This window comes from Nesoenas mayeri (genome assembly GCF_963082525.1).
Source record: "Nesoenas mayeri genome assembly, chromosome: 32".
NCBI lineage: Eukaryota > Metazoa > Chordata > Aves > Columbiformes > Columbidae > Nesoenas > Nesoenas mayeri.
In genome coordinates, this window is record NC_137570.1 from 435,654 (window position 1) to 539,577 (window position 103,924).

Consider the following 103,924-nt stretch of genomic DNA (forward strand, 5'->3'; position numbering starts at 1 on the left):
GTTACGTATCTGAACTCTATGGTCTCTCTGGTGATCTCTCTGGTCTCTATGGTTCTGTATCTGAACTCTATGATCTCCCTGGTCTCTATGGTGATCTCTCTGGTCTCTATGGTTATGTATCTGAACTCTATGATCTCTATGGTCTCTCTGGTGATCTCTCTGGTCTCTATGGTTATGTATCTGAACTCCATGATCTCTCTGGTCTCTCTGGTGATCTCTATGGTCTCTATGGTTATGTATCTGAACTCTATGATCTCTATGGTCTCTCTGGTGATCTCTCTGGTCTCTATGGTTATGTATCTGAACTCTATGATCTCTCTGGTCTCTCTGGTGATCTCTATGGTCTCTATGGTTATGTATCTGAACTCTATGATCTCTCTGGTCTCTATGGTTATGTATCTGAACTCTATGATCTCTCTGGTCTCTCTGGTGATCTCTATGGTCTCTATGGTTATGTATCTGAAACTCTATGGTCTCTATGGTCTCTCTGGTGATCTCTCTGGTCTCTATGGTTCTGTATCTGAACTCTACGATCTCTATGGTCTCTCTGGTGATCTCTATGGTCTCTATGGTTCTGTATCTGAACTCTATGGTCTCTATGGTCTCTCTGGTGATCTCTCTGGTCTCTATGGTTCTGTATCTGAACTCTATGATCTCTCTGGTCTCTCTGGTGATCTCTCCTGGTCTCTATGGTTATGTATCTGAACTCTATGATCCTCTCTGGTCTCTATGGTGATCTCTCTGGTCTCTATGGTTATGTACCTGAACTCTATGATCTCTATGGTCTCTATGGTGATCTCTCTGGTCTCTATGGTTCTGTATCTGAACTCTATGATCTCTCTGGTCTCTCTGGTGATCTCTCTGGTCTCTCTGGTGATCTCTCTGGTCTCTATGGTTATGTATCTGAACTCTATGATCTCTATGGTCTCTCTGGTGATCTCTATGGTCTCTATGGTTACGTATCTGAACTCTATGGTCTCTATGGTTATGTATCTGAACTCTATGATCTCTATGGTCTCTCTGGTGATCTCTATGGTCTCTATGGTTACGTATCTGAACTCTCTGGTCTCTATGGTTATGTATCTGAACTCTATGATCTCTCTGGTGATCTCTCTGGTCTCTATGGTTATGTATCTGAACTCTATGATCTCTCTGGTGATCTCTCTGGTCTCTATGGTTATGTATCTGAACTCTATGATCTCTATGGTCTCTCTGGTGATCTCTCTGGTCTCTATGGTTATGTATCTGAACTCTACGATCTCTATGGTCTCTCTGGTGATCTCTATGGTCTCTATGGTTATGTATCTGAACTCTATGATCTCTATGGTCTCTATGGTGATCTCTATGGTCTCTATGGTTATGTATCTGAACTCTATGATCTCTCTGGTCTCTCTGGTGATCTCTCTGGTCTCTATGGTTATGTATCTGAACTCTATGATCTCTCTGGTCTCTCTGGTGATCTCTATGGTCTCTATGGTTATGTATCTGAACTCTATGATCTCTATGGTCTCTCTGGTGATCTCTCTGGTCTCTATGGTTATGTATCTGGTCTCTATGGTCTCTATGGTGATCTCTAAGGTCTCTATGGTGCCGTATCTCATCTCTATGGTTATGTATCTGATCTCTATGGTCTCTATGGTGATGTATCTGATCTATATGATGTATGGGCCCCATAGGTACCTTGTACAGGCGCTGGTCCTGGGGGGGCCGGTGCAGGATGCCCTCCACCACGCGCTTGAGCTCCAGCACGGTGCTCGACTCCTTCGCGTCCGTGAAGATGGTGGTTTTGTGCCGCCGGATCATCAGGAACACGTCCTGGGGTCACACGGGGGTCACGGGGTCACGGGGGGGTCACGGGGGGGGTCAGGGGTCATGGGGGGGTGGGGTCATATGGGGTTATATGGGGGGGTCGGGGGTCATGGGGGGTGGGGTCATAGGGGGGTTATATGGGGGTCACATGGGGGTCTGGGGTCACATGGGGTCACATGGGGGTCAGGGGGTCACATGGGGTCATGGGTGGGGTCACATGGGATGGGGGGGGAGGGTCACATGATGCTCTGGGGTCACATGGGGGTCACATGGGGATCAGGGGGTCACATGGGGTCATGGGTGGGGTCACATGGGATGGGGAGGGAGGGTCACATGATGCTCTGGGGTCACATGGGGGTCACATGGGGGGTCAGGGGGTCACATGGGGTCATGGGGGGGTCACATGGGGGGGTCGGGGTCACATGGGGGTCAAGGGTCACATGGGGTCATGGGGGGGTCACATGGGGGGTCGGGGTCACATGGGGGTCAGGGGGTCACATGGGGGTCACCAGGGTCAGGGGGTCACATGGGGTCATGGGAGGGGGTGTCACATGGGGGTCACGTGGGGTCACATGGGTGGGGTCCTGTGGGCGTGGCCAGCGCCATAGGGGGCGTGGTCATTGTTATGTGGGCGTGGTTGGTCCCATAGGGGCGTGGCCAACGATATGTGGGCGTGGCCTCCACCAGGGGGGGCGTGGTTTTCCTTATAAGGAAAAGGGGTGTGGCCTCCGCGCGGGGCCCGGGGGGGGGGGGGTGTGTCGCATTTCCCGCGCAAATCCGCTCTTTCCCGCGCAAATCCGGGATTTCCCGCGCAAACCCGGGGGTTCCCCACGCGGGGGGGGTTTCCCGAGGGTGGGGGAGGGCCGCGGGGGGGGATTTTTGGGGCAAATTGGGGTGATTTTGGGGCTTTTTTGGCGCTCACCATAATGGCGGCGGCGGCTCGTTCCGGGTCCGGCGCGATCCCAGCGGCCCCCGCGGCCGCCGCAGCCAATGGGGAGCGAGGCCACGCCCCCTGGCGGCGCCGCCATCTTGGGGAGGGCGGGGGGGGGAGCAGGAGGGGCCGGGCGCCATCTTGGGAAGGTCAAATTCCCGCCCTTCTCCGGCCGCCATTTTGAGAGGGTCCGTTTCCCGCCCTTTTTCCGGCCGCCATTTTGAGAGGGTTTAAAGCCCCCCCCTTCGCGCCGCCATCTTGGGAAGGTCAGAAGCGCTTTTAAGCCTTTTTGGGGTGAATTTGAGGCTTTTTGGGCTCCCGGGGGGTTCTCTGGATGTTATTTTGTGTCTCCGATGTGTTTCGGGGCGTTTTGCGGCCGTTTTGGGGCCATTTTGGGGCGATTTGGGGCTCCCGGAGGGGTTTGGGGTCCTGATTCGCGCCTTGGGGGGGGTTTAGGTGTCCATGTAGGTGCCTGTTGGGGGTTTTGGGGGGATCTGGGGGGACTTGGGGGTCCGGCTGCCCCATAGGGGGATATTGGGGGTCTGGGGGCGCTTGGGGGGCGGTTTGGGGGTTTGGGGGCCTGGCTGCCCCATAGATTTTATTTGGGGGGGGGTTGGGGGCTTGGTGGAGGGGGTGGGGTCCTGATGCCCCCATAGGGGCCCGTTGTTGGGGTTTAGGTGTCCAGGGAGGTGCCTGTTTGGGGGGGTTGGGGGGGGCTGGGTGACCCATAGATTCCATTGGGGGGGGGTGGGGGGAGGGGAAGGGAAGGGACCCAGGCGTCCGGGCCCCATAAGTTTGTGCTGACGGGGCCTGTTGGGACATGAGACGCTGGCGTGGGGGGAGGGACCCAGGCGTCCGGGCCCCACACCCTGCCCCACACCCCCCCCCCGGGCAGGGGACGGGGGGGGCGGGGAGGGACCCAGGCGTCCGGGACCCATAAGTGAACCTCCAACCAAGGGACCCAGGCGTCCGGGACCCATATATGGGGGTTGATGTCAAGTGAGGGACCCAGGCATCCGGGACCCATAAGTGAACCTCCAACCAAGGGACCCAGGCGTCCGGGCCCCACATCTGCCCCATAAGTGACACCCCAATGAAGGGACCCAGGCGTCCGGGCCCCATATATGGGCTGATGTGGGGTGAGGGACCCAGGCGTCCGGGACCCATATATGGGGCTGATGTGGGGTGAGGGACCCAGGCGTCCGGGGCCCCATACATGAGAATGATGTGGAGTGAGGGACCCAGGCGTCCGGGGCCCCACATATGGGGCTGTAGACAAATAGAGGGACCCAGGCGTCCGGGCCCCATATATGGTGGGTGATGACAAGTGAGTGGACCCAGGCGTCCGGGGCCCCATAAGTGAACCCCCAAGGAAGGGACCCATATATGGGAATGATGTGGGGTGAGGGACCCAGGCATCCGGGCCCCATATCTGCCCCATAAGTGACACCCCAATGAAGGGACCCAGGCGTCCGGGCCCCATATCTGCCCCATAAGTGACACCCCAATGAAAGGACCCAGGCGTCCGGGCCCATATCTGCCCGCATAAGTGACACCCAATGAAGGGACGCAGGCGTCCGGGCCCCATATCTGCCCCATAAGTGACACCTCAATGAAAGGACCCAGGCGTCCGGGCCCATATCTGCCCATAAGTGACACCCCAAATGAAGGGACCCAGGCGTCCGGGCCCCATATCTGCCCCATAAGTGACACCCCAATGAAGGGACCCAGGCGTCTGAGCCCCATATATGGGGGTTGATGTCAACTGTGGGACCCAGGCGTCCGGGCCCCACACATGGGGGGTGACGTGGGGTGAGGGACCCAGGCGTCCGGGCCCCATAAGTGACACCCCAATGAAGGGACCCCAGGCATCCGGGCCCCATATCCGCCCCATAAGTGACACCCCAATGAAGGGACCCAGGCGTCCGGGCCCCACCCATGGGGGTGACGCGGGGTGAGGGACCCAGGCGTCGGGCCCCACCCCCGCCCCCCGGCGCGTGGGCGAACCCGTCGGGCGAGGGGCCCCGCCCGGCCCCGCCCCCCCCAGGCCCCGCCCCCCCGGCCCCGCCCCCACGCGCCCCATATAAGCGGCGTCGCCGTGGGGCCCGGTTGGGGGGCTGGGCCGCCATGGGGGACCCCCGACCCCCTGGTGCTGCTGCTGCTGCTGCTGGCGGCCCACGGCGCGCGACCCACGGCTGCGACACAGGTGGGGCCCGGACGCCTGGGTCCCCTGGGGGGGGGTCACTTGTGGGGCCCGGACGCCTGGGTCCCTCTAGGGGGTCATGGGGGGGATGTGGGGCTGGGTCCTTTGGCATTGGGGAGTCACTTATGGGGCCCCGGACGCCTGGGTCCCTCTAGGGGGTCATGGGGGGGGATGTGGGGGCTGGGTCCTTTGGTATTGGGGGAGTCACTTATGGGGCAGGTTGTGGGGCCCGGACGCCTGGGTCCCTCTGGGGTGGTCATGGGGGTCAATTAGGGGGCCCGGATGCCTGGGTCTCTCTAGGGGGGTTATGGGGGGGATGTGGGGCCCGAACGCCTGGGGTTCCCTGGGGGTCATGGGGGTCACTTGTGGGGCCCGGACACCTGGGTCCCCTGGGATTTGGGGTCACTTGTGGGGCCCGGACGCCTGGGTCCCCTAGGGGGGTCAGTTATGGGGCCCGGACGCCTAGGTCCCTCTAGGGGGGTTATGGGGGGGATGTGGGGCCCGGACGCCTGGGTCCCCTGGGGGGGGGGGTCACTTGTGGGGCCCGGACGCCTGGGTCCCTCTAGGTGGTCATGGGGGGGGATGTGGGGCTGGGTCCTTTGGTATTGGGGGAGTCACTTATGGGGCCCGGACACCTGGGTCCCCTGGGGGTCATGGGGGTCAGTTATGGGGCCCGGACACCTGGGTCCCTCTAGGGGGCTTATGGGGGGGATGTGGGGCTGGATTCTTTGGCATTGGTGGTGTCACTTATGGGGCAGGTGTGGGGCCCGAACACCTGGGTCCATATAGGGGGGTTATGGGGAGGGATGTGGGGCCCGGACGCCTGGGTCCCCTGGGGGGGGGTCACTTGTGGGGCCCGGACGCCTGGGTCCCTCTAGGGGGGTCATGGGGGGGGATGTGGGGCTGGGTCCTTTGGTATTGGGGGAGTCACTTATGGGGCAGGTGTGGGGCCCGGACGCCTGGGTCCCTCTGGGGGGTTATGGGGGGGGGGATGTGGGGCCCGGACACCTGGGTCCCTCTGGGGGGTTATGGGGGGGGATGTGGGGCCCCGGACGCCTGGGTCCCCTGGGGGCTATGGGGGTCACTTATGGGGCCCGGACGCCTGGGTCCCTCTTGAGTGGTCATGGGGGTCAATTAGGGGGCCCGGATGCCTGGTCCCTCTAGGGGGGGTATGGGGGGGGATGTGGGGCCCGGACGCCTGGGTCCCCTGGGGGGAGAGGTCACTTGTGGGGCCCGGACACCTGGGTCCCTCTAGGGGGCTTATGGGGGGGGATGTGGGACTGGGTCCTTTGGTATTGGGGGAGTCACTTATGGGGCAGGTGTGGGGCCCCGAACACCTGGGTCCATATAGGGGGGTTATGGGGGGGGGATGTGGGGCCCGGACGCCTGGGTCCCTCTAGGGGAGGTCAATTATGGGGCCCGGACACCTGAGTCCCCTGAGATTGGGGATCAGTTGTGGGGCCCGGACGCCTGGGTCCCTCTAGGGTGGTCAATTATGGGGCCTGGACGCCTGGGTCCCCGGAAGGGGGGGGGGGGTCACTTAAGGGGGCCCGGACGCCTGGGTCCCCGGGGGGCGGGGGGGGGTGTCACTTATGGGTCCCGGACGCCTGGGTCCCTCTGGGGGTCATAGGGGTCAGTTATGGGTCCTGGACGCCTGGGTCCCCTGGGGGGTCATGGGGGTCAGTTATGGGTCCCGGATGCCTGGGTCCCCTGGAGGGTCATGGGGGTCACTTATGGGTCCCGGACGCCTGGGTCCCCTGGGGGGTCATGGGGGTCACTTATGGATCCCGGACGCCTGGGTCCCCTGGGGGGTCATGGGGGTCACTTATGGGTCCCGGACGCCTGGGTCCCCTGGGGGGTCATGGGGGTCAGTTATGGGTCCCGGACGCCTGGGTCCCCTGGGGGGTCATGGGGGTCACTTATGGGTCCCGGACGCCTGGGTCCCCTGGGGGGTCATGGGGGTCAGTTATGGGGCCCAGACACCTGGGTCCCCTGGGGGGGGTCAGTTATGGGTCCCGGACGCCTGGGTCCCCTGGGGGGTCATGGGGGTCAGTTATGGGTCCCGGACGCCTGGGTCCCCTGGGGGGTCATGGGGGTCACTTATGGGGCCCAGACGCCTGGGTCCCTCTAGGGAGTCATGGGGGTCACTTATGGGTCCTGGACGCCTGGGTCCCCTGGAGGGTCATGGGGGTCACTTATGGGTCCCGGACGCCTGGGTCCCCTGGGGGGTCATGGGGGTCACTTATGGGTCCCGGACGCCTGGGTCCCCTGGAGGGTCATGGGGGTCACTTATGGGTCCCGGACGCCTGGGTCCCCTGGAGGGTCATGGGGGTCACTTATGGGTCCCGGACGCCTGGGTCCCCTGGGGGTCATGGGGGTCAGTTATGGGTCCCAGACACCTGGGTCCCCTGGGGGGGTCAGTTATGGGTCCCGGACGCCTGGGTCCCCTGGGGGGTCATGGGGGTCAGTTATGGGTCCCGGACGCCTGGGTCCCCTGGGGGGTCATGGGGGTCACTTATGGGGCCCAGACGCCTGGGTCCCTCTAGGGAGTCATGGGGGTCACTTATGGGTCCTGGACGCCTGGGTCCCCTGGAGGGTCATGGGGGTCACTTATGGGTCCCGGACGCCTGGGTCCCCTGGGGGGTCATGGGGGTCACTTATGGGTCCCGGACGCCTGGGTCCCCTGGGGGGTCATGGGGGTCAGTTATGGGGCCCAGACACCTGGGTCCCCTGGGGGGGTCAGTTATGGGTCCCGGACGCCTGGGTCCCCTGGGGGGTCATGGGGGTCAGTTATGGGTCCCGGACGCCTGGGTCCCCTGGGGGGTCATGGGGGTCACTTATGGGTCCCGGACGCCTGGGTCCCTGAGCGCTCCCCCCCGCAGGCTCCCCGGGGCCGCTCTCCAGGTCCAAGTTCAGTGAGTGGGGGATGGGGGGACCCCCATGTCCCATTGACCCGTTAATTACTCACTAATTACCCCACTCCCCCATTAATTACCCCACTACCCCATTAATTACCCCATTACGCCATTAATTACCCCACTACCCCACTAATTGCCCCACTACCCATTAATTACCCCATTACCCCATTAATTACCCCACTGCCCCATTAATTACCCCATTAATTACCCCATTAGCCCATTAATTACCCTACTATCCCATTAATTACCCCATTAATTACCCCCATTGATCCCATTACCCCATTAGCCCATTAATTATCCCCATTACCCCCATTACCCCATTATCCCGTTAATTATCCTCATTATCCCCATCACCCCCATTACCCCGTTATCCCATTAATTATCCCCATCGCCCCCATTACCCCAATTACCCCATTATCCCATTAATTAATTACCCCCATTACCCCCATTACCCCAATATCCCATTAATTATCCCATTGTCCCATTACCCCATTAATTATCCCCATTAATTATCCCATTAATTGCCCCCATCGCCCCCATTGTCCCCAATGTCCCCATTGTCCCCATTGCCCCCATTGTCCCCAATGTCCCCATTGACCCCCATTGCCCCCCATTGCCCCCCATTACCCCACTGTCCCAAATGTCCCCATCGCCCCCATTGTCCCCATTGTCCCCATCGCCCCCATTGCCCCCAATATCCCCCATTGTCCCCATCGCTCCCATTGTCCCCATTGTCCCCAATGTCCCCATTGTCCCCATTGTCCCCAATGTCCCCATTGCCCCCATTGCCCCCATTACCCCATTATCCCATTAATTACCCTCATTACCCCCATTGTCCTCATTGTCCCCATTACCCCATGTGTCCCCATTGTCCCCATTGCCCCCAATGTCCCCATTGTCCCCATTGCCCCCAATATCCCCATTGTCCCCATCGCCCCCATTGTCCCCATCACCCCCATTGTCCCCATTGTCCCCAATGTCCCCATTGCCCCCAATGTCCCCATTGCCCCCATTGTCCCCAATGTCCCCAATGTCCCCATCGCCCCCAATGTCCCCAATGTCCCCATTGTCCCCATTGCCCCCATTGACCCCCATTGCCCCCCATTACCCCATTGTCCCAATGTCCCCAATGTCCCCATTACCCCATTGTCCCCATTTCCCCCAATGTCCCCATTATCCCCAATGTCCCCAATGCCCCCATTGCCCCCATTGTCCCCATCGCCCCCAATGTCCCCATCACCCCCATTGTCCCCATTGCCCCCATTGCCCCCATTACCTCATGTGTCCCCAATACCCCCATTGCCCCCAATGTCCCCATTGCCCCCAATGTCCCCATCACCCCCATTGCCCCCATTGCCCCCAATGTCCCCATCGCCCCCATCGCCCCCATTGCCCCCATTGCCCCCATTGCCCCCATTGCCCCCAATGCCCCCAATGTCCCCATCACCCCCATTGCCCCCATTGCCCCCAATGTCCCCATCGCCCCCATCGCCCCCATTGCCCCCATTGCCCCCATTGCCCCCATTGCCCCCAATGCCCCCAATGTCCCCATTACCCCCAGTGTCCCCATTGCCCCCATCACCCCCAATGTCCCCATCGCCCCCATCACCCCCATTGCCCCCATCACCCCCAATGTCCCCATTGCCCCCATTGTCCCCATTGCCCCCAATGTCCCCATCGCCCCCATTGCCCCCAATGTCCCCATTGCCCCCATTGCCCCCAATGTCCCCATTGTCCCCCATTGTCCCCATTGTCCCTATTGTCCCCATTGCCCCCAATGTCCCCAATGTCCCCATTGCCCCCATTGCCCCCATTGCCCCCATTGCCCCCATTGCCCCCAATGTCCCCATCACCCCCATTGCCCCCATTGCCCCCATTGTCCCCAATGTCCCCATCGCCCCCATCGCCCCCATCGCCCCCATTGATCCCCATTGTCCCCAGGCTGCGGGCGCCCCCTGGCGGGGCTGTCGCGCAACGTGGGCGGCGAGGACGCGGGGGAGGGGCAGTGGCCGTGGCAGGGCTCCCTGCGGCGCCGCGGCCGCCACGTCTGCGGGGCCTCCCTGGTGGCGCCCGCCTGGGTGCTCACGGCCGCACACTGCTTCCAGACGTGAGAATGGGGCGCTGTGGGGCGCTATGGGGCGGGGGGGGGTCACCTGGGGGCAGGGAGGGGGGAAATGGGAGGATATGGGGGGAAATGGGGGGCTGGGACCAGTTGTGCGTCGGGGCGCTGTGGGGCGCTATGGGGCGGGGGGGGGGGTCACCTGGGTGGCGGGGAGGGGGGATGTGGGGAGAAATGGGGGGAAATGGGGGGGCTGGGACCAGTTGTGCGTTGGGGCGCTATGGGGCGCTATGGGGCGCTATGGGTCGGGGGGGGTGGGGGGGGGTGGATACTCAATGGGGGTCAAGGGCACCCAATGGGGGTCAAGGGCACCCAATGGGGATCAAGGGTAGTCAATGGGGGTCAAGGGCACCCAATGGGGATCAAGGGCACCCAATCGGAGTCAAGGGTAGTCAATGGGGGTCAAGGGCACCCAATGGGGGTCAAGGGTAGTCAATGGGGGTCAAGGGCACCCAATGGGGGTCAAGGGCACCCAATGGGGATCAAGAGTAGTCAATGGGGGTCAAGGGCACCCAATGGGGATCAAGGGCACCCAATGGGAGTCAAGAGTAGTCAATGGGGGTCAAGGGCACCCAATGGGGGTCAAGGGCACCCAATGGGGATCAAGGGTAGTCAATGGGGGTCAAGGGCACCCAATGGGGATCAAGGGCACCCAATGGGGATCAAGGGTAGTCAATGGGGGTCAAGGGCACCCAATGGGGATCAATGGTAGTCAATGGGGGTCAAGGGCACCCAATGGGAGTCAAGGGTAGTCAATGGGGGTCAAGGGCACCCAATGGGGGTCAAGGGCACCCAATGGGGATCAAGGGTAGTCAATGGGGGTCAAGGGCACCCAATGGGGGTCAAGGGCACCCAATGGGAGTCAAGGGTAGTCAATGGGGGTCAAGGGCACCCAATGGGGATCGAGGGCACCCAATGGGAGTCAAGGGTAGTCAATGGGGGTCAAGGGCACCCAATGGGGGTCAAGGGCACCCAATGGGGATCAAGGGTAGTCAATGGGGGTCAAGGGCACCCAATGGGGGTCAAGGGCACCCAATGGGGATCAAGGGTAGTCAATGGGGGTCAAGGGCACCCAATGGGGGTCAAGGGCACCCAATGGGAGTCAAGGGTAGTCAATGGGGGTCAAGGGCACCCAATGGGGGTCAAGGGCACCCAATGGGGATCAAGGGTAGTCAATGGGGGTTAAGGGCACCCAATGGGGATCAAGGACACCCAATGGGAGTCAAGGGTAGTCAATGGGGGTCAAGGGCACCCAATGGGGATCAATGGTAGTCAATGGGGGTCAAGGGCACCCAATGGGAGTCAAGGGTAGTCAATGGGGGTCAAGGGCACCCAATGGGGGTCAAGGGCACCCAATGGGGATCAAGGGTAGTCAATGGGGGTCAAGGGCACCCAATGGGGGTCAAGGGCACCCAATGGGAGTCAAGGGTAGTCAATGGGGGTCAAGGGCACCCAATGGGGATCGAGGGCACCCAATGGGAGTCAAGGGTAGTCAATGGGGGTCAAGGGCACCCAATGGGGGTCAAGGGCACCCAATGGGGATCAAGGGTAGTCAATGGGGGTCAAGGGCACCCAATGGGGGTCAAGGGCACCCAATGGGGATCAAGGGTAGTCAATGGGGGTCAAGGGCACCCAATGGGGATCGAGGGCACCCAATGGGAGTCAAGGGTAGTCAATGGGGGTCAAGGGCACCCAATGGGGGTCAAGGGCACCCAATGGGAGTCAAGGGTAGTCAATGGGGGTCAAGGGCACCCAATGGGGATCAAGGGTGCTCAATGAGGATCAAGGGCACCCAAGGGCACTCAAGGGGGTTCAAGAGCACCCAAGGGCACCCAATGGGGATCAAGAGGTGATATGGGAGGAAATGGGGAGATATGGGGGGAAATGGGGAGAAATGGGGAGATATGGGGGGAAATGGGGGGAAATGGGGGGCTGGGACCAGTCGTGCGTTGGGGTTGACGTTCCAGACAGGAGAGCGGGGGAGTGGGGCTGGTTGTGGGGCTGGGGGAAATGGGGGGAAATAGGGTGAAATGGGGGGGTTATGGGGCTATGGGGATTGGGGGGGGATGGGGGGGTCACATGGGGGTCGGGGAGGGGAGATATGGGGGGGAAATGGGGAGAAATGGGGGGCTGGGACCAGTTGTGCGTTGGGGTTGACGTTCCAGACAGGAGAGTGGGGGAGCGGGGCCGGTTGTGGGGCTGGGGGGAAATGGGGGGGAATGGGGGGAAATGGGGGGTTATGGGGCTGGGGGGGGGGTCACAGGGGGCTTGTGAAGGGGGGATATGGGGAGAAATGGGGATAAATGGGGAGATATGGGGGGAAATGGGGGCTGGGACCAGTTGTGCGTTGGGGTTGACGTTCCAGACAGGAGAGTGGGGGAGCGGAGCCGGTTGTGGGGCTGGGGGGGAATGGGGGGAAATGGGGGGAAATGGGGGGGAAATGGGGCTATAGGGGGTGGTTATGGGGCTGGGGAGATAAATGTGGGGCTGAGGGGGTCACATGGGGGTTCTGGATGGGAGAAATGGGGGGGACTGGAAGTGGGGGTGACTCATGACCCCTGGGGACCCCATTGTCCCCATCACCCCCATTGTCCCCAATGTCCCCATTGCCCCACATGTCCCCAATGTCCCCATCACTCCCATCACCCCAATTGCCCCCCATGTCCCCATCACCCCAATGTCCCCATTGCCCCCATCACCCCCATCGCCCCCAATGTCCCCATTGCCCCCAATGTCCCCAATGCCCCCATTGCCCCCAATGTCCCCATTGTCCCCAATGCCCCCAATGCCCCCATTGCCCCCATTGCCCCCATTGCCCCCCATTGCCCCCCATGTCCCCAATGCCCCCAATGCCCCCAATGCCCCCATTGCCCCCAATGTCCCCCATTGTCCCTATTGCCCCCAATGTCCCCAATGTCCCCATTGCCCCCAATGTCCCCATTGCCCCCATTGCCCCCAATGTCCCCAATGCCCCCAACACCCCCATTGCCCCCATCACCCCCAACACCCCCATTGCCCCCATCACCCCCAACACCCCCATTGTCCCCATGTCCCCGTAGGGACCGTGACCCCCGCTCGTACACGGTGCTGCTGGGCGCCCCGGAGCTGTCGGGCCCGTCGGGGGTGGGCGTGTCCATCCCGCTGGGGCGTGTCCTGCCCCACCCGTCCTACGCGGGCGAGGCCACCAGCGGGGACATCGCGCTGGCCCAGCTGGCCCGGCCCGTCCCCTTCTCGGCCACCATCCTGCCCGTCTGCCTCCCCGCCCCCACCCTGCGCTTCCCGCCCGGGACCCCCTGCGTGGCCACCGGATGGGGGGACATCGCCGAGGGAGGTGGGGACGTGGGGGCAATGGGGGCAATGGGGGCAATGGGGGCAATGGGGGCGATGGGGGCAATGGGGGCAATGGGGACATTGGGGGCAATGGGGACATTGGGGGCAATGGGGGCATTGGGGACATTGGGGGCAATGGGGGCAATGGGGACAATGGGGGCAATGGGGGCAATGGGGACATTTGGGGCAATGGGGGCATTGGGGGCATTGGGGACATTGGGGGCAATGGGGGCAATGGAGACAATGGGGACATTGGGGACAATGGGGACAATGGGGGCAATGGGGACATTGGGGACATTGGGGGCAATGGGGACAATGGGGGCAATGGGGACATTGGGGACATTGGGGACAATGGGGACATTTGGGGCAATGGGGACATTGGGGGCAATGGGGACAATGGGGGCAATGGGTCCATGGTCAAGGGCACCCAATGGGGATCAAGGGCACTCAATGGGGGTCCAGGGCACCCAATGGGGGTCAAGGGTACTCAATGGGGATCAAGGGCACCCAATGGGGATCAAGGGCACCCAATGGGGATCATGGGCACCCAATGGGGATCATGGGCACCCAAGGACACCCAATGGGGATCAAGGGCACCCAAGGGGGATCAAGGGCACCCAATGGGGATCAAGGACACCCAACGGGGTTCAAGGGCACCCAACGGGGGTCAAGGGCACCCAATGGGGATCAAGGGCACCCAATGGGGATCAAGGGTACTCAATGGGGGTCGAGGGCACCCAATGGGGATCAAGGGCACCCAATCACACCCAAGGGGACCCAATGAGGATCAAGAGCACCCAAGGGGGTCGAGGGCACCCAACGGGGATCAAGGGCATCCAATGGGGATCAAGGGTACTCAGTGGGGATCAAGGGCACCCAAGTGCACCCAATGGGTATCAAGGGCACCCAATGGTGTTCGAGGGCACCCAATGGGGATCAAGGGCACCCAGTGAGGATCAAGGGCACCCAGTGGGGGTCAAGGGTACTCAATGGGGATCAAGGGCACCCAAGTGCACCCAATGGGGGTCAAGGGCACCCAATGGGGGTCAATGGCACCCAATGGGGATCAAGGGCACCCAATCACACCCAAGGGTACTCAATGGGGATCAAGGGCACTCAATGGGGGTCAAAGGCACCCAATCACACCCAAGGGGACCCAATGAGGATCAAGAGCACCCAAGGGGGTCGAGGGCACCCAACGGGGATCAAGGGCATCCAATGGGGATCAAGGGTACTCAATGGGGATCAAGGTCACCCAATGGGGGTCAAGGGCACCCAAGGGCACCCAATGGGGATCAAGGGCACCCAATGGGGGTCAAGGGTACCCAATCACACCCAAGGGCACCCAAGGGGAGTCAAGGGTACCCAATGGGGGTCAAGGGCACCCAGTGAGGATCAGAGGTATTCAATGGGGATCAAGGGCACCCAACGAGGACCAAGGGCACCCAATGGGGATCAAGGGTACTCAATGGGGATCAAGGGCACCCAATGGGGTCGAGGGCACCCAAGGGGGTGTCAAGGGCACCCAATGGGGGTCAAGGATACTCAATGGGGATCAAGGGCACCCAAGTGCACCCAATGGGGGTCAAGGGCACCCAATGGGGGTCAATGGCACCCAATGGGGATCAAGGGCACCCAATGGGGTCGAGGGCACCCAACGAGTATCAAGGGCACCCAATGGTGTTCGAGGGCACCCAATGGGGATCAAGGGCACCCAGTGAGGATCAAGTGCACCCAATGGGGGTCAAGGGTACTCAATGGGGATCAAGGGCACCCAAGTGCACCCAATGGGTATCAAGGGCACCCAATGGTGTTCGAGGGCACCCAATGGGGATCAAGGGCACCCAGTGAGGATCAAGGGCACCCAATGGGGGTCAAGGGTACTCAATGGGGATCAAGGGCACCCAAGTGCACCCAATGGGGGTCAAGGGCACCCAATGGGGGTCAATGGCACCCAATGGGGATCAAGGGCACCCAATCACACCCAAGGGTACTCAATGGGGATCAAGGACACTCAATGGGGGTCAAGGGCACCCAATCACACCCAAGGGGACCCAATGAGGATCAAGAGCACCCAAGGGGGTCGAGGGCACCCAACGGGGATCAAGGGCATCCAATGGGGATCAAGGGTACTCAATGGGGATCAAGGTCACCCAATGGGGGTCAAGGGCACCCAAGGGCACCCAATGGAGATCAATGGCACCCAATGGGGGTCAAGGGTACCCAATCACACCCAAGGGCACCCAAGGGGAGTCAAGGGTACCCAATGGGGGTCAAGGGCACCCAGTGAGGATCAGAGGTATTCAATGGGGTTCAAGGGCACCCAACGAGGACCAAGGGCACCCAATGGGGGTCAAGGGTACTCAATGGGGATCAAGGGCACCCAATGGGGTCGAGGGCACCCAAGGGGTGTCAAGGACACCCAATGGGGGTCAAGGATACTCAATGGGGATCAAGGGCACCCATGTGCACCCAATGGGGATCAAGGGCACCCAATGGGGGTCAAGGGTACTCAACGGGGATCAAAGGCACCCAAGTGCACCCAATGGGGGTCAAGGGCACCCAATGGGGTCGAGGGCACCCAACGGGTATCAAGGGCACCCAATGGTGTTCGAGGGCACCCAATGGGGATCAAGGGCACCCAGTGAGGATCAAGTGCACCCAATGGGGGTCAAGGGTACTCAATGGAGATCAAGGGCACCCAAGTGCACCCAATGGGTATCAAGGGCACCCAATGGTGTTCGAGGGCACCCAATGGGGATCAAGGGCACCCAGTGAGGATCAAGGGCACCCAATGGGGGTCAAGGGTACTCAATGGGGATCAAGGGCACCCAAGTGCACCCAATGGGGGTCAAGGGCACCCAATGGGGGTCAGTGGCACCCAATGGGGATCAAGGGCACCCAATCACACCCAAGGGTACTCAATGGGGGTCAAGGGTACTCAATGGGGGTCAAGGGCACCCAATCACACCCAAGGGGACCCAATGAGGATCAAGAGCACCCAAGGGGGTCGAGGGCACCCAACGGGGATCAAGGGCATCCAATGGGGATCAAGGTCACCCAATGGGGATCAAGGTCACCCAATGGGGGTCAAGGGCACCCAAGGGCACCCAATGGGGATCAAGGGCACCCAATGGGGGTCAAGGGTACCCAATCACACCCAAGGGCACCCAAGGGGAGTCAAGGGTACCCAATGGGGGTCAAGGGTACTCAATGGGGATCAAGGGCACCCAATGGGGTCGAGGGCACCCAAGGGGGTGTCAAGGGCACCCAATGGGGGTCAAGGATACTCAATGGGGATCAAGGGCACCCATGTGCACCCAATGGGGATCAAGGGCACCCAATGGGGTTCAAGGGTACTCAATGGGGTTCAAGGGCACCCAAGTGCACCCAATGGGGGTCAAGGGCACCCAATGGGGTCGAGGGCACCCAGTGGGTATCAAGGGCACCCAATGGTGTTCGAGGGCACCCAATGGGGATCAAGGGCACCCAGTGAGGATCAAGGGCACCCAGTGGGGGTCAAGGGTACTCAATGGGGATCAAGGGCACCCAAGTGCACCCAATGGGGGTCAAGGGCACCCAATGGGGGTCAATGGCACCCAATGGGGATCAAGGGCACCCAATCACACCCAAGGGTACTCAATGGGGATCAAGGGCACTCAATGGGGGTCAAGGGCACCCAATCACACCCAAGGGGACCCAATGAGGATCAAGAGCACCCAAGGGGGTCGAGGGCACCCAACGGGGATCAAGGGCATCCAATGGGGATCTAGGGTACTCAATGGGGATCAAGGTCACCCAATGGGGGTCAAGGGCACCCAATGGGGGTCAAGGGTACTCAATGGGGATCAAGGTCACCCAATGGGGGTCAAGGGCACCCAAGGGCACCCAATGGGGGTCAAGGGTACTCAATGGGGATCAAGGACACCCAAGGGCACCCAATGGGGATCAAGGGCACCCAATGGGGTTCAAGGGCACCCAAGGGCACCCAATGGGTATCAAGGGCACCCAATGGTGTTCGAGGGCACCCACTGCCCCTCCCCCCCTTTTAGAGGACCTTCCGTCGCCGCGGCGGCTGCAGCAGCTGGAGGTGCCGCTGATGGCGCAGGAGACGTGCCGGCGGCTCTACGGCACCGACATGGGGCGCGCGCGGCCCCCGCGCCGCATCCGCCACGACATGCTGTGCGCCGGCTACGCCGACGGCCGCAAGGACACCTGCAAGGTGGGGGGCTCCAAAAGGTCCTTGAGATGCCACCATGGGGGGATATGGGCTCTTGGGGGGCACCAGAACCCCATTGAGATGTCACCACCAGAACCCCATTGAGATGTCACCACCAGAACCCCGTTGAGATGGCGCCATGGGGGGATATGGGCTCTTGGGGGGCACCAAAAGGTCCTTGAGATGCCACTATGGGGGTATATGGGCTCTTGAGGGGCACCAGAACCCCATTGAGATGCTGCCATGGGGGGATATGGGACATTGGGGGGCACCAAAAGGTCCTTGAGATGCCACTATGGGGGTATATGGGCTCTTGGGGGGCACCAGAAGCCCATTGAGATGTCACTATGGGGGGATATGGGCTCTTGGGGGGCACCAAAAGGTCCTTGTGATGCCACCATGGGGGGGATATGGGCTCTTGGGGGGCACCAGAAGGTCCTTGAGATGTCGCCATGGGGGGGGTGGGACCACTTGGGGGGCACCAGAACCCCATTGAGATGCTGCCATGGGGGGATATGGGACATTGGGGGGCACCAAAAGGTCCTTGAGATGCCACCATGGGGGGATATGGGCTCTTGGGGGGCACCAGAAGGTCCTTGAGATGTCGCCATGGAGGGGGTGGGACCACTTGGGGGGCACCAGAACCCCATTGAGATGCTGCCATGGGGGGATATGGGCTCTTGGGGGGCACCAGAAGCCCATTGAGATGTCACTATGGGGGGATATGGGCTCTTGGGGGGCACCAGAACCCCATTGAGATGTTGCCATGGGGGGATATGGGACATTGGGGGGCACCAAAAGGTCCTTGAGATGCCACCATGGGGGGATATGGGCTCTTGGGGGGCACCAGAACCCCATTGAGATGTCGCCATGGGGGGTGGGACCACTTGGGGGGCACCAGAACCCCATTGAGATGTAGCTATGGGGGATATGGGCTCTTGGGGGGCACCAGAAGCCCATTGAGATGCTGCCATGGGGGGATATGGGCTCTTGGGGGGCACCAGAAGGTCCTTGAGATGGTGCCATGGGGGGTGGGGCCAATGAGAGGCAATGGGATCCAACCGTGGCCAATGGCAGCCAATGAGATCCAGCCATGGCCAAGGGCACCCAATGGGGGTCAAGGACACCCAATGGGTGTCAAGGGCACTCAATGGGGGTCAAGAGCACCCAATGGGGGTCAAGAGCACCCAATGGGGTCAAGGACACCAATGGGATTCAACCATGGCCAAGGGTACCCAATGGGGGTCAAGAGCACCCAATGGGGGTCAAGGGCACCCAATGGGGGTCAAGGACACCCAATGGGATTCAACAATGGTCAAGGGCACCCAGTGGGGTCAAGGGCACCCAATGGGGGTCAAGAGCACCCAAAGGGGGTCGAGGGCACCCAATGGGGGTTGAGGGTACCCAATGGGGGTCAAGGCCACCCAATGGGGGTCAAGAGCACCCAATGGGGTCAAGAGCACCCAATGAGGGTCGAGGGTACCCAATGGCGGTCAAGAGCACCCAATGGGGGTCGAGGGCACCCAATGGGATTCAACCATGGTCAAGGGCACCCAATGGGGTCAAGAGCACCCAATGGGGGTCAAGGCCACCCAATGGCGGTCAAGAGCACCCAATGGGGGTCGAGGGCACCCAATGGGGGTCAAGGGCACCCAATAGAATCCAAGCACGGCCAAGGGCACCCAATGAGGGTCAAGGGCACTCAATGGGGATCGAGGGCACCCAATGGGATCCAACCATGGCCAAGGGTACCCAATGGGGGTCAAGGCCACCCAATGGGGGTCAAGAGCACCCAAAGGGGGTCGAGGGCACCCAATGGGGGTTGAGGGTACCCAATGGGGGTCAAGGCCACCCAATGGGGGTCAAGAGCACCCAATGGGGTCAAGAGCACCCAATGGGGGTCGAGGGTACCCAATGGCGGTCAAGAGCACCCAATGGGGGTCGAGGGCACCCAATGGGATTCAACCATGGTCAAGGGCACCCAATGGGGTCAAGAGCACCCAATGGGGGTCAAGGCCACCCAATGGCGGTCAAGAGCACCCAATGGGGGTCGAGGGCACCCAATGGGGGTCAAGGGCACCCAATAGAATCCAAGCACGGCCAAGGGCACCCAATGAGGGTCAAGGGCACTCAATGGGGATCGAGGGCACCCAATGGGATCCAACCATGGCCAAGGGTACCCAATGGGGGTCAAGGCCACCCAATGGGGGTCAAGAGCACCCAAAGGGGGTCGAGGGCACCCAATGGGGGTTGAGGGTACCCAATGGGGGTCAAGGCCACCCAATGGGGGTCAAGAGCACCCAATGGGGTCAAGAGCACCCAATGGGGGTCGAGGGTACCCAATGGCGGTCAAGAGCACCCAATGGGGGTCGAGGGCACCCAATGGGATTCAACCATGGTCAAGGGCACCCAATGGGGTCAAGAGCACCCAATGGGGGTCAAGGCCACCCAATGGCAGTCAAGAGCACCCAATGGGGGTCGAGGGCACCCAATGGGATCCAGCCATGGTCAAGGGCACCCAATGGGAGACCCAAGAGGGGGGTCAGGGACACCGAAGATGCCACCATGGGTGTCCCCAACCCATCCTTGACCCCCCATAACCCCCCCAAGGTACCACTTGGTGACCCCCAAACCCCCCCAAGATGCCACCATGGGTGTCCCCACCCCCTCGCTGACCCCCCCTCCCCTCCCCCCCATAGGGTGACTCGGGGGGCCCGCTGGTGTGCCGCGCGGGGTCGCGCTGGGTGCTGATGTCCCCACCCCCTTGGTGACCCCATAACCCCCCCAAGATGCCACCATGGGTCTCCCCAAACCCCTTGGTGACCCCCAAAATGTCATTGAGGTGCCACCACGGGTGTCCCCAACCCATCCTTGACCCCCCCAAATGTCATTGAGAACCCCTTGGTGACCCCCATAATGCCATTGAGACGCCACCATGGGTGTCCCCAACCCACCCTTGACCCCCCCATAACCCCCCCCAAGGTACCACTTGGTGACCCCCAAAGCCCCCCCAAGATGCCACCATGAGTGTCCCCAACCCATTCTTGACCCCCATAAACCCCCCAAGATGCCACCGTGGGTGTCCCCAACCCATCCTTGACCCCCTAAAACCCCCCCAAGTTACCACTTGGTGACCCCCAACCCCCCCAAGATGCCACCATGGGTGTCCCCAACCCATTCTTGACCCCCATAACCCCCCAAGATGCCACCATGGGTGTCCTCACCCCCTTGGTGACCCCCAAAATGTCATTGAGATGCCACCATGGGTCTCCCCAACCCATCCTTGACCCCCCAAATGTCATTGAGAACCCCTTGGTGACCCCCATAATGCCATTGAGACGCCACCATGGGTGTCCCCAACCCATTCTTGACCCCCATAAACCCCCCAAGATGCCACCATGGGTGTCCCCAACCCATCCTTGACTCCCCAAATGTCATTGAGAACCCCTTGGTGACCCCCATAACCCCCCCAAGATGCCCCCCATGGGTGTCCCCAACCCATCCTTGACCCCCCATAACCCCCCCAAGGTACCACTTGGTGACCCCCAAACCCCCCCAAGATGCCACCATGGGTGTCCCCACCCCCTCGCTGACCCCCCCCTCCCCTCCCCCCCCATAGGGTGACTCGGGGGGCCCGCTGGTGTGCCGCGCGGGGTCGCGCTGGGTGCTGTTCGGCATCGTGAGCTGGGGCGAGGGCTGCGCCGTCCCCAACCGCCCCGGCGTCTACACGCGCGTGGGCGCCTACGCGCGCTGGATCGGGCCCCGCGCCCCCAGCGTCACCTTCGTCACCGACACCCGTGGGGACATCGACCCCCCCGGGGACCCCGCGGCGGGAAACGGGGCCGAAACGGGCCAAAACGGGGCGAAAACGGGCGAAAACGGGGCGGAAATGGGGGGGAATGGGGCGGTTGGCGTAGTCGGCAGTGTCAGCGTCATCGGGGTCGCGCTCCTCTTGGGGGCGCTGGGAGGTGGGGGAGGGGGGTAAGGGGGGTGTGGGGTGAGGGGGTGGGGGTGAGGGGACCCCAAAAATGAGGGGGGGGCCAAAATACCCCGATTTAGGCCCAAAATGGGATCCAAAAACCCCCAATTTAGAGCCAAAAGGGACCTCAAAAGTCCCCGATTTAGCCCCAAAAGCGACCCCAAAATCCCCCATTTCACCCCAAAATGGTCATGGGGACCCCAAAACCCCTCGATTTTACCCCAAAAGGGATCCCAAAAGTCCACGATTTAGCCCCAAAAGCCCCATAGAGGACCCCAAAACCCCCCCAAATTACCATAGGGGACCCCCTGATTTCCCCCCAAAAACCCATAGGGGACCTCAAAACCCCCCAATTTAGCCCCAAAAGGAACCCCAAAATCCCCGAAAATGTTCATGGGGGACCCCAACCCCTCCCCCCAGCGACACAACGGGGGGAGACGGCGCCAAAATGGGGCAAAACGGGGCGGAAATGGGGCGAAATGGGGTGTTTGGCGTAGTTGGCAGTGTCAGCGTCATTGGGGTCGCGCTCCTCTTGGGGGCGCTGGGAGGGGGGGGAGGGGGGTAAGGGGGGTGTGGGGTGAGGGGGTGGGGGTGAGGGGACCCCAAAAATGGGGGGCGGCCAAAATACCCCGATTTAGAGCCAAAAGGGACCCCAAAACCACTTGATTTAGCCCCAAAATGGGATCCCAAACCCTCTCGATTGAGTCCCAAATGGGACCCCAAAATCCTCTATTTCACCCCTAAATGGGCCCCAAAACCCCCCATTTCACCTCAAAATGGTCATAGGGGACCCCAAAAATGGGGGGGGACCAAAAAACCCTGATTTAGCGCCAAAATCGGCCCTAAAACCACTCGATTTAGCCCCAAAATGGGATTCCAAACCGTCCCGATTGAGTCCTAAAAGGGACCCCAAAACCCCCCGATTTAGCCCCAAAAGGAACCCCAAAACCCCCCCAAAATGTTCATGGGGGACCCCAACCCCCCCCCCAGCGACACAATGGGGGGAGACGGCGCCAAAATGGGGCAAAACGGGGCGAAAATGGGGCAGAAATGGGGGGAAATGGGGTTTTTGGCGTAGTCGGCAGTGTCAGCGTCATTGGGGTCGCGCTCCTGTTGGGGGCGCTGGGAGGGGGGGGGGAGGGGGGTAAGGGGGGTGTGGGGTGAGGGAGTGGGCGTGAGGGGACCCCAAAAATGAGGGGGGGCCAAAATACTCCGATTTAGAGCCAAAAGGGACCCCAAAACCACTTGATTTAGCCCCAAAATGGGATCCCAAACCCTCCCGATTGAGTCCGAAATGGGACCCCAAAATCCTCTATTTCACCCCTAAATGGGCCCCAAAACCCCCCATTTCACCCCAAAATGGTCATAGGGAACCCCAAGAATGGGGGTGGATGAAACCACCTCAATTTAGAGCCAAAAGGGACCCCAAAACCACTCGATTTAGCCCCAAAATGGGATTCCAAACCGTCCCGATTGAGTCCTAAAAGGGACCCCAAAACCCCCCAATTTGGCCCCAAAATGGTCATAGGGGACCCCAAAACCCCCCCAAAGCCCCATAGGGGACCCCAAACCCCCCCGATTTGGCCCCAAAACAGACCCCTAAACCCCTCGATTTGCCCCAAAAGCGACCCCATAATCCCCCATTTCACCCCAAAATGGGCCCCAAAAACCCCCAATTTGGCCCCAAAATGGTCATAGGGGACCCCAAAACCTCCCAATTTAGCCCCAAAAGGGACCTCAAAACCCCTCAATTTAGCTCCAAAATGGTCATTGGGGACCCCCCCAAAAGCCCCATAGGGGACCCCCATATTTCCCCCCAAAAGCCCCATAGGGGACCCCAAAACCCCCCAATTTGGCCCCAAAAGGGACCCCAAAACCCCCCGATTTTGCCCCAAAACACCCGTGGGGGGGGCAGTGGGATCCCATGTGGGTCAATAAAGGAGAAAATGGGGCAAAAAGTGGCGGATTTGGGTCTTTTTGGGGGAGTCTATGGGGCAGAGGGGGATTCTATGGGGCTGGGAGGACCTATGGGGGTTTCTATGGGGCTGGGGGTTCTATGGGGCAGAGGGGGATTCTATGGGGCTGGGGGGACCTATGGGGCTTTCCATGGGACTGGGGGGGATCTATGGGGTTGGGACGTCTATGGGGCAGAGGGGGATTCTATGGGGCTGGGGAGGTCTATGGGAGATTCTATGGGGCTGGGTGATCTATGGGGCAGAGGGGGATTCTATGGGGCTGGGGGGACCTATGGGGGTTTCTATGGGGCTGAGGGAGGTCTATGGGGTTTCTATGGGGATGGGGGGTCTATGGGGGTTTCTATGGGGCCGGGGGGGTCTATGGGGTTTCTGTGGGGCTGGGGGGTCTCTGGGGGTTCCTATGGGGGTCAGATCTATGGGGCAGGTCTGTGAGGCAGTGCTATGGGTCCGGCCGGGTCCCCGCCCCACACGTCCCCTCTGCCCCACAGCCCCCCCTCCCCCCTCAGCCCCATGGCCGGAGCCGCTTATGGGGCAGGACCCATAAGTGACCCCCAGACCCATAACTGACCCATAAGTGATTCCCAGACCCACCTCTGCCCCACAAGTAAACCCCAATGCCGAGGGACCCAGGCGTCCGGGCCCCACACCTGCCCCATAAGTGCCACTAAACCCCAGAGGACCCAGGCGTCCGGGCCCCACATCTGCCCCACACTCCAGCTTTGGGGTCCAGTTTTATTGATGGTTGGGGGGCAACGGGGGGATCTGTGGGTCACAGAGGAATCTGTGGGTCACAGGGGGGAAATCTATGGGGCCCATCAAAGATCTGTGGGTCACAGAGTAGATCTATGGGTCCCGGTGTGGTCTGTGGGTCTGGGGAGGATCTATGGGGTGCAGGGTGAATCTGTGGGTCACAGAATAAATCTATGGGTCTCAGGACAAATCTATGGGTCACAGTGCAAATCTGTGGGTCCCATAAGGAATCTGTGGGTCCCAGGACGAATCTATGGGGCCATGATGGGGATCTATGGGTCCCATAAAGAACCTATGGGTCTCAGGACAAATCTATGGGTCCCAGAGCAAATCTATGGGTCCCATAAGGAATCTATGGGGCCCAGAGCAAACCTATGGGTCCCATAAAGAATCTATGGGTCTCAGGACAAATCTATGGGTCATAGAGTAAATCTATGGGTCCCATAAGGAATCTGTGGGTCCCAGGACGAATCTACGGGGCCATGATGGGGATCTATGGGTCCCATAAGGAATCTATGGGTCTCAGGCCGAATCTAAGGGTCCCAGAGCAAATCTATGGGCCCCATAAGGCATCTATGGGTCTCAGGACAAATCTGTAGGTCCCAGAGGAAATCTATGGGTCCCATAGGGAATCTATGGGTCCCAGAGCAAATCTATGGGTCCCATAAGGAATCTATGGGGCTCAGGGTGAATCTATGGGTCCCAGAGCAAATCTATGGGTCCCATAAGGAATCTATGGGGCTCAGGGTGAATCTATGGGTCTCAGAGCAAACCTATGGGTCCCATAAGGAATCTATGGGGCTAATGGTGGAGATCTATGGGTCCCATAAAGAACCTATGGGTCTCAGGACAAATCAATGGGTCATAGAGCAAATCTATGGGTCCCATAAGGAACCTATGGGTCCCAGAGCAAATCTATGGGTCCCATAAGGAATCTATGGGGCTCAGGGTGAATCTATGGGTCTCAGAGCAAACCTATGGGTCCCATAAGGAATCTATGGGGCTAATGGTGGGGATCTATGGGTCCTATAAAGAACCTATGGGTCTCAGGACAAATCAATGGGTCATAGAGCAAATCTACGGGTTCCATAAGGAACCTATGGGTCCCAGAGCAAATCTATGGGTCCCATAAGGAATCTATAGGGCTCAGAGTGAATCTATGGGTCTCAGGACAAATCTATGGGTCCCAGAGCAAATCTATGGGTCCCATAAGGAATCTGTGGGTCCCAGGACGGATCTATGGGTCCCTATGTGTCCCTATGGGTCTCTATGAGTCTCTGTGGGTCTCTATGGGTCCCTATGGGTTTCTATGGGTCCCTATGGGTCCCTATGGGTCTCTATGGGTCCCTATGGGTCTCTATGGGTCCCTATGGGTTTCTATGGGTCCTATGGGTCCCTATGGGTTTCTATGGGTCCCTATGGGTCCCTATGGTCTCTATGGGTCCCTATGGGTCTCTATGGGTCTATGGGTCCCTATGGGTCCCTATGGGTCCTATGGGTCCCCATCGGTCCCTATGGGTTTCTATGGGTCCTATGGGTCCCTATGGGTCCCTATGGGTCTCTATGGTCTCTATGGTTCCCTATGGGTCCTATGGGTCTCTATGGGGCGTCCGTGTGTCCGGTGTCCGTGGGTCCCGTCTCAGCTGCGTCAGCGATTTTGGGGCCGAACCCCATGGGTCAGGGTGGGGGGAGGGGCAGCGGCAGCTCCTGGGGCCTGTGGGGACAGTTTGGGGTGAAAAACGGGGGATTTGGGAAAAATGGGGATCTGGGGCAAAAAAATGGGGGTTTTGGGGTGAAAAAGGGGGATTTTGGGGAAATATTTTGGGGTTTTTTGGGGGGGAAAAAGGGGATTTTGGGGGAAAAATTTAGGGGTTTTTTTGGGGTGAAAAAGGTGGATTTTGGGTGCAAAGGGGGATTTTTGGGGTGAAAAAGGGGGTTTTGGGGGCTGACCCACATGTTCTCGTAGTTGGCGGCGTCTTCGCTGTCGCTGCCTGGGGGGAAAAATGGGGCGTTTTGGGGTGAAAAAGGGGGATTTTGGTTAAAAAGGGGGATTTTGGTTAAAAAGGGGTTTTTTTGGGGTATAAAGGGGATTTTTGGGGTGAAAAAGGGGGATTTTGGGCACTCACCGGTGTGGGGGGAGGGGACGTTGACGTACTCCTGGCTGCCCCCTGGGGGGTAAAGGGTGTGGGGCTGGTTATGGGGCACAATGTGGGGCTATGGGGCTGGTTATGGGGCAGGATATGGGGTGAGATGTGGGTCTATGGGGCTGATTATGGGGCTGGTTATGGGGTACAATGTGGGGCTGCTTATAGGGCTGGTTATGGGGCTGCTTATGGAGTGGGATGTGGGTCTATAGGGCAGGTTATGGGGCTGCTTATGGGGCAGGTTATGGGGTGGGATGTGGGGTAGGTTATGGGGCTGAATATGGGGCTGATTATGGGGCTGGTTATGGGGCAGGATGTGGGTCTATGGGGCTCAATATGGGGCAGGTTATGGGGCTGCTTAAGGGGTGGGATGTGAGTCTATGGGGCCGAATATGGGGCAGGTTATGGGGCTGCTTAAGGGGTGGGATGTGAGTCTTTGGGGCTGATTATGGGGCTGGTTCTGGGGCAGGTTATGGGGCTGGATATGGGGCAGGATATGGGGTGGGTTGTGGGTCTATGGGGTTGTTTATGGGGCAGGCTATGGGGCTGGTTCTGGGGCTGGTTATGGGGCAGGATATGGGGCTGGTAATGGGGCAGCTTATGGGCCACAATGTGGGGCTATGGGGCAGGTTATGGGGCTGGTTATGGGGCAGGTTATAGAGCAGGATGTGGGTCTATGGGGCTGATTATGGGGCTGGATATGGGGCAGGTTATGGGGCTGGTTATGGGGTGGGATGTGGGTCTATGGGGCAGGTTATGGGGCTGGTTATGGGGCAGAATATGGGGCTGGTTATGGGTCAGGTTATGGGGCAGGATGTGGGTCTATGGGGCTGAATATGGGGCTGGTTATGGGGCAGGTTATGGGGCAGGATATGGGGCTGGTAATGGGGCAGCTTATGGGCCACAATGTGGGGCTATGGGGCTGGTTATGGGGCTGCTTATGGGGCTGGTTATGGGGCAGGTTATAGGGCAGGATGTGGGTCTATGGGGCTGAATATGGGGCTGGTTATGGGGCTGATTTTGGGTCAGGTTATGGGGCATAATGTGGGTCTATGAGGCTGCTTATGGGGCTGGATATGGGGCAGATTATGGGCCACAATGAGGGGCTATGGGGCAGGTTATGGGGTGAGACATGGGGCCGGTTATGGGGCTGCTTATGGGGCTGGTTATGGGGTGGGATGTGGGGCAGGTTCTGGGGCAGGATGTGGGGCTGGTTATGGAGCACAATGTGGGGCTATGGGGCTGGTTATGGGGCTGATTATGGGGCTGATTATGGGGCAGATTATGGGGCTGGTTATGGGGCAGGATGTAGGTCTATGGGGCAGGTTATGGGGCTGCTTATGGGGCAGGTTATGGGGCAGGTTATGGGGCGGGATGCAGGTCTATGGGGCAGGTTATGGGGCTGCTTATGGGGCAGGTTATGGGGCTGGATATGGGGCAGGATATGGGGCTGGATATGGGGCAGGATGTGGGTCTATGGGGCAGGTTCTGGCACAGGTTATGGGGCAGGTTAAGGGGCAGGTTATGGGACAAAATGTGGAGCTATGGGGCAGGTTCTGGCACAGGTTATGGGGCAGGTTATGGGGCTAGTTATGGGGCAGAATGTGGGGCTATGGGGCAGGTTATGGGACATTTTATGGGGCTGGTTATAGGGCAGGTTATGGGGCTGATTGTGGGGCAGGATATGGGGTGGGATGTGGGGCAGGATATGGGGTGTGATGTGGGTCTATGGGTCAGGTTATGGGGCTGTTTCTGGGGGTGGATCTGGGGCATCTTATGGGGCAGGATGTGGGACTATGGGGCTGAATATGGGGCTGGTTCTGGGGCAGGTTATGGGGCTGGTTATGGGTCAGGTTATAGGGCAGGATGTGGGTCTATGGGGCTGATTATGGGGCTGGTTCTGGGGCAGGTTATGGGGCTGTTTATGGGGCTGATTGTGGGTCAAGTTATGGGGCAGGATGTGGGTCTATGAGGCTGCTTATGGAGCTGGTTATGGGGCTGGATATGGGGCAGGTTATGGGCCACAATGAGGGGCTATGGGGCAGGTTATGGGGTGAGACCTGGGGCCGGTTATGGGGCTGCTTATGGGGCTGGTTATGGGGTGGGATGTGGGGCAGGTTCTGGGGCAGGTTATGGGCCACAATGTGGGGCTATGGGGCAGGTTATGGGGCTGGTTATGGGGCTGATAATGGGGTAGGATGTGGGTCTATGGGTCAGATCTCTGGGTCAGATCTATGGGTCAGAACAGATCTATGGGTCAGATCAGCTCTATGGGGCAGATCTATGGGTCAGATCCGTGGGTCTCACCCAACGAGCTCCCGGTGCCTTTGGGAACGTTCACGTAATCGTCACCTTGGGCTGGAAACGGGCAATTAACGGCAATTAATGGCAATTAACGGCAATTAACGGGTCATTAACGGCAATTAACCGTCATTAACGGTCATTAAGGGCAATTAACGGCCATTAACGAGTCATTAACGGCCATTAACGGCCATTAACGGGTCGTTAACGGCCATTAAGGGCAATTAACAGTCATTAACGGGTCATTAACGGCAATTAACGGCCATTAACGGGTCATTAACGACAATTAACGTGTCATTAACGGCAATTAACCGTCATTAACGGCAATTAACGGCCATTAACGGCAATTAACGGGTCATTAACGGCAACTAACGGCAATTAACGGCCATTAACGGCAATTTACGGCCATTAACGGTAATTAACGGGTCATTAACGGGTCATTATCGGCAATTAACGGGTCATTAAAGGCCATTAACGGCAATTAACGGACCGCTAACGGCAATTAACGGTCATTAACGGGTAATTAACGGCCATTAACGGGTCATTAACGGCCATTAACAGGTCATTAACGGCCATTAATAGTCATTAACGGTAATTAACGGCAATTAACGGGCAATTAACGGCAAATAACTGGCAATTAACGACAATTAGCGCGTCATTAACGGCAATTAACGGGTCATTAACGGCCATTAACGGTAATTAACGGCCATTAACGGGCAATTGACGGCAAATAATGACAATTAGCGGGTCATTAACGGCAATTAACGGGTCATTAACGGTAATTAGTGGTCATTAATGGGACAATGGGTCCCGTTGTCACCCACCCGAGGATTCGCTGTCACCCCCCGGTGGGGACCCGTTTGTCACCTCCTGGTCGGGCAGAACGTGCCTGGGGACAATGGGGACAATGGGACAATGGGGGCAATGGGACAATGGGGACAATGGGGACAATGGGGACAATGGGGTCAATGGGACAATGGGGACATTTGGTGACATCACGCACACGTAGCCCATGTAGGTGACGTCATCGTCATCGGGGTCCGGGGGGACGGGGGGACCTGTGGGGACAATGGGGTCAATGGGGTCAATGGGGTCAATGGGTTAATGGGGTCAATGGGGACAATGGGGTCAATGGGTCAATGGGTCAATGGGGTCAATGGGGTCAATGGGTCAATGGGGACAATGGGGTCAATGGGGTCAATGGGGTCAATGGGTCAATGGGGTCAATGGGGTCAATGGGTCAATGGGGTCAATGGGGACAATGGGGTCAATGGGGTCAATGGGGACATTAGGGTCAATGGGTCAATGGGGTCAATGGGTCAATGGGGTCAATGGGTCAATGGGGTCAATGGGGTCAATGGGTCAATGGGGTCAATGGGGACATTGGGGTCAATGGGGACATTGGGGTCAATGGGTCAATGGGATCAATGGGTCAGTGGGGACATTGGGGTCAATGGGATCAATGGGGTCAATGGGACAATGGGGTCAATGGAGTCAATGGGTCAATGGGTCAATGGGGACAATGGGGTCAATGGGGTCAATGGGGACATTAGGGTCAATGGGTCAATGGGGTCAATGGGTCAATGGGGTCAATGGGGACAATGGGGTCAATGGGGTCAATGGGGTCAATGGGGTCAATGGGTCAATGGGGTCAATGGGGACATTGGGGTCAATGGGTCAATGGGGTCAATGGGGACAATGGGTCAATGGGGACATTGGGGTCAATGGGTCAATGGGGTCAATGGGTCAATGGGGTCAATGGGGACATTGGGGTCAATGGGTCAATGGGATCAATGGGGACAATGGGGTCAATGGGTCAATGGGGACAATGGGGTCAATGGGTCAATGGGGTCAATGGGGACAATGGGGTCAATGGGTCAATGGGGACATTGGGGTCAATGGGTCAATGGGGTCAATGGGTCAATGGGGTCAATGGGGACAATGGGGTCAATGGGGTCAATGGGGACATTCGGTCAATGGGGTCAAGGGGTCAAGGGGTCAAGGGGGTCAATGGGTCAAGGGGTCAATGGGGACACTTGGGGGTCAATGGGGTCAATGGGTCAATGGGGGCAATGGGGCCAATGGGGTCAATGGGTCAATGGGTCAAGGGGTCAATGGGGACATCGGGGTCAATGGGTCAATGGGGACATGGGGGTCAATGGGTCAATGGGGACATCGGGGTCAATGGGTCAATGGGTCAATGGGGACATCGGGGTCAATGGGTCAATGGGGACACTTGGGGGTCACTCACCGCTCGCTGACCCCCGGTGGCTCTGGGGGGGGTGGGGCGACCTGGGGGCCCATTGGGGACATTGGGGACATTGTCCCCCCGGCTCCGCCCCCAACGTCCCCATTGGCCCCGCTGGCCCCACTGTTGGCCCCATAGGCCCCATTGTCCCCATTGTCCCCAAGGGCGGCGCCCGCGGCGGCTCCCTCGGCGCTTCCCACGGGTGGGGGAGGGGCTGGGGGGCACCTGGGGGGAGGGGACACTTGTGGGTCACGGGGGACATGGGGGTCAATGGGGACATTGGGGTCAACGGGGACATTGGGGACATTGGGGACACTTGGGGGTCAGTGGGGACACTTGGGGGTCAATGGGGGACACTTGGGGGTCAATGGGGATATTGGGGTCAATGGGGACATTGGGGACACTTGGGGGTCAATGCGGACATTGGGGACACTTGGGGGTCAGTGGGGACATGGGGGTCAATGGGGACATTGGGGTCAATGGGGATATTGGGGACAGTTGGGGGTCAATAGGGACATTGGGGGTCAATGGGGACACTTGGGGGTCAATGGGGACATTGGGGTCAATGGGGACATTGGGGACACTTGGGGGTCAATGGGGTCAATGGGGACATTGGGGGGCAATGGGGATCAATGGGGACATTGGGGGTCAATGAGGTCAATGGGGACATTGGGGACACTTGGGGGTCAATGGGGATATTGGGGTCAATGGGGACATTGAGGACATTGGGGACACTTGGGGGTCAATGGGGACATTGGGGACACTTGGGGGTCTATGGGGACACTTGGGGGTCATTGGGGTCAATGGGGACACTTAGGGGTCAGTGGGGACACTTGGGGACATTGGGGACATTGGGGTCAATAGGGACATTGGGGACACTTGGGAGTCAGTGGGGGACACTTGGGGACACTTGAGGGTCAGTGGGGACACTTGGGGGTCAATGGGGACACTTGGGGGTCAGTGGGGACATTGGGGACACTTGGGGGTCAATGGGGACACTTGGGGGTCAGTGGGGACATTGGGGTCAATGGGATCAATGGGGACATTGGGGGTCAATGGGGACATTGGGGGCATTGGGGAACACTTGGGGGTCAATGGGGACACTTGGGGGTCAGTGGGGACATTGGGGACACTTGGGGGTCAATGGGGACACTTGGGGGTCAGTGGGGACATTGGGGTCAATGGGATCAATGGGGACATTGGGGGTCAATGGGGACATTGGGGGCATTGGGGAACACTTGGGGGTCAGTGGGGACACTTGGGGGTCAGTGGGGACATTGGGGACACTTGGGGGTCAATGGGGACACTTGGGGGTCAGTGGGGACATTGGGGTCAATGGGATCAATGGGGACATTGGGGGTCAATGGGGACATTGGGGGCATTGGGGAACACTTGGGGGTCAATGGGGACACTTGGGGGTCAGTGGGGACATTGGGGACACTTGGGGGTCAATGGGGACACTTGGGGGTCAGTGGGGACATTGGGGTCAATGGGATCAATGGGGACATTGGGGGTCAATGGGGACATTGGGGGCATTGGGGAACACTTGGGGGTCAATGGGGACACTTGGGGGTCAGTGGGGACATTGGGGACACTTGGGGGTCAATGGGGACACTTGGGGGTCAGTGGGGACATTGGGGTCAATGGGATCAATGGGGACATTGGGGGTCAATGGGGACATTGGGGGCATTGGGGAACACTTGGGGGTCAGTGGGGACACTTGGGGGTCAGTGGGGACATTGGGGTCAATGGGGACATTGGGGACAATGGGGACACTTGGGAGTCACTTATGGGTCACTTTTGGGTCACTTGTGGGTCGCGGGGTCACTTGTGGGTCACTGACCTCTGCAGGGGGTCACGATGACAAAACTGGATCCGGGGGGCGGCCTGGGGGGGAGGGGGAGGGGCCAGTTGGGGGTCAGGCCCCCAACCCCAGCCCCATAGAAGGGACCCAGGAGTTCGGGACCCATAAGTGCTGCCCCCCCACCTCCCCTCCCCAAACTCACTTGTCAGGGGCGTCCAGTGGGGGGAGGGGACCTGTGGGGAGACCCATAAGTGATCCCCCCCAGCCCCATAAGTGCCCCATAGAGACCCCCCCAGTGCCCCATAGCGACCCCCAAAGTGCCCCATAGTGACCCCTGAACTGCCCCATAGCGACCCCCCAAGTGCCCCATAGCGACCCCCAAGCGCCCCATAGCAACCCCCGAACTGCCCCATAGTGACCCCTGAACTGCCCCATAAATGTCCCATAAGTGCCCCACATTGACCCCCAAGAATCCCCCCAAGTGTCTCTTAGTGCCCCCCAAGTGCCCCACAGTGCCCCCCAAGTGCCCCATAGCGGCCCCCCAAGTGCCCCATAGTGCCCCCCAAGTGCCCCATAGCGGCCCCCCAAGTGCCCCATAGTGACCCCCAAGTGCTCCATAGCGACCCCCCAAGTGCCCCATAGTGACCCCCAAGTGCCCCATAGTGACCCTCTCAGTGCCCCATAGTGACCCCCAAGTGCCCCATAGTGACCCCCCCAGTGCCCCATAGTGACCCCCCAAGTGCCCCATAGCGACCCTCAAGTGCCCCATAGCGACCCGAGTGCCCCATAAGTGGCCCACATTGACCCCCAAGAATCCCCCCAAGTGTCTCTTAGTGCCCTCCAAGTGCCCCATAGTGACCCCCAAGTGCCCCATAGCGACTCCCTAAGTGCCCCATAGTGACCCCCCAAGTGGCCCATAGTGACCCCCAAGTGCCCCATAGCGACCCCATAAGTGCCCCACAGTGACCTCCCAAGTGCCCCATAGCGACCCCCCCAAGTGCCCCATAGCGACCCCATAAGTGCCCCATAGTGACCTCTAAGTGCCCCACATTGACCCATAAGAATTACCCCAAGTCTCTCTTAGTGACCCCCCAAGTGCCCCATAGTGACCCCCAAGTGCCCCATAGTGACCCCCCAAGTGCCCCAGAGCGACCCTCAAGTGCCCCATAGCGACCCGAGTGCCCCATAAGTGCCCAACATTGACCCCCAAGAATCCCTCCAAGTGTCTGTTAGTGCCCCCCAAGTGTTTCTTAGTGCCCCCCAAGTGCCCCATAGTGACTCCCAAGTGCCCCACAGTGCCCCCCAAGTGCCCTATAGTGACCCCATAAGTGCCCCATAGCGACCCCCAAGTGCCCCATAGTGACCCCCCAACTGCCCCATAGCGACCCCCAAGTGCCCCATAGCGACCCCCCAACTGCCCCATAGCGACCCCCAAGTGCCCCATAGCGACCCCTAAGTGCCCCACATTACCCCCAAGAATCCCCCCAAGAGTCTCTTAGTGCCCCCCAAGTGCCCCATAGTGACCCCCAAGTGCCCCATAGCGACCACCCAAGTGCCCCATAGCGACCCCCCCAGTGCCCCATAGTGACCCCCCAAGTGCCCCATAGTGACCCCCAAGTGCCCCATAGTGACACCCCAGTGCCCCCCATAGTTTCCTCCCCAGCCCCCCAAGTGCCCCATAGTGACCCCCCAACTGCCCTATAGCAGCCCCATAAGTGCCCCACATTGACCCATAAGAATTACCCCAAGTCTCTCTTAGTGACCCCCCAAGTGCCCCATAGCGACCCCCAAGTGCCCCATAGAGACCCCCCAGTGCCCCATAGCGACCCCCGAGTGCCCCGTAAGTGCCCCACATTGACCCCCAAGAACCCCCCAAGTGTCTGTTAGTGCCCCCCAAGTGCTCCATAGTGGCCCCCCAAGTGCCCCATAGCGACCCCCCAAGTGCCCCATAGAGACCCCCCAGTGCCCCTCATAGTTTCCTCCCCAGCCCCCCAAGTGCCCCATAGTGACCCCATAACTGCCCCATAGCAGCCCCATAAGTGCCCCACATTGACCCATAAGAATTACCCCAAGTGTCTCTTAGTGACCCCCCAAGTGCCCCATAGTGATGCCCAAGTGCCCCATAGCGACCCCCAAGTGCCCCATAGAGACCCCATAAATGCCCCATAGCGCCTCCCAAGTGCCCCATAGCGACCCCCAAGTGTCCCATAGTGACCCCCCACGCCCCCCATAGTTTCCCCCCCCAGACCCCCAAGTGCCCCATAGCGGCCCCCAAGTGCCCCATAGCGACCCCATAAGTGCCCCATAGTGACCCCCAAGTGCCCCATAGCGACCCCCAAGTGCCCCATAGTGAACCCCCAGTGCCCCATAGTGACCCCCCGAGTGCCCCATAGCGACCCCATAAGTGCCCCATAGTGACCCCCAAGTGCCCCATAGCGCCCCCCAAGTGCCCCTTAGTGCCCCAAATTGACCCCTAAGAATTCCCCCAAGTGTCTCTTAGTGACTCCCCAAGTGCCCCCCAAGTGCCCCATAGCGAACCCCCAGTGCCCCATAGAGACCCCCCAAGTGCCCCATAGTGACCCCCAAGTGCCCCATAGTGACCCCCCAAGTGCCCCAGAGCGACCCTCAAGTGCCCCATAGCGACCCCCCAAGTGCCCCATAAGTGCCCCACATTGACCCCCAAGAATCCCTCCAAGTGTCTCTTAGTGCCCCCCAAGTGTTTCTTAGTGCCCCCCAAGTGCCCCATAGTGACCCCCCAAGTGCCCCATAGTGACTCCCAAGTGCCCCACAGTGCCCCCCAAGTGCCCTATAGTGACCCCATAAGTGCCCCATAGCGACCCCCAAGTGCCCCATAGTGACCCCCCAACTGCCCCATAGCGACTCCCAAGTGCCCCATAGCGACCCCTAAGTGCCCCACATTGCCCCCAAGAATCCCCCCAAGAGTCTCTTAGTCCCCCCAAAATGCTCCATATCCTGCCCCCCAAGTGCCCCATAGCGCCCCCCAAGTGCCCCATAGCGCCCCCCAACTCACGGCGGCGGCACCGTGTGCACAGGCCGAGCAGCAACAGGAGGGTGGGGGGCAGCAGGATCAGGCCCCACAACCCGCTATGGGGCCCGGGACCCTCCATGGGGCTGGGGGGGGGGGGGGGGGGTGTGTCAGCCGTGGGGCCCGGACGCCTGGGTCCCCCCCCCATGCTGCCCCACAGGATCCGGGGGGGGTGAGGGGGTCTGACCCATAAGTTGGGGGGCCCAGGAGTACAGTGGTTCCTGCCCCATAAGTTGGGGGTCTGAGAAGCCCATAACTGAGGGACCCAGGCGTCCGGGGGCTCTATAAGTAAAGGACCCAGGCGTCCGGGCCCCACATATTCCACCCCCCAAATGCCACCTAAGGGAGGGACCCAGGTGTCCGGGAGGGACCCAGGCGTCCGGGCCCCACATCTCCCCCCCAAATGTCACCTAAGGGAGGGACCCAGGCGTCCGGGAGCCCTATAAGTAGAGGACCCAGGCGTCCGGGCCCCACATCTCTTCCCCCAATATCACCTAAGGAAGGGACCCAGGCATCCGGGAGGGACCCAGGCGTCCGGGCCCCACATCTCCCCCCTGAAATGCCACCTAAGGGAGGGACCCAGGCGTCCGGGAGCCCTATAAGTAGAGGACCCAGGTATCCGGGCCCCACATCTCTTCCCCCAATACCACCTAAGGAAGGGACCCAGGCGTCCGGGAGGGACCCAGGCGTCCGGGCCCCACATCTCTTCCCCCAATACCACCTAAAGGAGGGACTCAGGCGTCCGGGAGGGACCCAGGCGTCCGGGCCCCACATCTCCCCCCTGAAATGCCACCTAAGGGAGGGACCCAGGCGTCCGGGAGGGACCCAGGCGTCCGGGCCCCACATCTCCATCCCCCCAAATACCACCTAAGAAAGGGACCCAGGCATCCGGGCCCCACATCTCCCCCCGCAAATACCATCTGAAGGAGGGACCCAGGCGTCCGGGAGGGACCCAGGCGTCCGGGCCCCACATCCCCCCCCATCCCCCGGTACCTTCTCCCGGCGCCGTCACCTCCGGGTCCCCGAGCGCACGTGGGGGGAGGGGACACCCCCCCCCTCCCCCTCCCCCTCCCCCACCCCCAGGAAGCTGCGGGCGCCGTGGGGCAGGAAACGTGTGGGGCAGGAAACGTGTGGGGCAGGAAACGTGTGGGGCGGGGGAGGGGGAGGAGACAGAGCAGCCGGAGACGGGATTGGGGGGCGAAGGGGGTTTTATTATGGGGGGGTTGTTGTTGGGGGGGGCACTTGTGGGGCGGCGTCACTTGTGGGTCAGGCCAGCACGTGGGCCACGGGCACCTTGGTGGGGCGGCCGCCGTGGGGCACGACCAGGTCGTCGGGGTCGGCGTCGGGGTCGTCGGGGGGGAGGCCTGGGGGGGTAATTAAAGGGGTAATTAATCAATGGGGGTAATTAATCAATGGGGGTAATGGGGGCGATGGGGACATTGGGGTCAATGGGTCAATGGGGTCAATGGGGGCAATGGGGACAGTGGGGTCAATGGGGACAATGGGGTCTATGGGGATCAATTGGTCAATGGGGGTCAATGGGGTCAATGGGGTAATGGGGGTCAGTGGGATCAATGGGGTCAATGGGTCAATGTGTCAATGGGGTCAATGGGGTCAATTGGTCAATGGGGTCAATATGATCAATGGGGTCAATAGGTCAATGGGGTCAATGGATCAATAGAGTCAATGGGTCAATGGGTCAATGGGGTCAATGGGGTCAATATGATCAATGGGGGTCAATGGGTCAATAGGTCAATGGGATCAATGGGTCAATGGGGTCAATGGGGTCAATGGATCAATGGATCAATGGGGCCAATGAGTCAATGGAGCAATAGGGTCAATGGGGTCAATATGATCAATAGGTCAATGGGGTCAATGGCATCAATAGGTCAATGGGGTCAATGAATCAATGGGGTCAATGGGGTCAATGGATCAATGGATCAATGGGGCCAATGAGTCAATGGAGCAATAGGGTCAATGGGGTCAATATGATCAATGGGTCAATGGGGTCAATGGGATCAATAGGTCAATGGGGTCAATGAATCAATGGGGTCAATGTGTCAATGGGTCAATGGATCAATGGGGTCAATGGGTCAATGAATCAATGGGGTCAATAGGATCAATAGGTCAATGGGGTCAATACGATCAATGGGGTCAATAGGATCAATGGGTCAATGGGGTCAATGGGTCAATTGGGACATTGGGGTCAATGGGCCAATGGGTCAATGGGGTCAATGAATCAATTGAGTCAATGGGGGCAATGGGGTCAATGGATCAATGGGGGTCAATGGGTCAATAGGTCAATGGGGTCAATATGATCAATGGGGTCAATAGGATCAATGGGTCAATGGGGTCAATGGGTCAATTGGGACATTGGGGTCAATGGGCCAATGGGTCAATGGGGTCAATGAATCAATTGAGTCAATGGGGGCAATGGGGTCAATGGATCAATGGGGGTCAATGGGTCAATAGGTCAATGGGGTCAATATGATCAATGGGTCAATGGGTCAATATGATCAATAGGTCAATGGGATCAATGGGTCAATGGGTCAATGGATCAATGAATCAATGGATCAATGGGGTCGATGGGTCAATAGGGTCAATGGGGTCAATGGGTCAATGCATCTATGGGTCAATGGGGTCAATGGGGTCAATGTGATCAATGTGTCAATGGGGTCAATGGGTCAATGGGATCAATAGGTCAATGGGGTCAATATGATCAATGGGGTCAATATGATCAATGGGTCAATGGGTCAATGGGGTCAATGGGTCAATGTGTCAATGGGGTCAATAGGATCAATGGGGTCAATGGGGTCAATGTATCAATGGGAACATTTGGGTCAATGGGTCAATGTGGTCAATAGGTCAATGGGGTCAATATGATCAATGGGGTCAATATGATCAATGGGTCAATGGGTCAATGGATCAATGGGGTCAATGAGTCAATGGGGTCAATGGGTCAATAGATCAATGGGGGTCAATGGATCAATGGGATCAATAGGTCAATGGGGTCAATGGGTCAATGTGTCAATGGGTCAATGGGTCAATGGGGTCAATGGGTCAATGGGTCAATAGGTCAATGGGGTCAATGGGGTCAATATGATCAATGGGTCAATGGGTCAATGGGGTCAATGGGGTCAATGAGTCAATGGGGTCAATGGGTCAATAGATCAATGGGGGTCAATGGATCAATGGGATCAATAGGTCAATGGGGTCAATGGGTCAATGTGTCAATGGGGTCAATGGGTCAATGGGGTCAATGGGTCAATGGGTCAATAGGTCAATGGGGTCAATGGGGTCAATATGATCAATGGGTCAATGGGTCAATGGATTAATGGGTTCAATGGATCAATAGGGTCAATGGATCAATGGGATCAATGGATCAATGGGTCAATGAATCAATGGGGTCAATGGGGTCAATGGATCAATACGTCAATGGGGTCAATGGGTCAATGGGTCAATGGATCAATGGATCAATGGGTCAATGGGTCAATGGGTCAATGGATCTATGGGGTCAATGGGGTCAATGGGATCAATGGGGGTCAATGGGTCAATATGATCAATGGGTCAATGGGGTCAATGGGGTCAATATGATCAATGGGGTCAATATGATCAATGGATCAATGTGGTCAATGGGTCAATGGGGTCAATGAATCAATGGGGTCAATGGGGTCAATGGATCAATAGGTCAATGGGGTCAATGGATCAATGGGTCAATGGATTAATGGATCAATGGGTCAATGGGTCAATGGGTCAATGGGTCAATGGATCAATGGATCAATGGGTCAATGGGTCAATGGATCTATGGGGTCAATGGGGTCAATGGGATCAATGGGGGTCAATGGGTCAATATGATCAATGGGTCAATGGGGTCAATGGGGTCAATATGATCAATGGAGTCAATATGATCAATGGATCAATGTGGTCAATGGGTCAATGGGGTCAATGAATCAATGGGGTCAATGGGGTCAATGGATCAATAGGTCAATGGGGTCAATGGGTCAATGGGGTCAATTGGTCAATGGGGTCAATATGATCAATGGGGTCAATATGATCAATGGGTCAATGGGTCAATGGGGTCAATGGGGTCAATGGGATCAATGGGTCAATGGGGTCAATGAGGTCAATGGGTCAATGGGTCAATGGGGTCAATGGGTCAATAGATCAATGGGGGTCAATGGGGTCAATTGGTCAATGGGGCCAATATGATCAATGGGGTCAATATGATCAATGGGTCAATGGGTCAATGGATCAATGGGGTCAATGAATCAATGGGGTCAATAGGGTCAATGGATCAATAGGTCAATGGGTCAATGGGTCAATGGGTCAATGGGGTCAATGGGTCAATAGATCAATGGGGGTCAATGGGTCAATGGGGTCAATTGGTCAATGGGGTCAATATGATCAATGGGGTCAATATGATCAATGGGTCAATGGGTCAATGGGGTCAATGGGGTCAATGGGATCAATGGGTCAATGGGGTCAATTGGTCAATGGGGCCAATATGATCAATGGGGTCAATATGATCAATGGATCAATGGGGTCAATGGGGTCAATGTGTCAATGGGGTCAATGGGTCAATAGATCAATGGGGGTCAATGGGTCAATGGGTCAATGGGGTCAGTATGATCAATGGGGTCAATATGATCAATAGGTCAATGGGTCAATGGATCAATGGGGTCAATGAATCAATGGGGTCAATAGGGTCAATGGATCAATAGGTCAATGGGTCAATGGGTCAATGGGTCAATGGGTCAATGGGGTCAATGGGTCAATAGATCAATGGGGGTCAATGGGTCAATGGGGTCAATTGGTCAATGGGGCCAATATGATCAATGGGGTCAATATGATCAATGGGTCAATGGGTCAATGGATCAATGGGGTCAATGAATCAATGGGGTCAATAGGGTCAATGGATCAATAGGTCAATGGGTCAATGGGTCAATGGGTCAATGGGGTCAATGGGTCAATAGATCAATGGGGGTCAATGGGTCAATGGGGTCAATTGGTCAATGGGGCCAATATGATCAATGGGGTCAATATGATCAATGGGTCAATGGGTCAATGGATCAATGGATCAATGGGGTCAATGAATCAATGGGGTCAATGGGGTCAATGGATCAATAGGTCAATGGGGTCAATGGATCAATGGGGTCAATGGGTCAATGGGGTCAATGGGTCAATAGATCAATGGGGGTCAATGGGTCAATGGGGTCAATTGGTCAATGGGGCCAATATGATCAATGGGGTCAATATGATCAATGGGTCAATGGGTCAATGGGGTCAATGGGGTCAATGGGATCAATGGGTCAATGGGGTCAATGGGTCAATGGGGTCAATATGATCAATGGGGTCAATATGATCAATGGATCAATGGGGTCAATGGGGTCAATGTGTCAATGGGGTCAATGGGTCAATAGATCAATGGGGGTCAATGGGTCAATGGGTCAATGGGGTCAGTATGATCAATGGGGTCAATATGATCAATGGGTCAATGGATCAATGGGGTCAATGAATCAATGGGGTCAATAGGGTCAACGGATCAATAGGTCAATGGGTCAATGGGTCAATGGGTCAATGGGTCAATGGGGTCAATGGGTCAATAGATCAATGGGGGTCAATGGGTCAATGGGGTCAATTGGTCAATGGGGCCAATATGATCAATGGGGTCAATATGATCAATGGGTCAATGGGTCAATGGATCAATGAGGGTCAATGAATCAATGGGGTCAATAGGGTCAATGGATCAATAGGTCAATGGGTCAATGGGTCAATGGGTCAATGGGTCAATGGGGTCAATGGGTCAATAGATCAATGGGGGTCAATGGGTCAATGGGGTCAATTGGTCAATGGGGCCAATATGATCAATGGGGTCAATATGATCAATGGGTCAATGGGTCAATGGGGTCAATGGGGTCAATGGGATCAATGGGTCAATGGGATCAATTGGTCAATGGGGTCAATATGATCAATGGGGTCAATATGATCAATGGGGTCAATATGATCAATGGGTCAATGGGTCAATGGATCAATGGGTCAATGGGATCAATGGGTCAATGGGGTCAATTGGTCAATGGGGCCAATATGATCAATGGGGTCAATATGATCAATGGATCAATGGGGTCAATGGGTCAATGGGTCAATGGGTCAATGGGTCAATGAGGTCAATGGGTCAATGGGGTCAATGGGTCAATAGATCAATGGGGGTCAATGGGTCAATGCGGTCAATATGATCAATGGGGTCAATATGATCAATGGGTCAATGGATCAATGGATCAATGGGTCAATGAGGTCAATGGGTCAATGGGGTCAATATGATCAATAGATCAATGGGGGTCAATGGGTCAATGGGGTCAATATGATCAATGGGGTCAATATGATCAATGGATCAATGGGGTCAATGGGGTCAATGGGGTCAATGGGTCAATAGATCAATGGGGGTCAATGGGTCAATGGGGTCAATATGATCAATGGGGTCAATATGATCAATGGGTCAATGGGTCAATGGGGTCAATGGGGTCAATGGGATCAATGGGTCAATGGGGTCAATTGGTCAATGGGGCCAATATGATCAATGGGGTCAATATGATCAATGGATCAATGGGGTCAATGGGGTCAATGTGTCGATGGGGTCAATGGGTCAATAGATCAATGGGGGTCAATGGGTCAATGTGGTCAATATGATCAATGGGGTCAATATGATCAATGGGGTCAATATGATCAATGGGTCAATGGGTCAATGGATCAATGGGTCAATGGGGTCAATGGGTCAATGGGGTCAATGGGTCAATAGATCAATGGGGGTCAATGGGTCAATGGGGTCAGTATGATCAATGGGGTCAATATGATCAATGGGGTCAATGGGGTCAATGGGTCAATGGGTCAATGGGGTCAATGGGTCAATAGATCAATGGAGGTCAATGGGTCAATGTGGTCAATATGATCAATGGGGTCAATATGATCAATGGGTCAATGGATCAATGGGTCAATGGGTCAATGGGTCAATGGGTCAATGAGGTCAATGGGTCAATGGGGTCAATGGGTCAATAGATCAATGGGGGTCAATGGGTCAATGTGGTCAATGGGTCAATGCGGTCAATATGATCAATGGGTCAATGGATCAATGGGTCAATGGGTCAATGAGGTCACCGGGGTCACGGGGTCACGGTGGGGGGGTGGTCACGTGCCCGCGCTCACCTCGCGCCTCCCGCAGCGCCCTGGCGCGGTCCCGCGGCAGCGAGAGGGCGGAGCCCAGGAAAGCCCCGCCCCCCAGCGCCGCCACGAAGGGGCAGAGCAGCAGCGCGCGGCCCAGCGCCTGCGCAGAGCGCTGCCACGAGGGGGCGGGGCCGCGCAGCGCGTCGCTCAGCTGCGGGGGGGGCGGAGACAGGGGCGGGGTCACGGCCGCCACAGCCAATCGCAGAGCCGGCCAATCGCGGCGCCCCAGCGCCGGCCCCTGGGTCCTAGTGCCCCCCCCCAGTTCATCCCAGTGACCCCCCAGTTCATCCCAGGGACTCCCAGTTCATCCCAGTGACCCCCCCAGGGACTCCCAGTTCATCCCAGTGACTTCCAGTTCATCCCAGTGACCCCCCAGTCCCTTCCAGTTCATCCCAGTGACTCCCCAGTCCATCCCAGTGACCCCCCAGTTCATCCCAGTGACTCCCAGTTCATCCCAGTTCATCCCAGTGACTCCCAGTTCATCCCAGTGACCCCCCAGTTCATCCCAGTTCATCCCAGTGACTCCCAGTTCATCCCAGTGACTCCCAGTTCATCCCAGTTCATCCCAGTGACCCCCCCAGGGACTCCCAGTTCATCCCAGTGACTTCCAGTGCCCCCCAGTCCCTCCCAGTGACTCCCAGTTCATCACAGTGCCCCCCCAGTTCATCCCAGTCCCTCCCAGTTCATCCCAGTGCCCCCCAGTTTGGTTCCCAGTCCATCCCAGTGCCCCCCCAGTTCATCCCAGTGCCCCCCAGTGACTCCCAGTTCATCCCAGTTCCCCCCTAGTCCCTTCCAGTTCATCCCAGTGACTCCCCAGTCCATCCCAGTGACCCCCCAGTTCATCCCAGTGACTCCCAGTTCATCCCAGTGCCCCCCCAGTCCATCCCAGTTCATCCCAGTTCATCCCAGTGACCCCCCCAGGGACTCCCAGTTCATCCCAGGGACTCCCAGTTCATCCCAGTGACCCCCCAGTTCATCCCAGTGACTCCCAGCTCATCCCAGTGACCCCCCAGTGACTCCCAGTTCATCCCAGTTCATCCCAGTGACCCCCCCAGGGACTCCCAGTTCATCCCAGGGACTCCCAGTTCATCCCAGTGACCCCCCCAGGGACTCCCAGTTCATACCAGTGACTCCCAGTTCATCCCAGTGACCCCCCAGTTCATCCCAGTGACTCCCAGTTCATCCCAGTTCATCCCAGTGACCCTCCAGTTCATCCCAGTGACTCCCAGTTCATCCCAGTGACCCCCCCAGGGACTCCCAGTTCATCCCAGTGCATCCCAGTGACCCCCCCAGTGACTCCCAGTTCATCCCAGTGACCCCCCCAGGGACTCCCAGTTCATCCCAGTGACTTCCAGTGCCCCCCAGTCCCACCCAGTGACTCCCAGTTCATCACAGTGCCCCCCCAGTTCATCCCAGTCCCTCCCAGTTCATCCCAGTGCCCCCCAGTTTGGTTCCCAGTTCATCCCAGTGCCCCCCCAGTTCATCCCAGTGCCCCCCAGTGACTCCCAGTTCATCCCAGTGTCCCCCCAGTTCATCCCAGTGACTCCCAGTTCATCCCAGTGTCCCCCCAGTTCATCCCAGTGACTCCCAGTTCATCCCAGTGTCCCCCCAGTTCATCCCAGTGACCCCCAGTTCATCCCAGTGCCCCCCCAGTTTGGTTCTCAGTTCATCCCAGTGACTCCCCAGTGCCCCCCCAGTCCATCCCAGTTCATCCCAGTGACTCCCCAGTGCCCCCCAGTCCCTCCCAGTTCATCCCAGTGCCCCCCAGTTTGGTTCCCAGTCCATCCCAGTGCCCCCCCAGTTCATCCCAGTGCCCCCCAGTGACTCCCAGTTCATCCCAGTTCCCCCCCAGTCCCTTCCAGTTCATCCCAGTGACTCCCCAGTCCATCCCAGTGACCCCCCAGTTTATCCCAGTGACTCCCCAGTTCATCCCAGTGACCCCCCAGTTCATCCCAGTTCCCCCCAGTTCATCCCAGTTCATCCCAGTGACTCCCAGTTTATCCCAGTTCATCCCAGTGACCCCCCAGTTCATCCCAGTGACTCCCAGTTCATCCCAGTTCCCCCCAGTTCATCCCAGTTCATCCCAGTGACTCCCAGTTTATCCCAGTTCATCCCAGTGACCCCCTAGTTCATCCCAGTGACTCCCAGTCCATCCCAGTGACCCCCAGTCCATCCCAGTGACCCCCCAGTTCATCCCAGTCCATCCCAGTGACTCCCAGTGACCCCCCCAGTCCATCCCAGTGACCCCCCAGTTCATCCCAGTGACTCCCAGTCCATCCCAGTGACCCCCAGTTTGGTTCCCAGTTCATCCCAGTTCCCCCCCTGTCCATCCCAGTTCATCCCAGTGACTCCCAGTTCATCCCAGCGCCCCCCAGTTTGGTTCCCAGTTCATCCCAGTTCATCCCAGTGACTCCCAGTTTATCCCAGTGCCCCCCCAGTTCATCCCAGGGACTCCCAGTTTATCCCAGTGCCCCCCCAGTTCATCCCAGTGACTCCCAGTTCATCCCAGTGCCCCCCCAGTTCATCCCAGGGACTCCCAGTTCCCCTCCAGTCCTTCCCAATGCCCCTCCAATTTATCCCAGTCCATCCCAGTTCATCCCAGTGACCCCCCAGTTTGGTTCTCAGTTCATCCCAGTGACTCCCAGTGCCCCCCCAGTCCATCCCAGTTCATCCCAGTGACTCCCCAGTGCCCCCCAGTCCCTCCCAATCCCTCCCAGTTCATCCCAGTGCCCCCCAGTTTGGTTCCCAGTTCATCCCAGTTCCCCCCCAGTCCCTCCCAGTGACTCCCAGTTCATCCCAGTGACTCCCCAGTTTATCCCAGTGACCCCTCCAGTTCATCCCAGTGACCCCCCAGTTGATCCCAGTGACTCCCCAGTTCATCCCAGTGCCCCCCAGTTTGGTTCCCAGTGACTCCCAGTGCCCCCCAGTTCATCCCAGTGCCCGCCCAGTGACTCCCAGTTCATCCCAGTGCCCCCCCAGTTTAACCCAGTGCCCCCAGTTTGGTTCCCAGTGACTCCCAGTGCCCCCCAGTTCATCCCAGTGACTCCCAGTTTGGTTCCCAGTTCATCCCAGTGACTCCCAGTTCATCCCAGTGCCCCCCCAGTTCATCCTAGTGACCCCCAGTTCATCCCAGTGCCCCCCAGTTCATCCCAGTGACTTCCAGTTTATCCCAGTGACCCCCAGTTTATCACAGTGACCCCCCAGTTCATCCCAGTGACTCCCAGTTCCCCTCCAGTCCTTCCCAATGCCCCCCCAGTTCATCCCAGTGCCCCCCCAGTTTGGTTCCCAGTGACTCCCCAATGTCCCCAATGTCCCCATTGTCCCCATTGCCCCCAATGCCCCCATTGTCCCCATCGCCCCCATTGCCCCCATTGCCCCCATTATCCCCATTGTCCCCAATGTCCCCATTGTCCCCAATGCCCCCATTGTCCCCATTGCCCCCAATGTCCCCATTGCCCCCATTGCCCCCAATGTCCCCATTGCCCCCATTGCCCCCATTGCCCCCATTGCCCCCATTATCCCCATTGTCCCCATTGCCCCCAATGTCCCCATTGCCCCCATTACCCCCAATGCCCCCAATGTCCCCATTGCCCCCATTGCCCCCAATGTCCCCATTGCCCCCATTGCCCCCAATGCCCCCAATGTCCCCATTGTCCCCATCGTCCCCATTGCCCCCATTGCCCCCATTGTCCCCACTGCCCCCATTGCCCCCAATGTCCCCATTGACCCCAATGTCCCCATTGCCCCCAATGTCCCCATTGCCCCCAATGTCCCCATTGTCCCCATTGCCCCCAATGTCCCCCTCACTCCCATTGCCCCCAATGTCCCCAATGTCCCCCATTGCCCCCAATGTCCCCATTGACCCCATTGCCCCCAATGTCCCCATCGCCCCCATTACCCCCAATGCCCCCAATGTCCCCCATTGCCCCCATTGTCCCCAATGTCCCCATTGTCCCCATTGCCCCCATTGCCCCCATTACCCCCAATGTCCCCATTGCCCCCATTGCCCCCAATGTCCCCATTGCCCCCAATGCCCCCAATGTCCCCATTGCCCCCATTGCCCCCATTGCCCCCAATGTCCCCATTGCCCCCATTGTCCCCAATGTCCCCATCGCCCCCATTGCCCCCCAGTCCAAACCAGTCCGTACCAGTCCCAGCAGGTAGGGGCTGCCCGCGTCCCCCAGCAGATGCGCCACCCCCACCTGCAGCGCCGACGCCGTCGAGCGGCGACACGGGGGCACCACCGTCTGCCCACACAGGTCATGGGGTCAGGGGTCACCAGGGGTCACGGGGTCATCAGGGGTCACGGGGTCATCAGGGGTCACGGGGTCACCGGGGGTCATGGGGTCATCAGGGGGCATGGGGTCACCGGGGGCCACGGGGTCACCAGGGGTCACCAGGGGTCATGGGGTCACCAGGGTCATGGGCTCATCAGGGGGCATGGGGTCACCGGGGGTCACGGGGTCACCGGGGGTCACCAGGGTCATGGGGTCACCGGGATCGCCAGGGTCACCGGGGGTCATGGGGTCACCAGGGGTCATGGGGTCACCGGGGTCATAAGGGGTGCGGGGGTCACTGGGGGTCACAGGGTCACCGGGGGTCACGGAGTCACTAGGGGTCACCAGGTCACCGGGGTCACTGGGGGTCATGGGGTCACCAGGGTCAGCGGGGGTCATGGGGTCACCAGGGGTCATGGGGTCACCGGGGTCACCAGGGGTCACGGGGGTCACCGAGGGTCAGGGGGTCACTGGGGGTCATGGGGTCACCAGGGGTCATGGGGTCACCAGGGGTCACCAGGGGTCACCGAGGGTCAGGGGGTCACCGGGGGTCATGGGGTCACCAGGGGTCACCAGGGGTAACCAGGGTCATCAGGGGTCACCAGGGGACACGGGGTCACCGGGTGTCATGGGGTCACGAGGGTCACCAGGGGTCATGAGGTCACCAGGGGTCACCCAGTGTCCTCACAGGGTCCCCATTACCCCCCAGTGTCCCCAATACCCCACATTGCCCCTAGTGGCCTCATTACCCCCCAAGTGCCCCCATTACCCCCCCGTGTCCCCCCAGTGTCCCCAATGGCCCCCAGAGTCCCCCCAATGTCCCCATTGCCCCCCATTGCCTCATTACCCCCCAGTGTCCCCCCAGTGTCCCCAATGGCCCCCAGAGTCCCCCCAATGTCCCCATTGCCCCCCATTGCCTCATTACCCCCCAGTGTCCCCCCAGTGTCCCCAATGGCCCCCAGAGTCCCCCCAATGTCCCCATTGCCCCCCATTGCCTCATTACCCCCCAGTGTCCCCCCAGTGTCCCCAATGGCCCCCAGAGTCCCCCCAATGTCCCCATTGCCCCCCATTGCCTCATTACCCCCCAGTGTCCCCACAGGGTCCCCATTACCCCCCAGTGTCCCCATTGCCCCCAGGGTCCCCAATGTCCCCCAGGGTCCCAAATGTCCCCCAATGTCCCCCAAGTGTCTCCACAGTGTCCCCATTACCCCACAGTGTCCCCCAAGTGCCCCCAATGCCCCCATATCCCCCATGTCCCCCCAATGTCCCCAAGTCCCCATTGTCCCCATTGCCCCCATTGTCCCCAATGTCCCCATTGCCCCCAATGTCCCCATTGCCCCCATTGCCCCCAATGTCCCCATTGCCCCCAATGTCCCCATTGTCCCCATTGTCCCCATTGTCCCCATCACCCCCATTGCCCCCAATGTCCCCATTGCCCCCAATGTCCCCATTGCCCCCATTGTCCCCATTGCCCCCAATGTCCCCATTGTTCCTAATGTCCCCATTGCCCCCAATGTCCCCATTGCCCCCATTGTCCCCATTGCCCCCAATGTCCCCATTGCCCCCAATGGCCCCATTGCCCCCAATGTCCCCAATGTCCCCATTGCCCCCAATGTCCCCATTGCCCCCATCGCCCCCAATGTCCCCAATGCCCCCATCGCCCCCAATGCCCCCATTGCCCCCAATGTCCCCAATGCCCCCATCCCCCCCAATGTCCCCATCGCCCCCAATGTCCCCAATGTCCCCATTGCCCCCATCGCCCCCAATGTCCCCATTGCCCCCAATGTCCCCAATGCCCCCATCCCCCCCAATGTCCCCATCGCCCCCAATGTCCCCAATGTCCCCATTGCCCCCATCGCCCCCAATGTCCCCATTGCCCCCATTGCCCCCAATGTCCCCATTGCCCCCATTGCCCCCAATGTCCCCAATGTCCCCATTGCCCCCATCGCCCCCAATGTCCCCATTGTCCCCAATGTCCCCATTGCCCCCATTGCCCCCATCGCCCCCAATGTCCCCATTACCCCCATTGCCCCCATTGCCCCCATCGCCCCCAATGTCCCCATTGTCCCCAATGTCCCCATGTCCCACCAGCAGGATATCGGCCACCAGCGCCCAGTTCAGCGACAGCAGCGTCTCCCCCACGAAGATGAAAACCTGGGGGGCACGGGGGTCACACGGGGTCACACGGGGTCACCGGGGTCAGATGGGGTCACGGGGTCACTTGGGGTCACACGGGGTCACAGGGTCACATGGGGTCACATGGGGTCATGGGGTCACATGGGGTCACACAGAGTCACATGGGGTCACAGGGTCACATGGGGTCACATGGGGTCATGGGGGTCACACGGGGTCACAGGGGTCAAGGTGGCATCGTGACCCCGGTGACGCCATCGTCCCCCATTGTCCCCTATAGCCCGTGACCTCCAATGACCCCAGAACCCCCTATAACCCCCTATAGCCCCATAACCCCATAGACCCCAGTACCCCCCCCCACTCCCATAACCCCCCATATCCCCATAACCCCCTATAACCCCACAACCCCCATAATCCCCTATAGCCCCATAACCCCCTATAACCCCACAACCCCCATAATCCCCTATAGCCCCAGAACCCCCTATAACCCCACAACCCCCATAATCCCCTATAGCCCCATAACCCCCTATAACCCCACAACCCCCATAATCCCCTATAGCCCCATAACCCCCTATAACCCCACAACCCCCATAATCCCCTATAGCCCCATAACCCCCTATAACCCCACAACCCCCATAATCCCCTATAGCCCCAGAACCCCCTATAACCCCACAACCCCCATAATCCCCTATAGCCCCATAACCCCCTATAACCCCACAACCCCCATAATCCCCTATAGCCCCATAACCCCCTATAACCCCACAACCCCCATAATCCCCTATAGCCCCATAACCCCCTATAACCCCACAACCCCCATAATCCCCTATAGCCCCATAACCCCCTATAACCCCACAACCCCCATAATCCCCTATAGCCCCATAACCCCCTATAACCCCACAACCCCCATAATCCCCTATAGCCCCATAACCCCCTATAACCCCACAACCCCCATAATCCCCTATAGCCCCATAACCCCCTATAACCCCACAACCCCCATAATCCCCTATAGCCCCATAACCCCCTATAACCCCACAACCCCCATAATCCCCTATAGCCCCATAACCCCCTATAACCCCACAACCCCCATAATCCCCTATAGCCCCATAACCCCCTATAACCCCACAACCCCCATAATCCCCTATAGCCCCATAACCCCCTATAACCCCACAACCCCCATAATCCCCTATAGCCCCATAACCCCCTATAACCCCACAACCCCCATAATCCCCTATAGCCCCATAACCCCCTATAACCCCACAACCCCCATAATCCCCTATAGCCCCATAACCCCAACACCCCCCCCACCCCCATGACCCCCATAACCCCTCCACCTCCATAACCCCAATACCCCCCATACCCCCAAAACCCCCATAACCCCCCATATCCCCAATACCCCCATAACCCCCTATAACCTTATGACCCCCAATGACACCCCATAACCCCATAACCCCCATAATCCCTTATAACCCCAATAACCCCAATACCCCCCCACCCCCATGACCCCCCCACCCCCATATCCCCCATAACCCCCATGACCCCCATAACCCCATAGACCCCCAATACCCCCCCCACCCCCATAACCCCCATAACCCCAATACCCCTATAACCTTATGACCCCCAATGACCCCCTATAACCCCAATACACCCATAACCCCCATGACCCCCATAAACCCCAATACCCCCATGACCCCCCATATCCCCATAACCCCCTATAGTCCCATAACCCCAACACCCCCAATACCCCCCCACCCCCATAACCCCAATACCCCCATAACCCCCTATAACCCCATAACACCCATAACCCCCCATATTCCCATAACCCCCATGACCCCAACAACCCCCCCACCCCCATGACCCCCATGACCCCCCCACTCTATAACCCCCCATGACCCCCATAACCCCAACACCCCCCCCACCCCCATGACCCCCATGCCCCCCATAACCCCAATACCCCCCCCACCCCCATAACCCCCATAACCCCAATACCCCCCCCACCCCCATGACCCCCATGCCCCCCATGCCCCCCATGCCCCCCCCACCCCCATGACCCCCATAACCCCAATACCCCCCCCACCCCCATGACCCACATAACCCCCATAACCCCAATACCCCCCCCACCCCCATGCCCCCCATAACCCCCATAACCCCAATACCCCCCCCACCCCCATGACCCCCATAACCCCCATAACCCCAATACCCCCCCCACCCCCATGCCCCCCATAACCCCAATACCCCCCCCACCCCCATGCCCCCCATAACCCCCATAACCCCAATACCCCCCCCACCCCCATGACCCCCATAACCCCCATAACCCCAATACCCCCCCCACCCCCATGACCCCCATAACCCCCATAACCCCAATACCCCCCCCACCCCTATGACCCCCATAACCCCAATACCCCCATGACCCCCATGACCCCCATAACCCCCATAACCCCAATACCCCCATGACCCCCATGACCCCCATAATCCCCATAACCCCAATACCCCCCCCACCCCCATGACCCCCATGCCCCCCATAACCCCAATACCCCCCCCACCCCCATAACCCCCATAACCCCCATAACCCCAATACCCCCCTCACCCCCATGACCCCCATGACCCCCATAACCCCAATACCCCCCCCACCCCTATGACCCCCATAACCCCAATATCCCCCCCACCCCCATGACCCCCATAACCCCCATAACCCCAATACCCCCCCCACCCCCATAACCCCCATAACCCCAATACCCCCCCCACCCCCATAACCCCCATGACCCCCATAACCCCCATAACCCCAATACCCCCCCCCACCCCCATGACCCCCATAATCCCCATAACCCCAATACCCCCCCCACCCCCATGACCCCCATAACCCCCATAACCCCAATACCCCCCCCACCCCCATAACCCCCATAACCCCAATACCCCCCCCACCCCCATAACCCCCATGACCCCCATAACCCCCATAACCCCAATACCCCCCCCACCCCCATGACCCCCATAACCCCCATACCCCCAATACCCCCATGACCCCCATAACCCCCATAACCCCAATACCCCCCCCACCCCCATGACCCCCATAATCCCCATAACCCCAATATCCCCCCCACCCCCATGACCCCCATGCCCCCCATAACCCCAATACCCCCCCCACCCCCATGACCCCCATGCCCCCCATAACCCCAATACCCCCCCCACCCCCATGACCCCCATAACCCCCATAACCCCAATACCCCCCCCACCCCCATGACCCCCATGCCCCCATAACCCCAATACCCCCATGACCCCCATAATCCCCATAACCCCAATACTCCCCCCACCCCCATGACCCCCATGCCCCCCATAACCCCAATACCCCCCCCACCCCCATGACCCCCATAACCCCCATAACCCCAACACCCCCCCCACCCCCATGACCCCCATAACCCCAATACCCCCCCCACCCCCATGACCCCCATAACCCCAATACCCCCCCCACCCCCATGACCCCCATAACCCCCATAACCCCCATAACCCCAATACCCCCCCCACCCCCATGACCCCCATGCCCCCCATAACCCCAATACCCCCCCCACCCCCATGACCCCCATAACCCCAATACCCCCCCACCCCCATGACCCCCATAATCCCCATAACCCCAATACCCCCCCCACCCCCATGACCCCCATAACCCCAATACCCCCCCCACCCCCATAACCCCCATGACCCCCATAACCCCCATAACCCCAATACCCCCATGACCCCCATGACCCCCATAACCCCCATAACCCCAATACCCCCCCCACCCCCATGACCCCCATAACCCCCATAACCCCAATACCCCCCCCACCCCCATAACCCCCATAACCCCCATAACCCCAATACCCCCCCCACCCCCATGACCCCCATAACCCCCATAACCCCAATACCCCCCCCACCCCCATGACCCCCATAACCCCCATAACCCCAATACCCCCATGACCCCCATGACCCCCATAACCCCCATAACCCCAATACCCCCCCCACCCCCATAACCCCCATAACCCCAATACCCCCCCCACCCCCATGACCCCCATAACCCCCATAACCCCAATACCCCCCCCACCCCCATGACCCCCATGCCCCCCATAACCCCAATACCCCCCCCACCCCCATGACCCCCATAACCCCCATAACCCCAATACCCCCATGACCCCCATGACCCCCATGCCCCCCATAACCCCAATACCCCCCTCACCCCCATGACCCCCATGCCCCCCATAACCCCAATACCCCCCCCACCCCTATGACCCCCATAACCCCCATAACCCCAATACCCCCCCCACCCCCATAACCCCCATAACCCCAATACCCCCCCCACCCCCATAACCCCCATAACCCCAATACCCCCCCCACCCCCATAACCCCCATGACCCCCATAACCCCCATAACCCCAATACCCCCCCCACCCCCATGACCCCCATGCCCCCCATAACCCCAATACCCCCCCCACCCCCATGACCCCCATAACCCCCATAACCCCAATACCCCCCCCACCCCCATGACCCCCATAATCCCCATAACCCCAATACCCCCCCCACTCCCATGACCCCCATAACCCCAATACCCCCCCCACCCCCATGACCCCCATAACCCCAATACCCCCAATACCCCCATGACCCCCATGCCCCCCATGCCCCCCATGCCCCCCCCGCCCCCCCCACTCACGTAAGCGGCGGGGGGGCAGGGCCGGGCGCACAGCAGCGCCAGCAGCAGGCAGGGGGCGGCCCCCAGCACCCCTCCCCCGCACAGCAGCGGGTCCCCCCGGGGGGTCAGGGGGCGGAGCCAACGCGACAGCCCCGCCCCCAGCCCCACCCCCAGCACCCCCGACACGCACGTCAGCAGCCCGAACAGCAGGCTGGGGGCACAGGGCAAAGGTCATGGGGGGGGATGGGGGGGTCATAGGGGTCAGGGGTCACCCCATTGATCCCATTGTCCCCATTGATCCCATTGGTCTATTGTCCCCAGTGTCCCATTATCCCCATTGTCCCATTGTCCCCAGTGTCCCATTGATCCCATTGTCCCCATTGATCCCATTGGTCTATTGTCCCCATTGTCCCATTATCCCCATTGTCCCATTGTCCCCATTGTCCCATTGTCCCCAGTGTCCCATTAACCCCATTGTCCCATTGACCCCATTGTCCCATTGACCCCATTGTCCCATTAACCCCATTGTCCCCATTGTCCCATTATCCCCATTAACCCATTATCCCCATTGTCCCCATTATCTCATTATCCCCGTTAACCCATTGTCCCCATTGTCCCCTTTGTCCCATTATCCCATTGTCCCCATTGATCCCCATTATCCCCATTGATCCCCATTATCCCATTGTCCCCATTGATCCCATCAACCCCATTGTCCCCATTGATCCCATTAACTCCATTGTCCCCATTACCCCCATTAACCCCATTGTCCCATTGATCCCATTGTCCCATTGTCCCCATTGATCCATTAACCCCATTGTCCCATTGATCCCATTGTCCCATTGTCCCCATTGACCCATTAACCCCATTGTCCCCATTATCTCATTATCCCCGTTAACCCATTGTCCCCATTGTCCCCTTTGTCCCATTATCCCATTGTCCCCATTGATCCCCATTATCCCATTGTCCCCATTGATTCCATCAACCCCATTGTCCCCATTGATCCCATTGGTCTATTGTCCCCATTGTCCCATTATCCCCATTGTCCCATTGTCCCCAGTGTCCCATTAACCCCATTGTCCCATTGACCCCATTGTCCCATTGATCCCATTGTCCCATTGACCCCATTGTCCCATTGATCCCATTGTCCCATTGATCCCATTGTCCCATTGTCCCCATTGACCCATTGTCCCCAGTGTCCCATTAACCCCATTGTCCCATTGACCCCATTGTCCCATTGACCCCATTGTCCCATTGTCCCCATTGACCCATTAACCCCATTGTCCCATTGATCCCATTGTCCCATTGACCCCATTGTCCCATTGATCCCATTGTCCCATTGATCCTATTGTCCCATTGTCCCCATTGACCCATTAACCCCATTGTCCCATTGATCCCATTGTCCCCATTGATCCCATTAACCCCATTGTCCCCATTGTCCCATTATCCCCATTAACCCATTATCCCCATTGTCCCCATTATCTCATTATCCCCGTTAACCCATTGTCCCCATTGTCCCCTTTGTCCCATTATCCCATTGTCCCCATTGATCCCCATTATCCCCATTATCCCATTGTCCCCATTGATCCCATCAACCCCATTGTCCCCATTGATCCCATTAACTCCATTGTCGCCATTACCCCCATTAACCCCAGTGTCCCCATCAGCCCCATTGATCCCATTAACCCCATTGTCCCCATTGATCCCATTACCCCATGATCCTCATTGTCCCCATCACCCCCATTGATCCCATCACCCCATCCCCCCATTATCCCATTGTCCCCATTGATCCCATTACCCCATGACTCCCATTGATCCCATGACCCCATCACCCCCATTGATCCCATGACCCCATTGATCCCATTGTCCCCATTGATCCCATTGTCCCCACTGTCCCCATCACCCCCATTGACCCCATCACCCCCATTGTCCCCATGGCCCCATTGCCCCATCACCCCCATTGTCCCCATTGCCCCCATTGTCCCCACCGCCCCCATTGCCCCCATTGACCCCATCGCCCCCATTGACCCCATCGCCCCCATTGACCCCATCACCCCCATTGATCCCATTATCCCCTTTATCCCATTGTCCCCATTACCCCATCACCCCCATTGATCCCATGACCCCATTGATCCCATTGTCCCCATTACCCCATCACCCCCATTGATCCCATTGATCCCATTACCCCATCATTGCCATTGACCCCATCACCCCATTGATCCCATTGTCCCCATTGTCCCCATCACTCCCATTGTCCCCATTACCCCCCTTGACCCCATTGTCCCCATTACCCCATCACCCCCATTGACCCCATCACCCCCATTGTCCCCACCACCCCCATTGATCCCATGACCCCATTACCCCATCAACCCCATTGATCCCATCACCCCCATTGATCCCATTACCCCCATTGATCCCATTACCCCCATTACCCCATCACCCCCATTGACCCTATCACCCCCATTGATCCCATTGTCCCCACCACCGCCATTGACCCCATGACCCCCATTGACCCCATTGTCCCCACTGCCCCCATTGCCCCATCACCCCCATTGACCCCGTTGCCCCATCACCCCCATTGACCCCATCACCCCCATTGATCCCATGACTCCATCACCCCCATTGACCCCATCACCCCCATTGTCCCCATGGCCCCATCACCCCCATTGTCCCCATGGCCCCATCACCCCCATTGTCCCCATCACCCCCATTGATCCCATCACCCCCATTGTCCCCATTGATCTCATTGTCTCCATTATCCCCATTGCCCCATCAGCCCCATTGTCCCCATTGATCCCATTGTCCCCATTGCCCCCATCACCCCCATTGTCCCCATTGCCCCCATTGTCCCCACTGTCTCCATCACCCCCATTGTCCCCATGACCCCATCACCCCCATTGACCCATCACCCCCATTGATCCCATTGATCCCATTGTCCCCATCACCCCCATTGTCCCCAATGTCCCCATCACCCCCATTGTCCCCATCGATCCCATTGTCCCCAATGTCCCCATTGTCCCTATTGTTCCCATTGTCCCCATTGCCTCCATTGCCCCCATTGTCCCCAATGCTCCCATTGTCCCCAATGCTCCCATTGTCCCCATTGTCCCCATTGCCCCCATTGATCCCATCACCCCCATTAATCCCATTACCCCCATTATCCCATTGTCCCCATTACCCCATCACCCCATTGATCCCATTAACCCCATTAACGCCATTGTCCCCATCACCCCCATTGATCCCATTATCCCCTTTATCCCACTGTCCCCAATGTCTCCATCACTCCCATTGCCCCCATTGCCCCCACCGCCCCCATTGTCCCCAATGTCCCCATTGCCCTCATTGACCCCATCACCCCCATTGCCCCCATTGCCCCCATTGTCCCCACTGTCCCCATCACCCCCAATGTCCCCATCACCCCCATTGATCCCATGACCCCATTGCCCCCATTGACCCCATCGTCCCCATTACCCCCATTGATCCCATTGTCCCCATGACCCCATTGTCCCCAATGTCCCCATTGCCCCCAATGTCCCCATTGCCCCCTATGTCCCCATTGCCCCCATTGACCCCATTGCCCCCAATGTCCCCATTGCCTCCAATGTCCCCATCACCCCCATTGTCCCCATCACCCCCATTGACCCCATTGTCCCCATTGCCCCCAATGTCCCCATCACCCCCATTGTCCCCATCACCCCCATTGACCCCATTGTCCCCATTGCCCCCTATGTCCCCATTATCCCCAATGTCCCCATCACCCCCATTGTCCCCATCACCCCCATTGACCCCATTGTCCCCACCGCCCTCAATGTCCCCATTGCCCCCAATGTCCCCATTGCCCCCAATGTCCCCAATGCCCCCATCGACCCCATCACTGCCATTGCCCCCAATGTCCCCATTGCCCCCAATGTCCCCATTGCCCCCATTGCCCCCAATGTCCCCAATGTCCCCATTGCCCCCAATGTCCCCATTACCCCCAATGTCCCCATTGCCCCCAATGTCCCCAATGTCCCCATTGCCCCCATCGACCCCATCACCCCCATCGCCCCCAATGTCCCCATTGCCCCCAATGTCCCCATTGCCCCCATCGACCCCATCACCCCCATCGCCCCCAATGTCCCCATTGCCCCCAATGTCCCCATTACCCCCATTGCCCCATCGCCCCCATTGTCCCCATTGCCCCCATCGACCCCATCACCCCCATTGCCCCCAATGTCCCCATTGCCCCCATCACCCCCAATGTCCCCATTGCCCCCAATGTCCCCATTGCCCCCAATGTCCCCATTGTCCCCATTGCCCCCATCACCCCCAATGTCCCCATTGCCCCCAATGTCCCCATTGCCCCCAATGTCCCCATTGCCCCCAATGTCCCCATTGTCCCCATTGTCCCCATTGCCCCCATTGCCCCCATCGCCCCCATTGACCCCATTGTCCCCATTGCCCCCAATGTCCCCATTACCCCCATTGTCCCCATCACCCCCATTGACCCCATTGTCCCCATTGCCCCCAATGTCCCCATCACCCCCATTGTCCCCATCACCCCCATTGACCCCATTGTCCCCATTGCCCCCTATGTCCCCATTATCCCCAATGTCCCCATCACCCCCATTGTCCCCATCACCCCCATTGACCCCATTGTCCCCACCGCCCTCAATGTCCCCATTACCCCCAATGTCCCCATTGCCCCCAATGTCCCCATTGCCCCCATTGCCCCCAATGTCCCCAATGTCCCCATTGCCCCCAATGTCCCCATTGCCCCCATTGCCCCCATTGCCCCCAATGTCCCCATTGCCCCCATTGCCCCCATCGCCCCCATTGTCCCCAATGTCCCCATTGCCCCCATTGCCCCCATCGCCCCCATTGTCCCCATCCCCCCCATTGTCCCCACCGCCCCCATTGCCACCTCTCGTTGCCGTGGCAGCGCGGCCCCTGGTGGCAGGGGGGCAGGTCCCCGGCGGCCACGCGGCAGCGCTGCAGGAACGCGGGGGCCCAGAGCGCCAGCGCCCCCGTCACGAACGCCACGGCCGTGAACCCCAGCGACGACAGCGCCAGCGTGCGGCTGCACACGGGGCGCCCGTCACACCACGGGACACCCCGGGACACCCCATGACACCCCTGGGGACACCCCAGGACACCCCCATGGAATGTGGGGACACCCCATCACACCCCTGGGGACACCCCTGGGGACACCCCATGACACCCCATGACACCCCTGGGGACACCCCATGACACCCCCATGGAATGTGGGGACACCCCATGACACCCCATGACACCCCAGGACACCCCTGGGACACCCCTGGGGACACCCCATGACACCCCAGGACACCCCTGGGGACACCCCATGACACCCCCATGGAATGTGGGGACACCCCATGACACCCCAGGACACCCCTGGGGACACCCCTGGGGACACCTCTGGGGACACCCCTGGGACACCCCTGGGGACACCCCATGACACCCCCATGGAATGTGGGGACACCCCATGACACCCCATGACACCCCAGGACACCCCAGGACACCCCTGGGACACCCCTGGGGACACTCCATGACACCCCATGACACCCCTGGGGACACCCCTGGAGAGACCCCTGGGGACACCCGTCACACCCATGGGACACCCCTGGGGACACCCCTGGGACACCCCATGACACCCCTGGGGACACCCCATGACACCCCTGGGACACCCCTGGGGACACCCCATGACACCCCATGACAGCCCTGGGACACCCCTGGGGACACCCCATGACACCCCATGGAATGTGGGGACACCCCATGACACCCCATGACACCCCTGGGGACACCCCTGGGGACACCCCATGACACCCCTGGGGACACCCCATGACACCCCAGGACACCCCTGGGACACCCCTGGGGACACCCCATGACACCCCATGGAATGTGGGGACACCCTTGGGAACATCAGCTGAACCCCAGGGACACCAGGTCAACACATCCCCCCAACACGACCCCCCATGTCCCCCCAGTGTCCCCATTGTCCCCCTAGATCCCCCATGTCCCCCATGTCCCCATATCCCCCGTGTCCCCAATCCCCCCTTATCCCCCTAATGTCCCCAATATCCCCATTGACCCCAATGTCCCCATATCCCCCCATGTCCCCATTGCCCCCCAATGTCCCCATGTCCCCAAATCCCCCAATGTCCCCATGCCCCCCTATGTTACCTCATATCCCCCATGTCCCCATTGTCCCCATGTCCCCAATCCCCTCTTATCACCCCATATGCCCCAATGTCCCCATCACCCCCAATGTCCCCATTGCCACCATATCTCCCATTATCCCCAATGTCCCCATTGTCCCCATTGCCCCCAATGTCCCCATTGCCCCCATTGTCCCCATCGCCCCCATTGCCCCCATTGCCCCCATTATCCCCATTGTCCCCAATGTCCCCATCGCCCCCCATTGCCCCCAATGTCCCCATTGCCCCCATTGTCCCCATTGCCCCCCATTGTCCCCATTGTCCCCATTGTCCCCATCGCCCCCATTGTCCCCATCGCCCCCATTGCCCCCAATGTCCCCATTGCCCCCAATGCCCCCATTGCCCCCATCACCCCCATCGCCCCCATTGCCCCCAATGTCCCCATCGCCCCCATTGTCCCCATTGCCCCCATTGTCCCCATTGCCCCCAATGTCCCCATTGCCCCCATTGTCCCCATTGTCCCCATCACCCCCATTGCCCCCATTGCCCCCAATGTCCCCATTGCCCCCAATGCCCCCATTGCCCCCAATGCCCCCATTGCCCCCATCACCCCCATCGCCCCCATTGCCCCCAATGTCCCCATCGCCCCCATTGTCCCCATTGCCCCCATTGTCCCCATTGTCCCCAATGTCCCCATTGCCCCCATTGTCCCCATTGTCCCCATCACCCCCATTGCCCCCATAGCCCCCATTGTCCCCCATTGTTCCATTGCCCCCCATTACCCCCATTGTCCCCATTGCCCCCATCGCCCCCAATGTCCCCATTGCCCCCATTGCCCCCATTGTCCCCATCGCCCCCATTGCCCCCATTGCCCCCATTATCCCCATTGTCCCCAATGTCCCCATTGCCCCCATTGCCCCCATCACCCCCATCGCCCCCATTGCCCCCAATGTCCCCATCGCCCCCATTGTCCCCATTGCCCCCATTGTCCCCATTGCCCCCAATGTCCCCATTGCCCCCAATGCCCCCATTGCCCCCATCACCCCCATCGCCCCCATTGCCCCCAATGTCCCCATCGCCCCCATTGTCCCCATTGCCCCCATTGTCCCCATTGTCCCCAATGTCCCCATTGCCCCCATTGTCCCCATTGTCCCCATCACCCCCATTGCCCCCATAGCCCCCATTGTCCCCCATTGTTCCATTGCCCCCCATTACCCCCATTGTCCCCATTGCCCCCATCGCCCCCAATGTCCCCATTGCCCCCATTGCCCCCATTGTCCCCATCGCCCCCATTGCCCCCATTGCCCCCATTATCCCCATTGTCCCCAATGTCCCCATTGCCCCCATTGCCCCCATTGCCCCCAATGTCCCCATTGCCCCCAATGTCTCCATTGCCCCCAATGTCCCCAATGTCCCCATTGTCCCCATTGTCCCCATCACCCCCATTGTCCCCATTGTCCCCATTGCCCCCATCACCCCCATTGTCCCCATTGTCCCCATTGCCCCCATCGCCCCCATTGCCCCCATTGTCCCCATTGTCCCCAATGTCCCCATTGCCCCCAATATCCCCATTGCCCCCATTGCCCCCATTGTCCCCATTGCCCCCCATTGCCCCCATTGCCCCCATTGCCCCCATTGTCCCCCATTGTTCCCATTGCCCCCCATTGCCCCCATTGTCCCCATTGCCCCCAATGTCCCCATTGTCCCCATTGCCCCCAATGTCCCCATTGCCCCCATTGCCCCCATTGCCCCCATCGCCCCCATTGCCCCCATTGCCCCCAATGTCCCCATTGCCCCCATTGCCCCCAATGTCCCCATTGCCCCCATTGTCCCCATCGCCCCCATTGCCCCCATTGCCCCCAATGTCCCCATTGCCCCCATTATCCCCATCGTCCCCAATGTCCCCATTGCCCCCATTGTCCCCATCGCCCCCATTGCCCCCATTGCCCCCATTGTCCCCCATTGTCCCCATTGTCCCCCATTGTCCCCATTGCCCCCATTGCCCCCATCGCCCCCATTGCCCCCATTGTCCCCAATGTCCCCATCGCCCCCCATTGCCCCCATTGTCCCCATTGCCCCCAATGTCCCCAATGTCCCCATTGCCCCCAATGTCCCCATTGCCCCCAATGTCTCCATTGCCCCCATTGCCCCCAATGTCCCCAATGTCCCCAATGTCCCCAATGTCCCCATTGTCCCCATTGCCCCCATCACCCCCATTGCCCCCAATGCCCCCATCGCCCCCATTGCCCCCATTGCCCCCAATGCCCCCATCGCCCCCATCGCCCCCATTGCCCCCATTGTCCCCAGTGTCCCCGTGTCCCTCACTTGGTGGCCAGGCGGCGCAGGTCGCTGGCCCAGCGTGTCTGTGGGGGTGGGGGGAGGGGCGCGGCGGGGGGCAGCTCCAGCCCCCCCCGGGGGGGGGTCGCTCACCAGCGTCACCAGCAGCGCCAGCGCCACCAGCCCCAGCGCCGGGGTCACCTGGGGACACGGGGGGGTCACAGGGGGTCATGGGGGGTCACCTGGGGTCACCTGGGGACATGGGGTCACATGGGGTCATGGGGGGTCACCTGGGGTCACCTGGGGACATGGGGTCACATGGGGTCATGGGGGGTCACATGGGGTCACCTGGGGTCACCTGGGGACATGGGGGGGTCACAGGGGGTCATGGGGGGTCACATGGGGTCACATGGGGACATGGGGGGGGTCACATGGGGTCATGGGGGCTCACCTGGGGACAAGGGGGGCACCTGGGGACACGGGGGGGTCACATGGGGTCATGGGGGGTCACCTGGGGTCACCTGGGGACATGGGGTCACATGTGGTCATGGGGGGTCACATGGGGTCACCTGGGGTCACCTGGGGACATGGGGTCACAGGGGGTCATGGGGGGTCACCTGGGGACAAGGGGGGCACCTGGGGACACGGGGGGGTCACATGGGGTCATGGGGGGTCACCTGGGGTCACCTGGGGACATGGGGTCACATGGGGTCATGGGGGGTCACCTGGGGTCACCTGGGGACACGGGGGGGTCACAGGGGGTCATGGGGGGTCACCTGGGGTCACATGGGGACATGGGGTCACAGGGGGTCATGGGGGGTCACATGGGGACAAGGGGGGCACCTGGGGACACAGGGGGGTCACATGGGGTCATGGGGGGTCACCTGGGGTCACCTGGGGACATGGGGTCACATGGGGTCATGGGGGGTCACATGGGGTCATGGGGGGTCACCTGGGGTCACCTGGGGACATGGGGTCACCTAGGGACATGGGGTCACATGGGGTCATGGGGGGTCACCTGGGGACACGGGGGGGTCACAGGGGGTCATGGGGGGTCACATGGGGTCACATGGGGACATGGGGGGGGTCACATGGGGTCATGGGGGCTCACCTGGGGACAAGGGGGGCACCTGGGGACACGGGGGGGGTCACATGGGGTCATGGGGGGTCATCTGGGGTCACCTGGGGACATGGGGTCACATGGGGTCATGGGGGGTCACATGGGGTCACCTGGGGTCACCTGGGGACATGGGGTCACATGGGGTCATGGGGGGTCACCTGGGGTCACCTGGGGACATGGGGTCACATGGGGTCATGGGGGGTCACATGGGGTCACCTGGGGTCACCTGGGGACATGGGGGGGGTCACAGGGGGTCATGGGGGGTCACCTGGGGTCATCTGGGGACATGGGGTCACATGGGGTCATGGGGGGTCACATGGGGTCACCTGGGGTCACCTGGGGACATGGGGGGGTCACAGGGGGTCATGGGGGGGTCACATGGGGACATGGGGTCACAAGGGGTCATGGGGGGTCACCTGGGGTCACATGGGGACATGGGGTCACAGGGGGTCATGGGGGGTCACCTGGGGACAAGGGGGGCACCTGGGGACACGGGGGGGTCACATGGGGTCATGGGGGGTCACCTGGGGTCACCTGGGGACATGGGGTCACATGGGGTCATGGGGGGTCACATGGGGTCACCTGGGGTCACCTGGGGACATGGGGGGGGTCACAGGGGGTCATGGGGGGTCACCTGGGGTCATCTGGGGACATGGGGTCACATGGGGTCATGGGGGGTCACATGGGGTCACATGGGGTCACCTGGGGACATGGGGGACAAGGGGGGTCATGGGGGGTCACCTGGGGGGGGTCATATGGGGTGTCACATGGGGACACGGGGGACAAGGGGGGGGGTCACCTGGGGGGGTCACCTGGGGACACCGGGGGGGGGGTCACCTGGGGGGTCACCTGGGGATATGGGGGGGCACAGGGGGTCATGGGGGGGTCACCTGGGGACAAGGGGACATCTGGGACCCTGTTGGGGACATTGGGGACACTGTGGGGGACATTCAAGGGTCACTGTTGGGGACACTGGGGGGTCCCAAGAGTCACTGTTGGGGACACTGGGGGGTCCCAAGGGTCCCTGTTGGGGACACTGGGGTCCCTGTGGGGGCCATTGGGGCCATTGTTGGGGACATTGGGGTCACTCACCCGCAGGGCCCAGCGCCAGTCGGTGGCCACGTCCTTGACCTTGGCCCCGATGATGTAACCCAGACCACTGCGGGACGGGGACACCATGGGGACATTGGGGACAATGGGGACAGTGGGGACAGTGGGGACATTGGGGACAATGGGGGCGATGGGGACATTGGGGGCAATGGGGACAATGGGGACAATGGGGACAATGGGGACATTGGGGACATGGGGGCAATGGGGACAATGGGGACAATGGGGACAATGGGGACAGTGGGGACGATGGGGACGATGGGGACATTGGGGACATGGGGGACAATGGGGACATGGGGGGACATGAGGGGAACCCCACAACCCCCTTCCCCAAATCCTCCCAGCCCCATTGCCCCCCATGTCCCCATAGCCCATTGTCCCCATCTCCCCATTGTCCCCCATTGTCCCCAATGTCCCCATTGTCCCCATTGCCCCCATGTCCCCAATGTCCTCATTCCCCCATTGTCACCATTGTCCCCAATGTCCCCATATCCCCCCACCCCCCCATATCCCCATGTCCCCCCATGTCCCCACATCCCACCATGTCCCCATGTCCCCCTATGTCCCCATGTCCCCCCATATCCCTCCATTGTCCCCATATCCCCCATAACCCCCAATGTCCCCAAATCCCCCCACGTCCCCCCATGTCCCCCATTGTCCCCATGTCCCCCCATAACCCCCAATGTCCCCACATCCCCCCATGTCCCATGTCCCCTCCATGTCCCCATTGTTCCTCATGCCCCCCATTGCCCTCAATGTCCCCATTGCCCCCAATGTCCCCATCACCCCCATTGCCCCCATTGCCCCCATTGCCCCCAATGTCCCCATCGCCCCCATCACCCCCATTGTCCCCAAAGTCCCCATTGTCCCCATTACCCCCAATGTCCCCATCGCCCCCATTGCCCCCAATGTCCCCATTACCCCCAATGTCCCCAATGTCCCCATTGCCCCCAATGTCCCCACTGCCCCCATTGCCCCCATTGCCCCCATTGCCCCCATTCCCCCCATTGCCCCCAATGTCCCCATTGCCCCCACTGTCCCCATTGTCCCCAATGTCCCCATCACCCCCATTGACCCCATTGCCCCCAATGTCCCCATTGCCCCCATTGCCCCCAATGTCCCCATTGCCCCCATTGCCCCCATTGTCCCCATTGCCCCCAATGTCCCCATTGCCCCCATTACCCCCATTGCCCCCAATGTCCCCATTGCCCCCACTGTCCCCATTACCCCAATGTCCCCATCACCCCCAATGCCCCCATTGCCCCTAATGCCCCCATTGCCCCCAACGTCCCCATTGCCCCCATTGCCCCCATTGCCCCCAATGTCCCCAATGTCCCCATTGCCCCCATCGCCCCCATCACCCCCATTGCCCCCATCGCCCCCATTGCCCCCATCACCCCCATTGCCCCCAATGTCCCCATCGCCCCCAATGTCCCCATCACCCCCATTGTCCCCATCACCCCCACTGTCCCCAAAGTCCCCATTGCCCCCACTGTCCCCATTGCCCCCACCTGCCGAGCGGGACCCCCATGTAGAAGGCGGCCAGCGCGGGGGTGCGGGCGGGGCCGGCGATGACGTCAGCGATGAGGGCGGGGGCCACGGTGCTGAACCCCCCCTCCCCCACCCCCACCAGCGCCCGGCCCAGCAGCAGCAGCCAGAACCCCTGGGGGGCACATGGGGTCACGGGGGGTCACGGGGTCATATGGGGTCATGGGGTCATATGGGGTCATGGGGGGTCATGGGGTCACAGGTGGTCATAGGGTTACATGGGGGTCATATGGGGTCATGGGGTCATATGGGGTCATGGGGTCACATGGGGTCATAAGGGGTCATGAGGTCACAGGGGGTCATGGGGTCACAGGTGTTCGTGGGGTCATATGGGGTCATGGGGTCACATGGGGTCATAAGGAGTCATGGGGTCATAAGAGGTCATGGGGTCACATGGGGTCATGGGGTCACAGGGGGTCATAGGGTTACATGGGGGTCATATGGGGTCATGGGGTCATATGGGGTCATGGGGTCACATGGGGTCATAAGGGGTCATGAGGTCACAGGGGGTCATGGGGTCACAGGTGTTCGTGGGGTCACATGGGGTCATATGGGGTCATGGGGTTACATGGGCTCATGGGGTCATATAGGGTCATGGGGTCACAGGGTTACATGGGGGTCATATGGGGTCATGGGGTCACATGGGGTCATGGGGTCACAGGGGGTCACAGGGTTACATGGGGTCATATGGGGTCATGGGGTTACATGGGGTCATGGGGTCCATGGGGTCATGGGGTCACATGGGGTCATAAGGAGTCATGGGGTCATAAGAGGTCATGGGGTCACATGGGGTCATGGGGTCACAGGTGTTCGTAGGGTCACATGGGGGTCATATGGGGTCATGGGGTTACATGGGCTCATGGGGTCACATGGGGTTACAGGGGGTCATGGGGTCACAGGGTCGTGGGGTTACATGGGGTCACATGGGGTCATGGGGTCACAGGGTTACATGGGGGTCATATGGGGTCATGGGGTCACATGGGGTCATGGGGTCATGGGTTTACATGGGCTCATGGGGTCACATGGGGTCACGGGGTCACATGGGGTCATATGAGGTCATGGGTTCATGGGGGTCATGGGGTCACATGGGGTCATGGGGGTCACAGGGGGTCATGGGGTCATGGGGTCACATGGGGGTCATGGGGTCACAGGGGGTCATGGGGTTACATGGGGTCATATGGGGTCATGGGGGGTCATGGGGGGTCATGGGGTCACAGGGGGTCATATGGGGTCATGGGGTCACATGGGGTCATGGGGGTCATGGGGTCACATGGGGTCATGGGGGTTACATGGGGTCATGAGGTCATATGGGGTCATGGGGCGTCATGGGGTCATATGGGGTCATGGGGGGTCATGGGGTCACATAGGGTCATGGGGTCACATGGGGTCATAGGGTTACATGGGCTCATGGGGTCATGGGGTTACATGGGCTCATGGGGTCACGTGGGGTCACGGGGTCACAGAGGGTCATGGGGTTACATGGGGTCATGGGGTCACATGGGGTCACATGGGGTCATGGGGTCACATGGGGTTACAGGGGGGTCACATGGGGTCATGGGGTCACATGGGGTCACAGGGGGTCACAGGGTTACATGGGGGTCATATGGGGTCATGGGGTTACATGGGCTCATGGGGTCATATGGGGTCACGGGGGTCATGGGGTCATATGGGGTCACGAGGTCACGGGCTCATGGGGTCACAGGGTCACATGGGGTCACGGGGGGTTGTGGGGTTACAGGGGGTCCTATGGGGTCATGGGGTCACGTGGGTCACGGGGTCACATGGGGTTACATGGGGGTTACAGAGTCACATGGGGTCATGGGGGTCACAGGGGGTCATGGGGTTACATGGGGTCATGGGGGTCATGGGGTCACAGGGGGTCATGGGGTTACATGGGGTCATATGGGGTCATGGGGGGTCATGGGGGTCATGGGGTCACAGGGGGTCATATGGGGTCATGGGGTCACAGGGGGTCGTGGGGTCACATGGGGTCACATGGGGTCATGGGGGTCATGGGGGGTCATGGGGTTACATGGGGTCATATGGGGTCATGGGGTCACAGGGGGTCGTGGGGTCACATGGGGTCACATGGGGTCACATGGGGTCATGGGGTCACAGGGGGTCACAGGGTTACATGGGGTCATATGGGGTCATGGGGTCATGAGGTCACAGGGTCACATGGGGTCACAGGGGGTCACAGGGTTACATGGGGGTCATATGGGGTCATGGGGTCACATGGGGGTCATGGGGTCACATGGGGTCACAGGGGGTCACCCCCACCCCATAGATTCCACCCCCGTCTCCCACCCCCCCCCATTGTGCCCCACACCTGCCCCACATCTCCCCCATATCCCCCCATAGCTCCCCCATGTCCTGCCCCACTGTGCCCCACATCCACCCCATAGCTCCCCCACATCCTGCCCCACATCCACCCCATAGATACCCCACATACTGCCCCATTGTGCCCCACATCCTGCCCCACATCCACCCCATATCCCCCCCATAGCTCCCCCACATCTACCCCATAGATACCCCACATACTGTCCCATTGTGCCCCACATCCTGCCCCACATCCACCCCATATCCCCCCCACATCCTGCCCCACATCTACCCCATAGATACCCCATATCCCCCCATAGCTCCCCCACATCCTCCCCATTGTGCCCCACATACACCCCACATGCACCCCACACCTGCCCCATATCCCCCCCCATAGCTCCCCCACATCCTGCCCCACATCCTGCCCCATAACTCCCCCACATCCACCCCATAGATACCCCATATCTCCCCCATAGTTCCCCCACATCCTGCCCCACATCCACCCCATAGATACCCCATATCCCCCCCACAGATACCCCACATCTGCCCCATATCTCCCCCATAGCTTCCCCATGTCCTGCCCCACATCCTGCCCCATAACTCCCCCACATCCTGCCCCACACCCACCTCATAGCTCCCCCATATCTCCCCCCACATCCACCCCATATCTCCCCCATATCCCCCCCATAGCTCCCCCATATCCTGCCCCACATCCTGCCCCACATCCACCCCATAGATACCCCATATCTCCCCCACATCCTGCCCCACATCCACCCCATAGATACCCCATATCTCCCCCATATTTCCCCCATAGCTTCCCCACGTCCTGCTCCATCCTGCCCCACATCCCGCCCCACATCCACCCCATAGACACCCCATATCCACCCCATAGCTTCCCCCTCAACCTGCCCCACACCCACCCCATATCTCCCCCACATCCACCCATAGACACCCCATATCTCCCCCACATCCACCCCACTGTGCCCCACACCCTGCCCCACATCCACCCCACAGATACCCCACATCTCCCCCATGTCCTGCCCCACATCCTGCCTCACATCCCACCCCATAGACACCCCATATCCCCCCCATAGACACCCCATATCCCCCCATAGACACCCCATATCTCCCCATAGATACCCCATATCCCCCCCATAGACACTCCATATCCCCCCCATAGACACCCCATATCTCCCCATAGACACCCCATATCCCCCCCATAGACACCCCATATCTCCCCATAGATACCCCATATCCCCCCATAGACACCTCATATCTCCCCATAGACACCCCATATCTCCCCATAGACACCCCATATCCCCCCCATAGACACCCCATATCTCCCCCATAGACACCCCATATCCCCCCCATAGACACCCCACATCCCACCCCACATCCACCCCATATCCCCCCCATAGCTTCCCCATGTCCTGCCCCACATCCTGCCCCACATCTGCCCCATTTACTCTCCATATCCCACCCTATTATTCACCCACATTCTCCCCACATCCACCCCATAGATACCCCACATCCCCCCCACGTCCTGCCCCACATCCACCCCCTATCCCCCCCATAGATACCCCACGTCCTACCCCACATCCTGCCCCACATCCCACCCCACATATACCCCATATCTCCCCTATAGCTCCCCCACATCCTGCCCCACATCCACCCCATAGATACCCCACATCCACCCCATATCTCCCCCATATCCTGCCCTACATCCTGCCCCATTGTGCTCCACATCCTGCCCCACATCCACCCCATAGATACCCCATATGCCCCCCATAGCTCCCCCATGTCCTGCCCCACATCCCACCCCACATACACCCCATATCCCCCCCATAGCTCCCCCACATCCTGCCCCACATCCACCCCATAGACACCCCATATCCCCCCCATAGCTCCCCCATGTCCTGCCCCACATCCACCCCATAGATACCCCATATCTCCCCCATAGACACCCCATATCCCCCCCATAACTCCCCCACATCCACCCCATAGATACCCCATATCTCCCCCACATCCACCCCATATCTCCCCCATGTCCTGCCCCACTGTGCCCCACATCTGCCCCACATCCCGCCCCACATGCACCGTGGGGGTCACGAAGCTGCTGGCCAGCGTGGCCGCGGACCAGAGGCCCCATAGACACCCCATAGACACCCCATATCCCCCCCATAGCTCCCTCAAATCCACCCCATAGACACCCCATATCCCCCCCATAGCTCCCCCACATCCTGCCCCACATCCTGCCCCATAACTCCCACACATCTCCCCCCCCATCCTGCCCCACATCCACCCCATAGATACCCTGTATCTCCCCCACATCCTGCCCCACATTCACCCCATATCTCTCCCATCATAGCTGCCCCATGTCCTGCCCCACATCCACCCCATATTCTCCCCATATCTCCCCCACATCCTGCCCCACATCCACCCCATAGATACCCCATATCTCCCCCACATCCACCCCATAGCTCCCCCACGTCCTGCCCCACATCCCGCCCCACATCCCGCCCCACACGCACCGTGTGGGTCACGCAGCTGCTGGCCAGCGTGGCCGCGGACCAGAGGGCGCTGGCCCCACATCTGCCCCATAGACACCCCATATCCCCCCCCATATCTCCCCCACATCCACCCCATAGACACCCCATGTCCTAGCCCAAATTTTGCCCCATAGCTCTCCCATAGCTCCCCCACATCCTGCCCCACATCCTGCCCCATAGCTCCCCCACATCCTCCCCATTGTGCCCCATATCCTGCCCCACATCCACCCCATAGATACCCCATATCCCCCCCATATCCTGCCCCACATCCACTCCATATCCCCCCCATAGATACCTCGTATCTCCCCCACATCCTGCCCCACATCCACCCCATTTCTCCCCCATAGCTGCCCCACATCCTACCCCCATCCCCCCCATAGCTCCCCCATGTCCTGCCCCACATCCTGCCCCATAGCTCCCCCACATCCTCCCCATTGTGCTCCACATCCTGCCCCACATCCACCCCATAGATACCCCATATCTCCCCCATAGACACCCCATATCCCCCCCATATCTCCCCCACATCCACCCCATAGACACCCCATATCTCCCCCACAGACACCCCATATCCCCCCCATATCTCCCCCACATCCTGCCCCACATCTGCCCCATTTATTCCCCATATCCCACCCCATTATCCGTCCACATTCTCCCCACATCCACCCCATATCCCCCCCATAGCTCCCCCACATCCTGCCCCATAACTCCCCCACATCTCCCCCACATCCTGCCCCACATCCACCCCATAGACACCCCATATCTCCCCCACATCCACCCCATAGACACCCCATATCCCCCCGTAGCTCCCCATGTCCTGCCCCACACCCTGCCCCACATCTCCCCCCGCACCGTGTGGGTCACGCAGCTGCTGGCCAGCGTGGCCGCGGACCAGAGGGCGCTGGCCCCACACCTGCCCCATAGACACCCCATATCCCCCCATAGCTCCCCATATCCTGCCCCACATCCACCCCATAGATACCCTGTATCTCCCCCACATCCTGCCCCACATTCACCCCATATCTCTCCCATCATAGCTGCCCCATGTCCTGCCCCACATCCACCCCATATTCTCCCCATAGCTGCCCCACATCCTGCCCCACATCCACCCCATAGATACCCTGTATCTCCCCCACATCCTGCCCCACATTCACCCCATATCTCTCCCATCATAGCTGCCCCATGTCCTGCCCCACATCCACCCCATATTCTCCCCATAGCTGCCCCACATCCTGCCCCACATCCACCCCATAGATACCCCATATCTCCCCCACATCCACCCCACATCCTGTCCCACATCCTGCCCCACATCCACCCCATAGATACCCCATATCTCCCCCACATCCACCCCATAGCTCCCCCACGTCCTGCCCCACATCCCGCCCCACATCCCGCCCCACACGCACCGTGTGGGTCACGCAGCTGCTGGCCAGCGTGGCCGCGGACCAGAGGGCGCTGGCCCCACATCTGCCCCATAGACACCCCATATCCCCCCATAGACACCCCACATCCACCCCATAGATACCCCATGTCCTAGCCCAAATTTTGCCCCATAGCTCTCCCATAGCTCCCCCACATCCTGCCCCACATCCTGCCCCATAGCTCCCCCACATCCTCCCCATTGTGCCCCACATCCTGCCCCACATCCACCCCATAGATACCCCATATCCCCCCCATATCCTGCCCCACATCCACTCCATATCCCCCCCATAGATACCTCGTATCTCCCCCACATCCTGCCCCACATCCACCCCATAGACACCCCATATCCCCCCATAGCCCCCCATGTCCTGCCCCACACCCTGCCCCACATCTCCCCCCGCACCGTGGGGGTGACGAAGCTGCTGGCCAGCGTGGCCGCGGACCAGAGGGCGCTGGCCCCACATCTGCCCCATAGACACCCCATATCCCCCCCATATCTCCCCCACATCCTGCCCCACATCCACCCCATAGATACCCCATATCTCCCCCACATCCTGCCCCACATTCACCCCATATCTCTCCCATCATAGCTGCCCCATGTCCTGCCCCACATCCACCCCATATTCTCCCCATAGCTGCCCCACATCCTGCCTCACATCCACCCCATAGATACCCCATATCTCCCCCACATCCACCCCACATCCTGTCCCACCTCCTGCCCCACATCCACCCCATAGATACCCCGTATCTCCCCCACATCCACCCCATAGACACCCGATATCCCCCCATAGCCCATCATGTCCTGCCCCACACCCTGCCCCACATCTCCCCCCGCACCGTGGGGGTGACGAAGCTGCTGGCCAGCGTGGCCGCGGACCAGAGGGCGCTGGCCCCACATCTGCCCCATAGACACCCCATATCCCCCCCCATATCTCCCCCACATCCACCCCATAGACACCCCATATCCCCCCCATAGCTCCCCCACGTCCTGCCCCACATCCACCCCATAGCTCCCCCATATCTCCCCCATAGACACCCCATATCCCCCCCATATCTCCCCCACATCCACCCCATAGATACCCCATATCTCCCCCACATCCACCCCATATCTCCCCCCATGTCCTGCCCCACTGTGCCCCACATCTGCCCCACATCCCGCCCCACATGCACCGTGGGGGTCACGAAGCTGCTGGCCAGCGTGGCCGCGGACCAGAGGCCCCATAGACACCCCATAGACACCCCATATCCCCCCATAGCTCCCTCAAATCCACCCCATAGATACCCCATATCCCCCCCATAGCTCCCTCAAATCCACCCCATAGACACCCCATATCCCCCCCATAGCTCCCCCACATCCTGCCCCACATCCTGCCCCATAACTCCCCCACATCTCCCCCACATCCTGCCCCACATCCACCCCATAGATACCCCATATCTCCCCCACATCCACCCCATAGCTCCCCCACGTCCTGCCCCCACTACCCTGCCCCACATCTCCCCCCGCACCGTGGGGGTGACGAAGCTGCTGGCCAGCGTGGCCGCGGACCAGAGGGCGCTGGCCCCACAGAGCAGCAGCTTCCGGCTGCCGCGGTCGCCCAGGAACCCGAACAGGGGGGCCAGCAGCAGGTAGCTCACGATGAACACTGGGGGGCAGACCCACACGTGTGGGGGGGCGGGAACCCCATAGGGAGCTGAGAGCTATGGGGCAGACCCCACACGTGTGGGGGCGGGACCCCCCATAGGGAGCTGAGAGCTATGGGGCAGACCCACACGTGTGGGGCGGGAACCCCATAGGGAGCTGAGAGCTATGGGGCAGACCCACACGTGTGGGGCGGGACCCCCCATAGGGAGCTGAGAGCTATGGGGCAGACCCACACGTGTGGGGCGGGACCCCCCATGGGGAACTGAGAGCTATGGGGCAGACCCACACGTGTGGGGCGGGACCCCCCATAGGGAGCTGAGAGCTATGGGGCAGACCCACACGTGTGGGGCGGGACCCCCCATGGGGAACTGAGAGCTATGGGGCAGACCCACACGTGTGGGGCGGGACCCCCCATAGGGAGCTGAGAGCTATGGGGCAGACCCACACGTGTGGGGCGGGACCCCCCATAGGGAGCTGAGAGCTATGGGGCAGACCCACACGTGTGGGGCGGGACCCCCCATAGGGAGCTGAGAGCTATGGGGCAGACCCACACGTGTGGGGCGGGACCCCCATAGGGAGCTGAGAGCTATGGGGCAGACGCACACGTGTGGGGCGAGACCCCCCATAGGGAACTGAGAGCTATGGGGCAGACCCCACACGTGTGGGGCGGGACCCCCCATAGGGACCTGAGAGCTATGGGGTAGACCCACACGTGTGGGGCGGGACCCCCCATGGGGAGCTGAGAGCTATGGGGCAGACCCACACGTGTGGGGCGGGACCCCCCATAGGGAGCTGAGAGCTATGGGGCAGACCCACACGTGTGGGGCGAGACCCCCCATAGGGAACTGAGAGCTATGGGGCAGACCCACACGTGTGGGGCGGGACCCCCCATGGGGAGCTGAGAGCTATGGGGCAGACCCACACGTGTGGGGCGGGACCCCAATGGGGAACTGAGAGCTATGGGGCAGACCCACACGTGTGGGGCGGGACCCCCCATAGGGAGCTGAGAGCTATGGGGCAGACCCACACGTGTGAGGCGGGACCCCCCCATAGGGAGCTGAGAGCTATGGGGGCAGACCCACACGTGTGGGGCGGGACCCCCCATAGGGAGCTGAGAGCTATGGGGCAGACCCACACGTGTGGGGCGGGACCCCCCATAGGGAGCTGAGAGCTATGGGGCAGACGCACACGTGTGGGGCGAGACCCCCCATAGGGAACTGAGAGCTATGGGGCAGACCCACACGTGTGGGGCGGGACCCCCCATAGGGACCTGAGAGCTATGGGGTAGACCCACACGTGTGGGGCGGGACCCCCCATGGGGAGCTGAGAGCTATGGGGCAGACCCACACGTGTGGGGCGGGACCCCCCATAGGGAGCTGAGAGCTATGGGGCAGACCCACACGTGTGGGGCGAGACCCCCCATAGGGAACTGAGAGCTATGGGGCAGACCCACACGTGTGGGGCGGGACCCCCCATGGGGAGCTGAGAGCTATGGGGGCAGACCCACACGTGTGGGGCGGGACCCCAATGGGGAACTGAGAGCTATGGGGCAGACCCACACGTGTGGGGCGGGACCCCCCATAGGGAGCTGAGAGCTATGGGGCAGACCCACACGTGTGAGGCGGGACCCCCCATAGGGAGCTGAGAGCTATGGGGCAGACCCACACGTGTGGGGCGGGACCCCCCATAGGGAGCTGAGAGCTATGGGGCAGACCCACACGTGTGGGGCGGACCCCCCATGGGGAGCTGAGAGCTATGGGGCAGACCCACACGTGTGGGGCGGGACCCCCATAGGGAGCTGAGAGCTATGGGGCAGACCCCACACGTGTGGGGCGAGACCCCCCATAGGGAACTGAGAGCTATGGGGCAGACCCACACGTGTGGGGCGGGACCCCCCATAGGGAACTGAGAGCTATGGGGCAGACCCACACGTGTGGGGCAGGGTGGGAGGTGGGACCCACACGTGTGGGGCGGGACCCCCCATAAGGAGCTGAGAGCTATGGGACAGACCCACACGTGTGGGGCGGGACCCACAGGTAACTCAGGATGAACACTGGGGGAGACCCACACATATGGGGCGGGATGGGGGGCAGGATAGGGGGAGACCCACCACGTGTGGGGCAGGACGCCCCATAGGGAACTGAGGATGAACACTGCGAGACCCACACGTGTGGGGCGGGATGGGGGGCAGGATGGGGGGCAGACCCACACGTGTGGGGCAGGACCCCAATGGGGAACGGAAAGCTATGGGGCAGACCCACATGTGTGGGGCAGGACCCCCCACAGAGAACTGAGGATGAACACTGAGGATCTATGGGTCAGCCCCACACGTGTGGGGCAGCTATGGGGCAGGATGGGGGGCAGACCCACACATGTGGGGCAGCTATGGGGCAGGATGGGGGGCAGACCCACACATGTGGGGCAGCTATGGGGCAGGATGTGGGGCAGGATGTGGGTCAGCCCCACATATGTGGGGCAGCTATGGGGCAGGATGTGGGTCAGCCCCACACGTGTGGGGCAGCTATGGGGCAGGATGTGGGGCGGGATGTGGGTCAGCCCCACACGTGTGGGGCAGCTATGGGGCAGGATGTGGGGCAGCCCCACCCGTGTGGGGCAGCTATGGGGCAGGATGTGGGGCAGCCCCACATGTGTGGGGCAGCTATGGGGCAGACCCACAGGAGCTCTATGGGGGGTCAGTTGGGGGTCAGCCCCACATATGTGGGGCAGCTATGGGGCAGGATGTGGGGCAGCCCCACACGTGTGGGGCAGCTATGGGGCAGGATGTGGGTCAGCCCCACACATGTGGGGCAGCTATGGGGCAGGATGTGGGGCAGGATGTGGGTCAGCCCCACATATGTGGGGCAGCTATGGGGCAGGATGTGCGGCAGGATGTGGGTCAGCCCCACCCGTGTGGGGCAGCTATGGGGCAGGATATGGGGCAGCCCCACATGTGTGGGGCAGCTATGGGGCAGACCCACAGGAGCTCTATGGGGAGTCAGTTGGGGGTCAGCGCCACACGTGTGGGGCAGCTATGGGGCAGGATGTGGGTCAGCCCCACACGTGTGGGGCAGCTATGGGGCAGGATGTGGGGCAGCCCCACACGTGTGGGGCAGCTATGGGGCAGGATGTGGGGCAGGATGTGGGTCAGCCCCACACGTGTGGGGCAGCTATGGGGCAGGATGCGGGGCAGGATGTGGGTCAGCCCCACACGTGTGGGGCAGCTATGGGGCAGGATGTGGGGCAGCCCCACACGTGTGGGGCAGCTATGGGGCAGGATGTGGGTCAGCCCCACACGTGTGGGGCAGCTATGGGGCAGACCTGTCTGCAGGAGTCCGGATTTCCCGTCGTCGATGCCGAAAAAGTCCTCAACATCGGGGAGGACGCCTGGGGGGCACAGACCCACAGCGACCCATAAGTGACCCATAGCGACCCATAAGTGACCCACAGAGACTCATAAATGGCCCATAAATGACCGAAAATTGACCCATAAGTGACCCATGAATGACCCATAGCGACCCCCCGACCCATAGTGACCCCATGAGTGACCCATAGAGACCCATAAGTGACCCATAGCGACCCATAACTGACCAAAAATTGACCCATAACTGACGCCTAAGTGACCCATAGTGACCCCATAACTGACCTATAGTGACCCATAAATGACCCATAGCTGACCCATAGAGACCCACAGTGACCCCATAACTGACCCATAGTGACCCATAAGTGACCCATAGCAACCCATAACTGACCCATAGTGACCCACAGAGACCCCATAACTGACCCATAGCGACCCATAATTGACCCATAGTGACCCATAAGTGACCCCATACCTGACCCATAGTGACCCATAATTGACCCATAGTGACCCATAGCTGACCCATAGAGACCCACAGTGACCCACAGTGACCCATAAGTGACCCATAGCGACCCATAATTGACCCATAGTGACCCATAAGTGACCCCATACCTGACCCATAGAGACCCATAATTGACCCATAGTGACCCATAGCTGACCCATAGAGACCCACAGTGACCCATAGTGACCCATAAGTGACCCATAAGTGACCCATAGCGACCCATAAGTGACCCATAGTGACCCCATAAGTGACCCTATAACTGACCCATAGTGACCCACAGACACTCATAGTGACCCATAGTGACCCCATAACTGACCCATAATTGACCCATAGTGACCCATAAGTGACCCATAGCAACCCTTAACTGACCCATAAGTGACCCATAGTGACCCCATAACTGACCCATATTGACCCATAAGTGACCCATAGTGACCCATAACTGACCTCATAAGTGACCCATAACGACCCATAAGTGACCCATAAGTGACCCATAAGTGACCCATAGCAACCCATAACTGACCCCACAAGCGACCCATAGAGACCCACAAGTGACCAAAAATCAACCCATAAGTGACCCAGAAGTGACCCATAGTGACCCCATAACTGACCCATAACTGACCCATAACGACCCATAATTGTCCCATAGTGACCCATAGTGACCCCATAAGTGACCCATAAGTGACCCCATAACTGACCCATAGTGACCCATAACAACCTATAAGTGACCCATAAGTGACCCCATAACTGACCCATAGTGACCCATAGACAGCCCATAACTGACACATAGTGACCCATAATTGACCCACAGTGACCCATAGTGACCCATAATGACCCATAAGTGACCCATAGTGACCCCATAACTGACCCATAGTGACCCATAGAGACCCCATAACTGACCCATAGTGACCCATAGGTGACCCATAATGACCCACAAGTGACCCATAATGACCCCATAACTGACCCATAGTGACCCATAGAGACCCATAACTGACCCATAGTGACCCATAACTGACCCATAGTGACCCATAGAGACTCATAGTGACCCATAGAGACCCCATAACTGACCCATAGAGACCCATAACTGACCCCATAATGATCCATAGTGACCCATAACTGACCCATAGTGACCCATAGAGACCGATAGTGACCCATAAGTGACCCATAGTGACCCCATAACTGACCCATAGAGACCCATAAGTGACCCCATAATGATCCATAGTGACCCCATAACTGACCCATAGTGACCCACAGTGACCCATAACTGACCCATAGTGACCCCATAACTGACCCATAATGACCCATAATTGTCCCATAGTGACCCATAAGTGACCCATAGTAACCCATAACTGACCCCACAAGTGACCCATAGTGACCCATAAGTGACCCCATAAGTGACCCATAGAGACCCATAACTGCCCAAAAATCGACCCATAAGTGACCCCATAAGTGACCCATAGTGACCCCACATCCCGCCCCACATCCCGCCCCACATCCTGCCCCACATACTGGCCAGGGTGAACCGGTCCATGTAGTTGAGCAGGTTGACGTAGCAGAGCACGGCCAGCGCCAGCCGGGGGGCGCTATGGGGCGCCGTGGGGCCGCTATGGGGCGCCGTGGGGCCGGGGGGGGCGCTGTGGGGCGGCTCCTCCCCCCCCGTGTCGTCCGCGCGGCCAAGGAGCGGCCGCGACGCCATGGGGCAGCCTGGGGGCAGACCCATAAGTGACCCATAGGGACCATAGGGACCCATAGGGACACATAGATTGACCCATAGAGACCCATAGATTGACCCATAGAGACCATAGAGACCCATAGATTGACCCATAGGGACACATAGGGACACATAGGGACACATAGACTGACCCATAGAGACCCACAGAGGGACCCATAGGGACACATAGGGACACATAGAGACCCATAGAGTGACCCATAGAGACCCACAGAGTGATCCATAGAGACCCACAGAGTGACCCATAGGGACCCATAGGGACCCATAGGGACACATAGGGACCCATAGGGACCCATAGGGACCCATAGGGACACATAGAGACCCATAGATTGACTCATAGAGACCCATAGGGACCCATAGATTGACCCATAGAGACCCATAGGGACCCATAGAGACCCACAGAGTGACCCATAGAGACCCACAGAGTGACCCATAGAGACCCATAGGGACCCATAGAGACCCACAGAGTGACCCATAGAGACCCATAGAGACCCATAGGGACACATAGAGACCCATAGATTGACTCATAGAGACCCATAGAGACCCATAGGGACCCATAGAGACCCATAGGGACCCATAGGGACCATAGAGACCCATAGAGACCATAGAGACCCATAGGGACCCATAGAGACCCATAGAGACCATAGAGACCCATAGAGACCCATAGGGACCCATAGAGACCAAAGAGACCCATAGAGAGCCATAGAGACCCATAGGGACCCATAGAGACCCATAGAGACCCATAGAGACCATAGAGACCATAGAGACCCATAGAGACCCTTAGAGACCTATAGAGACCATAGAGACCATAGGGACCCATAGAGACCCACAGAGACCCATAGAGACTCATAGACACCATAGAGACCCATAGGGACCCATAGGGACCATAGAGACCCATAGAGACCATAGAGACCCATAGAGACCATAGAGACCATAGAGACCATAGAGACCCATAGGGACCCATAGGGACTCATAGAGACCCATAGAGACCCATAGAGACCATAGAGACCATAGAGACCCATAGGGACCCATAGGGACCCATAGAGACCATAGAGACCATAGAGACCATAGAGACGCAAAGGGACCATAGAGACTATAGAGAGACCCACAGCTCCCCCACCCCCAATTTGCCCCATTTTTCACTAAAATCCCCCAAATTCGCCCCAAATTTGCCCCCAACACCCTCATCCCTCCCCCCATTTCCCCCGCTCCCCCATTTTTGCCCCAAACCCGCGGATTTCACCCCAAATTTCGCCCTTTCCCGCCCGTACCGGCCGCCCCGGCCCAGGCGCCGCTCACGTGACCTCGCGCTCACGTGATGCCCACCCCCCCCAACCTCACGTGACCGCCGCTTCCGGCCGCGGGCGGGAAGAAGCCGGAAGCGGCACCTCCCCCGCCGCTTTATGGGCGAATTGTGGCGGTTTTAGCCCCAAAACGCGGCGATTTTGCTCCAAAATGGGGCGGGGGAGGGGAAACAAGGGGGAAAATTGGCGGGAAATTGAACAGATGTCCCTAAATCCCTCAGATTGGCGCCCTCCCCGAACTCCTGGGTCCTTCCCCGCGGTCAATGGGGCGGGAGAACCAATGGGGAGCGAGTGGGCGGGGCGAGCGGCGCGGCTGAGCCAATGGGAAGCGAGTGGGCGGGGCGAGCCGGCTGGTTCCACGCGGGGCGAGCGGGCGGGGCGAGCGGGGCCGCTGAGCCAATAGGGAGAGAGTGGGCGTGGCGCGCGGCGCCCTGAGCCAATGGGAAGCGAGCTGGGGGGTGGGGGGATAGACGGGATGAATGGGGAGGGCGGTGGGCGGGACGCGCGGGCGCTCTGAGCCAATGGGAAGCGAGTGGGCGTGACGCGCGGCGCCCTGAGCCAATAGAGACGTGGGGGGGGGGCGTCCGGCACTTCCGTGAAGGAGCCGGAAGCGGCGGCCATGAACGGGGCGGCCGAGGCCGATGGCGGCGGCTACAAACGGCGCTACCGGGCGCTCAAGAGGCGCCTCAAGCTGCTGCTTTATGTGAATGGGGCGGGAAAGGGCGGGAAAAGCGGGGGGGGGGGGGCGGGGAAGGGGCGGGATGGCGGGAAATGGGGGGGGATGGGGGGGGGACCCACAATGCACCGCGGGGGGGGGGGGGGGGAATTGGCGGGAATTGGGGGTCTGAGGTAAATTGGGGGGGTTTGAGGGGAAATTGGGGGAAATTGGGTTAAATTGGGGGGATTTGGGGGGAAATTGGGGGGTTTGGGGGGAAATTGGAGGATTTGGGGGGAAATTGGGGGGTTTGGGGGGAATTTGGGGGGAAATTGGGGATTTTGGGGGGAATTTGGAGGTAAATTGGGGGGAATTGAGGGAAATTTTTTGGGGGGGAATTTGGGGGTAAATTTGGGGGGAATTTTGGGGTAATTGGGGGAATTTGGGTGAAAATTTGGAGGAAATTGAGGGAAATTTGGGGGGAATTTGAGGTAAATTTTGGGTAAATTGGGGAGAATTTGGGGGAAATTTGAGGTAAATTTAAGGGAATTTGGGGGAAAATTTGGGGGGAATTTGAGGGAAATTTTGGGGTAAATTGAGGAGAATTTGGGGGGAAGTTTTGGGGTAAATTTAAGGGAATTTAGGGGGAATTTGAGGGAAATTTTGGGGTAAATTGGGGGGAATTTGGGGGAAGTTTTGGGTAAATTTAATGGAATTTGGGAGGAAATTAAGGAGAAATTTTGGGCTAATTTGGGGGGAATTGTGGGAAATATTGAGAGGAATTTTGGGGTAAAATGGGGGAATTTTGGGGTAAATTTAAGGGAATTTGGGGAAATTGTGGGAAATATTGGGGGGAATTTGGGTGTAAATTTGGGGGTAAATTTAAGGAATTTGGGGGAAAATTTAGGGAGAAATTTTGGGGTAAATTGAGGGGAATTCGGGTGAAAATTTGGGTAAATTGGGGGGAAAATGAGGGAAATTTTGGGGGTGAATTTGGGGGGAATTTGAGGTAAATTTTGGGGTAAATTGGGAGAATTTGGGGGAAATTTGAGGTAAATTTAAGGGAATTTGGGGGAAAATTTGGGGGGAATTTGAGGGAAATTTTGGGGTAAATTGGGGAGAATTTGGGGGGAAATTTGAGGTAAATTTAAGGGAATTTGGGGTTAAATTTGGGGGAAATTTTTGGGTAAATTGGGGGGAAATTTTGGGGTAAATTTAATGGAATTTGGGGGGAAATTTAAGGAATTTGAGGGAAATTTTAGGGAGGAATTTTGGGGTAAATTGGGGGAATTTGGGGGTAAAATTGGAGGAATTTTGGGGTAAATTTAAGGGAAATTGTGGGAAATATTGGGGAGAATTTTGGGGGTAAAATTGGGAGAATTTGGGGGTAAATTTTGGGGTAAATTGAGGGAAATTTGGGGGGGGAATTTGAGGTGGAATTTGGGGGAAAATTTGAGGTAAATTTAAGGGAATTTGGAGGAAAATTTGGAGGGAATTTGAGGGAAATTTGGGGGTAAATTGGGGAGAATTTGGGGGGAAATTTTGGGGTAAATTTAAGGGAATTTTGAGATAAATTTGGGGGAATTTGGGGGTAAATTTAAGGGAATTTGGGGGAATTTGAGGGAAGTTTTGGGGTAAATTTAATGGAATTTGGGGGAAATTTGAGGGAATTTGGGGGGAATTTTGGGGAGGAATTTGGGGGTAAATTGGGGGGAATTTGGGGTAAAATCGGGGGAATTTGGGGGGAAATTTTGGGGTAAATTTAAGGGAATTTGAGGGAAATTTAGGGAGAAATTTTGGGGTAAAATTGGGAAAATTTGGGGGTAAATTGGGGAAATTGAGGGAAATATTGGGAGGATTTTTGGGTAAATTGGGGGAATTTGGGGGAATTTTGGGGTAAATTGGGGAGAATTTGGGGGAAATTTGAGGTAAATTTAAGGGAATTTGGGGGAATTGTGGGAAATATTGGGGGGCATTGAGGGTAATTTGGGGGAATTTTGGGGTAATTTAATGGAATTTGGGGGGAATTTTGGGGAGAAATTTGGGGTAATTTAAGGGAATTGGGGGAAACTTTGGGGACAAATTTGGGGTAAATTGGGGGAAATTTGGGGCAATTGTGGGAAATATTGAGAGGAATTTTGGGGGAAAATTGGGGGGAATTTTGGGGGTGAATTTTGGGGTAAATTTGGGGGTGAATTTGAGGTAAATTTGGGGGTAAATTTTAAGGGAAATTGGAGAAATTGGGGAAATATCGGGGGGAATTTTGTGGGTAAATTTGGGGTAAATTTGAGGGAATTTGGGGTCAAATTGGGGGAATTTGGGGGAAATTTTGGGGTAATTGAGGGAATTTGGGGTCAATTGAGGGATTTGGGGGAAATTTGGGGTAAATTTAAGGGAATTTGGGGGAAATTGAGGGAAATGTTGGGGGGAATTTTGGGGGTAAAATTGGGGAATTTGGGGGGAATCTTTTGGGGTGAATTTAAGGGAATTTGGGGAGAAATTTTGGGGTAATTTGGGGGAATTTGGGGTAAAATTTGGGGAAATTTTGGGGTAAATTGGGGGAATTTGGGGGTAAATTTGAGGTAAATTGGCTGAATTTTGGGGAGGAATTGAGGAGAAATCTACAGAAATCGCCAATATGGGGCGAATTTTTTAGCTTTTGGGAATAAAATTGAGTTTTGGGGCCTAAAATTGTGGATTTTGGGGCTGAAATTGGAGATTTTTGGGTTGAAATTGTGGATTTTTGGGTTGAAATAGTGGATTTTTGGGTTGAAATGGTGGATTTTGGGTTGAAATTGGGATTTTGGGGCCAAACTTGATGCTTTTTGGGTTGAAATTGGGGCTTTTTGGGTTGAAATTGGGGATTTTGGGGCCTAAAACTGAGGATTTTTGGGGCCAAACTGGGGTGGATTTTGGTTGAAATTGGGCTTTTTGGGTTGAAATTGAGGCTTTTGGGGTCTAAAATTGAGGATTTTGGGGGCATTTTGGGGGTTGAAATTGGGGATTTTGGGGTTGAAATTGGGGATTTTGGGGCCAAATTGGGTGGATTTTGGGTTGATTTTGGGGCCAAATTGGGTGGATTTTGGGTTGAAATTGGGGCTTTTTGGGTTGAAATTGTGGATTTTGGGGCCAAACTTGGTGCTTTTTGGGTAGAAATTGGGGCTTTTTGGGCCTCAAATCTCCATTTTGGGCGGAATTTGGGGGGTTTTGGGGTGAAATTTGGGGTTTTTGGGGTTTCCCGGGGGCGTTTCTGTGTATTTTGAGGCGCTTTTTGCCCAAAGCGGCCGTTTTTCACCCCAAAAAGGAGCAGGAATGTTTCCAGGACGAGCTGCGCAGGGCTCAGCGCAAACTGCTCAAGGTCTCGCGCGACAAAAGGTCCCGAAATGCACTGAAATCGCCCCAAAATGCACCTTCCCCGGACGCCTGGGTCCCCTCCCGAACTCCTGGGTCCCTCCCCGAACTCCTGGGTCCCTCCCGGACGCCTGGGTCCCCTCCCGAACTCCTGGGTCCTTTGGGGCACTCCTGGGTCCCTCAGAACTCCTGGGTCCCTATTTGAGTCCCTCCCCAAACTCCTCGGTCCCTGGGGCACTCCTGGGTCCCTCCCGGACTCCTGGGTCCCTTATTTGGGTCCCTCCCGCACTCTTGGGGCACTCCTGGGTCCCTCCCATACTCCTGGGTCCTTTGGGGCACTCCTGGGTCCCTCAGAACTCCTGGGTCCCTATTTGGGTCCCTCCCGAACTCCTGGGTCCCCTATTTGGGTCCCCCCCAAATTCCTGGGTCCCTTATTTGGGTCCCTCAGAACTCCTGGGTCCCTTATTTGGGTCCCTCCCGAACTCCTGGGTCCCTCCTGAACTCCTGGGTCCCTCCCGAACTCCTGGGTCCCTCCGGAACGCCTGGGTCCCTCCCGGACGCCTGGGTCCCCTATTTGGGTCCCTCCCGCACTCTTGGGTCCCTTGGGGCACTCCTGGGTCCCTCCCATATTCCTGCTTCCCCGGGGCACTCCTGGGTCCTTTGGGGCACTCCTGGGTCTCTCCCGGACGCCTGGGTCCCTGTTTGGGTCCCTCAGAACTCCTGGGTCCCTCAGAACTCCTGGGTCCCTATTTGGGTCCCTCCTAACTCCTGGGTCCCTGGGGCACTCCTGGGTCCCTCCCGAACGCCTGGGTCCCTCCGAACTCCTGGGTCCCTCCCGGACGCCTGGGTCCCTCACACCCCCTTTGCCCCCCCCCCAGTTATTTGCTGGACCGGCTGCTGCTCTATGAGAATGTGGATGAGGAGACAACAGGTAATGGGGGGGGGGGGGCACTTATGGGGCTGGGGGGGCTTGGGGGTCACTATGGGGCAGTTATGGGTCACTATGGGGCAGATATGGGTCGCTATGGGGCACTTATGGGTCATTTTGGGGGCACTTAGGGGTCAATATGGGGAAGTTTGGGGTCAGCGGGGGGTCGCTATGGGGCAATTTTGGGTCAATTTCAGGCACTTATGGGGCTGGGGGGGACTTGGGGGTCACTGTGGGGCACTTATGGGGCACTATGGGGCAGTTATGGGTCATTTTGGGGGTCAATATGGGAAGTTGGGGGTCGGTTGGGGGTCGCTATGGGGCAATTTTGGATCAATTTCAGGTACTTAGGGGGCTGAGTGGGACTTGGGGGTCACTATGGGCAGATATGGGTCGATGTGGGGCGGTTATGGGTCAATGTGTGGCATGAATGGGTCAACTTGGGGGTCGCTATGGGGTGGTTGTGGGTCTGGGGGAGACACTTGTGGGTCACTGTGGGTCACTATGGGGTCGGTGGGTGGGTCCCCATTGGCTCCTCCCCCATAGATTCGGAGGCGACGGCGACATCCGACAGCGACGGGGACGGGAACAAGGGCAGCGATGGCGGGAAGAGGTGGGGGCGGGGCCAGATGGCCCGCTGCCAGCATCCAAGATGGCCGCCAGGGGCGTGGGAGGGGTTCCAAGATGGCCGCCGAGGTGGCGGGAGGGGTTCCAAGATGGCCGCCAGGGTTCAAGATGGCCGCCCCCAGCATCCAATATGGCCGCCGGGTCATGGATGGGTTCCAAGATGGCCGCCAGCATCCAATATGGCCACCCTGAGTATCCAATATGGCTGCCGGGATCATGGGAGGGGTTCCAAGATGGCCGCCAGCATCCAATATGGCCGCCCCCAGCATCCAACATGGCGGCCAGGATAGTGGGCGTGGCTCCAATATGGCTGCCAAGGCACTGGGCGGGGCTCCAAGATGGCCGCCATCATCCAATATGGCCGCCAGTTTTGTGGGCAGGGTTCCAATATGGCCGCCCCCAGTATCCAATATGGCCGCCAGCCTAGTGGGCGGGGTTCCAGTATGGCCACCCCCAGTATCCAATATGGCCACCAGGATAGTGGGCGGGGTTCCAATATGGCCGCCAACATCCAATATGGCTGCCCCAGTATCCAATATGGCCGCCAGGATAGTGGGCGTGGCTCCAATATGGCCGCCAACATCCAATATGGCCACCCCCAGTACCCAATATGGCGGCCAGGATAATGGGCGTGGCTCCAATATGGCTGCCAAGGCACTGGGCAGGGCTCCAATATGGCCACCAACATCCAATATGGCCGCCCCCAGCATCCAATATGGCCAATAGCCTAGTGGGCGGGGTTCCAATATGGCCGCCAGTATCCAATATGGTCAGCTCCAGTATCCAATATGGCCACCAGGATAGTGGGCGGAGTTCCAATATGGCCGCCAGCATCCAATATGGCTGCCCCCAGTATCCAATATGGCGGCAAAGATAGTGGGCGTGGCTTCAATATGGCCGCCAACTTCCAATATGGCCACCCCGAATATCCAATAAGGCAGCCAAGGTAGTGGGCGGGGCTCCAAGATGGCCGCCATCATCCAATATGGCCGCCCCCAGCATCCAATATGGCCGCCAGGATAGTGGGCGGGGTTCCAATATGGCCACCAGCATCCAACATGGCCGCCCCCAGCATCCAATATGGCCGCCAGGATAGTGGGCGGGGCTCCAATATGGCCGCCCCCAGCATCCAATATGGCGGCCGGGGTGGTGGGCGTGGCTCCAAGATGGCCCCGCCCCCCTGACCCCGCCCATTTCCCCCCACAGGAAGCGCAGCCCCTCCCCCCCCACACCCGCCTTCCAGGCTCCGCCCACTCCATATATGGTGAGTGACAATGGCCCCGCCCCTTCGGCCCCGCAACCAATGGCAATGAGGGGGTGTGGTCTGAATGCCCCCCCCCCCCCCCCTTCCAGCCAATGGGAGCTCAGGGGCGTGACCTGGCCCCCCCATTCCCATGTAGCTCCACCCCCTTTCCCCCAACCAATCCCATCAAGGGGGCGTGTCCTGAGTCCCCCCCTGCCTTCCAGCCAATGGGAGCTCGGGGGCGTGGCCTGGCCCCCCCCATTCCCACGTAGCTCCGCCCCCTTTCCCCCCAACCACTCCCATCAAGGGGGCGTGTCCTGAGTCCCCCACCCCTTCCAGCCAATGGGAGCTCGGGGGCGTGGCCAAGACCCCCCATTCCCACGTAGCTCCACCCCCTTTCCCCCAACCAATCCCATCAAGGGGGCGTGTCCTGAGTCCCCCCCTGCCTTCCAGCCAATGGGAGCTCGGGGGCGTGGCCTGGCCCCCCCCATTCCACGTAGCTCCGCCCCCTTTCCCCCCAACCACTCCCATCAAGGGGGCGTGTCCTGAGTCCCCCACCCCTTCCAGCCAATGGGAGCTCGGGGCGTGGCCAAGACCCCCCATTCCCACGTAGCTCCGCCCCCTTTCCCCCAACCAATCCCATCAAGGGGGTGTGTCCTGAGTCCCCCCCCCCCTTCCAGCCAATGGGAGCTCAGGGGGGCGTGGCCTAGACCCCCATTCCCACGTGGCTCCACCCCCTTTCCCCCCAGCCAATCCCATCAAGGGGGCGTGTCCTGGGTCCCCCCCCATTCCAGCCAATGGAGCTTGGGGGCGTGGCCAGGACCCCCATTCCTGTGTAGCTCCGCCCCCTTTCCCCCCAACCAATCCATCAAGGGGGCGTGTCCTGAGTCCCCCACCCCTTCCAGCCAATGGGAGCTCGGGGGCGTGGCCAAGACCCCCCCATTCCCACGTAGCTCCACCCCCTTTCCCCCAACCAATCCATCAAGGGGGTGTGTCCTGAGTACCCCCCCGCCCCTTCCAGCCAATGGGAGCTCAGGGGGGCGTGGCCTAGACCCCCATTCCCACGTGGCTCCACCCCCTTTCCCCCCAACCAATCCCATCAAGGGGGCGTGTCCTGGGTCCCCCCCATTCCAGCCAATGGGAGCTTGGGGCGTGGCCAGGACCCCCATTCCTATGTAGCTCCACCCCCTTTCCCCCCAACCAATCCCATCAAGGGGGCGTGTCCTGGGTCCCCTCACCCCTTCCAGCCAATAGGAGTTGGGAATGGCGTGGCCAGGGCCCCCCCATTCCCATGTGGCTCCGCCCCCTTTCCCCCCAACCAATCCCATCAAGGGGCGTGTCCTGAGTCCCCCACCCCTTCCAGCCAATGGGAGCTCAGGGGGGCGTGTCCTTTACTGACCCCGCCCTCTCCCACCCCCCCAGGTGACCACACCCCCCTTCAGCCCGTTGCCCAATGAGCTTCTGGCCCCGCCCGACGGGCCCCGCCCCCCCAGGCCCCGCCCCCCCGGCCCCGCCCGCCGCAGCCGCAACAACCGGCGCCTGCAGGTTGGGGGGCGCTATGGGGAGATGTGGGGAGATATGGGGCACAATGGGGGGATATGGGGAGATATGGGCACTATGGGGAGATATGGGGAGATAGGGGGGGATATGGGGCACAATGGGGCGCTATGGGGGGATATGGGGCACAATGGGGTGATATGGGGTGCTATGGGAGATATAGGGGGATATGGGGCACAATGGGGGGCCAATGGGGGGCTATGGGGAGATATGGGTGCTATGGGGAGATATGGGGCATTATGGGGAGATATGGGGTGCTATGGGGAGATATGGGGAGATATGGGGTGATATGGGGCACAATGGGGCACAATGGGGGGATATGGGGGGATATGGGGCACTATGGGGAGATATGGGGAGATAGGGGAGGATATGGGGCACAATGGGGCGCTATGGGGGATATGGGGCACAATGGGGTGATACGGGGGGATATGGGGCGCTATGGGGAGATATGGGGCGTTATGGGGAGATATGGGGTGCTATGGGGAGATATGGGGGAGATATGGGGTGATATGGGGAGATTATGGGGCACAATGGGGGGATATGGGGAGATATGGGGAGATATGGGGCACAATGGGGGGATATGGGGCGCTATGGGGAGATATGGGGGAGATATGGGGTGCTATGGGGGGATATGGAGCGCTATGGGGAGATATGGGGAGATATGGGGTGCTATGGGGAGATATGGGGCAGAATGGGGGGATATGGGGGATATGGGGAGATATGGGGCGCTATGGGGAGATATAGGGCACAATGGGGAGATACGGGGAGATATGGGGAGATATGGGGAGATATGGGGGGATATGGGGCACAATGGGGGGATATGGGGTGTTATGGGGGGGATATGGGGCGCTATGGGGAGATATGGGGGATATGGGGGGATATGGGGCACAATGGTGGGGATATGGGGAGATATGGGGGGGATATGGGGAGATATGGGGGATATGGGGAGATATGGGGAGATATGGGGCACAATGGGGAGATACGGGGAGATATGGGGAGATATGGGGGGATATGGGGCACAATGGGGAGATATGGGGTGTTATGGGGAGATATGGGGCGCTATGGGGAGATATGGGGAGATATGGGTAGATGTGGGAGATATGGGGAGATATGGGGCACAATGGGGCGCTATGGGGAGATATGGGGGGATGTGAGGTGCTATGGGGAGATATGGGGGGATATGGGGAGATATGGGGAGATATGAGGAGGTATGGGGCACTATGGGGGATATGGGGAGATATGGGGGGCTATGGGGAGATATGGGGGGATATGGGGCACAATGGGGGGATATGGGCGCTATGGGGGGATATGGGGAGGTATGGGGCGCTATGGGGGGATATGGGGAGATATGGGGGAGATATGGGGGGATATGGAGAGATATGGGGCGCTATGGGGGGATATGGGGAGATATGGGGGCTATGGGGAGATATGAGGGGGATATGGGGAGATATGGGGAGATATAGGGAGAAATGGGGAGATATGGGGGGATATGGGGGCTATGGGGCGCTATGGGCGCTATGGGAGATATGGGGAGATATGGGGGGATATGGGGCGCTGTGGGGGATATGGGGCACAATGGGGGGATATGGGGAGATATAGGGGGATATGGGGCGCTGTGGGGCGCTATGGGGCACAATGGGGGGATATAGGGGGCTATGGGGAGATATAGGGGGATATGGGGTGCTATAGGGAGATATGGGGCACAATGGGGGGGATATGGGGCGCTATGGGGAGATATGGGGGATATGGGGCGCTATGGGGAGATATGGGGGGATATGGGGCACAATGGGCGGGCTATGGGGAGATATGGAGAGATATGGGGCGCTATGGGGCACAGTGGGGAGATATGGGGCGCTATAGGGAGATATGGGGGAGATATGGGGAGATATGAGGAGATATGGGGAGATATGGGGCGCTAATGGGGGGATATGGGGCACAATGGGATATGGGGCACTATGGGGATATATGGGGGGATATGGGGAGATATGGGGCACTATGGGGAGATATGGGGGGGATATGGGGTGCTATGGGTCGCTATGGGGAGGATATGGGGGGATAAGGGGAGATATGGCGGATATGGGGAGATATGGGGCACAATGGGGCGCTACGGGGGGATATGTGTGGGTCTGAGGGTCACTTATGGGTCACTTCTGGGTCACTTGTGGGTCAATATGTGGCTCTGGGGCTCACTTATGGGTCACTGACGTGTCACTTATGGGTCTGCCCCCCAGGTGGCGCCGCCGTTCCCGCTGCCCCCGGCCGCCCCTCCCCCCGTCCCCAGCTGCGTCCCCCGCGGCTGCTGAGCCGGGGGGGGGAGGGGCCGGGGGGGCGGGGCCAGGGGGGGCGGGGCCAGGGGAGGGGGCGGGGCCAGAGGGGGAGGGGCCAGAGGGGGAGGGGCCAGAGGGGGAGGGGAGCGGAGACGACGCCCTGGACGGCGACGATGAGCTGGTGATTGACATCCCCGAGTGACGTCACGTGACTCCCCCCCCCCGATGACGTCATGTGACCCCACGTGACCTCATGACCCCACGTGACCCCCGAGAGGCGATTGATTGACAAGCTGAGCGATCTCTGAGCTCCTATTGGTTGGTGATTGACAACCCAGTGACCCCACTAATGACATCATGTGACCCCCCTGGATGACCCCACGTGACCCTGGAGCGGCGATTGATTGACAAGCCAAGTGACCCCATGTGACCTGTAATGACATCACATGACCCCTGGGACCCCACGTGACCCCACGTGACCCTGGAGTGATGTTTGATTGACAAGCCAAGTGACCCCGTGTGACCCTGGGACCCCACGTGACCCCCTGACCCCATGTGACCCTGGAGAGGTGATTGATTGACAAGCCGAGTGACCCCATGTGACCCCTGGGACCCCATGTGACCCTGGAGTGGTGATTGATTGACAAGCCAAGTGACCCCACGTGACCTCGTGACCCCACGTGACCCCCGAGCGGCGATTGATTGACAAGCTGAGCGACCTCTGAGCTCCTATTGGCTGGTGATTGACAACCCCAGTGACCCCACGTGACCCCCGGATGAGCTCATGGGACCCCATGTGACTCTGAGTGGCGATTGATTGACAAGCCAAGTGACCCCATGTGACCTCTGGGACCCCATGTGACCCCCCGATGACATCACGTGACCCTTGGGACCCCATGTGACCCTGGAGCAGCGATTGATTGACAAGCCAAGTGACCCCATGTGACCCCTGGGACCACGTGACCCCACGTGACCCTGGAGCAGCAATTGATTGACAAGCAAGTGACCCTATGTGACCCCTGGATGACCCCACGTGACCCCTGGGACCCCATGTGACCCTGGAGTGGCGATTGATTGACAAGCCAAGTGACCCCATGTGACCCCTGGGACCACACGTGACCTCGTGACCCCACGTGACCCCCTGACCCCACATGACCCCCGTGTGACCTTTGACCCCTGTGGCCCCCCCCCCCCCCCCCCATAATGGAGAATAAAAATGACCATGAACCCTTTGGGGGCCACTTTTGGCCCCTCCCCCTTTAAGCCCCGCCCCCTTTAGTCCCCACCCCCCTTAAAGCCACCCCCTCCATGCCCCTCCCCTTTAAGCCCCGCCCCCTTTAGGCTCCACCCCCCCGCCCCGCCCCCTTTACCCCCCACCCCCTTTAAGCTCACCCCCTCCAAGCCCCGCCCCCTTACTCCCCATTTAAGCCCACCCCCCTTTAAGCTCCTCCCTCTTTCATCTCCACCCCCCTTAGCCCCTCCCCCTTTAAGCCCCACCCCCTTACAAACCCCATTTAGGCCCCACCCCCTTTAAGCTCCACCCCCTCCAAGCCCCTCCCCCTGTAGTCCTCCATTCAGGCCCCACCCCCTTTAAGCCCCACCCCCCTTAGCCCCGCCCCTTTTAGGCCCGGCCCCCCCTTAAGCTCTGCCCCCTTAATCCCCACCTCCTTAAAGCCCCTCCCCTTTACTCTCCCACTTAAGCCCCGCCCCTTTAAGCCCCACCCCCTCCAATCCCCTCCCCCTCCCTCCCCATTTATGCTGCACCCCCCTTAGCCCCGCCCCCCTTTAAGCTCCACCCCCTCCAATCCCCTCCCCCCTTAGTCCTCCATTTAGGCTCCACCCCCTTTAAGCTCCACCCCCCAAATCCCCACCCCCTTACAACCCAATTTAGGCCCCACCCCCTTTAAGCTCCACCCCCTCCAAGCCCCTCCCCCTGTAGTCCTCCATTCAGGCCCCACCCCCTTTAAGCCCCACCCCCCTTAGCCCCGCCCCTTTTAGGCCCGGCCCCCCTTAAGCTCTGCCCCCTTAATCCCCACCTCCTTAAAGCCCCTCCCCTTTACTCTCCCACTTAAGCCCCGCCCCTTTAAGCCCCACCCCCTCCAATCCCCTCCCCCTCCCTCCCCATTTATGCTGCACCCCCCTTAGCCCCGCCCCCTTTAAGCTCCACCCCCTCCAATCCCCTCCCCCCTTAGTCCTCCATTTAGGCTCCACCCCCTTTAAGCTCCACCCCCCAAATCCCCACCCCCTTACAACCCAATTTAGGCCCCACCCCCTTTAAGCTCCACCCCCCTCCAACCCCCTCCCCCTTTCATCCCCACCCCCTTAGCCCGCCCCCTTTAAGCCCCGCCCCCTTTAGACTCCTCCCCCTTTAAGCCCCACCCCCTCCAATCCCCTCCCCCTCCCTCCCCATTTAGGCCCCACCCCCTTAGCCCCTCCCCCTTCAATCCCCGCCCCTTTAAGCCCCACCCCTCCAATCCACTCCCCATTTAGGCCCCGCCCCCCCTTAGCCCCACCCCTTAGCCCCTCCCCCTTAAAGCCCCACCCCCTCCAATCCCCTCCCCCTCCCTCCCCATTTAGGCCCGCCCCCTTATACCCCACCCCCTTAGGCCCTATCCCCTTCCCCCCTCCAAGCCCCGCCCCTCCCCCTCCCCCCCCCCCAGTGGGCGGAGCCTCAAGCGCCTCTTGCCTTTTATTGCCCCATTGATACAAAAGGCCCCTCCCCCCCCCCTTTCCCCCCATAACGGGGGGGCGGAGCCTCCCTAGAAGCCCCGCCCCCCTCCAAGCCCCGCCCACACCCCCCATAGCCCCGCCCCCTCCCCCCCACAAGCCCCGCCCCCTTCACCAGGGCGCCCCCTCCAGGGGCAGCGCGGGAACCGCGGGGAGGGGCCGCCGGGGGGCGCCAGGGGGCACGAACCGCCTGGGGGGGGGAGGGGAGAGGGGGGGTCACCCCATGGAGCTGGGGGGCTGACCCATAGATCCCACCCCATAGGTCTGACACATGGATCCCACCCCATAGATCTGACCCATGGATCTGGGGGGCTGACCATAGACCTCACACATAGGTCCCGCCCCATAGATCTGACCCATAGATCTCACACATAGGTCCCACCCCATAGATCTGACCCCATGGATCTGACCCATAGATCTCACACATAGGTCCCACCCCACAGATGTTACCCATAGATCTGACCCATACATCCACCCCATAGATCTGACCCATAGATCTCACACATGGGTCCCACCCCATAGATCTGACCCATGGATCTGACCCATAGATCCCACCCCATAGATCTGACCCATAGGTCCCACCCATAGATCTGACACATAGATCTGACACATGGATCTGACCCATAGATCTGACCCATAGGTTCCACCCCATAGATCTGACACATGGATCTCACCCCATAGATGTGACCCATAGATCTGACCCATGGAGCTGATACATAGATCTGACCCATAGATTCGGACCTATAGATGTGACCCATAGATCCCACCTCATAGATCTGCCCCCTAGATCCCACCCATAGATCTGAGCCATAGATTCTGAGCTATAGATGTGACCCATAGATTCTGCCCCATAGATTCTGCCCCATAGATCTGATCTGACCCATAGATCCCACCTCATGGATCTGACCCATAGATTCTGACCTATATATCTGACCCATAGATCCCACCCCATAGATCTGACCCATAGATCCCGACCTATGTATCTGACCCATAGATCCCACCCCATAGATCTGACCCATAGATCCCACCCATAGATCTGCCCCATAAATCTGACACATAGAGCTGACCCATAGATCCCACCCATAGATTCTGCCCATAGATCTGACCCTTAGATCCCACCCCATAGATCTGACCCATAGATCCCACCCATAGACCTGCTCCATTGATCCCACCCCATAGATCTGACACATAGAGCTGACCCATAGATCTGAGCCATAGATCCCACCCCATAGATTCGGACCTATAGATGTGACCCATAGATCCCACCCCATAGATTCTGACCCACAGATCTGCCCCATAGATCCCACCCCATAGATTCTGGCCCCCTAGATCTGACACATAGGTCCCGCCCCATAGATCTGACCCATAGATCCCGCCCCATATATCCCACCCCATAGATCTGTCCCATAGATCTGACCCATAGATCCCACCCATAGATTCTGACCCATAGATCCCACCCCATAGATCAGACCCATAGATCTTGTTCGACCCGCCAATGAAATGCGCCCATTCTGACCCGAAACTGAGGCCCCTGCGCCCCATAGGTCCCGCCCTATAGATCTATGGGGCTGCCCCATAGATTCTGACCCCTGGATCTGACCCATAGATCCCACCCAGAGACCCTGTTCACATCAATAAAATGACCTGATTCTGACCCATAACCTGCCCATAGATCCCGCCCCATAGATCCTGCCCCATAGATCCTGTCTGTAACGTCAACTTCCCACCCCAAATCTGACCCCAAACTGCCCCATATCTCCCCCATTTCTGCCCCGATCGGCCCCATTTTCGCACCCCACACCCCCCACACTCTGCCCCATAGATCCCACCCCATAGATCCTGTCTGGGACGTCAACTTCCCACTCATTTCCCACCCTATATCTGACCCAAAAATGCCCATATCAGCCATTTTTACCCCGATTTGCCCCATTTTTGCACCCCACACCCCCCACACTCTGCCCCATAGATCCCACCCCACATCCTGCCCCATAGATCCCACTTTGCCACCCATTTCCCACCCCAAAACCGACCCCCAAACCGCCCCATATCTCCCCATTTTTGCCCCGATTTGCCCCATTTTCACACCGTGTGTCCCCCACACTCTGCCCATAGATCCCACCCCATAGATCCCACCCCATAGATCCCGCCCCACATCTCCTGTCTGTGACGTCAACTTCCCACCCAAAGCCACCCCCAAACTGCCCCGTATCTCCCCCATTTCTCCCCGATCGGCCCCATTTTTGCACCCCACACCCCCCACACTCTGCCCCATAGATCCCACCCCATAGATCCTCTCCATGCTGTCAAACTCCTCCCCATTTCCTACCCCAGAACTACCCTCAAAATGCCCATATCTCCCCATTTTTCCCCCGATTTGCCCCATTTTCGCACCGTGTGTCCCCCACATTGTGCCCCACACCCTGCCCCATAGATCCCACCCCATAGATCCCCACTTTCCCAGCCAAAACATGACCAATTTCCCACCCAAAACCACCCCAAAAACTGCCCCATATCTCCCCCATTTCTCCCCCGATCTGCCCCATTTTCACACTCCACACCCCATAGTTTCTGCCCCATAGATCCCACCCCATAGATCCCACCCCATAGATCCCACCCCACATCTTCACCTTCCCACCCATTTCCCACCCAAAACCACCCCAAAAACTGCCCCATATCTCCCCCATTTTTGCCCCGATTGGCCCCATTTTCACACCCCACACCCCCCACACTCTGCCCCATAGATCCCACCCCATAGATCCTGTCTGGGACGTCAACTTCCCACCTATTTCCCACCCCAAATCTGCCCAAAAATGCCCCATATCTCCCCCATTTTAGCCCCGATTTGCCCCATATTCGCACCGTGTGTCCCCACATTGTGCCCCACACCCTGCCCCATAGATCCCGCCCCATAGATCCCCACTTTCCTAGCCAAAACATTACCAATTTCCCCACCCCAAAACCACCCCAAAAACTGCCCATATCTCCCCCATTTCTGCCCCGATCAGCCCCATTTTCGCACCCCACACCCCCCACACTCTGCCCCATAGATCCCACCCCATAGATCCTGTCTGGGACGTCAACTCCCAGCCATTTCCCACCCCAAATCTGCCCCCAAAATGCCCCATATCTCCCCCATTTTAGCCCCGATTTGCCCCATTTTCGCACCGTATGTCCCCACATTGTGCCCCACACCCTGCCCCATAGATCCCACCCCATAGATCCCCACTTTCCCAGCCAAAACATGACCAATTTCCCACCCCAAAACCACCCCAAAAACTGCCCCATATCTCCCCCATTTCTCCCCCGATCTGCCCCATTTTCACACCCACACCCCATAGTTTCTGCCCCATAGATCCCACCCCATAGATCCCCCCCCATAGATCCCACCCCACATCTCCACCTTCCCACCCATTTCCCACCCAGAACCGACCCCCAAACTGCCCCATATCTCCCCCATTTTTGCCCCGATCGGCCCCATTTTCGCACCCCACACCCCCCACACTCTGCCCCATAGATCCACCCCATAGATCCCACCCCATAGATCCCACCCCATAGATCCCGCCCCACATCTCTGTCTATGACGTCAACTTCCCACCCAAAGCCACCCCAAACTGCCCCATATCTCCCCCATTTTTGCCCCGATCGGCCCCATTTTCGCACCCCACACCCCCCACACTCTGCCCCATAGATCCTGCCCCACATCCCCACCTTCGGTGTCCATTTCCCACCCCAAAACCGACCCAAACCCGACCCCCAAAATGCCCCATATCTCAGCCGTTTTTCCCCCGATTTGCCCCATTTTCGCACCGTGTCTCCCCCACATTGTGCCCCACCCCCCGCCCCATAGATCCGCCCCATAGCGCACCCACCTTTGGCGCAGAGCTCGCAGCGGTGCGGCGCCGCGTGGCCCTTGACGTGGTCGCCCACGTAGGCGGCGCTGAGCAGCTTCCCGCACAACGTGGCACGGCACCTTCTCCTCGTGCCGCACGGCGTGGGCGCGCAGCCGGTCCTTGGTGGCGAACGCCGCCTCGCACGTCTGGGGTGGGGGCGCAATGTGTGGGGCAGGGTGTGGGGCACACACGGTGCGAAAATGGGGCAGATCGGGGCAAAAACGGCCGAGATATGGGGCATTTTTGGGGCAGATTTGGGGTGGGAAATGGGAGGAGGTTGACGTCCCAGACAGGATCTATGGGGTGGGATCTATGGGGCAGAGTGTGGGGGGTGTGGGGTGCAAAAATGGGGCCGATCGGGGCAAAAATGGCCGAGATATGGGGCAGTTTGGGGGTCGGTTTTGGGGTGGTAAATGGGTTAGAAGGTGGGGATGTGGGGTGGGATCTATGGGCGGGATCTATGGGCACAATGTGTGGGGCAGGGTGTGGGGCACACACGGTGCGAAAATGGGGCAGATTGGGGCAAAAACGGCCGAGATATGGGGCATTTTGGGGGCAGATTTGGGGTGGGAAATGAGGAGGAGGTTGACGTTACAGATAGGATCTATGGGGTGGGATCTATGGGGCAGAGTGTGGGGGGTGTGGGGTGCAAAAATGGGGCCGATCGGGGCAGAAATGGTTGAGATATGGGGCAGTTTGGGGGTCGGTTCTGGGTGGGAAATGGGTTAGAAGGTGGGGATGTGGGGCGGGATCTATGGGGCGGGATCTATGGGGCACAATGTGTTGGGGCAGGGTGTGGGCACACACGGTGCGAAAATGGGGCAGATGCATTGAGAAATGGCCGAGATATGGGGCATTTTGGGGGCAGATTTGGGGTGGGAAATGGGTGGGAAGTTGACGTCCCAGACAGGATCTATGGGGTGGGATCTATGGGGCAGAGTGTGGGGGTGTGGGGTGCGAAAATGGGGCCGATCGGGGCAAAAATGGCCGAGATATGGGGCAGTTTGGGGTCGGTTTTGGGGTGGTAAATGGGTTAGAAGGTGGGATGTGGGGAGGGATCTATGGGGTGGGATCTATGGGGTGGGATCTATGGGGCAGAGTGTGGGGGGGTGTGGGGTGTGAAAATGGGGCCGATCAGGGCAAAAATGGCTGAGATATGGGGCAGTTTGGGGGTCGGTTTTGGGGTGGGAAATGGGTGGCAAAGTGGGATCTATGGGGCAGGATGTGGGGTGGGATCTATGGGGCAGAGTGTGGGGGGTGTGGGGTGCGAAAATGGGGCCAATTGGGGCAGAAATGGCTGAGATATGGGGCAGTTTGGGGGGAGATATGAGGTGGGAAGTTGACGTTACAGACAGGAGCTGTGGGTCAGGATGTGGGGTGGGATCTATGGGGTGGGATCTATGGGGCAGAGTGTGGGGGACACATGATGCGAAAATGGGGCAAATCGGGGCAAAAATGGCCGAGATATGGGGCAGTTTGGGGGTCGGATTTGGGGTGGGAAATGGGTGGGAAATGGGGTAGGAAAGTGGGATCTATGGGGCAGGATCTATGGGGCAGAGTGTGGGAGGTGTGGGTGCGAAAATGGGGCAGATCGTGGCAAAAATGGCCGAGATATGGGGCAGTTTGGGGTCAGATATGGGGTGGGAAGTTGACGTTACAGACAAGAGCCTTGGGGCAGGATCTATGGGGCGGGATCTATGGGGCAGGTTATGGGGCGCAAGGAGCAAAAACGGGCTCATTTTGGGCCAAAAGGGGTGCGTTTTGGGGCGTTTTGGGGCGTGAAATTTGACGTCCCAGACGGGATCTATGGGGCAGGATCTATGGGGCAGGTTATGGGGCAGGTTATGGGGCACAGGGAGCAAAAATGGGCTCATTTTGGGCCAAAACGGGCACGTTTTGGGGCGGGAATTTGACGTCCCAGACGGGATCTATGGGGCGGGATCTATGGGGCAGGATCTATGGGGCAGGATGTGGGGCAGGTTATGGGGCACAGGGAGCAAAAACAGGCTCATTTTGGGCCAAAACGGGCGTGTTTTGGGGCATTTTAGGCGGGAATTTGACGTCCCAGATGGGATCTATGGGGCGGGATCTATGGGGCAGGATCTATGGGGCAGGTTATGGGGCAGGTTATGGGGCACAGGGAGCAAAAACGGGCTCATTTTGGGCCAAAACGGGCGCGTTTTGGGACGTTTTGGGGCGGGAATTTGACGTCCCAGACGGGATCTATGGGGCAGGATCTATGGGGCGGGATGTGGGGCAGGTTATGGGGCGGATCTATGGGGCGGTACCTCGCACTTGAAGGGCCGCTCGGTGGAATGGACCTGCCGGACGTGGCTGTTGAGATGGTCGGGCCTGTGGGGGAGGGGACGGGGCGGTGACGTCATCATGATGTCATCGTGATGTCATCAGGCCACCAGTAACACCAGTATCCCCAGTATAACCAGAATCACAGGTATCCCCAGTATGCCCAGTATAACAGTTTAACCAGTATGCCCAGTATAACCAGTATCACCAGTATGCCCAGTATAATCAGTATCACCAGTATGCCCAGTTTGACCAGTATGCCCAGTATAACCAGTATGACCAGTAAGACCAGTATCACCAGTATCACCATTATCCCCAGTATATCCAGTATAACCAGTAAGACCAGTATCCCCAGTATGACCAGTATATGACCAGTATCCCCAGTATAACCACTATGACCAGTAACACCAGTTTGACCAGTATGACCAGTTTAACCAGTATGACCAGTATGACCAGTAACACCAGTATGTCCCAGTATAACCAGTTTGACCAGTATGACCAGTATAACCACTATGACCAATGTCCCCAGTATCACCAGTATGACCAGTATAACCAGCTCTAACCAGTATGCCCAGTGTCACCAGTATGCCCAGTATAACCAGTATGCCCAGTATCCGCAGTATAACCACTATGACCAGTAACACCAGTTTGACCACTATGACCAGTATCACCAGTATGCCCAGTATGACTGGTATAACCACTATAACCACTATAACCAGTATGCCCAATATAACCAGTATGACCAGTATCACCAGTACAACCAGTATTCCCAGTATGACCAGTATCCCCAGTATGACCAGTATCCCCAGTATAACCAGTATGCCCAGTATACCCAGTACAACCAGTATGACCAGTACGCCCAGTTTGACCACTATGACCAGTATGACCAGTATCCCCGGTCTAACCAGTATGCCCAGTATAACCAGTATGCCCAGTATTACCAGTGACACCAGTTTGACCAGTATGACTAGTATCCCCAGTATCATCAGTATCCCCACTATGACCACTATGCCCAGTATCACCAGTCTAACCAGTATAACCAGTATCCCCAGTATGACCAGTATCCCCAGTATGACCAGTATCCCCAGTTTGACCACTATGACCAGTATGACCAGTATCCCCAGTCTAACCAGTATGACCAGTATAACCAGTTTAACCAGTATCCCGAGTAAGCCCAGTATGCCCAGTATCACCAGTATGACCAGTAACACCAGTATGACCAGTATGAACCAACCCAACCCAACTCAACCCAACCCAACCCAACCCAACTCAACCCAACCCAACCCAACCCAACCCAACCCAACTCAACCCAACTCAACCCAACCCAACCCAACTCAACTCAACCCAACTCAACCCAACCCAACTCAACCCAACTCAACCCAACCCAACTCAACCCAACCCAACCCAACCCAACTCAACCCAACTCAACTCAACCCAACCCAACTCAACCCAACTCAACCCAACCCAACTCAACCCAACCCAACCCAACCCAACTCAACCCAACCCAACCCAACTCAACCCAACTCAACCCAACCCAACTCAACCCAACTCAACCCAACCCAACTCAACCCAACCCAACCCAACTCAGCCCAACTCAACCCAACCCAACTCAACCCAACCCAACTCAACCCAACTCAACCCAACTCAACCCAACTCAACCCAACCCAACCCAACTCAACCCAACTCAACCCAACCCAACTCAACCCAACTCAACCCAACTCAACCCAACCCAACTCAACCCAACTCAACCCAACTCAACCCAACTCAACCCAACTCAACCCAACCCAATTCAACCCAACCCAACTCAACCCAACCCAACCCAACCCAACCCAACTCAACCCAACTCAACCCAACCCAACCCAACTCAACCCAACCCAACTCAACCCAACCCAACTCAACCCAACTCAACCCAACCCAACTCAACCCAACTCAACCCAACTCAACTCAACCCAACTCAACTCAACCCAACTCAACCCAACCCAACTCAACCCAACCCAACTCAACCCAACTCAACCCAATCCACCCAAGTCAACTCAATGCAACTCAACCCAACCCACCGAAGTCAACTCAACCAAACCCAACCAAGTCAATGCAGCTCAACCCAACCCACCCAAGTCAACCCAACCCAACCCACCCCAATGCACCCAATTCAACCCAATCCAACCCACCCCATCTCAATGCACCCAATTCAACCCAACCCACCCAATTCAACTCAACCCAACCCACCCCAATGCACCCAACTCAACCCACCTCAACCCAACCCACCCAAGTCAACTCAACCCAACTCAACTCAACCCAGTTCCACCCAACCCACCCAAGTCAACTCAAGCCAACTCAACTCAACCCAACTCAACCCACCCCACCCAATTCAACTCAAGCCAACCCACCCCAATGCACCCAACTCAACCCACCTCAACCCAACCCACCCAAGTCAACTCAACCCAACCCATCCCAACTCAACCCAACCCAACTCAACCCAATGAACCCAACTCAATCCAACTCAACTCAAGCCAAGTGACCCAAGTCAACCCAACTCAACTCAACTCAACCCAACTCAACCCAACCCAACTCAACCCAACTCAACCCAACCCAACTCAACCCAACTCAACCCAATGCACCCAATTCAACTCAATCCAACTCAACCCAACCCAACCCCACCCAATGCACTCAAGTCAACTCAACCCAACTCAACTCAACCCAACCCAATGCACCCAAGTCAACCCAACCCCACCCAACTCAACCCAATCCAATCTACTCAAGTCAACTCAATGCAACTCAACCCAACCCACCCAAGTCAAATCAATCCAACCCAACCCAACTCAACCCAACCCACCCAAGTCAACCCAACTAAGTCAACCCAAGTCAACCCAACCCATCCCATCCCAATGCACCCAACTCAACCCAACCCACTCAAGTCAACTCAACCCAATGCACCCAACTCAACCCAACCCAACCAAGTCAGCTCGACTCGACTCAACTCAACCCACCCCACCCCAATGCACCCAACCCAACCAAGTCAATTCGACTCGACTCAACTCACCCCACCCCACCCCAATGCACCCAACCCAACTCAACCCATCCCAATGCACCCAACCCAACCCAACTCAATCCAACCCAACCCAACTCAACCCATCCCAATGCACCCAACCCAACCCAACTCAATCCAACTCAACCCAACTCAACCCATCCCAATGCACCCAACCCAACCCAACTCAATCCAACCCAACCCAACTCAACCCAACCCAACCCAACTCAATCCAACCCAACCCAACCCAACTCAACCCATCCCAATGCACCCAACCC

At 59.1% G+C, this 103,924-nt stretch overlaps 3 protein-coding genes and 1 long non-coding RNA gene across 4 annotated transcripts; 2 read left to right on the top strand and 2 right to left on the bottom strand.

Annotated features, from left to right (window-relative positions):
• Window positions 1-4,867: 4,867 nt before the first annotated feature.
• On the top strand, window positions 4,868-21,514 carry LOC308051158 (serine protease 33-like; the record flags this gene model as incomplete). The annotated part of the gene is made up of 6 exons (XM_080361489.1): window positions 4,868-4,946; window positions 7,826-7,858; window positions 9,803-9,968; window positions 13,040-13,311; window positions 17,363-17,532; window positions 21,149-21,514. 6 exons carry the CDS (start codon window positions 4,868-4,870, stop codon window positions 21,512-21,514), a joined length of 1,086 nt encoding a protein of 361 aa, XP_080217615.1.
• Window positions 21,515-28,697: 7,183 nt separating this feature from the next.
• On the bottom strand, window positions 28,698-29,729 carry LOC308051135. The gene is made up of 3 exons (XR_013923437.1): window positions 29,683-29,729; window positions 29,504-29,568; window positions 28,698-28,736 (listed from the first exon to the last, which is right to left on the bottom strand). It is a non-coding gene; the product is annotated as an uncharacterized lncRNA (long non-coding RNA).
• A 7,281-nt stretch (window positions 29,730-37,010) lies between these two features.
• Window positions 37,011-81,060, bottom strand: LOC308051136 (protein spinster homolog 1-like). Its single transcript, XM_080361451.1, has 12 exons — window positions 81,040-81,060; window positions 79,549-79,743; window positions 77,504-77,569; window positions 74,050-74,186; window positions 66,220-66,371; window positions 64,694-64,760; window positions 62,530-62,682; window positions 58,953-59,108; window positions 49,358-49,423; window positions 47,141-47,239; window positions 42,975-43,143; window positions 37,011-37,141 (listed from the first exon to the last, which is right to left on the bottom strand). The coding sequence occupies exons 2-12, from the start codon at window positions 79,733-79,735 to the stop codon at window positions 37,044-37,046; spliced, it is 1,350 nt and encodes a 449-aa protein (XP_080217577.1). The 5' UTR covers window positions 79,736-79,743; window positions 81,040-81,060; the 3' UTR covers window positions 37,011-37,043.
• A 610-nt stretch (window positions 81,061-81,670) lies between these two features.
• On the top strand, window positions 81,671-92,825 carry INO80E (INO80 complex subunit E). Its single transcript, XM_080361490.1, has 7 exons — window positions 81,671-81,775; window positions 85,032-85,102; window positions 85,957-86,009; window positions 86,553-86,619; window positions 87,840-87,897; window positions 89,299-89,421; window positions 91,792-92,825. Exons 1-7 carry the CDS (start codon window positions 81,692-81,694, stop codon window positions 91,900-91,902), a joined length of 567 nt encoding a protein of 188 aa, XP_080217616.1. The 5' UTR covers window positions 81,671-81,691; the 3' UTR covers window positions 91,903-92,825.
• Window positions 92,826-103,924: the final 11,099 nt, after the last annotated feature.

Coding starts and splice junctions, on each gene's coding strand:
- LOC308051136 (XM_080361451.1), bottom strand. CDS start 79,735: ATGGCGTCGCGGCCGCTCCTTGGCCGCGCGGACGACACGGGGGGGGAG. Junction 74,187..77,503: donor ATCCGGACTCCTGCAGACAG/GTCTGCCCCATA, acceptor TCTGCCCCCCAG/TGTTCATCGTGAGCTACCTG. Junction 47,240..49,357: donor TGGTGGCCGATATCCTGCTG/GTGGGACATGGG, acceptor CTGTGTGGGCAG/ACGGTGGTGCCCCCGTGTCG.
- INO80E (XM_080361490.1), top strand. CDS start 81,692: ATGAACGGGGCGGCCGAGGCCGATGGCGGCGGCTACAAACGGCGCTAC. Junction 87,898..89,298: donor CTCCGCCCACTCCATATATG/GTGAGTGACAAT, acceptor CCACCCCCCCAG/GTGACCACACCCCCCTTCAG. Junction 89,422..91,791: donor GCAACAACCGGCGCCTGCAG/GTTGGGGGGCGC, acceptor GGGCCAGGGGAG/GGGGCGGGGCCAGAGGGGGA.